The sequence below is a fragment of the Perissodus microlepis genome, chromosome 22, assembly GCF_051167445.1.
Source record: "Perissodus microlepis isolate ML-2025 ecotype Zambia chromosome 22, ASM5116744v1, whole genome shotgun sequence".
Taxonomy (NCBI): Eukaryota; Metazoa; Chordata; class Actinopteri; order Cichliformes; family Cichlidae; genus Perissodus; species Perissodus microlepis.
Window position 1 is genome coordinate 13,112,170 of NC_140481.1, and position 121,896 is coordinate 13,234,065.

At 40.9% G+C, this 121,896-nt stretch overlaps 5 protein-coding genes across 7 annotated transcripts; 1 reads left to right on the forward strand and 4 right to left on the reverse strand.

Annotated features, from left to right (window-relative positions):
• Positions 1-23,359: 23,359 nt before the first annotated feature.
• Positions 23,360-30,705, reverse strand: trappc3 (trafficking protein particle complex subunit 3). The gene is made up of 5 exons (XM_084919634.1): positions 30,529-30,705; positions 29,611-29,708; positions 26,330-26,429; positions 24,708-24,890; positions 23,360-23,948 (listed from the first exon to the last, which is right to left on the reverse strand). Exons 1-5 carry the CDS (start codon positions 30,568-30,570, stop codon positions 23,829-23,831), a joined length of 543 nt encoding a protein of 180 aa, XP_084775760.1. The 5' UTR covers positions 30,571-30,705; the 3' UTR covers positions 23,360-23,828.
• A 567-nt stretch (positions 30,706-31,272) lies between these two features.
• Positions 31,273-49,266, forward strand: smap2 (small ArfGAP2). Of its 2 annotated transcripts, none has more exons than XM_084920121.1 (9): positions 31,273-31,727; positions 42,875-43,008; positions 44,833-44,997; positions 45,149-45,208; positions 46,023-46,080; positions 46,316-46,473; positions 46,567-46,747; positions 46,849-47,288; positions 47,368-49,266. In XM_084920121.1, exons 1-9 carry the CDS (start codon positions 31,622-31,624, stop codon positions 47,491-47,493), a joined length of 1,428 nt encoding a protein of 475 aa, XP_084776247.1. In that variant the 5' UTR covers positions 31,273-31,621; the 3' UTR covers positions 47,494-49,266. The 2 variants fall into 2 exon arrangements, with proteins under 2 accessions (XP_084776247.1, XP_084776245.1); XM_084920119.1 differs by having other exon boundaries at positions 31,274-31,727; positions 46,846-47,288.
• Positions 49,267-50,986: 1,720 nt separating this feature from the next.
• Positions 50,987-101,206, reverse strand: rims3 (regulating synaptic membrane exocytosis 3). 2 transcript variants are annotated; one of them, XM_084920123.1, is made up of 7 exons: positions 100,983-101,206; positions 78,037-78,366; positions 58,793-58,934; positions 58,591-58,703; positions 57,897-57,998; positions 57,674-57,813; positions 50,987-57,346 (listed from the first exon to the last, which is right to left on the reverse strand). In XM_084920123.1, exons 2-7 carry the CDS (start codon positions 78,299-78,301, stop codon positions 57,134-57,136), a joined length of 975 nt encoding a protein of 324 aa, XP_084776249.1. In that variant the 5' UTR covers positions 78,302-78,366; positions 100,983-101,206; the 3' UTR covers positions 50,987-57,133. The 2 variants fall into 2 exon arrangements, with proteins under 2 accessions (XP_084776249.1, XP_084776248.1); XM_084920122.1 differs by having other exon boundaries at positions 100,976-101,206.
• A 3,314-nt stretch (positions 101,207-104,520) lies between these two features.
• On the reverse strand, positions 104,521-109,678 carry nup42 (nucleoporin 42). The gene is made up of 7 exons (XM_084920037.1): positions 109,418-109,678; positions 108,329-108,614; positions 108,146-108,234; positions 107,983-108,059; positions 107,689-107,775; positions 106,093-106,195; positions 104,521-105,862 (listed from the first exon to the last, which is right to left on the reverse strand). Exons 1-7 carry the CDS (start codon positions 109,581-109,583, stop codon positions 105,351-105,353), a joined length of 1,320 nt encoding a protein of 439 aa, XP_084776163.1. The 5' UTR covers positions 109,584-109,678; the 3' UTR covers positions 104,521-105,350.
• Positions 109,679-110,711: 1,033 nt separating this feature from the next.
• Positions 110,712-118,852, reverse strand: LOC146362662 (gasdermin-E-like). Its single transcript, XM_084920284.1, has 10 exons — positions 118,668-118,852; positions 117,311-117,536; positions 117,007-117,199; positions 116,592-116,769; positions 116,258-116,378; positions 114,305-114,454; positions 113,848-113,969; positions 113,473-113,593; positions 113,289-113,359; positions 110,712-112,749 (listed from the first exon to the last, which is right to left on the reverse strand). Exons 2-10 carry the CDS (start codon positions 117,516-117,518, stop codon positions 112,522-112,524), a joined length of 1,392 nt encoding a protein of 463 aa, XP_084776410.1. The 5' UTR covers positions 117,519-117,536; positions 118,668-118,852; the 3' UTR covers positions 110,712-112,521.
• Positions 118,853-121,896: the final 3,044 nt, after the last annotated feature.

Here is a 121,896-nt window from a genome sequence, read left to right on the forward strand (position 1 = left end):
AGCTGTAAAAGCTGCTGCTCATGATATCGGTTTGGATACGTGGCTCAATTTTTTTTTTACGTGCGCTCAGAATTGTGGCACAAAAATAACGCCATATGGATCCAGAGGGGAGGGGGTGTTTCTGACCACTTTTTAAAATAATTTAACATTCGAGTCTGATTCACAAACGTGTGTTTTTATCATGCATTCATTCTACAGAATGTCTAATAATCAGGTCTGGGTACTGCTGTAATTTTTCATAATTCCTTCCTCACTTAAACAGCAAGAGGCAGGGAGCCATTAAAAATACTCTGCCTGTTTTAGGCGAGGAATTTGCTTGGATTAGATTATGAAGGAGACAGGACAACCTCTCATGACCTGCAGTTCACCTGCACTATTCTAACATTATCCCATATCAGAAGCTGGCAAGTTAAAGACTGTTTAATGTCCAGTCACCATTCTCACATGTACCTACACCAGGTAATGCTTAGGAAAGTTCAGGGTTGCAGTATGTATCTGAAAAAAGTTGATGAGAGACCACTTTTCACTTCTGGTGGAGCAAATCAAAACAATTTCCTCCGATTTTAAACACACCAGTTCTGATAGACATTCTGTCTGGACCTCATACAGCTGCTTATACAGCTGTAGAGTCTTGTTGTTGTTGACAAAGTAGGTCAAATAGTGCTGTACTGCCCATTGTGCAGTAACTATGAATGGCTTAATAGCAAGCACAAACTGATAAGAATCTGGGCTCCGATAAATTGTAAAATGATTCTCAGATTTTCCTTTGTGTGTTGAGTCTGGACTCGCTTTAGGGTTTTACTCTGGTCTTTCTTATCGTTCTATTTATTTATTTATTTATTTATTTTATGCACATTGTCTATCCAAGAAAAATTATTTTGAATGTGTAGACATGATGTAACAAAGTCTGAAATGGTAATTATGGTGCAAATTTTGTCTGGCTAAATGTTTTCATCCATGAACCTCAAGGCGTGCGTAAGGACTACCACTGAAACCACCTGTTAATACTCCCGTGTACAATAAAAGCAACGCCCACCCTTTGTCATGCCCACTGGTGAGGAAACAAATAGAAAATAGAAGCTCAAAGTGTTTCGCTGACCAAAACAAACACGTGGGATCAGATTTGTGTATGAGCGACTTTTTGGGTTTTGATTGGGAACATTCCACATTGGTGTTTACATTTGAAAGGCAGAATGTACAAAATATATCAGCTATTGGAGGGGGGAAAGATGGAAATAAGGTAAAAGTGGAGTCTCTCCAATTAGAAAATAGAAAACACATGTATTGGAGGAAGGTTGCCAATATGTTGTAAGTCTACAGACTTCAAGAATGAAAGCTCACATGACTGCTGTGCTACACATGTGCTACCCATATCACAAGGCTGAAAATTCATGCGTGTTTTTGTACTCATACACACACAAACCCATGCACATTTATTTGCACCACTTTTGGATCCCATGCCATGATTAGCACCGAGCTCAGCTTCTCTAGGGAGTTCAGCAGATAGGGCAAAATTCTCTTTTAGGGCCCGCCACTAAAAATCTCCAAGGCTTTGCAGCGCATCGATGGCCCAGTGCTTCAAAACACAGTCCAAATCCTGGAGATCACGCTGAGAGGGAACATCTGTGGACTGGGACAGGCTGCAGATAAGACTCCAGAGTGTGTGTAGGCATGCATGTGTTTGTACATCATTGGCAGATTGTGGCTGTGTGTAGTTAAAGGAATAGATGTACACTGTATAAGCCCTAATTACTGGGGTTACTGTACTGTGTGTGTGTGTGTGTGTGTGTGTGTGTGTGTGTGTGTGTGTGTGTGTGTGTGTGTGTGTGTGTGTGTGTGTGTGTGTGTGCGTGCGTGCACACTATCAAGTGATCCAGGTCTGACTCCCTGAAATCCCAAAGCCATCAGTTACAGGGGGGAAGTAAGGGTGTTTCTGGGTATATAATTCTGTAATTGGTATCATATGTGTAAAGAGTCAAAAAGGAGGTATGTGTGAGGTATGTGTACATTATGCTTACATTTAACTGACAAGTGACCTCTTGAGTGCATTTAAATAATGATTACAACTGTATAAAAAAAGAAGAATCACAGTTTTCTTTTCACCATCGAGTCCAAATTTAAACACCCTTAATCTTGACCCTGATGCAGTTTTAGTGGTTCAAATGTAAGCGCACCTTAAATAGGAGGCAGGTTACAGAATGCACACATTCTCAGAAGGATTGCACTACTAACAAACTACCTCCTTGTAAGTTCGGTATAACGACTTGGAAATCCCGCTTTGTGCTAAGGCTGCAAAGCCTACACCTCTCCCAGCTACAACGGCAACAACAGACATGCTGTAAAAGTTCACACACAGTGCAAAGACCTGATTACTGTGCAACCAAATAACCTGAACGTTATATGGACAACGTCTTTGAGTCCACATCCACATACCTCACACATGCTGCGCTTTGAGCCAACAGCAACTCTGACAGCTTAAGCAGATTGAGTCTATTTGTTCCCGTCAGGTGCGTTGACTGGCGAGCAGAGGGTTTAAATCCAAAACGCCACTCTAAACAGAAAGTGGGCGTATATTTAAACAGGTCACCACCAACTAGCCAAGGAAAGCAGGGCTAAGTAGCCACCTCAGCAAACAGCTCGATCAAAAAGGGTCTACCACCGATTTCTGGGTTAAAGTTACAGTGGAAACATTTGGAGAGAGGGTTGCTATCAACATGAATTACCATTGACATGTTAGCACATTTCAAAAGGAAGGGAAAGGGGGCATGGCAAACAACATAGCAAGGAGTGGAGAAATACAGAAAACAAAAGAAAAGAATAGGGAAGGTGAAAGCGTGGTGCTGATTTTATGAGAGGGGCCAACGACTTCCCCGATATGCGTTTCTCTGCGGGGAGCATGTTGAAGGCTGAGTACGCCCTAGTATGTGGTTTTTCCAAGGCCGAGCTAAACCAGGCTGGCCCATCTCTTTTTCATAGATACACTGAGTTATACAGAACTTCTCAGAGGGAGGGAGAGGCCGGGTTTTCCTGTTCATGTGGAAAAAAGGGAGGGAAGAATGAGTTGAGGTAACCCTAGCCGCCGAGGTGGCCCTCTGGTAGGGCCCAAATTCTGCTATTCTCCTTCCTGAATGTCTCAGCCGCTCTCACATTTACAGACGCATACGAGCGAACTGAACACATGGGGCGAGGCACCGTGTATGGATGTCGGTTGGTAGGGTGGGCTCTGTATGCTGCTAAAGCCTCTCCCTGTTTTTGACCACAGTTATGGTACTTGCCAGTGGGTGTCTGGTTAAGAAAATAAAGCAGCGTGTTGGCCACGTCCAGGCTCATATATAAAGCATATGTCTCAAAACACAGGAATCCAAATTCCAAAGGCAGGAATTTTAGCAGAGTTCTTAAGTTCTACTTCACTGCAGCATTGAGTGCTTTGGATCCAAAGCGTGATTATCCTCCTAACAAATTGTTTTAGAAATGCATGGGTTTGCAGCATTGTGGAGAACTGGATTTAACTATAACTGTCAAACTCAGGGTTATTTGTCTCTGTCCGTATCTGGTGTCTACTTTCTTTCTGCTCCCTCCATCATCATGTCTTGCTCTTTCCTTCTCACTCCATCTTTCCCTTTCTCCCTTTCTTTCCCTCTCTGAGACACTGTGCAGGCAGCCCTCTGTATTACTGCTCAGGTCCCAGCGAGGGCTTGCTGAAGAGGAAGAGGGATGTGGATTCCATAAAGCGCTCGGCTCTATAAACGTCTCCCGTCCACATTCAGCACCTGGGTAAATATTATCCCAGCAATGCTGTGGTGACATCCTCAGAACACACGACTGATAATTAAGTTAAAAAAAATTGTTGTACAAACTTCGTACAAAAAACAGTGACTTCTTAATATTTACTTATAACTCATATTTTTTAAAAATGTCAGGTCATAAATATTCAGTATTGGGCAAAGGTCTTGAGACAGCCCTCATGTCAAGGAGCCACACTCTTTTGTAATTTTTTTAAAGTGGTCTTGAGCAACAGTTCTCCAGGTTTTCTGAAGGATGTAGGAACAAGCCAAACCATGAAGGCCGTGTAGCCAAACAGGAGGATCTTGAAATTGATTCTGAACCTCACTGGCAACTATTGGAGAGCTAAAACAGGTGTGATATGATCTCTTTGTCGGGTACCTGCGAGGAGCCTATCAGCAGCATTCTGGACAGGCTGTGAGAAAGAGAGGACTGAGTGAGTCCAGTATAAAGTGAATTGCAGTTTTCCAAGCGGGAGGAAATGAGAACTGAATGACAATTTTGCCATCTCTCACAGAAAGGAAATGCTTCATTTTTTTGATGTGACGCAGAGATGGAAATAACCTCATCACAAATAGTAACACTGGAAGGACGTCACAGCAGCTTATGGAGGGAAGAATCCAAATTTAACATTCTTAGTTCAAGTCGTCATTATATATGAAGGAGAGAGGTACAGGAGTGAGTGTCTCCAACCATCTGTAAAACACAGTGGAGGCTCTGTCATGGTTTGGAGCTGCATTCTAGCCAGTGGTTTGGGGGGTCTAGTCAAAATTGATAGAATTATGAATAATGAAGAATAACATCCGCTTTTGATCCACTATGTTTCTGATTGGCAATGGCTTCATGGTAATGACCCCCAAACACACCGGTAAAGGCATACCTGGATAAAAGAACACACAATGGGTGGTTGTAGCTCAGGGGGAAAAGCAGTTCATCTATTAATGGGAAGGTTGGTGGTTGAATCCTTAGCACTATAATGAATTATCCTATGAAATAGGAACAATGCATTTTAAAACATCATACAGAAATTTACTGGAATCGTCTATGACAGACATAAATCGTCTATCGTTTATGTCTGGCTATCATAAGTTAAGAAGGTTACCAACTAAGTTTAGCAAACTCTCAGCTTAGGTATAACTTCAGCTAATTTCTATCTTCATATTCTTATTCTTGGACTAGCATTGCAAGAGTCACAGTTCTAAACAACCCTTGTTTATCTTATACCAGGCCTTGGTGCAGCCCCTCAGTTTACCCACAGTCTAAAAAGAGACATTTTAGTTCCTTTCCTTTTAAGGTCAACTTGGTTTTTTTATTGGCTGTAAATGGCCAATTTGAACAGCACATGGGTGGGACTATTTCTGCCCTCACTGACATACAGAGCCAGCAGTTCTAACAGTTCAGACTAATGTGAAGCCTGAGATTTAGCATACATAATTTTGCACTCTATTACCTTATTATCTGCCACTTTATAACATTATAACCTTTATTAAAGCGCTTCGGGGTCCATATGGACTAAGTAAAGCGCTATACAAATACAGGCCATTTACCATTTATTAGAGTATGTCCCAAAAGGTTGATTCTGTTCATCTGGATATAGCGTTTTCAGTGGGAGAAACACTTATACAAGAGACTTCTTCAGTCTCAGCTGACTGCAGGTTTCCCCAACCTTATAAACAGTGCATTTGCACAATAACTGAAACCAGCCCACTGAATGAACAATGGGCTGTGAGGTCAGTTCCTTGATCATTAATATGCAAATTGTCATGAACATTGATCAACAACCACTGATTAAAGTCCATTGATTAAAGGGTATGCAAAATAAATGACAAAAAAGTATAAAAGTCTCCTTTAAGCATGCATAATAATAAATACTTGCATACATAATTTTGTTTTTTTAGTGGGGGGTAATGCTACACATCTGTTGTGTGGCTCATTTTTATTGGCTTTGTTTATGTGACCTCTAACCGCAATAGGAAACTAAGGTAGGAAGTGAATGGATGCCTCGGGAGAAAAATTTGGTTACTATATTACAGCAGATGAATGCAGCATTCAGCCCACGCTTAACACATTTGCTCTTGTGTCTGAAAAGGCATATCTTCCAAACTCTTTGAAAGCTGAAAAGCTCCCTTAGATACCCAAGAACACTGCTTTGGTACACTGAGAACTGGCTTGCTGTGTTTAGTTGCAGTTGCTAGGCTAGGGCTGGACAATCGCTCCTGTGTGGAGCAATTTTTCCACTCACACGCAGCATATTGTGTGTTTGTGAAATAAGTAGTTATTTTTGACTGAATCTGAAAGCTGAAAACACACACGTAGGGCAGACCTAATATGTGCCTGAGACTGTTTATTAGAGCTCCGGCACCAACCTCCTCGACCACACGCAACTACAAAATCAGAGAAGTTTGTGAGGATGAAAAAGACTCGAGGGTATGGTACTTGTAAGATGTCTGTTCTATTTATCATATATTACCTTATTTTTGGTGGTTTGAGTAATGTAACAAATAAATGGCAGCACATTAAAAACTTAAATTACCATACTGTATTTAATGAGAGAGAGTTCATGTGACCCAAACAACTGGAACAAAAGTATGCGACAGCTTTGGCCCCCAGAAACTCTCCCCTCTACTTGGAATGAATTCTGTTCAATCTCTGTGTAAAAGAATGTGTTGCATTTTGAAGTACGACCACAGTCACGTTTTTAGGATTTTATGACAAGAATGTCTTAACTCAGAGGCATACTGCACCGTTAATAACTGCAGGCTTGCTGAGGAAACAGGCCAGGGGTAGTTACGGACAAATGAAGGGGAAGGAGGAGTAAAGGAGCGATGTCTCGTCTCATTTTAAAGAATCTGTGAATTAAGGTGTTTGATAAATTAATAACACGTCACTGGCTTGCAAATCAGATGCATTAGCAGGTCTTGTTGCAGCTGGCTTAAAGTCAATCCAAGCCTCATTTTAAATCTCACGTGAAGTCAACAGATCTTCATCTAGAGTCAATCTGATTTTAAAAAAAATGGTCCTTTTAGTTTAATCTCATAGCTAGGCCCAGAAGTCCAACATGCTCATTTTTAAAGGGCTTTGGTGGTTCAAAATAAAAAGCGCTCGAGTTACCGCAGCTGCACTCTGCACGGATCAATTTGGGAAACCAGTTTGGAAGGATGGAGCCAAGATAGAGATGGGTTCCAGTGGACTCGATACGACCTGGACTACCTCAGCCAGTGCACACTGACAGTGATGGAGAAGAAAAACAAAGGGCCGCAGGGAGGGGGGTCGAGGAGTCGCAGAGGAAATGAATATCTTACAGTAACACATGGTGTGAAAGAAAGAAATGTCTCTCTGCTGACCTCCTTGTGCTTTTCATTCCTCCTCTCTACCCCCCCCCTCCCTCTCAGCCTCCCTCCTCCACCCTTCACTTGTGCTCCATGCCGATTGAAATATGCAAGCATAATAGTCTGGGAAATAGGATCAAGAGGTTTATGTAGAAAAGTGTGTTTGGCCTGGGGCTGCTATGCAGTGGTAAATGACTGTCTTTGATCGACAAAAAAGATTTATGCTCTTAAGGTAAATTGAAGTTATCACACTGCAACCACAAAACCTCAAAGAGAAAATGATGCAGAGAAGTGTAAAAGACAAGGATAAAGGAGAGTACTGAAGAAAGGCAAATTAATCAATGGTTTAGGCTTGAATGACTTACTGGACAAAGGGGAATTTTACTTATTTTATTCATCGTGGGCCTCACAGCCTGATGCAGCTCTCCAAACTTTAATTGCTAGCTCACCGACACATGCTGAAGAACAAGCTGGGCCTGGATAGTGACAGCATTCAAATTGAATGCGCTCACAGAGTCGGTCCATACAAGGAAAATGGACGACCCAGGCAGACTGTGGTCAGACTACATAGATTTAAAGATAAACAATTAATTTTCTCATCTGCCAAAAAACTGAAAGGTACCAATCTTTACATCAACGAGGATTTTTCAGAGTCCAGAACTGTTACCACAGCTGAGAGCGGCCAGAGACAGAGGTGATATTGCCGTCCTGAAATATGACAAATTAATTGTTAAACCGAGGTCACAGAACGCCGGAATTAATATTTAGACTTCAGCAATGTTGTCATTTGTAGCTGTTGAGATCGATCGGTCTGCAAATGTCTGACCCTATACTTGTTCCCGGATTCTCCGGTAAAGATTTTTCATCGTCTAAATGAGTCTCGGACTCATTTAGACGATGCCTTTGAGAATAATGAATTTGAAATAAAATGGTAAAATAAATGGTAAATGGCCTGCATTTGTATAGCGCTTTACTCAGTCCCTAAGGACCCCAAAGCGCTTTACACTACATTCAGTCATTCACCCATTCACACACACATTCACACACTGGCAATGGCAAGCTACGTTGTAGCCACAGCTGCCCTGGGGCGCACTGACAGAGGCGAGGCTGCCGGACACTGGCGCCACCGGGCCCTCTGACCACCACCAGTAGGCAAACATGGGGTTAGTATCTTGCCCAAGGATATTTGGCATGCAGTCAGGAGGCAGCCTGGGATCGAACCACCGACCTTCTGATTAGTGGCTGACCTGCTCTGCCACCTGAGCTACAGCCACCCACAAGGTTATAAATTGGTTATAAAAAGGTTATAAATTGTATAGGAAGGACAGAAACAGATTTGGAGGGGGCGTAGCCCTATACATTAATGATAATATGGCAAGCAAACTACGTATGGACTTAACGCTTGACGATCTGGAAATTGTGTGGATTCAGTTACACCCGCTCTATGGCAGGCCTGTATTAGTAGGTTGCTGCTATAGACCCCCAAGTAGTAATATGTTGTATGATGTAGAACGAATGTGAAATGCTGGAAAGAGTAACTGAGGAAAACAAAGACATGTTCTTGTTAGGAGACTTTAATATCAATTGGTCAGCTCCTTCTTGTCCTTTAAGGAAAAAGATAAGTTCATCAGCGTCGGCTTGTTGCCTGTCTCAGATGATCACCATTCCCACCCGGGTCACGGTCAACGCAGGAGGTCATAGGTCATCATCATGTATTGATCACATATATGCAAATGTTCCTGAGCATTGCTCTAATATTGTTTCTATTCCAGTTGGTTATAGTGACCATAATCTTGTAGGTTTGACCAAGAAAATGAAACCACTGAAAACTGCACAAAAGATTATTTTTCATAGATCATACAAAAATTTCAATGCAGATAAGTATATTAATGACGTATAAGAAATTCACTGGATTGACATCTGCCTCGAGCATGACCCTGATATGGCATTATCTATGTTTATTGAAAACTTTTGCTACCTGGCTGACAAACATGCCCCCTTAAAAAGATTTACTGTTAAAAAGAACTACGCACCTTGGCTAGATAATGAACTTAAGGCTGCAATGTCAGAAAGGGATATAGCAAAAGCAAAAGCACATAAGTCTGTCAGTCCACAAGAGTGGGCAAGATATCGCGAGTTAAGAAATCAAGTAACTAAATTGAATAGGCGCAAGAAGAAAGAATATTATCAACTCAAGCTCAAGGAGGCCAATAAGGACAGCAAGAAGGTGTGGAAAGTTTTAAATAATATAATGGGTAGTAAACTGCTTAAAGTTGCAGCCAAGTTTGTGTCCCTTCCTATATGTCACATATTTAATAGATCTTTGGCATGCAGCTTCATTTGGTCAGCAGCTAATAAGACAGATCTGAACAGACTTCAGTTAGTCCAAAATAGGGCGGCCAGATTAGTGTTAAGGTGTTCATATTATACAAATATTGATAAAATGCACGATAAACTTTCTTGGCTTTCTGTACAAGCTAAATTATACTATGGCTTACTTGTATTTTTTTTTATGCTCAGTTGCAGTATCCAGATGAAATACATATTCATGCTACACGATTCTCAACTAACCACAATTTAGTAACTCCTCGAGTTAAAAGTAACTTTTTGAAAAACTCTGTTATATTTAGAGCATCTTTTCAGTGGAATAAGTTGCCTTATGCAATTAGAGAATTGGCTTCTATTCATAATTTTAAAAATCACCTAAAAGCCTATTTAGGCAGTTTTTAAGAGGGTAATGTCACTTGTAATGGAAATTGTGTATTTTGTTTGAGGGTTTTTCATATTTTTTTTATATTTACATGCTTATATTTTCAGAATTGTAAAACCTTATTGTGGATGTAAGAGCCAAATTATGTGGATATTTTGCACCCACTTCATTGTGTAACATTGTATTCGATGGTATTTGATGGTTTGGGCCCCAGGAAGACTAGCAACCACTGTTGTGGAAGCTAATGGGGTTCCTTATAAATAAACAAACAAACCTGGCAGATGATATTTACGATAATAAAATACACGAAAATACTCAAATAGAGATGCCTTTCAGACAAAAGAGGGCAGTGTGCAAAAGCCCCAGCTAATTGCACAGTGCTAATTGCACTGTTGCCAGTTTTGATGGCCTTGGAAATAGTCCATGAAACAGTGCAGGCATCAAACATGAGAAGATAACTACAAACATGAGCGGAAAATAATAAAAGGACACAAGAAAAAAAACAAGCATTTTAATCTCAGAGCTGATGCTGGAAAACTTTCCAATTTGTTACTTCCAAGCAAGGCATCAGTAAGGTTAATATGGGTTCAAACCAATCATTGGTTCAAACAAGGGTGGTCAAAAAACCTGAAAGGATCCTAGCTATCCCAAAATCCTTCACAGCATTATATGTTCTGCCCAGTTTCACCTCAAAGTCACTTTGAGGTAATAAAGGCAGAAGGATGATGAAGCATCTATCTCCCCTCTTCTGCATTACAGCTTTGTCTGCCTTCACTCACCCAGGAGGATAATAGATACCAATTATCCTGCACCACTGATTTCATAATTGCTTTAAAGGGATCACTACAACACACACATTCTCATCTTTGCCTGTCAAGAGAAGCTAATCAGATCCCTAAATTAGACTGAAGTGATAGACTTATTAGGGACTAATTTCTGTATTGCTAAACTAACAAAATCACCTTTCCAAAACCAACAAAAAATGATGGTCTTGATCATGTCTAGGTTGTTCTGATTATATCTTCTGATCACAGTGTCATGTTATCCCCAGAGAGCACATCACTCCCAGACTGCAGGCTTAGTTGTAGGTCCCAGAATTTCAATGATTAAGATGTAAGACAAAGGCTTTTCCAGCTGGATCAGGCGATGCTGAAATATCCCTCAGTTATGTTGCTATAGGCTCAAGCTGTTGGGGAACATCCTGTGATTCACTGAGCATTTCTTCTCCACTCCCCCCTCTTTTCACTCCTTATATGTTTATATACCACCACTGCATGTCATTAGCTTTTTGGCCCCTCTCCCATAGTTTATTATTCCTTGTCTCTTTATGCTCTTCTTTTTTTTCTCTTTTTTTCTCCTCACCCCACAACTAGTCAGCGGGTTCTGCTGAAGTCATTTTGTTTAAGCAAGGGGTTCGTCCTCCCCACAGTCGGCAAATTGATTTGCCAAAAGGGATAGTTTGATTGTTGGGGTTTTATCTCTAATAGTGTGGGCTCTCTCACATGCAATATAAAATGCCTTAAGGGGATTGTAGTTATGAAGTGATATAAAGACATGAATTTCAGCCTTCAGTTTAGCTGGAATGGAAAACATTAAAAAGGCTAAAATTTCTGAACTTTCCTTAGTTTAGATTCAATCTAATCTCAATGCATGATGCCCTATCAAAATTCAACACGCTGCACTGATCAGGTGCTATTGTGAGGTAAATCAGACAGAGATAACCTAAGCCGGCCCCAGATGACGACTTACATTTCCTATCCCCGGTAGACAGGTCACACAACTGCATCCTACTTCCTTTTCCTACAGGCATGGACATTCGTCACACCTCAGTCTCCTGGTGGCCTAAAACGGAAACATCAGATGGGAAACGCTGTTAACACCCTACAGTATTCCCAACATTGGGTTGTGACTATTTGCGTACAGAAATTTTACGATGGCTAAGACATACATCAAATGATTTAAATAAATCATCACTATAAAGATCGTAGTGTGTCTGCATGTTTGTTCTGAAACTTTTCCTAGCTAACTGATAATATAATATATTTATATAGCACCTTTCAAGAAACCCAAGGTTGCATTTTACAGAAAACTCAAAGCCCACAGGCATCCAGTATGTGAGGAAAACTGAAGGCGTTTTCACCATCTTTGGGAAATTAAAGTCATTCTCTATTGCTTGGCCTTTAGAACACCAGAAGTGAGGGTGGATTCAGAGGTGGTGTGGTGTGATGTGACTCTGCACACATCATACCACCACATCATTTTGGTTTTGAACACGTCACACACTTCCATTAGTGGCCAAAATGTGCAGATGGAAACATCAGATGGAGTTTTCCAAGCATGTTAATTCTTGCTTCTATTTTAGGATGCAGTGTACCTTTTTTAAATGAGGTACACAAGTCTATAAAGAGGTGCTAATGAATGACTCACACTTCATGGAACCCTCCACTATGTGTGTCATTCTTTCCTTGCTGGGTCCACACCTTGCACCACTGACTACTGACTAGAATAATTCTATTATTTTCATCACAGTAGCAATAAATACTAGTCACAGATCATGCCAACTCTCTTCTATCATTGCTTTTCACAAGCCCTTCATCAATCCATCTGTTACTGTTTCCATCACCAGTCCCACCAGTCTTTCTGGAAGGTCTGTACACCAATGATAAATGTGTTCTACGATTTAGGCAAATTCTACTACACAGTTTCTGTTAACTCTACACAAACCATCTGAATAAAGTTGCTTGTAATTCATCACAAACTGAGCAATATACTTTGTGACAAATGCTTAAAAAGGAAGAAAAAAAACATTAATCATGGGCCAGTAAATTCAACCCCCAGGTTAAGTTTGCCATGGTGGAGCTCTACTGTAAAGTCCTGAGGTGTCTGACTGAGGACACTCAGAGCAAACCAGTCTTAAGTTTGGCATGTACCAGTATTGCACCCCATCTGCCCTGCTCACCAAAGTTGGGTCCTTGTAACATGTGTCCACTTCCACCAAAAAGAAATTCTAGTTAAAGGTTTGTCATTTTGAAACACTGAAGTACATCCAACACATATTAGTGACACACATTTACAGGATATTAAAAATTGCATTTGAAGAGGTCTGGAGGTGTAGAAGGAGACAACCTTGAAGTCGCCAATAAATCAGGTAACTTTTTCAAAACGTCATCTGTGTAAGCTGCAGAACTTGAGTTGCACCGAATACTAGGAGAAAGGTTTCATAAATATGTTTTCATAGTGCTTAAACATTTGAAAATAACTTTTGCTGCCTTTTCATGTTTCTGCAGGTCCATACAATGGACAAACCAAACACTGAGAGTCAGTCAGAGCCCCTTTAATGTTTCTGTTTTTGTTTTTTCTTCCTACATTCAGCTACATTCAGCTGGTTGTAATCTGCAACCTCGCCAGTAGATGTTACTAAATTCTAAACATTGCATATGCAATTGTAGCTTCTGGGTATACTGGGGTCTACACTCAATGTATAGGGTTTTTTTTGTTTTGTTTTTTTGTTGGGTTTTTTTGTGTCCCGTTTGGATCTTTAGCCATCAGAATTGTTGTCTTAAGGCCAAGAAAGATGCCAAGCGGATTTATTTTACCAAGTGGATCATCATGGCCTTGCCATATTGGTCCATTTGATTGACCTTTATTATAATTATGTATTTATTTTATTTTCGGTTGCTACAAACGGGACAGACATGACTGGGGGATAGGACAGGGAGAAAGAATGAAAGAAAGAGAGGGAGAGAAAGAAAACCAGAGGGGAGAAGAGACGGTGAGAAAGGGGGGAAGAAAGAAAGAAAAACAAACAAAACACCTGGATCACATATGGAGAAAAAAAAAACAGAAGAGAAAGCAAACAAAAAAAGAGCAACATAATAAAAACAGCACCATCACAATAAACTAGCTAGCAGTAGATACTAAATATTAAATGATATTGTGCAGCACGCAATATAGACAGCGCACAATGTGCTTTGAGGCAGCAGCCAAGAAAGGTGTAGTCCGCGTCTGTGAACACCCGTGTGTACACCTGTGTGCATACCTGTGTGGATCAGCATGCTTGTATTCCAAAGGTTTCTCCATGTAACGATCTGCTAGGGAGTGTGGGGAGCCATAGCCCCGTCCCCCAGGGCATGAAGCAGGTATGGAGGAGATCCAGGCCCCAGATATCAAGAGGCCCCAGAGTACGAGGACCCGAGGAGGACCACCAAAAGGGGGGGAACCGTGCCACCCTCCTGGGAAGAGCTGAGTAGAGCCCCAAACGAGAGGTCACCCAGCAGCTACGGAGCAGAGGCCAGAGGGGGTTGCAGTGGCATACCCGCGGGCTCTGCCGGCAGTCAGCTGTGCCAGAGAGGACCGAGCTTCAGGCCCAGAGGCCAGAGGCCTGAGGGCACCCCATCCCCCGGAAGGGGCCCAGCCGGGCCACAGGCGCCAGGCCCCGTCAATCGGCCACCAGGAGTGAGCCGGTACATACATGAGCGCCCAGCCCCAGTCGACAAGGACCACCCACACACCAACGTCTGAGGGCATCAGCCACCGGCAGGGAGTGTGGTGAGGGGAGATAGGCCTCCGTACTTTAGAGGGCCTGAGATGTACCCAGAGAGGTTGAGTCTAAGACCCAACCTGACATATAGACACAGACGAACAGGCGCACGCAGACACAAACGTGCATTCCCACCCCCATATACACAACCAAATATTCGGCACTCACCCAACGTGTAGACAGACACAAATAGACACTGCACAGACAGTCACACTCCCCAAACATACTCTATATCCCAGGTCCAGGTACCCCCGCCCCCAGAGGGGCATTATGTTGAGTATAAAGATGCTGAGAGGAGCCTCATGTGTCATAAGACCCACTGTGTCAGTATTTTTGCCAGATGTGGCTCATGGGTCACTGGGGTGTGAAGAAGATGTGGGAAATGAAACTGACGGCACCTTATTGCTAAATAATTACAGCTATGTTCAACCCCAGATTTCTTCTGAACACATTCATGTCCTGAATTGTTATTTTATGTTTTGTTTTGTTTTTTTCCATCTCTCATGTGCCGGTCTCAGTTATATCCTCCACTGACATGTTTTCTCAGAGTCTGTGTTATTGCTTATATGGTTAGGGCTGGAAAACCAAACAAAGCCTGACACAGCACTCCATCACCTGGCCCGATGATGTCATGATGTCTTAAGTATCCCACTTTGACTGTGGCCCCACCTTCCTCTCAGCACATGTCAGAGGTTGGTGAACCATGCACAGGTGTGTGTGTGTGTGTGTCTGCGTGTGCAAATCAGTGACATATTTTTGGAGGCTGAGAACCCCCACAGGTTGTAAAGTTGTTCCAGACCACGTTGTACCGGAGCTGGGTGTGAATGGGGGTTATGTCTCTGAACAGTCCACTCTTTGAGCTTCATTTCCAGGTCGACCCCTTCCAGAGCATGTTTCATGGTAGAGGTGTCGTCATCTGACTGGTTAGAGCTCCTGGCCTCACATGTTTGTTAGAGTACATTTTGCTGTTCATCAATCAAATCTAGATTTCCATTACTACCAAGTAGACCTGAAATTTCATATTTCCGCTCAGTCTTCTTAGTACATGAGCCTTGCTCAAAGTGTGCTGCACTCATATTCCATTGACCTAATTTCACACTTGCAGTTTCTTAAGTGCTAGTCAGAAGTTCTGCTAGAGCTTGAAGAAAACACTACTATAATTAAACATAATGATGATTTACATTGGCCAGCAGTTGAGCATGCTCCTTACAATGATAGTGCCAAGATGCTGATGTTTGTTGGTAACATTTACCAAGACGAAAATACTCCATCCACACATTAAAGAGGTACTCATGTATTGATTTGTGGTGAGAATATTTGCTTCTTTGGAAAAAGTTCTGGATTTGCTGTCACGTGGACAAAGCCATGATCTAGTTACACATGCCAAATAACCGGACTGCTTGAAAGAGCGTGTCATCACTTTCGTCTTGGACGATCCACTTCCTAATTTTTCTCACAGCGTCATCTATTTGTGCTCATTCACATCTGCCAAGAAGTACATAGAACCAGTGGGGGGGGGGATTTTGAATGTTGGATATCCCTTCACATTCACAAGTCATTCTTTTGCCTTCCAAGGCACATCTCCAAGGACATCCAGGTCTCATTCACTCAGCCCCACTGGCTTTTATGTCCACTGAAAATGTCTCAGTGGTGTGTGCCGCAACTTGAGTGCAAAAGAAACCAAATGTTATATTCTGAAAACAGACTGTTTATGTGATTTTGTTACATTGTCTTTTGTTTCTGTGGAATACAGTTTTGGTTTAAATTATTATGGTTTAATGTCTAAATCAAAGAAACACTTTGATAGGATTAAAAGAGAGGAAATGGGAAATAATTATATGGTCTCACAACACATTAGCAACATAAGAGGTTCATTGTAACAGTGGAACATGAAACCACAGTGTGCTCAAATGATGGTGGCTGGAAATACTACAACAAACACAGAAAGAATCTCAGTTGATGACAATCAACTGCCCTCTGTTTACTGAAAACAATAAAACCCCTCTGCTGACACGAGGCAGGCTTCTGGTAGAGTCTGTCCGTAGAAAAAACATTTAATGGCTCCATGTGGGGTTGTTTGCTGCTTAATCTGTGGTTGTAACATCCACTCAGACATGTGTGTCTATTTTTTTCCTGTTTCAAAGCGTATGACATTCCTTTAACCGGATAACTGATGTGGATTCTGACAGTTGGTGGGGCCAGATGCTGACCTGGCTCATGAGAGGCCTGGAAACAATCCAACAAAATGCTACACAGCTTTGGAGAACTCCCTTCCTTTTTACTTGCTCCATGTATCCCTTTGGAGCAGGATGTTGCAGGTCAGATTTACAGTAGATCTATGCGCCACTGAGCCTAACTTGGGCAAGCTAATTGGAAAAAGGATTTGTACGTTATGTGGCCCGCAGCGGGTCCTTTCAGCAACTCCACATTGAATAAGCAAGGAAATCACAAAGGACGGCACACAGGTGAAGCACATGTACATATGAATGTGTGTAAAGATATATCCTCCACAGTACGCATGCATGCATGTGCACACAGAATGTTTTGAAGACCATAAAAAATTAAGAAGAGATTTTGGCACGCTGCTCACATTACTGAATGACATGAACAAGGAAATGAGGAGGTTGAACTTTAAGTTACACATGTCTGGCAAGCACATTGCCATCGGAGAATACACTGACAGCATCCCAAATATATGTATGCATGTGTTATATATGAAGGGGAAAAAGATCAGGCATCTATACATGTAGAAATATGACTCATTTCCTGCACTGAAAACACTGTACTAATGGACTGTTCTGCACTCTTCTCATGCAATTTTAATTCTATTGTGTTTCTAACCTCGTTTTATCTCTGATTTCCATTATGGATCGCCAAAGAGGAACCCTCTGTCTGATAAAAATGGTCCATTACATAAATGGCTCATCACTCCGAGGCCTTTGTGTGTCTGCCCAGCAGGTGAACAAGAGGTCTTCAACTTGGCAACAATAGAAAGACTTTGAAGACTTTACAGTTGGAGAGACACATCATCACAGACTCCAGCAGTAATGGGACACAGTAACACTACACCTGATGAAAATAATACTAATAGTGACAACGTGAACAATAGTCTGGTCTTGTCATTCATGACAAAAGGTTGATGTTCCAAAATGATTATTAAACCTCATTATATCTTACAAGTTCATTTACTACAAATGTTGAGTTAACTATTATAGAACAAATTCTTGAAGTTGGTTGAAAGTGATGGACTTGTCTACCAACACTAGTGAAATTGAGACTGTTTGCCTTCAAAGTAAAAGTTGCACCTTCTGAAACATGTTGGCTGCAATGCTGAGGCACAACTTTACTACAAGCGAATGTGGCAATCTACTAGAAACCAAAGCAATTACTGAGGGGGGAATACAACCTGTGGTTGTATCACATCCAATGTGGCAGACAGCTGTTGAGCATTGTGCACATGACATCACATGAGAAACCTCAATAAAAGATGGATGTAGCCTCTGCAGGGCAAAAATGAAGCCAATGTGAAAGTGCCATCTAGTGAAAACTGCATTCTACCTGAAAACCACTAGAGGGCAATAGCTGTTGTCTAAAAAGATTTCTGGTTAAAACTTTATGGTAGAACAGCGTTTTGACTTGACTTGAGTCCAAAATAAGGTCATTTTGTAAATCTTGGTCATACAATGTTACTAAAATGAGGATTATCTATGGTAAAACCACATTCTGACTAAACAGACAGTTACAGTGATGCAATGTTGAAAGTTTTAATCTCAAGGCTTCAAAACCGGGCTTTAGAAACCGATCAGTGATGTCACAGTAGCCATATCCATCCTTTATACTCTCTATAGCTAGTTCAAAATGTACCACGCTAACACAACCGCTCAGGGCAGCTCTAGCGTAACAACAAAAAGGCGCTCTCACCAGAAAAACACAGTTGCAGAGAGAGGGTGTCACATGGTAACCATGGCCTGAAACAACAGAACACAGCTGTCAAACAAAACCCAAAACAACAACTATCTAACATTTTAAAATAAGACAGTGACCACGATTAAACATTGTCTGTTGGATGGATGGATGTTAGTGAGCATTCTAGCAGAAATCAGTTCAACGTCAGTTTCCGTGTTAGCATTTAGCTCAATGTACTTAGTGTCATAAAGCTACTAGGATAGCTAGGTAGTAATTTCCCAGAAAAGCGAAGATCAGTATTGTAAATTAAGATTTAAAAATAATAATAATAATTACAAAAGTGTTCAAATGTGAGTAACAAAGATCAAATTTGAATCTGTAGAGAGCAGTTCTAACAGCTACAGTTTTTTCAGATATACAAGATGGTGGTAATTTGCAGATAACACTAACTATATAACAATAACTATATAGCACCAACTATACACCTATGTGTAACATTTTCAGCATAAAAGATGAAGAAAATGTAAACACACTACTCACCTAATTATTAACCTTTACAATGAAAATACATCCATGGCTAAATCATTTGTTAGCTTGTTTTTAACACGAAGAAGTCATTTAATGTGCTGACTTATTTTGACTTTATAACCTGTGTTTTGTTTTGCTTTGTTTGTTTATTTGTTTTAAGTTTGAAATGGATGAAATTATAAAATGGTGGCTGCATTTTATCTAAGAAGGCAACACTGACCTATGAGACGTCTCATTAATTAACTTCAAGACACGTTACAATGTCAAACATAAACTGTCCAAGCTTTGATCAAAATACAATATTTGCTACTATATGGCATCATTTGCCATTACTTTTTCATTTTTTTTAACATTTCCATAAAATGCACTCAACATTTAAATAGAATCATACTATATATTGCCACATCATGTTATTGGTCAGGTGAGCCTCAAATTCCAGTGTATTTGAACAGAGAGTCAGTTTTTCAGGCATGAAAATGTTTAGCCTCTACAATGAGACTATCCAGAGCCCTTCTAATCACAATCATTTGTATAAAACAATTGCTTAAAATCGGAGGGAAATAAATGTATTGCTGAAGATATAAATCCTAGAGCTGGTGTCTGGATTTATGCCTTGCATACTAGCATGGATAAAGTACTATGAAATGTAGATAGATGGCCAGCTTGACTCATTTGAAGTAAGCTGCCCTAATTAGTGTACAGTCTGTTTTGTCACTCAAATTAGTGTACAGTGTACAGTGTGTCACACAAAATATTAATGTGACACACACACACACACACGGTCAGCTCATGCTTGGCAGCAATGAGCAGTGACATCCCGTCCAGTGCAGCTGGTCTGCAGCCTCTAGGCAGTCCTACGCTCTGGGAGGGAAGCCTGGTTTGATTTTAGTCAAACCAGGGCAAACCAGGACTTTCACATTCCAGCTTTTCAACTAAAATTATTTGTTACTGCCCCAGAGACTCATAGAGCGCTTACATATATGAATTTGGAGGAATAATGTCTTAAAGTGTTAGCTAAGGTGCTGTTTGCCCTCAGGCTAGCCAGTGTAAAATTACACACACCACTTTTTCTTTTCCTTTTTGCTCTTTCTCTCTCTCTCATTCTCCTTGCTCTATCTTGAAGTGAGGCTGTTCCAAGCTGGAAAGTTCTGCCGCTGTTACATAAACTCCAGCTCAAGCGGCTGCGGGGTCAAGAAAAAGGGAAGAAAAGAGGGAGAAAAACAAGACAAGAGCTGAGGAATATTGTGGGAAAATAAGGGCCAAAGATAAAAAGGATCTGGATTGGGTAAAACCTGTGTCATCAGGAACGTCTAAAAAAAACCTCCTCTTCATAAGATTCCGGAGAAAAGAGGAAGAACAAAAGAGCAGGAGGAAATTGGAAGCAGAGTGAAGGCAGCTTAGCAGCTCCTATCCAAAAAGCCTGGAAGAAAGGGAAGAAGGAAAAACTGAAAACAAAGCATTAAATGGCTTGGAATTGTCCAAGGCCCGCCTGAAACCCTCTCTGGAACCAGCCAGGCCGCCGCTGATACACAAAAGAGCCAACTTCAACCTGACATGTCTTCCTGTTGAAAAGACAGAAACACAACTTTCCCGGAGCACTGGCGATCCAGGAATTCATTGTGTGGGTTACCTGGTGCCAATCTCTGTTTTTATTGTTGGGAATTGAGGGGTTTTGTTGCTAGTTTAGTTTCTCTTTCCCTGCCAGCACACTTAATGACCCAAACATTACTTTGGGAAGCCTAATAACTTCTCACTTTCTATTGGATGTACAACCCATGGTAGATGACTGAGCGAAGCATGAGTTATTAGATTTATAGGAAGTGCTCAACAGTTTGTCTGGAAGTGGGTAATGAATCATATTCCAAATGGCTTGCAGATGCTGTAGCAGATCTCGGTGGGTACATGCTGCGACTGAATACCAAATCAACTTATAATTACCTCTCGAAACCACATCCACATTTATTTACTGAGGTGTTTATGCGCATAAATCCCAATCAAACATCCCCTCAAACCACTAAAAATCGCACGGAGCAACAGGGAGGTGTGTTTTACAGACAAGGGACGTTCCTATGAATAACTCCTGTACTGGCGAGAGCATCTTTTCAGGTGTGCACGCTCATTAAATCAGCCAACTCTACTGCTTCGCTGCCCAGGAGCATTTTTCAGTAAGCCAGGGTTTTAATTTACCATGAATCCACTTGTATGCTGACTCACTGCATTTTCTCCTTTTATGAAGTGCTGTCCGTACTGCTTTCATCTCAGCTGTTCTCACTGACTAGCTGCAAAACACACACACACATTGTGGAAACCTCTGAAAATCCTGGGTGACTGAATCTTCGGCCAGCCTTTACTTCACCTGTGAGGCAGCACGATTCCCAGCAGATACAGGACATTCCCAAAAACTGCAAAGTAAACAGGTTGAATAATGGAAACATTGTGAAAGTCAGAGGGAAAAAGGAAAGGGGGGGGGGGGGGTGGCTAAACGTTGAGAGGATGGGGTTGGAAATAGATGGAGTGGAGGTAGAAGAAAGGGATGCGGTATTCAATAAGCGCAGGTCCATTACCAGGCTGTGTGCTGGGCTTTACTGTCACAGCGTGCCTTTCACCATTTGTTTCCCATAAAGGCCACATGGAAACATTTAGCTGGCTTAAAGCAGATCAGAGCACGCTGTCTCAGGCCCGTAACATTTGCTACTTGTATTCCAGGTCTGTCCTAATAAAGTTTTCTGAAAAATATAGGCAGCTGCAATAAATAATATTAATGAATATTTTTTAAATGGCAGCACGTCCGCTTGTGGGAGACGGCGAACAAACTTGCCTGCATGTTAGGAAGCATCTTAGACTGTTTGAAACTATGAGACAGAAAGAAGGGGAGTAAATATGAATAGCATCTTCAAAGTAGTTCCTCGTGGCTCGATGAGTCTTAAGTGCCTCAAACAACTCTTTTCTCTCTCTCTCTCTCTCTCTCTTCTGTGACACCATCTGCAGTCCTGCAGAGGGAATAGAAATCCCATATGCTCAGGTTATAAGCAGAGCGCTAGTTAGTCTTCATACTTTCTTGCTTAATGGGTAAAACTGTGAAAACAATCAACACAAAGCTCTCACCAAGAGCCGAGAAACAGTCGACTGTTTGCATGATCAGTCCTTCTAGAAAGCATTAACACCAACGCGAGAGTGCTGCGGCGGTAATAAATTCATCCTCGCTTTGGGCTCCGTGACCAGCATGTGTGTATGCATTTGTCAAGGTAAATTCCTGCAAGCATATGGCAGAGGGATACTGGTTTTCACAAGTACACAAACCCAGCTGTCTATGCATCCCTCAGGTCCAGCTCCAAACCTGCCAAGTCATTTACATTAAGCTTCTGCACACAACCACCCAAAAAATATTTCCTGAAATACTCTACATCCAACATCCACATGACAGGCCTACAGGGTGCATAGATACGCGCGCGTAATGTGTTGAGCGCTCGCCTAATGGCCTGCCGAGTTTATTGTTGGCCCTTGTGGTGCCTCCGCTTTCTATTCTTTATCCTTTTAAATGAGCGCTACCCCAGACGGGAGTAGGCAGATGCTTCAGACAATGCATAATAATGAGAAATCCCTCCCTAATACATCTTATAAAGTACAGAGTTGACTGTATGTTGTCAATGTTTCTCTCATCTCGAGCCAGATCAAAGCTATTGGCACCATCTGAAAAAAATAGAGCCTTATCATTTACGTTTTCTTGCAGATCCAGCCAGTACTCCCACAAGTAAGGGAATGTACACCCCCACACCGCAATATAGCCATCTTTGGCAGGAAAAAAAAAGATAGATATACATCGTTTAAACCACATGCCCGCAGAGGAAAGCTAATGTACACAGCAACCTCTTGTGGCTGTTTGGAGAATTGACCTCAAGTCAACAGAATTTGTCATGGGTTCATGTAATAGCACTAGTAGCTATAAAATAAGAATGTGTAGGGCCTCGAGGTTTCCAGCAGCTAATGGCTGACAGATTTCTCCAAAAGGAAATCCCTATCTGACAATCTCATTCTCTAAGTGCTTTCAGCAGACTCGTGAGTTTGGTACTCTTGCTGTTCTGTTACACAATAAAAAAATAAATAAAAATGAGGAATTAAGAAAATATTGCTAATGTTCTCATGGTATCCAGACCAGATTTTTTTTTCTTCCTTTCAAATGTGGAGCCACAGATGGATTGTGTGTGTGCATGTGCTACATCTCATGAATGGCTGCCTGTGTTTTAAGTTATTGATGAGGTGTGCAGCAGGTCTGACAGAGGTTCTGTTCATTACTTGTAAGGGAGCCATTCACAGGTGTGACAGCCCCAACTGGTGACTTTTCTGCACCCATGCAAATTGCTTCTATGGGCCCTGAACAAACATAAGAGAGAAATTAAGGTCGGTTATTGTTTGCCTTTGCAGAACAGCTCCAAAGAAATAACTTCCACAGTACACTGAAACGTTTAGTGTGTTTGTGTAAGAAAGAGCTTGGTTTAAAGTGTTCAAGGTCCCCAAGCAGGCATGTTAGAAGGTTTCAAATCTCATAAATGGATGAGAAAAGCATCACATCAAATATGTCACTTTTACTGAACATCATCATAAATTAATTAATGCCAAATAATTGGCAGCAATAAAGTGTGATTTCATTAAAAACAAAAAACAAAGAAGATAATAGACCAAAAAAAAAAAAACTTGGCATAAGACTTACTTGCCTTGTGCCGAACAAAAATAAACAAAACACTTTATTCATGAGAAAAAGACGTCAACGAGAGTCTTTAAACATGGGTTAGTAACAAATAAATGGTCAAACTGAAGCTACGAGTCGATTCAGGTATTTTTAGTGAATCATCCATCAGCCTCTTATGCTCACATCGACTCGTAGAGATGTTATGTTGCCAGAAAAGTAAACATCCTGTTAAAGTTGAGCATGCGGTCTGATGGTGTGAATCGTGTTCATCTTTTAAAGTGTGAAAGTGTTCTGTGTTTAAATCAGTCCTCCCTCTGTGGGATGCAGATGATCTCTGCGTTTCCATCACTCGTCTCCCGCAGGCAGGTTTTCTTCAATCCTCTTAATGAACTTCATGCGGATTTCTGTCACACTGTCCCCTCTCAGAGTGTCCTGGGCAAATTTCACATCCACCGCCATCTGGACCTAAACCACATTCATAAAGATTTTGTTTTAAAAAAACAAAAAGGAAGACAGACTTTTATCCTCATTTGTTCATTTTCCACTATTAAAGTTGTGGTCAGAAGTTGTATACACTCATCATGGGCATGAATGTTCATCAGGTTTTATGTCCACAGCAAGTTTTACATTGTCATAGATTGACAAGGTGCTGACCAGGAAAGAAGCACCTGCTCCAAAATCAAGCAGCTTTCGGAAGAAAAGTATAATGTGAGATAAGACAAAGTTTGAGCTATGTGGCCACAATGACAAGAGATGTGTTAGGCTTTCAAATCTAAGAGCACGGTGCCTACTCTCAAGTATGGTGTTGGCAGCGAAAAAAAAAAAAAAAAGCTCTTGGGCTTTTCCCCCAGGGAGCATCATACGAGTGAAGGAGGACAACTATCTCGAAATTTTTCTATTTCACCTAGAATCAAAAGCTTGACTGTTGAAGGTTGGACACAGTTGGGTGTTCAACAAGACAATGATCCCAAACACACAACAAAACTGGTTTTGGAATGGATAAAGCTGGCCAACATTAACATTCTGAAAACTTCCCAAAACTCCGCCCTGGGGGGGCTGTAGGAAATCCAAAATAAAATTGGTAGTAGACATTAAAGATGTATGCCATCATTTTACGGCATAAACTAAATGTAACTGCACTGGAACCATATCACCATTGTTTCTTTATATTTTTCCATACATCCTATACACGCGGCACCTTAAAACTTCTGAGGTTTATCTTACCATCTCCAGGGCTCCTCTGAGGACGCCGCACAGAAGGTTGGAGTAGATGAGTGTGCTGTGGTTATCTGGCAACTCCACAAAGTCTACCAGTGGATTATTCTCGAGGATAAGGGAAAACTCATCTCCTGCAGGGCTCCAGTTGGTCACGCTTGGGGTGATTCCTAGGTACATTTTAAAAGCAACCTAATGGAGACCCCAATATTAACAACAGAGAGGAGAAAAAGGGAAGAAAAAAACATTAATCATTTACAAATATTTTCTGATAAAGTCATCAGTTTTTTTGGCTTTTGTTCTTCTTTATCACTTTTTCATAGAGGGAACGGCAGGCTTTCTCATTTTCTGCCAAATAAAATTTCAATGGCGCAAACAAAATCCCAGTTGCACGCTCCAAATAATTCCAACATTAAGCTGGCCTGGGCAGATTTGCACTCATATGTAAAATGTTTGCTGTCCTTATTCCAGTTTTTAAACATCACTAGCCACAGAATAATAATGAAAATATGATCCACAGCTGTAGAAAATCTGTTGTGACCACATAACAGACCTCTTCTGCGTCTATTTAACTGAAGAATTGCTGAGGTGATTTCAGAGTTTAGCTAGAGGTCACGAGATATCCTGAAGCAGTCATTCACTGCACCTTCCAAACCGCTGTCCCATAGTGGTCCTCCATTTACAGACCTGACCTCTCTCTTCATGACCACGAGCCAGGTCCCTGAGCTGGAGTGTTGTTACATCTGTGGAATGACTCCCTTTGCACGCAGATGTAACACCTCGAAAGCAACTGAAGGGGCTCAACGTGCAGCCCGAGAGCCGCCTTCCTGGTCTGTCTGTGTCCTTTTGTCACAAGGAAGTCATATGGAAAAACTGACAGCCAGGTGACTTAGTATAAAACCAGACTCAGTTATGCAGCCCTGTTGCCAAAGCTGAACAGAGACCCATTTTGTTAACTTCCAGCTATTTTAACAACTATGCATGATTCACATTTGAAAATAATTCTTATTTTTCTCATACTGGGCCTTGGTAAAGCACATCACTACATCTACTACACGAACAATAAATAAATAAATAAACTGTTCCTTTTAAGGCCTGTAACCATCTAATTGGCTGCCCCTCACTACCAGAAAGTTTGAATAGCAGGTGGGTGTGGTTTCTGTGCTCACAGCCAATATTTAGAGCCTTTGGTTCATAGGGATTACTTGTAACTTGTTACTTTGGCCATGACAAATGTGAGCATCTATGATAGCAACAGCAAATATGTTAGAGAAAATAAGGAAAAGCTTAACAGGTTCTCTTTCAAAATAAAAGTCCAAAGATGGCAAACCAGAGATGTATCACTGAATTTGCATCACATTTCACACCGGATCATTTCCACACACTCACACGAATGTGATTTTACCATAAAGTTTAGAAATATGCTTCATTCTGTATTTTAAGCTTTACTTGTCTACTTACCCCTTACCCTTATCCTGACACTCTTTCACCCATCCTATGTTAGGGTGTTTTATTAGAAATGTTCCCTCTAATCTGTCCCTTCTGTCCCTTCCTCCCTCTCCTATTTCCCTCTGTCTATCTTGGGAGAAGTCCATGGTCATGCTCTGATTGGCCTGGAACCTTCCAGTTACCTTAGCAATGACATCGGCTGTTTCTCGGAAATCCTGACACCTGCCGATGCTTGAGCGTGCCAGGAAGTCCTCGATCAGACGCACACCAATGTTATAACCCCTGTGGAAGTCAGAACGTCAGAGAGTGAGTGAGAGAGAGAGAGAGAGAGAGAGAGAGAGAGAGAGAGAGAGAGAGAGAGAGAGAGAGAGAGAGAAGTGGGTAAGAGACAAAGTCATGTTTTCTTTTTATATTAAAGGAAAAGTAGTTGGGGGGAAATGACAGGCTAACCTGCGGCAAGCTGTAAAGCCAAGGCAGACAGCTTCAAATCCTTCAAAATATTTTTGGTTCATATACTTGCCAAATAATGACATTTCTGATTAAAGAGTCCAGACAACTTAACCTAACAGCAGAGTCTGAAGCCAATGGATGCATCCCAATCCTAACATGGTCCGTCTCTAACCAGCTGGATGGCATCTGGCAGATTGGGCAGTGCAGATTCACTGCCTTCTAAGGCCAGGTAAGACGAGCCTCGTCCTGAAAGCTCAGGGTTACCGCACAGCCAGAGAAACAAAGTACATCCAGTCCAAAGGTCTGTCAGCCTGACAGGATAATTTAAATTTCTTAAGTTAGAAACCAATCATTTTGTCTTAATCTTATTCTGGGGAGTACTGTCTCCTGCTTGGCATTCCTAAGATTCTTCTGTCTTAATATTAAATATTTGCTTCTTCAAAAGACCCTATCCAAAGAACTTACAAGAGGAGAAGCAGCAGTGTAAGAAATGAAATCCGATAAGACTACGTCTCTGCTCCATTTTGTGTCAAGCTATGTTATGAACTGAAAATAGGAAAACGCTTAAAGAGTATAATGAAGCTGTCAGCTATAAAGAGTCACCCAAGAGGCTTCAAAAATCCCAAAGGATGCATGATTGAGAGCATCCACTGAAAACCACAGGCTCAACATACGCGAGACAGAAGCACTGAACTTTGTTACAGATAAATACTCATGTAATACCTTGTCATCAGCATTGTACTTCCTGTGATACGTTCAAAATTATGTACGATGTTATAAATTGTGTGTTTATTGCATTATGGCTTTGTGATGCACACCTGCACATCATAACAGTTACGTAGTGAGTTTCAGCGGCTTGGAATTATCTACCAGAAGAGCCAGGTTTATGTTTCCTAATGTATCAAATTAAACAGGCTGAATGATAGCACATACTTAATGGTACATACATGAACTTATTAACTATAAATTAAACAAAGGGTGCCTTTGTTTTGACCTCAGAACATCAGTTTGAGATGATCTGAGGTTTGGGACATGGTACTTAATCCTGCTGGAAAAAAACATCAGAAGATGGATACACTTAGGGCTGCTCGATTATGGCAAAAATGATAATCACGATTATTTTCACTGAAATTGAGATCTTGATTATTTGACGATATTTATTTAACAATAACAATGTATTGAATAATGACTTTAAAGATTGTCAAAAAATAATATAAAATAGTGTGCAAATACTGATAACAGTGCAAATGTTTGCAATATAAAAAAATAAATGAAAAATGTAAACATCTATGTTTAGTGAACTTTGCAGTGTTGCTCTGTGGTGCAGCTACGACACCGTAGCAAAGTTTACACACTATGTCCACTTGATCCACGTCTGACTCCGCCAACCCATAATGTTTCCACACCACTGAAGTTTTTTTTACCTCTCTTTTCAACCAACGGCAGTCACTCTGCTCTCCAAATAACTTCTGCTTAGCTTTCCGAGCTTCCCTCGGGTCCTCTTGTTGTGACACGTGTTCGAAATGCAGAGAGGTGCGCTCGATTTGCCACACGGAGCAGCGCGAGAGTAAAGCATGAGGGAGGGGCTAATAATCGGTCATTTTTAATGATCGTTGAAAGCCCAGATCGTAATCGCGATTAAAATTCGATTAATTGAGCAGCCCTAGATACACTACACATTATTACATCACCAGCTTGATGCCGGACTGATCCATGCCTTCGTGTTATTTAATAGCTTATCAAGCTTATCAAGCTTTTACGAGCTTAAAAGTCAGTTTTCTGTGTCACAAAAGTGGCTCTCTTTTTACCTAGCTAAATCACCGTGGTAACTTATGCTGAAGACCTGACTAGGTTATGTTCCAATTTTTAGTTTAAAATAAGCTGGATGGACCAAGTTCGCACATGTTTTTTAATTTGGTGCCAAATCTCTTTTACATTGCTGGAATTGCAGCTACCAGAACAAAACACATTCATTTCACTTTCCTCTGCTGACAAAGTAAAATGATTTCCACATCTCCTTTGTTAGGCTACAGAACAGTAACATTTAATGTTTAAATGGACCTAGTTCAAAGATTCAAAGCTCAAATGTGCCGCAGTCACCTTTAAAATAAAAAGCGGCACACGGAACTGTTTATTTACCGCTGTGTGAAATAAATCCCAAGATTAATGTTCTTCAGTAGCATTGTAGCATTCTCTTTGTGACAATGTTGCATTTTACTGGTATATTTTTATATTTGATATAGATTTTTAATCACTATTTTATGATCATTATCTGAGGATCTGTCTCTTATTGCAGTAGGTGATACTCACTTTGTGTGAAAGAAGAGTCACATGACCTGCAAAATCACTATTTTTATGTAATCATTCACATAGCAGAGCAGAAACCCAGCTTAACAGAAAGGTGGTAAAAAGCACTTTTCGGTGACTGGGGCTTTCGACTGTGTCAAGCCAGCTAACACAGAAAAAGCGCTGCGGTTTTGAACTTCATTCATCGTCTGGTGTGATCTTCTGCTGCTGTATCCCAGTGTTTGACACACTGTGTATTCACAGATGCTCTTCTACATACCTTGGTGGGAACAAGTGCTTATTTGAGTTACTGTTGCCTCCCTAACAGCTTGAGACAGGATAACCTAAATGAACTGATGTGTTATGTGATTGGCTGATTAGGAATTTGTGTTGAAGGGCAGCAAATAGGTGTACCTCATAAAGTGCCTAGTTACTGTTTAAGTGATGGAAAAGTTTACCTTCTGTGTTTCTAATTAAGTAATGCTTTTTTTTTGTTTCACACAGCAAGTGCATTTAACAGTATTTACACAATTTTGAAATGACAGCTGGGTGTGAGCCCCAAAAGAGGATTTGGCCAGACTCAAGCTTAATTCACAGTTTGTTATTCAAATGGTCACAAATTGAAGCACAAATGTCTGTCTGTTGTGCTTAAAGAAATGCCTTTACTGTATGTGGAGCAAATGGTTCGTTCAAAGACAGGAAAAATCCTGCTTGAAAGAGTACTCACATCTTATCCAGCTGTTTATTGACCTCCTCATCATTCTCATAGTCTTTACAAAGCTGGGTGACCAGGGCCCCATAAGTCAGTGTGAACAACTCCGAGTTCTAAACAACAAACAAACAAACAAAAAAACAACAGATAAACTACTCAAAAACCACACAGATCACATGTTATGTTTGCCCCACACAAATCTAGACAAATGACAACCTTTTTACCAGCAAGCAAAGCCTATATAAAACATTTTAAGTTAAATAATAATTTGGGGATGTGATATTTTTGAGCATCTAGAAGTTAAACAGATCGTCCCAGGGCAGCTCCTAGAACTGAACTAACGTTTGATGCCAGCTTAGGATTGAATAACGTTTCATTAATATGTGGCACATTTTTCTATTGCTGATCTTTCAGTTTTCACACCAAACTTTAAAAGCTATACAGATCTAATGCTATTACCATAAAATAACTTAAGATTAGAGCCACAGCTGACACGAATGACCTGTCACGGCACAGGAGCTACGATACCTGCTTGGAAAATAGTGTTTTAGCGTCGTTTTTAGAAAGGTATATTACAGTTTTAGTCAGCTCAGTTAACAAATTGCACATTCATATACGTTCAACTGAAAAATCCTTTAAGAAATTTCTTTTAAATGTGTTTTTGTGTTTTGTTGTTATTTGTAAAAGATACTTAGCTTGTAGCTCCACTTTCTGTCAAAGCCAAACCCGGCATTAATCAACAGTGAAATAAATGTTAAACAGGTACAAATATACCTCTTGTACCTAGCCACACGTGCAAGATAAATATGCATAATTTGGCGAGTAGCTCAGCTCAGAGACATGAGTGAGTTGTTAATTTAGCCTTACAGCCACGGTTAGCATCCTGCTAGCTAAGCTTGCTATGTTGCCATTAATCCTGTGGGAGTTGCCTACCATCTTCTTGCTGTCTGTTGCCCGGTTGGCTTGTCTGGACATTGTGACGGGTGTTACGGGCTTACACAGGTGGTGCACTCGATATTAATCCTTTATTTATTTGATTCGGGCTAAGCAGTTATTTCCGTAATCGCCTGTTTAAGTCGCTCTCGCTGTATCAAGCGTCATGAGATAGAAACATGAACTTCCGGTCTTACTTAAAAGTAAAAGCTTTATTACGGGAAATTCGCGAGTAAACCATTGAAACTAAAGAAAACGGTGCAATGAGGAATGAAACGCCTTTAAAATTACACTCTGTTGTTGCCGATATCCAGACAAATGTAGCCTCTTACGTATAACACCAGATAATACACTTTATTTTGAAAGGAAACGCATTTTTTTTCCCTACAGTTTTAGGGGTGTGTTTGACGCAGTTTTTGTTCAGCTGCTTATCTTACCGCCCTCTGGCGTCTTGGAGGGGAACAAAGGACCGCAAATTCTTGGTCTCAACAAAATCTTCCCATAATTGACCACACGATGGCGATATGGGCAATATATTGATAAATTGTGAGTTTTAAAAGCCTGCTTTATAAAATTGTAAGATTCCTTGACAAATAATTTAAACCTTTAGTCGTTAAAAAAATGTCTCAATAAGTGTAGTGATTACTCTTGCTCATAACATAACTTTTAACTCTACAGATATTGTCCCTGTGTGTAAGAGAGAGAGAAAGTGAGGTAGAGGGAGAGGAAGAGAGAGGGAGAGAGAAAGACGGAGGAAGGGGGTTCACACACACAGAGAGAATATAGTAGTGATAGGTAACAAATGTGCTTCAAAGTCAGCATCACATTTTGAATCTCAGACATCACATGGCATCCTCTTCGTCCTGATTGGGGGTATTTTCACCTCGAATAAGCCGCATGCTGGTTGGTTGAAAGGCAATCATCCCATCGCCGTGAAGCAAACTCTGCGCTCCACAGCGAGGAGGAGGAAGAAGAGGGACGGCGGAGCAGATCGCCCGTGCTCACACTTTCCTTTTTTTTTGTTAAGGGCTCGGTTGGCAATAGCCGGCACAGACCGCAGGAACTGTTGTGTTGGTGGTGGTGGTGGAGGAGGATGATGACGGGCAAATCTGTGAAAGACGTTGACAGATACCAGGCTGTCCTCAACTCTTTACTGGCGCTGGAGGAGAACAAATACTGCGCTGACTGTGAATCGAAAGGTAGGTGATTTCCATCAGGGTCATGTTTCCCCGGGTTTTGTGCCCGAGGCGCGCGCCTGGCGCTTGAATCGACCCTCTTTGATCGTTTACTACGCTGGAAAAAAAATGCTGCACTGCATTCATCATCCCTCGACCAATTGCATTGTACTATGGTGCAAAGACGTGGAGCCACATCCTTACACGGCTGGAGCATGGCATGCAGTTACATCATGCCAAGCTATCTCAAGTAATAGGGTCTAAAAAGGGTTTAAAGGGTGAGAACTGGTGGCGGGATGAAGTGAGAAAATGCGCTCATTAGTGAAAATGACTCCAGCTATCGCCGCTCAGGCTGTCTGACAGCCGGTGTGGAAAGAGCAGGGAAGCAGGCACAGAGATGGAGTTGAAGGCACCTGTGCTGACTTTGAGTCACCCTGAACGCACTGTTCTTGCAGACTGGGAGCAGGCAGTGAAACCCAACTCTTAACAAAGAGGCACTGCAATGTTCTTACAACACTGAGCTGCAATTCTCAGTGATTACCTATATAGCAAGGAGACTTATTGAGTTGCTTGATTGTAGTGGAGCCAGGCTGTCTTTTTATACACTGAATCACCATAATCAGACTGTCAGGTGCTCTATGTGTTCATTTGTGTGGAGCCTCAAGGAGGCCTTGAACCTTTATTTTTGCCATAGGGGTGGGTAAACACTGGTGTTTTGGTCGCAAATACACTCAGTCAGAGTCTTGAGTCAACAAACAGACTATTCAAAGGTTGCTCTTTATTTGGTTTTCAGATGAGCCATCAACAAGTTGATGAGGCCGTGGGGCTGTTTCCTTATGTTAGTTAAAGAATCTTGCATATTTTTCTGGAAAAGGAATGTTTTTGTTTACATGCAGGTTGTGTGGGCCTTGTGGGTGGATTCTGTAGAGCATACAGCCAGTGTTGGGCTTATCGAGATGAACATCACTGACTCTAAATGTTTGAAAGGAAGCGCTGTGTGTACACAAATCACTGTAACGCAGGAGGACACACTTGGTAAATACAAACTTTGAGAATGATATGTGTAGACAGACCCCAGTTTAAAATGGGAGTATTCACTATATATACGAAATTTACTGACCACCAGGCAAACATTAAAGGCAACCGTCAGAAGATGGGCACACTGGGGTCATAAAGGGATGGACATGCTCAGGAACAGCACTCTAGTAGGCTGTGGTGTTTAAACGATGCTTAGTTGGTATGAAAATATTCCCCACGCAGGATGGATCCATGCTTTCATGTTGTTTCTAGCAAACTCTGACCCTAACATCCAAATATTGCAGAAGAGATCTCGATTCATCAGACTGGGCAACGTTTTTACGTCTTCTGTTGTCCATGTGTGGTGAGCTTGTATGAATTGTAGCCTCAGTTTCCTGTTCTCAGCTGACAGGATTTACACCCAGTATGATCTTCTGTGTTTTGAAGTCCATCTGCTTCAAGGTTTGTTGTGCTTTCAGAGATGCTGTTCTGTATACCTTGGTTGTAACGAGTGATTCTTTGTGTTTCATCATTAAATCTGTTGAAAATTCTCCTCTAACCTCCAACATCAACAAGGTATTTTCACCCAGAGAATTTTTGGTATCAGGATGTCCTTAATATGGTCAATCTTCTGTTTACAAGGGGCAACCAATCAGAATTGGCTTGTCTCAGACATAGGAAGATCTAAGGGAAGATAAATAAGGATTATTCTGAACTCTGATTCATGCAAAGCTACTTTAGCAGAGTCCAAGACTAAAAACACAGACTTAGTAGTGAGCATATTAGTATCCTTTTATTATAATAATACCGAATTCTATGCAAAGTTTTGCCTTAATAAAAAAATCTAACATCTATAGGCTAAACTGTATAGTCAGCTAGGTCTATACAAGTTCAAGTGTGTAATTAGAGCTTTAGAAAAAATCAGTTCCAGCTGTCAAGTAAGTACAGCACATCATCTCTCCTGGGAGGATGTTAATTTCTAATTTGTGATAGACATTTTTTTCCTTTTAAAACACATTTGTACATTACTTTAGTAAGATGACATGTGACCACAAGGTCTTAGTTGTATTTAAACTGAATAAGTCACCAGATCTATGAATACAACAACGCAGGGTTTTGTTAATGTTCCTATTGCCTTTGGGTTCTCTTTTAAACAAGATATTTAGAAGTGATGCTGTTCGCCTTCAGGCAAACACACTCGTGACTGCTCAGTGGACAGTTTGAAAACAGCACAGTATGATTGGGCTCCTGCAGCTTATTTACATACTGCTTGAAGGCTCGGACGCAGACTTCAGAAGCACAGAGAATAAATGATATCTTAGAAGATTATATTTGCATATGTGATGCTAATTTTACGACGTTTTACTCCCAAATCAGGCACATGTGGAGAGAGAAAGGGTATTTAAGTTAGCTACACAAGTTTGATTACTACTACGTTTCTCCTTTTTCTTGCATATTAAAATCATGGTCACAAAGGCTCTCTTGGTGTGAACTCTTTAGATTTTCAATGTAAGAGCTCGACATCCCTGCCAACCACACCCATACACACAAACAAAAACATGTTTTCTGTCAAGATTTCACACATTACAAAATCTTTGTACAATTTGCTAAAAGGGTGTCCACACAGGAAGGCTCTTGCAGCAATGTGACGAGCAGTGACCGTGGGATGACAGTAAAAATTTGAATTGTGGTCGCAACAGGAAAAATAACCACTGGCGAGTAAGGGAATTAACCACCAATGGGTTTAAAGAAAATGATTGACATGTGACTGTGTGATTCATGAGTACACCCTGGACAGGTTGCCAGATCTTATTATTTTTGATTTTTAAAATATAATGTTTTGTTCCAAAATACTTTTTTTTTTACAGTAAATATAAATACAGTTTTAAAGAACAGCAAATATTATTTTGTCATAAAAAGCTTTTATTTTGAAAGGTTACAACGTCCTGGCTGACTCTGTGATCTGAGCTGATTCTCAGAGAGTGTTTTTTACCTCTTTGCTGAGTAGTGCATTTCTCAAAACTGTAAGTACAGATTCCAGACTACATACTCGAGTCGTGCACAGCCGCACAAGTGCACACCTCAAGCACATTAGTGCCCTCCCCTGCCCTCTCTCTCTTATCAGGGTTTTTTTTATTTTTGGCCATATGGCTCGTGATGGGGTTTGGTCTAATCTTGTTTGCACCTGATTGCCGTTGCACGTTCATCACCTACCTCTCTCCCTCCCTCCCTCCCTCTCTCAGGATGATCAGAGAGGAAGTGGTGTGGCGTATGGAGCCAAGAACGTGTTTATTCCAGCGAATGCAAACACACAACAGCAGCACTCTCAGACATTCCCCTGTCTATTATATACTGCGCCGCTGGAACAATATCTCTTTCTCCGACTGTAGCTTACTGCCTGTGCGCCGCAAACTTCCTGTCTCTGTCTGTTTCTCTGGGCTGCATGACTTTGTGTGCTATTTGTTTATTTATTTCTACCACTTCCTCATAAAGTGACACCCCTCCAGTAAATCCTTAATACTGCCAGGAAATAATAAAGAGACAGGGGGAGAGGCAGAGGGTTAGGCAGGGTGCATAATGTAGTCAACACTTCAACCTCTGGCTTCAGTCTCAAGGGGCTGTGTACATGTGCGTGCATGTGTGTGCGTGTGTGTTTGAATGAGCATAAAAGCATGTCTCCCTTATTGTCTCCATTGTACTGGGCCCTGGTTGCTGTGGTGATATCACCTGATGATGCCAGGCTGTCTACCTCTACCATGAGCTCTCAGTCCCCTCCTCCCCTCGGACCCTTTTTAATCTCATCCAATGAGAAGTCAGCAGAGATTTCCATTCAGAGAAGAAGGTTATTGGACGTGTGTGTCGGTGTGTGTTTGTTTGCGCGTGTGTCCTTGGCTGGCACAAAGTACAGAGCCTCAGTACCAGAGAGAGGGTGGCACCGTGCTACATTGCTGTGCGCACAACTCTGTAATACACAGCGATGGCCAGATTAAGCTGCAAAGGGCTTTGGGACAAATAAGCTGCTGGGTCCCTTTTTAACAACCCTGATCCTGCCTTTACACCTGCAAATCGTATCACTGCGCAGGAGGACGCACGCGTCTCGTGCTAGTGACAGCGTGACAGAATGTAAACATTAAGGGAGTCCTTCCTCAGCTGAGCTGTAAGGTTGTCAGCTGCATGCTTCCTTACCAAGAAAAGAACTCATACCAGAAACTGCTCACCGCAGTGTTTTGGAGTAAATGGGTCACGATTTCTGGAAAAAGATGCTACTGTTGAGTTAGTAAGCAGTTTTTAACCATGTATTTCCATTATAATGAAAAGAAGGCACAGCTAACATCACCAAAACTAGTTAACTTTATTAACACAGAATATCAAAACAGAGGAAAAACCCATACATTTGCTTTTGGTGTGAACTATCCCTTTAAGAATGCTGAATATGTAAGCGCCGGCTTAGCAATCGGCAAGCAATAGTGGGAAGAAAAAACTCTCGTTTTAGCAGGAAGAAACCTCCGGCACAACCAGGCTCAAGGAGCTGCAGCCATCTGCCATGACTGGCTGGGGGTGAGGGGATGGAGACCCAGGACAAAAGATACACTGTGGAGGAGAGCCAGAGATTAATGATTAAATGCAAAGTGGTGTATAAACACAGAAAGAGTGAAAAGAAAATCAGTCTGAGGCTGAGCTGGGCTCTTAGAGAGTTCTTGTACATTGAAACATTGGCCATTTTTAACATGAGCACTGACCACTGTAACAATTTATAGGATAAAACATAAAGATATTGCCCCTCCGTAAGACTATCCTAAACACGACTTTTCTCGTGGCCCCTGAGTTGCCCGTTTGGACTGATTGGTGATTCAGCCTTATACAACCATGTAGGAAAAACACACAAAAGTATAATAAGGTCACACGTCAGTCTGCTGGGGTTTTTATCTGTGAATTAGCCGCACAGGAAGCAGACAAAATGTCAGTAGCAGCTTAAAGAGAGCAGTTATTAAAAACCTAAAAATCATATAGCTGTGAGCTCCTCAAAGGTAAGTTATGTCACATGAATTGTGCTGTTACTGTTTCACCAGGTGATAAATGGGTTCTAAGGATGCGTTTTAGTTCTATAGATAGTGGTTATCTTGGTGTAGGGGATTGCTCTAACAGCTAAGCAAATAACACAGATGACTACTCAGCACAATAACCTTATAACATTTCAAGGGATAAAAACAATATGTGGGCAATAAGATTAAAAAAGACATAAAAGCAGGACTAAAAATTTGGACTGCCTTACTCATCTTTTTATATGTAACACTGTTTGACCTCAATTACTCACCTGCAGGATCACAGTCATGATGTTTGCATGGTAACGCAGATGGTGGGTGTGCCTTTTGTAAATTATCAATAGGTTCCATCTGCTTGGTTCAGATTGGGTCACTGGGTGGCTCCAGGGTATCTGGATTGGTTTAGATGCTAATGGGCTAGAGAGTAAGGGACAAAGGCATGTATGCATGAGCGTGTGTTTTGTGTGGCGGCGGAGCAGGGCATGGGATCCGCTGATGGCTGAGATGCTCCGTGGGATTAACTGGGTACATGCAGAGAGCACCATTTATCCTTGTGGGATGTAGGCTAATGGACCATATGTACCTGCTCATGAACAAGTGTGTATGTGTTAAAGAGTCTGTGGACCAGTGTATTTGTGTAACGTGTGCACCTGTGTGTTTGTAACTGTAAGGATTCAGACAGGGTTTTTAACAGAGATGTGTTTAAGATGAGAAGTTCATGACTAAGTCACCAGAAATGGTATGGAAAAGCATTCAAATACGTGTGTGTAAATGACCGCGAAGTTCATTACAGATCTCTGTGTGCACTCTCTGCTCGTCATACCCCCCGTTACACCCCAGCAGGATGTCTAAAGTCCACCTTTTGATGACTATAAAAATCCCCTCCTGCTTGTCTCTGTTTTTGGCTCTCGCTGTGGCTCTGCCTTCTCCACCCCTAATGTGCTTCAGCCTGCGTGTTTCACAACCATGACCACAGCCATTTTTTAATTTAATTATTTATTTAGTTTTGCCAGGGTGATTCATCAGTTGTCTCTGCTTTTGGATGCTTTTCCGTGTAAAAACTGAGAAAGGGACTTATTAGTCAGACCTGGAGAATTTAATTAGACCTTTAAATGATGTTGGCATTTGCTCTTTTGATCACATCAAGAAAAGAGGACATGTATTCACCGCTGCTGGTGAACGGTGGAGCAGTCTACACTCACTGTGATGCCAGCCACAAAGAAAAAGTGATTCATAGGGATCGTTGGTTCAATCTTTTCTTCCCTTTTTAGACGTCTCCTCCACCTACTTCCTTGTATATCTGTTCAAAGCACCTGTAGGTGTGCAGTGCTGCCGGACAGACGCACTGCATATGGGTTCTTACTCAAGCATAGCATTGATTGGAACAAGAGAAGGCTGCTTCTCTGTGGTGTGCAGGTGTGATCTGCCTTAAATGTAGCCTTCATCTGTGTGCTCTTTCTGCTCCCCCGGCTCACCGGATCAGCGCACTCCTGTGCACACCTGAGGACCATGACTCCAAACATTCATAATACCCAGCTGGAAGCAGATTAAACCTTCGCATGAGGGGAGAAAAATAACAGGCAGTGTATGGAAAGAAGACTCTGAAGCCATGCTAGCAGCTCAGTTGAACTGTATAACAGTGCTTTTAACTAAGCACTAATGTCAAGATGCTAACAGTGACGGTGCTGATTTTTACTGGGTATGTTTATCGGTTTGGACTTTTGTGGTGAATCTTTGTAGAGCCTATGACCTACATACAGTGGCTTGCAAAAGTATTCGGCCCCCTTGAACTTTTCCACATTTTGTCACATTACAGCCACAAACATGAATCAATTTTATTGGAATTCCACGTGAAAGACCAATACAAAGTGGTGCACACTTGAGAAGTGGAACGAAAATCATACATGATTCCAAACATTTTTTACAAATAAATAACTGAAAAGTGGGGTGTGCGTAATTATTCAGCCCCCTGAGTCAATACTTTGTAGAACCACCTTTTGCTGCAATTACAGCTGCCAGTCTTTTAGGGTATGTCTCTACCAGCTTTGCACATCTAGAGACTGAAATCCTTGCCCATTCTTCTTTGCAAAACAGCTCCAGCTCAGTCAGATTAGATGGACAGCGTTTGTGAACAACAGTTTTCAGATCTTGCCACAGATTCTCGATTGGATTTAGATCTGGACTTTGACTGGGCCGTTCTAACACATGGATATGTTTTGTTTTAAACCATTCCATTGTTGCCCTGGCTTTATGTTTACGGTCGTTGTCCTGCTGGAAGGTGAACCTCCGCCCCAGTCTCAAGTCTTTTGCAGACTCCAAGAGGTTTTCTTCCAAGATTGCCCTGTATTTGGCTCCATCCATCTTCCCATCAACTCTGACCAGCTTCCCTGTCCCTGCTGAAGAGGAGCACCCCCAGAGCATGATGCTGCCACCACCATATTTGACAGTGGGGATGGTGTGTTCAGAGTGATGTGCAGTGTTAGTTTTCCGCCACACATAGCGTTTTGCATTTTGGCCAAAAAGTTCCATTTTGGTCTCATCTGACCAGAGCACCTTCCACATGTTTGCTGTGTCCCCCACATGGCTTGTGGCAAACTGCAAACGGGACTTCTTATGGTTTTCTGTTAACAATGGTTTTCTTCTCGCCACTCTTCCATGAAGGCCAACTTTGTGCAGTGCACGACTAATAGTCGTCCTATGGACAGATTCCCCCACCTGAGCTGTAGATCTCTGCAGCTCGTCCAGAGTCACCATGGGCCTCTTGGCTGCATTTCTGATCAGCGCTCTCCTTGTTCGGCCTGTGAGTTTAGGCGGACGGCCTTGTCTTGGTAGGTTTACAGTTGTGCCATACCCCTTCCATTTCTGAATGATCGCTTGAACAGTGCTCCGTGGGATGTTCAAGGCTTGGGAAATCTTTTTGTAGCCTAAGCCTGCTTCAAATTTCTCAATAACTTTATCCCTGACCTGTCTGGTGTCTAAATCCAATCGAGAATCTGTGGCAAGATCTGAAAACTGCTGTGGCCAACACTGTTACTAGTATTCATGCTTGTGCATGGTGCATTATGTTCAATTATTTTGAATGCTGTACCAGCCATGACAGAAACATATTTCTCCGTTCCCTCATGTCCACTCCAGTAGTTTGTTACGGCGTTTGTTACATCTTAGGGTTTCAGAGGGGTGTGCGGTTTTGAGTTGTGTTACAGTGTAACACAGAAGTAAGCGAGGACAAGTGTTTCCTAATTGACAATAAATAGAAATTACAGCTGAATTTTAGTGTAATTCCGTTAATCAAGAAAGAAAAGGTGTGAGGTTGTTCACTGTCAATTACTAGTGGACATGCATGCTCCAGTCACATAGGTGGCTGGCCACCTCCCTTAAGCAGGGGTTGGGAATTAATTTTCCCAAGGGGCGACATGAGAAACTGGGACTGTTGTAAAGGGCCACACCAATAAACTTCTTCTTTTGGCTGCTCAAAGTGGGTTCTGTTTACTAAGGACCCACCAACTTTGAGTTACTTGAACAGAATATTGTCATTTTACACATTATGACTTCTTGATCAAACCTGACTAATTTATCAATGTTTACATTGCATATCATCCAGGTAAGTAAATCCCCAAAAGTTGATTCTGTTCATCTGGACGTAGCGTTTTCAGCGGGAGAAACGTTTCGTCACTCATCCAAGTGACTTCTTCAGTCTCAGCTGACTGCAGGTTTCCCCAATCTTATAAACAGTACATTTGCATAATGACTGAAACCAGCCCACTGAAGGAACAATGGGCTGGGAGGGCACCTTCATCATAATTATGCAAATTCTCATGACCATTGATCAACAACCACTGATCAAAGCTCATTGATCAAAGACAATTGATCCATGGCCGTGAGTACCATTCACAGAGTTGGGGAATGGCTGGAATCACAGCATTGTAAGATGGCGAAAGATGTAACCTTAGGCCCCCTCCTCGATTCAGAGATGGTCTTTCCCTTTTCGTATGACTCTGCGCTCACACCAGCGTTCCTCCCTGTCCAGGATGTGTACATCCTCATCATTGAAAGAGTGTCCACTGGTCTGTAGGTGTTTGTAAGATTGGGGAAACCTGCAGTCAGCTGCACTGAAAACGCTACGTCCAGATGACAGAATCAACTTTTGGGGATTTACATTGCATAGTTTGTCTACCAGACGGCACTCTACAGCTTCCCTGCTGGCAACATAACAACCAAACAACTATCTGAGGAGAGACAAACAAGGCCAAATGAGTAAATAAAGAGTTACAATCTAGAAAATCTATGTTTTGTGTGTCTAAAGGGACAAAATACAAACGTATAGTGGTTGGGCTCTGCCTGTTGAAGCAAAGTTAAGCTATTGTAACGCATGCCATAATTTCGAAGACATTTCAGCTAAAAGCACAGACATCGGCCTCATAATGATGACTGAGAAGAGGTCAGGTCAGCTATGATTCATCTTCTGAACATCAGGAGCACCTAAACTATGTTTCATGACAGCTGATCTAATTGTTATCATAGACTCGCCTATTTTTTTTGTAGAGGCATCAGTCAAAACTGTGCATTGCTAAAAAAAAAAGAGAAACTTTTCAATATGCAAAGAATGGAAAAAGCATTCCCACAAATCGCAGAAAACATGAGGGCAGAAAATAAACAGAAAGGAAGAAATGGAACTGGTGTGAAAGAGATATAATCCTTCGGGATTAATAAAGTATTCTGATTCTAAGCAGACAAAGGAGAACATGAGGGGGGCAGCCGTAGTGAGAAAGATAAGAAATGGCGGCCAGAGCACAGAGGGAGCATTAGAATGAGAGATGAGAAGGACAAACTAATTCCAGTGTTCAGGGACTTCAACACTATTGACAGCGTCTCTGTCTTTCTCTGTGTCTGTGTCGGCGTGTGCAGTGGCTAAGCAGGCTTTGCAGAGTAATTCTACTATTATTAGCCAGTAGACAGCTAATGCTGCAGCTAGACAGTGAGGAAGAACAGTGCACATGGTGACTCTCTGTTTTTTGCATTTGTGATTCGCAGTTTAAAAAGATGGAGAAAACTGAAAACTAACTCTTAATAGTGCAAACAGAATTCTAGTAGGATTCAAGAAGGAGCGTATTCATTGCAGTGTTTTTCTCAGAGGAAAAGAGGAAGGCGCTGCGTGTTTTTCCCTTCTCAAACTCGACTTCCCCTTTCATTTGCATAGAATGGCCTTTTCTTAAACTCTGCACAATGCCTTTATCTGCCGGAAGAGAAGAAATCCAAATCGAAAAGCTGCTCTTCCCCCTAGTGGCGTGAAGGCCACAGTGCACGGACCTGTGGCAGCAGGGTTGCAGGGACTCACAGCAGAGATGGTTTGGAGAAGTGGAGACAAAGAGTCGCAGAAAGAGATGGAGGCAAGGAAAGAGGAGGAGGGAGATATGGTAAAGATGTAAGAGCAGCACAAATATTATCTTTGAAGCTGAGTGCAGTCCCCAAAGAGGATGGTTGCATATCTTGAGCAAAAATAAATAAATAACGATCTCATCTATGATGCTTTTATTTATTTTGTGTTCTGAATATAGAAGGAAGATTTGCAAACATGCTTTTAAGCTAAAACATATGCAGCATAAGCAATAAACAGGTCTCCACAAAATCTGAGTGGATCCATACGTTTGGCTCAGATCACAGTGCTCCCACACACACAGGCTCTTGATCAAATGAGTAATCATCCCTGCAGGTATCCAGGCCCTGAGTGTGTGTGATTGCTTGTGTGTGTGAGGTGCGTGTTTGTGGGACTTTGTACTCCTCCTCTCGCCTCTCAGTTATGTAGGCTAACTCTCGTATTGGATCCTATTATGTGTTAGGCCACCGCATGACTTACACAGGATTAGATGTGTTCCCTGCTGAGTTCAGACTCATAATTGAGGTTTCAGACTCGTGTCTTTATAATTGGTCTAAAATTAATTGTTTTTTTCCCTCATGTTTCTCTAGTCTACTCACTTAGCCCTCTTTCTTGTTTAACCTAAATCTCTTTTATACCTTTAGCTTGACTTACCACCACCTCCTTGCATCGCTCCTCTGCGAAGACTCTCTCCTGTCCTCTAAATTTCATTCCACCCCCACCCCTTGCTCTTCCAGGTCCACGATGGGCATCCTGGAATTTGGGCATCTTCATCTGTATCCGCTGTGCTGGCATCCATCGAAACCTGGGGGTTCACATCTCCAAGGTCAAGTCTGTCAACCTGGATCAGTGGACGCAGGAGCAAGTCCAGGTCAGAGGTCTTCACTATGAAAGTTTCATAACCACTAAAAAACCCAAAAGCTTTTAAATATTGGGTTAAATATTTTTGAACTGTCCCTGATTATTAAACGCTATAAATGTTGGCTTTCTTATTTGTTTTTTGATTGTCTGTTTGTTTTTCAAGTTTCTCTAATTAGCTTAACTGACACTAGCCTGGCTCAAATTTCCTTATATGGTCATTTCAGACTAGAAGGTGGCTTACAAGGCCTGGGTTCTGTTTGTGGAAGCCAAGTGAGGGGCATCCAATCAGAAGAAGGTTGTCTATTAAGGAGTGGTGCATTAAAGAGACGGCTTATTTCAGATAGAGGATGAACTAAGGGGATGCATTATGACCCAGTAAAATATATGTAATGGGGGGGGGGGGGGGGGGGGGGGTATACTGTGGATATAATCCAAATCACAATCAACTAGGGCTGCACGATTAATCGTTAGAAAATCGCGATCTCGATTCATACTTATGTGCGATCTCATTTCCAAATGACAACGATAAAAAAAAAAAAAAAAAAAAAAAAAAAAAGACGACGACGATTGTACCGCATTTTGATCCGGGACGTAATCTGCATGAAAACAAGCGCTCACTCTTCCTGCTCAACAAATGACAAGGGCGGAGCCTTATACCACGTGATACAGAAGCTGTGCCGTGTGATGCTAAAATTAGCAGGGAAAAAACGACGGAGAGCACGTCAGGGATGACGAGAAAGTGACAGGAGAAAATCCGTCCCGGTCAACCACCCAAACATCAATAACGGGAACCTTATACAGCGCTTCCCTATACACGTCGAACTCCCGCAGGCACAAAGAAATTACGGAGGCTATCACTTATCACCTAACCAAAGATATGGCTCCCATCAACACTGTGCAAAACGAGGGATTTAGGAAAATGATCAACACCCTAGACAAACGCTACACAGTGCCGTCCCGCAACTATTTTTCTATTGTTGCACTACCTGCTCTATACACGCAGTGTCGAGCAACGGTGGAGACGGAATTTCAAGCAGTACAACATTTTGCGGCAACGACAAAATGTGAGACATTTATTGTTTTTATGTTTATTTATTGTTTTTATGTTCAGTCTCAACTGTTACGAAGTTGATGTGCAGTTAATAAGTGCAATAAATATTTATACTGGAAAAGAAATCGTGAGAGAATCGTGATCTCAATTCTAAGCAAAAAAATCGTGATTCTCATTTTATGCAAAATCGTGCAGCCCTACAATCAACCAATTAGCTTAGCATAACATCGAGAAAATGCAGTATGCCTACTGTCCATCAAACCACTACTGTTCATTTTTAAACCGGTTACGTAAGAGTTGAAGTAAATAAGATTATTGTGTTAATCAGTTCTAAGCTGTTGCTTCTTTTGTGAAAATCTTTCAGAAAGTAAAACCTTTAAATAAAATAGATTTCCATACAATATAGAGTTGGATAGAATATAAACAACATTATAATTTTTTGTAATTTAGTAATTTTACTCTATGTATATATGCTTATTTTATCTGGTAGTTGGTATTTTCACATACAGTATAACTGACGATTTTGCACCTCTGAGTAGCCTCTTTCTCTTTAGTATGCAGCTCATCTCCTCTGGTCTGATAGACAAGACAGTCAGCGTGATGCTTCTCAGTGTGAGGGGATTTCTTTGGTCAGCACTTTCTCTTTAGTTCTCTACAGCTCTCACAGAATCCTGCTTTTTCATATAACCGCACTTTAACAAGGACACCTTGGATATTGCATTTGAACATTACTAGATTTCTTTGCAATGTGTCAGTTATTTTGTTCTCCGTTGGTATCCCCAGTGTGTTCAAGAGATGGGAAATGCCAAGGCCAAACGGCTCTACGAGGCTTTTTTACCCGAGTGCTTCCAGCGTCCCGAGACAGACCAGGCTGCCGAGATCTTTATTAGGGACAAATACGAAAAGAAGAAATACATGGATAAAGTCATTGACATCCAGATGCTCAGGGTGAGTCCACACAAACAGATCCACGTGTTTGTTCTTGTGTCTCCAGCAGAATCTGCAGAACAGGTTTGGAGAATGAATTTCTCTTTCTTTCCTGCTACCCTCGACCAACCTTAAGTGTCGTCAAACAAAACCACTTCTTTTCTTTGTGCAGAAAGAAAAGAGTTGTGACAACATCCCAAAGGAGCCAGTTGTATTTGAGAAGATGAAATTGGTAGGTGCATCATTCCATGTTCATGTCATAGACCAGAGATTCCATTCTGGCCTTTGTTATCTTGGTTTTGTTTATTATATTGTTAAGTTGCTCAATTAATTAAAAAAAAAAATCAAGAGGCAACCAAAGTCTAATGGCGTAGTAGTCAATCGTCGCAACCACACTCCCTGTCTTCAAGCCTGAACAACATTTTTAAAAAAGGTTCAAAGCTAACCCCCAACCAGTTGCCAGAGATGGTTGCCCCTCCCTGAGCCTGGTTCTACCAGAAGTTTCTTCCTGTTAAAAGGGAGTTTTTCCTTCACACTGTCGCCAGGTGCTTGGTTGGCACCGATAGGAGGTTGTCTGATTTGTATTTTTGTAAACTCTGTACCTTACAAAACAAAACAACTTGAGTCAACTGTTGTGATTTGATGCTATATAAATTAAATTGAATTGATATAAACATTTTAGCATCTGGACAGATGATGCATATTGTAGAACTTAACTTTGTCTCACTAGACAATCTCATAGAATCTTTCAAATGAAACATTCTTGTTTTAAAAATTCTATGATATTGTCTAGTGAGACAAAGTTAAGTCAAACACTGAAAATGAAACATTCTTGTTGAACTTAATTATAAACCTTGGTCATCCCTGTGTTTGAAAAGGCGTCAACAAAAGGCAGAGAAAAGCTGGTAGCTTTTATTGTGGTGACTTGAATGGAACAGTCATTTTATACTACTAGTGAGTGTGAAGAGTAAAAGAATCGTCAGACAGACTCATTCGCCAGTGCAGAATTGTTGCATTAATTACACTGATTTTCTCTGTTGTGACAGAAAAAGGACGTCAGCCCAAAGACAGATTCCCAGTCTGTCACAGACCTGCTTGGACTAGGTATTCTGCCTTATTCACCTGCACGCATGCACTTACACTAACACAGAGTCCAAAATATTAGCACACCAGGAAACTGCTGTCTTAATATAGAACTGCTTTATGTTGCAAGTCTGCACCTAAAAAGCAAATAAACATGCCAGGCATCTATTTTAGGACAGAAAGCTGAATCTTAATTAGATGAACTGCTTTGAACGTGGATACCTGAAACGGTTGTTATCATCATTACCTCTATTAGATGCCCCAGCTCCAAGCCCTGCGGTGTCTAATGGTGGAGGATGTGTTCCAGACAGTAATGAGAGCCCAGTGGTGTCTAACGCAGCCCTTGCACACTCTGCCCTGGATCTCTTCAGCTCCCTCGCAGCCCCCTCCCCTGCTTCCTCTACAAAAAGCACGGTAGTAGACAACACACTGTACATGCTATAAGCTGCTGAGTTTTTATTTGCATACATTCAGACAGACTTTCATCTTTGCCTTGTGTCTGTCCAGTCTGTTTCCAGCACCATGCCTCAGAGCAGAGTGACTGCCTCAGTGCCTGAGAATCTGAGCTTGTTCTTAGACGCAGCACCCAAAGCAGAGGAGGGCACTGTCAAGAAACTATCCAAGGACTCCATTCTTTCCCTGTACGCCTCCACTCCCTCGGTACATGCCAGCAGTATGGCTGCACATGGTAAGAGTTTATAAGATTTCTGTCAGATGTGGTCCAGATCTGGATGTTGACACGGTGATAGTCTGCTCATCGTTATTGGTGTCTGTGATTGCTCTCAGCAGGCTTGTACATGAACCAAATGGGATATCCAACACACCCGTACGGTCCATACCATTCTTTAGCCCAGGCGGGGGGAATGGGAGGCACTATGATGACATCACAGATGGCCATGATGGGGCAGCAACAGAGCGGGGTGATGGCAGTGCCACAAAACAGCATGATTGGAATTCAGCAGAACTGCATGATGGGGCAGCAGAATGGCTTAATGGGCGCTCAGGGTGTCACGGCTCAGCCTAGCGGCATTGTGCCGTCGCCCTACATGACAGGAATGATGGGACAGCAGCAAACTGGAATGATGGTACAGCAGCAGAACAGCATTATAGGACAGCAACAAAGTGGGATGATGGGACAGCAGCAGCAGGTTGGGGGTTTGCCCGCATTACCCCAGCAGCAGGCTTACGGAGTCCAGCAAGCCCAGCAGCTACAGTGGAACATCAGTCAGGTGTGTGTTTGTTTTTTGGGGTTTTTGAAAGTTGTGAGAGGAGTGGATCCGTTGCTAAAGTTCATTTTGTGCCCTTCAGGTGACTCAGCACATGGCCGGCATGAATCTTTACAACACCAGCGGTATGATGGGATACAGTGGTCAACAAATGGGGGGTTCAGCAGCTCCAAGTTCGACACACATGACAGCGCACGTGTGGAAATGAGCTTGTCTATCTGAGATTCGATGGAGCGCCAACGACCCACAAAAGGAGAAGAGAAACGACGTGGATCAGACTCTCCATTAAACATTTTCTGATGCAAGGGAGGAGGAGGAGGAGACTGAGGTGGAGAAGAAGAAGGTTTGAGAAACCACTACTACCTCTCTCTCTCCTCTCTGGCCGCGCTTCCTCTTGCCGTCTCATGCATAGCCATGTTCTGCAGATTTCCATGTTTGCCTTCAGGACCTTTTCATATGACGACTAAGACAAGGCGGTTCTGAGGCCACTGGTTAGGACTCCAGAGCTTTCTTTCTGCCCAGCCTTTATGAGAGAGAGCTTGTGTGCAGAAACATTATGAGGGTATCAAGCAGCTGCAGAATTGCACTGTTTTATATTTAATCAGATGGCACTGGGGTTGGCATTGGGGTTAGCCTAGCTTTAAAAGCTCAAATAGACCGAGATATATAATCTGGCAACCTAAATAGGTGGCTCATACTTTACGCCCTACATTACCAGTATTTACCCAACTGATGGAGCGACATTTAGTGATGATATATACAGTGGCCCTGAGAGGTCAAACACACTGCTGCCTAATAAAACACCAGCAAAAATGAAAAATGGAGCAAAAGCACACAAAACATAATGGAAGTTCAATAAAACCCAATGGAAATAGAAAGAAAAACACTGGAGAAGCTAACAGAAAAAAATCAAACAAAACACAACAGAAATGTTTTTGGCTAACAGCTAACAGTAAACGGCTAACAGCAACCATGTACCTACAGTGTCCATTGTGTTTTGTCAGAATTATTTTTTCTATGTCTGTTATGTTTTAATCAACTTCTGTGGTGCTTTTGCAAAATTTTAATGTTTTGCTGGTGTTTTCTACAGTTGCAGTGCATGTGACCTCTCAGGGCCACCGTAGACATAGCTACATTTTAACAGCAGCCATATTTGCAAAGTGTAGCAGCTACAACTTTATTCAGCCAATTTCAAGTTCGAGATTTAGAGCTTTTCAAAAGTATATTTTCACATAAGTGAGATGAGCTGCTGCTAATTCACTTAATAATCATTAAAAAATATAAAAGCTAGGCTAGCCTAATAGTCCCTTCATGCTGCATGCAGAAGACAAATACACATAACCATTTTTAGCCACATATATCTAGAAATTCTACTCATCTAACAATATTTAATTCAAGCAACAAATCCTACCTACACAGCCCGTAATATTGATGTCTTCATCTGAATATCTAGAGGGCTTCTTTTAGAATCTTTAATCTTCAAATGTCAAAAGTCCAAAACCATATTTTGGGAGACCAAAGATCAACACTAGCTTTACTGTAAGTGGACAGTATTCCTGTATGCTTTTTCCTGTTCAACCACTTAACTAGTGATTAATAGAAAAAAAACAGCAATTCAGCAGTCCAGCATCACTGTCTTCACTGTGCTGTTCTTTCACCAAGGGTAGGACACTTAAAAAAAAAAAAAGAAGAAGAAAGAAAGAATTTTGCATGCAGTGTCATCAGTGCCCGCACACCTCCAGTTAAGAATCTACCTGGTGCATTAGCGGCCTCAAATAACATTGAATGTCTGTAAATAGGAGGTGAACAGAGAAGTGGGAGTAGAGACGGAAAACTTCAAGGTGAAGGTCAGCCGGGTTTCAGATGCTTCCACTGAATTGCATGAAAAGAATGTGTATCTAGCTCTGATTGTATGTACTGTACTGTATGTTTGTTAAGATTTGCGAATGTGTCTCTCTGAATGTTTCTCCCTCTGACACAGTCTTTGATAAAGACAAAAAAAAACAATAAAAAAAAAATAGGTAAAACATGTGCTCTGAATGTGATCTCGGTTGACTCGGTTGACTCGTTTGATCGCGCGCACTTGTGTTTCGATGTGTTTTTGTTTTTTATATATTCCTCGTCAAGAAACGTACACCTTGTCTCTCGAACGTCTGTGCTCGATGGCATCCTGTGGGTTTCCAGTTTTGCTGTAACGGCCTCACCTTTACGTTGGGGGCAAACAGTGAGCTGTTTTTAACAATCTGGCCAAACCACATCGTGAAGCATTAAGCGATTGTACAACCGCAATCTGTCACATCTGTTTTAGCTGATGCTTGTACGCTTCTCCCACACAAACCATCTCTGTGCCCCGATTTCTCTTAAAAGTGTTGCTAAATCTGCCTTTTCTGATAAATGCTTATGGAAATGCTGTGTTTCTGTTATTTTAATTTTATTTGACACTTGTGTTAAGCTGGTAAGATGCTGCTTTTAATGTGAGTAGCAGCAATATAGGAGGTGTCTATGTGCAGCATATAAGGACTTATTTCACAACAGTGTGACAGCAGCAAATCTGTCAGTCAACAAAAGTTTCTGGAAAGGCAGTGCAAGTCCACCTCTGTGGACGCTAAGGCCTCACCTGAGCTTTTCCATTTGTGATCAGGCTACTTTTTTTTTTTTTTGGTCCGATATTTTTTCAGTGAAATAAAAACGAATAAAGGAATGTAACTTTGTACGTACTTGTCGATCAAGATACTGTATATTTTAATTCTTTATCAGAATATCGCTGTATATTATGTTTCTTAAACATGTTCTCTATATTAGTTTGTTTTTCTTTTCCACATGCTTTGCCCCACTTTACACAATTTCAATAAAATTTAACAATGTATATGTGACATATGATAATTGTCCCTGTGAAAACATGCAAATAAATATTGTTTTGGTTAAATTTTATGTCGTTTTGTTTGTCGTGTTCATTACTGGGCTTTGTCTTTAGTCCCTTTTCGTTATTTCTTACACTATTAAACCACGCAAATGCCTGTTCACACGATTCTTCTGCATGAATTGTTTGCATTCTGCAGAAAATTGCCTATTCTGCTTGACAGCTGTCAACAAAAAAAGGAGTGGCTGCACAGATGTTTAATACTACTGTGGAAGTTTGTTAGTAATTTTTTTCTGGCCTCATGTACAGGTCACAAAGGTCACGAAGCTCAAGGTAGTTTGAGTATAGGCACATTAATGTTGCTCTGCATGTGCATGACTTAAACAGTAGTAAATGGTTTCCTTGTAGACTCTCAAAATCAACTAAAAGTGCAACTGTGTAATACTATAAAGCTTGTTTCTACTGCCCACTAGTGGCCATACATGTTCATATGTGGCTGACTCATATGCTTTGTTGTGTGGCCTACTTCTTTGTCCATTTTAATCTAACTGAGATCATAATTTATAAAAAATGAGCATCTTGTTGTATTAAAAATATGTGAAAGCAGCAACTGAGGCCATATAATCAAGAGAAAGGTGTTTGCTGAGGTCATTAATGGTGTTTTTTTTCCTCATAGACTTTTATACGTTTGACTTCTTTTTCCATAGGGAGGAGGTGCCCCCTGGTGGCCATCGGAAAGAATGCAGCTCTTCTTTTACGTGACTTGAACAAAGATTCATCAAAGATACACAAAGAATGCACGACCTGCATTAGAAAAGTGAAGACACGGAGAATGAATGTCTGTGATTCAAATAAACTTTATTGACTTTGCGTCCAGATGTCAAAGAGCATGCAAATACAGGCTTCTGAATCCCATTGTTTTTTTTCCTTTTCTCCTCAGTTTGGTTCTATTTTCTTACAAAACTACGTGCACCTTAAGTAATCAATTTTGCAGCGTACAAACCACAAAAATACCAGTTTTACATTATCAAATACTGCACATAGAAAACATTTACAAAGCACAGGTATAAAATTACAGCTCCCTTTGTTTTGTTTTGTTTTTTCCTTCATCTTTGCCATAAACCACATCCTTTCATCAGCCAGGCAGCTACGCTATCCTTTGTTTTGCTTCTTGGTGGAACGTTTAAGGCCTGTTCAGAAAAGACAAACCCTCATTTACCAAAACAGCTATTCCAATTGACCCCGTAATTTGCAGGGAAAAAGAGGCATCGAGTCTACTACATGTGCTTTGGGAATGTGATTGTGGTCCATTTAAATATTAGTTAAACCATTAGTTTGGGTTGTGTTCTGTGCTTTCCTAGGCTTGATAAGATAAGGTTTGCCTTGATAGCAGGGATGGGAGCTACTATGGCCCTAATACAATCTGACAGATGGCGAAAAAGGACAGAAAGGTTACAAAGCAAAACTTGTGCTGTGACCGCTGACATAGACGTGGATGAAGACAAACGAACTGAGGCCGTCAGGTCAACGGCAATGTCTGGGTTTGTTCTCATGGACAGCTGTAACGCTGGCAAATCAAACACCTGGAATGCATGCGTCTGGAATGCAACGTCGAAGAGAAAATTAAACTTGTTGATCACGAGCTCTACTGTCATACAGCAGTAAATCACAATGCACTGCATGCTTTGTTAAATTTATCCCAGCGCTTAAATTTGTGGTTACACTTTTATCTTATTTATGGTAGCTCAACTGATACCAGTGTTGTGCCAAAAGCCAGAAAGTGATTTCTGATGTTTCCATGACTTTCTTTGATGTCTAATATCTTTACTCATATCGGTAAATAGACTGTAGATGTATGAAGGGGTCATTTTTTTTTTTTCCATTGCCTTTTGGTCCCTTATAGTATGTTTCAAGAACTGTGATGTTATATTTGACGCCCTCTTGGCCAGACCTCTCTTGAAAAAGACATTTTTAATGTCATTGAGACTTTTTACTCGAATATATAAAGGAAATATAACAGTCACTTTGCCAAAAAACCTGATTCAAGCTTCTACCTTGTGAAGGGGAACTTCTTTCTGGCTCAAAATGACTTGATATCATTCATGAGAAATAAGTCCGATATATTTTTCACACAAATTAGGCCAATCACTTTTTGGGCGAATACTGGAAATCACTGTCTGGCACCACATGCTCAGCTCTGGGGTCACGAGAGAGAGAGAGAGAGAGAGAGAGAGTGAAGCCGTGGGCGAAGGTGCCCATGACAGCAAATGCTACAGCCAATGTTTATTGCCAGAAGAAAAACATCATAAAATGTAAGGCTTGGCTCATGCTACTGTAAGATAACAGTGTTTTTAAATCATAAAAGTTCTTTTGCATCTCTCTGGATGCTGTTCTGGGTCTGATTGCCCCCACCGCTGTCGCTTGTTGGTTTCATCGTGATCAAACCATCATTAAAGGTTAAATACAAGGTCAGAAATGCAAAGATCAGAGTAACCATGCGGCAAATATTTCCTAGATCAAAATACAAATATAATAATTCCATCAGCTTGATAGACAAAGGGTTGGGGGCGGGGGGAGGGCAAACCCTTCTGCTCAAAACCCATCTTGGCGATTGAAATAAATAAAATAACCGCATCTCGCCAGACGGAATTCATGCTTGTTTACAAACACAGAGCTGTTCCTTTAAAACACAAATCATAAGACATACAGTATTACAGTACAGTAAAAGTAGGGGCCGCCTGATTGGGTGCAGGCGGGGTCCCCGGAAAGTCTCCAGAAGAGACGGTATAGCAAACAAGATGACGAAAAAGAGTTACACTCCTCCTCGGTGTTAGGGTTTAGAAATACATTCATAAAACTATACATATACACATAGAGAACTTCGGTACAATATCTCAAGCAAAATACATTTGTTCAAAACTTTCAGCTGTGTGCTACAAGAGTGAAGCAACGTCTCCTACGCAAAGTAAGGCCATTGTAAACTGAACAAGCCCTCGTTTTTTTGCAAAAAAAGCTAAAAGGCGGGTTTTGCCCACGCTGTCCTCCTCCTTCTCTGAATAATACCTCTGTCCTTAGAAAAATAAAATACACTTTCGATATAGTGCACAAACTATGACTCAGGTATGTGTTATTAAGATGCGTTGCACACAATAAATTTTTTGGGTTAAAAAGATGCTTTTTTATAGCAAGTTTGTGGGGTTTTACATTCTGAGCATTGGCAGCCTCTCCATTCAAATGTCACCTGAGCCGTGTCGACTTCATGTATCTGCACACCTTCAAATTGACAAAAAGAAAACGAAAACAGTCTACGCGTCACTCAGCTCCACAAAAGCACGAAGACTGACAACCTGCTTGATCTCCGTCCCACCATCTCTGCTGCTAATGAGGCTTCGACCCCCTTTTTTTGTTAATTGTGTGTCCAAATAAATCAAATGACCTTGTGTGAGACGATGCACAATGATCAGGTGACACTACAGTTTATATATAATAATTTTTTTCTTTAAATGTAAGGTAAAGAGAAAGTTCAAAGTTAATGTTGGCGTTCATATCTGAAAACTCTGATCCACTCACACCTTGCTGCCCTGTCGCTCATTATGCATCACACTAACACACTAAATGCATCTCCCTAAAAGACATACACCCGCACTACACTTTAAACAAAGGCAATATTTAAAACTTATCCTCTAGGTTGCAAGAATCAAAGGATTTGGGCAAATTTTGGCTAATCCTGCCTTTCTTATAAGATATATAATACATTTCTTTGCATCTATTCAATCATTAGAATGGGTAATGCTTTGAGGATGATTGATATATAGCAAAGGGACACACATACACACACGCAGTCTCATAAAAGGTCCAAAACGCCTGGAAAAACATTAACAGTATTTTGATAGTTTACCAAGGAGTGGAACAATCAGCAGGGAAGTTACACAGATCTATAAATTTCATTATCTTGTTTTTTGAGGATTATTATTCCTTTTTTTTTCCATATTTGTATAACATGCCAGCTGTCCCAAGAAAACAAATCAATACATAAAATTACTTCATAGGCGGGACCATACAAGTACAGATCCAGCAAGGAATAGCTCTGAACCATAAAACAAAAGACAACACCTCTTTAACAAAGAAAACATTTTGTATACATATGATAGGAGGATTAAAAATAAACATCATAAATCATCCTCCCAAAAATTCAAGAATGCCAGATATCCCTTTAGTTTATCCAAAGTTCAAAAAGCATTGAAACGTGAATCGTGTTGTTCTGAGGTGCTGCGAGACTAAAATAAACCTCGCATTTTCCCTTTTTTTTGCAGAAAGATGAGGAGAGAGGAATAAATGAGGTGGTGATAAAAGCAAATTCAGAGCTCATAAACACGCAGAAGCTTTTAAGAGAGGAACTCGAGACTGTGTCTTTGCACCTCTTCAAAATATGGTATCTGTTAGCGCCTCTGCCCGTGTTCATGTATCAGAAATATATACAAGGATTGATGTTGGTCAGAAAAAAATAAAATAAACCCTCCCCCCCCAGACATCTGCACCTTAAATAAACCAGTAAGAAAGCAGTAGCTTAATTTGGATGCTAGTCCCTCTGCTGCCAGTGAAGACTCCATTATCATCACACCTTCAACTGTTTTGTTGATTTTTTCTGCAAATACCCTTATAGTTAGTGCAAAGCGGACTCAGAGGAAATGTAAATGGGAAAAGGTGGCTGAACAAGGTTAAAAGCCTTCAAGAAGTCTAAATCCGGCAGCAGAAGTCACCTGGATCAGCTGTTCTAGTGCACTCGACTTACATTTCCATGCTGCAATTCAAAACAATTGCGCAGCACAGTGTGACCAAATAAAAATGCAAACGAAAATAAAAAGAAGAAGCAGTCAACCGCTGCGTGCTCAGCGTGAATATTTTACAGTAAAGTGCTATTTAAAGAAAACGCAAACACGCCGCCTGACGGGAAATATAAAACGAGAGTGCTGAAGATGTGTCACTGCCACGTTTGCACCTGAAACAAGTAAAACCACCATATGGCAGGTACGCTAGTAAATGTAGTGCTGACATAATAGTCGGCTATCGCAAAGAAATTCAATTCACGCTGACACATTTAAAAGAGGTTTAGTTAGCGTCAAAGGGAAAGTTAGGAGGGTTAAAGGTTTCACAAGCTGTGCGCATGTTAATGTTTCCGGTGTTGTCCCAAAAAGTCATTCCCGATGTTCCTGTGTGTTTTTCATGTATAATCTCTTTGCTTATATTGGTAAACAGACTACAGAGTCTATTGGATTTCTGAAGGGCTTATATACAAAATGAAGAAACTACCTGTTTTGAAAGCTTCTTATTATGATTGTGTATTATTTGCACCTACATTATAATCAATCCAGTCTCTTCTGGCCTTTCTAAAACATTTATGCTATATGTGTTGCAATTTCTGTTGCCCTCTTGGCTGGATTTCTATTACAATAAGACATTTATAATGTAAATGACACTTCTTAGCTAGATAAATAAAGGATTTCTAAGAGTCACTTTGCCAAAAACTGAATGTATCTTGTGACAGGAATGTTGTTTGTGGCTCAAAAGGACTTGATATCATTCATGAGAAACAGGTTTGACATATGTTTCACAGATTATAGGCCAGCAAGGCCATTTACAACAGTTTATTTTTTGGCACAACACCGGCTACATTTGATCGGAAAAGGAGAGGTGCAGAGGCACGCCGGCCATCTCCCCACATCCCTCATCAAGTAGGACGGCAACAAAAATGGGGAAATCAACTGGAAGCTGGAACAAGTCCAGGTGCTGGTAGAGGCCCTTTCCCCAGAATACGCGAGGACGGGTTACAAAGCGGTCACATTTCTCCGAACGCCTAAGGTGAAGGCAGGGATCATAAATGTGTTTGTCCGCTAATGTGTGGCTGGCTGGCTTATTTTGTTCTCGTCTTCTGCAGATAGCGATGACAGCCAACCCCTTCGCTCCGCCATCACCACAGCCCCATCCTTCTCCCCAACTCAGTGCGGTGTGCTCCCTTCCCGGCACAAAATAAAGCAGCACTACACTGCTGTCACATTGGTCAAAGCAAGCTAAATAAAAGGTTTAAGCACTTTAAAATGTCTCGCAAGCAAACATGCAGAATGCAGCCGACACATATATATAAACACAAGTAAGTTTTTAACTATATATCTATTTTGATATATATATATCTATATATAAACTCTGCCCTGTGAAAATTATAGAATAGCAGTGTTGCTACCTCACATAATAGCCATTATGTGAATATCCGAGCCTGTTATCCAGGTATGTGTATGTGTTTGGCCTCCCGTCCCCAGCTTGTGTGCGTGCGTGTGCGTGTGTGTGTAAAGTGTATCGTCATTTTTTTATTTTATTTTTTTTTGGATTACATCTAAGTCATTGACTCTGCTACATATCCATATTTTATATTGTATACTAGTTCACCTACTACTTATAATAGTAATATTAACAACAATAACAATTGCTTTGGTTTAAAAAATAAAGTTTTTTTTTCTTAGTTTGGCATAGAGAGTTTAGAAACTGGCATCAGGATGTGCCCTGGGATGAGCTGTGCCACGGAAAATCTTGGACTGCAGAACACCCAGTGAATCCTGGTTTTCGTGGTATGAGATGTTGGAAACAGGTGGGTGGAAAAATGCTACATGTTCAGGTAAATTACGCCTTCTCCCGTTTTGGATCTGCTAATCGTTTTGCCAGTAAACACTGAGCGGTGGGTGAGAGTGTGAACGGACAGTCGAGAGGATATTCCAGTAAAGACTATGGCAGCATGTTGAGAGTGCATGTGTGTCAATGTGGCTGGGATCAGGTATTTGTGTGTATGTCAAGTGTGTCTTCCTGCACGGATGCATCGCTTTGTGTATGTATGCCTACCTGGCTTTGCACTTACATAGTCGTCGTGTATATACAGTACGTGCGCCTGTGTCTGCGTGACTCTGCCCTGCGCGCGCGTGTGTGTATGTATTCTGGGTGTCTAGGTGCATGAAGGGCTGGTGGCGCTCTCCAGGGAGGACTGAGAGAGGCGTCGGGTGAGGGGTCCGATGCTGGGGTCTGCCAGGGAGGAGGTAGGGAACAGCTTATACCAGCCGCTGACTGTGGCAGACAGGTCCAAGTCCTCCAGGAGGATTTGGGCCATTCCCATGAAGCACTTGTGGTCCATACGCCCATAATCCCCCCACACTATTACCTGGAGGAGAAATGACAGCAAATTTTTTTTTTACTGATTTCCAGTGCTGTGGAGACTTCTCAGCTACTGGCAGACCCCAAATCTATTTTTCATACAACAAATTTACTAACTCAATAATTATAAGTCCTATGAAGTTTTTGATTGGTGCATAAGAACTTTCAGTATCACCCAGTTTAAACCTGTGAGACCAGCAAAGACAGCGTAAAATCAATTATTTGGGGTGTTTGGGATCAAAAGAAAAATGCGTGAGACGTTTTCATTTTTGGGTGATGAAGCTTAAAATGTTTGGCGGAAAATTGTAAAGGCTAGAAAAAGAGGATTACTTACCTGTAGGACTTTGCCCTGAGGACTCTCATCGAACAACAAAGCCTGCTGGTAGGTGGGGTCCAGAGTCTTCTTCACTACTTTGGTTTTCTTCTTAGCCAAGCACACGCCGTTCTCCAGAAGATACACCTTCACATAGGTTGCTGCAGATGAAAAAAGAAAAAGTGAGCCTCATGCATGTGCTGCTAAGCCCACAGAATTGTAGCTTTCATCAAGAAGTGAGTACCTGGTATGTTCTTGGAGCCTGGTTTGGGGGTCAACCCTCTGGCCTGGTTGACCTCCACCTCTAGCTGCCCTCCTCTGTCTACCATGCCTACATTTACATCCCCTATAGATCAAAACAAACCAAAACTCAATATAACACCATAATAAAATTTTTTTTTTTAAAAAACCCTGAAGTTTCAATGCAGCTGAGATCTCTATGGTACTCAGCTAACAATCAAACAAGAGCCTGGACTGCAGCTGCAACAGACAATGTCCAGCAGCAGAGGGCCACATAGAGCTACAACGCCATCTTCACCACCAGATATAAAGGAGCGCACTGCTCTGGGTAGTTATTTTTTCAAAACCAGTAACCTTTGCATGAAAGATTTATAGCTCACGCAGGAATAACTTCATTCCTGCTGAGCGAATACACGATTACTGGGCAGTATTTCACGGTGCTGTTGTGCATTTAAGTGGATGCATGCTGCAAAAAGTTTTAAACAGAAACCGGAGTTTCTGATTGATAATGCATTAACTGAATGATCTGACTGTGCTGGTGTGCGATATATTGTCCTGCTTATATGCCTCACATTTCAATCAAACGCTATCAAGTAGAAACAATCGATGACTTCCACTGGTTTTGTATGATAAAAACAGATGAGAATGGAGTGGACTGCACGGGACTAGATGGTGATGCTGGCCGACTTCACGCTTACCCATTGGGGGTGTAGCTAATGTTTGCCGGCCTACAATCTGAGCGGGGCCTAGTCCGTCCAGGAAGTCACTGAACTGGCTCTCAGGGCCCAGGCGTGTGGTAGGGAAGACAAACCTGCAAGAGGAGAAACAGACTCATGCTGGATGAACAGGTATTGTGTATATGGACGAGCGAACGGATACACTGTCGGACGGGACACGCACGTTCCATCGGAGCTGTTTGAGTTAGTGCTGCCGTCGGTTGAGTCCTTGCTGCCCTGCCGTGTCACTCGGTTTCTCATCTCGACGGCGATTCCGGTCTCCGTGCTTCGCCGGATGGTGCTGCGGAGCTTCTTTGTCCCGCCATCTGAAAGGAGAACACAGAGGTCATGTTCCCTTCTTTAAGTACCTTTATTTCAACAGGCTAAACCACTAAGTATAATAATCCGAGGATTATTAGAGCTGCCTGTTAAGGGCGCCAAGGGTTAACGGTGAAATTATGTGACCCTTATGAGAATTTAAGATACTTCGTAAAGCCAAGCAAAGTTTACACGCATACACACTCAGTTGCACAAATTGCCTAAAAATGTCTGATGTTTCTCTTTAGTTATTTGTGAGTGTGTTTCTGTGTAAAATGTTTGCTTTTTCAAAGCTACCTACCACAAATAACCAAGAATTCAAGTTTGCCTTGAAAGCTCAGATCCCTGCACTCTTTATTATGAAGCGAGGCCACTCTAGCGAGAAGGCAATATCCACTGGGGTGTCCCTGCGCTACTGAAAAACAGCTCCACATCACAGGTATAACTACAGTCCATTTTAAATGCACAAAGCCCATTTTGCAATGGCTGTTGCAACTAGGGAGCAATAAGCCTTTAGGAGGACCTCCTGAGCCTCGGCTTGTAAGGCAGAAACACAAATTGGCAGCATGGGGAAGAGTAGTGGGTGGCAGGGCAAGGGGAGAGGTGAGAGGCTGAGCTCAGAAAGATGAGGAGATGAGAGGAGGAGAGGGGAGGGTTATCAAGGCTTTGCAAGTCCTGCTGACGTTAGGAGAATGAGAGCAAGCCAGAGAGTGCTAACCCCAGAAGAAGCTTTCAGGACATCATCCCCTGTAATGACACACTGTATCTCCGTGTGACTCGGCATGCTGAAATAGCAGCAGCAGGGCACAGATGAAGTGATTTGGGTTCAGGATATGAAGTGTAAGGTTGTGCAGCTCTTTCCTTCACTTTTATCACTCCACACCTCGGCCTCGATGTCATTCTTGTAGCATTAGCCATAGAGTTTTAGGTCAGTTTTATCAAAGAGTTGGCATTTGCCAACTCTTTGATAAGAGATCTACACAACTGTAAATTCACACCTTTACACAGGTATGCAGCTTGCGCACTCACACCTCTGTGCAACATGTGCACAAAGTGTCTGCACGTGAACAGCCCGGGCCACACAGTGACAGTTTAGTCACACGGGAGGATGAGAAAGCAGCTGTGAGCTGTCATGTCAGCAAAGCTCACTTTAGAAAAACCTCCACAGTGGCTCTGACTAATTTCTGGGTCAACCCTATGAAAGGAGATTTTCTGGCCAAAAATATTTTTCAAAAACTTTCCAGTGGGGATTAAAAGCTTTCCTCTTCTTTGAGCATGTTAATTATGAGGCAAATGGCTGCTTATCAAAGCAATAACAAAGAGAAGTAATACATCACAGAGCGCCTTTACGACTACAGCGGTGGTTGCTGTAGAAACATGCACATCTGCCCTGTATAGGAGCCTGGATATATAGCAAAACAGCGCAGTGAAGGCACAGCAGACTTAACAAGTGGTTCCTTATCACTGCCAGTTAAGCGAACACCCAGCCGTCCCACTTCATTAGCCCGAGCATCTCCAGTCTCATTAAGCATCCTTACCATGCCAGGCTCATTACCATGACAACCACAGACATCCTGCATCATCACCATCACTGTGGAGATAAACAGACAGCAAAACAGAGGCCCTTGATGGTAGTTTTGGGTGTTAAAATGATGATAATGACAGAGGAGGACAGATCTATGTATCTCTCTATCAATCTGCTAGACCTTCTCTTGCTTTCACCTGAACAAATCTTAAAATGCTACAGGTTACTGAACAGAGCTCTTTTGTTCCAGCTGAAAATAAACTGTGGTGCATCCCATGTTAACAAAAATGCTGTCGATGTCTGCAACAATCTAAAAAGATGCATGTTAGGTTGAAGCGGACTAGCATAAACCTTTACAAAAAAAAATCCTGCATCTGTGGGGCTCTAAAGAAGAGAGAGGACGAGTGCTGAGGATAGATGGGTGAAAAGGAAGATGAGAATGATAGGGTCCCATGGGCACTGAAGATGAGGAGAGGGGTGCTGCCTTCTGGTAAATTCTATTTATAATCCTGCAGTAAAGAGTATTTCCAACAGCCTGTGTGTGTATGTGTGCGTTTGTGTGTGTGCGCATGTGTGCGTGTGCACGAGAGAGAGACACCAAGAGAGAAAGGGAAAGGTCTGTATGTGTTGTAGCATGACACCCAGACAAACTCCATGCACTCCTGCTGCCATGACAACCCCCGCCCTCAGATCTGGACCTCAGACAATGCCACCTGAGACAACTAACGCCATAGCGACAGGCTCATCCGCTATTGCCTTTTATTTTATTTCATTTTTTTAAAAATAAGAATCGTAACTTGTACAGGAAATACTTGACTGTAACTTCTGCACTAACTTCCTCTCCAAAACTTTGTCCTCGCTCACAACCAAACCGCACAAGTCTGCTGAAGAGTGTGTTTAAATTTTAACACAAGTGCGACGACGCCTCTGTTACGATGAGTAGTTTCATGCACACAAGTGGGAGAACTCCAGTGTTAAACTATCGAGAAGCTATTCATTTAACTCCATTTCCACACTTGTTACTCGTTTGTCTACCGGCCCCTCCCCTCTCGTGAAAACAGCCCCCTACACAGTATGAGGCAGTGATCTCTTCCTTCCTATTTAATCCCCTCCTCCTCCTCCTCGTCTGCTCTTTCCCTCCATTCGTTTCCATGGCAATGCCTTCTGCATTGCACCAAGAGCCCCGGCCGGCATGTTCGCTCATAAGCCTTTCCCCCTTACTCTGTCTTTCTGTGCTCATATTGTCCCCTCCATAAGTCCCACTGTTTGAATCGAGCCTCCACTTCTTTTCCACTGTCATATTCTCCTCTTATTGCTCCTCTTTCTCTCCAGCTTTTTGTCTGCTAGTTATCTTATGAACCCCTTCCTAACCAATTCCTTTTCTTCTTTTCTTATTGTATCTGCCTCATCTTATTTCCTGCTTCATAATCATTTTGGGTGTATTTTCTCCCAACCTGCTGGTGAATTCAGTCTGTTATACTGTTAATATCAAAACACACAAAGCACACATCCCGGAAGAAGTAATTAGATGTTGTCTGACATATATGCCATTTGAGCAGCTAAAACAAAAACATTGCATAAGCTGTTGTGCTTTATTGTGCTACAGTAGCGGGTTTTCAGTTTCTGTGTGTTACAAAAACAGTTAAAGTGTCTTCTGTTGGTTTCACTATGATGAGTAATACCCCGCCCCTGTAAACAACCTCATGAATCTCGCGGAAATGCGAAGCACGGGAATAAAAAACACTAAACTTTTTTTCTCAGCTGCTTATGCACATGTTATGTATCATGGTGGAGGAAAAAAATATAAGGGTGGAACACAAGGTGGAAAGAACTAATAGGTTCAACGCTGAACTATTAGGAAGGTGAGATTGCTTAAAAATGCCAACAATGCAGAAAAGAGCCACACACTGTGACTGCATGCACACTCACACATGACATATAGCTTCTTTGTGTGTGTGTGTGTGTGTGTGTGTGTGTGTGTGTGTGTGTGTGTGTGTGTGTGTGTGTGTGTGCTCAGTAGATCATTAAAACTGCTCTGACATTTGGAGAGCACACTGATGAAGCCATTCTCATTATATGCTGTAATATAGAATGCTGTTTTTAGACTCCCGGGTTACGCCGACATGCCTATTGGATGCACCGGTGACGGCAACGATCCACCATGCATAGCAACAGTAACCAAGCATGGGTGTTGGAGATGAAGGATATGTTGTGGTATATTTACTGCCAGAACCCAGCTAAATTTGGACTAAGGGAAGATTCAAAGTGGAAGCTTAAGTAAGACCAAGAGGTTATAGTGTACATATGAATCAGAGATTCAGAGCCATATTTACAGTTTACACAATTCATGTGTCATATGACACATTTGGAGCTATTCCTGCAGCGGGTATTATGGCGTTTATTCAAAATGAGTCAAGCCAGTTAACAAACAGCAAATAAAAACTTAGATTAAGTTTAAAGGTTTTGTTGAACACCCCACAATGTAACCCTCTAGTTTTTACAAAATAATCAACAATCATTAGCGACCTCCTTTGCTTGTCCACCCACCTTAGGAAGCTAAAATCCTGAAAATTAAAATTCCTAATTAGCCTGGCATTATTGCACTATTTGTGACCACAGACTGTATATAAAAGATGGAACACTCAAAAACATCACCCATTGGTTTTTTGACTACTGCTTTAACATCTCGAGTCTGGTGCTTTGGTCATTGCTGTCGTGGTTTAATAATGTCGAGAAGTGACGAGATCTGAATAAAACTGAAAACATTATCAGGTAATGCTGGTTATCTTGATTAGCAATGTGCGTCATATAAACTGATATACCAGCCAATTACTCACAACATAGAAAAAACACAATACTAGAATTTCAAGTAACAGAAAAAGATGGATGATTAATACATTAAGTTCACAGCAAAACATGTTATTAGTAACATCATTTTTTTTAAATAACCCAAAGCAATTTAATTAGTTAAGGTGCAATTTGGTAGACAGCTAGCACCAATTATATTAGCCTCAGTGACACTATTAGCATGCTTCTGATAATGCATTAAGTCCTTACACAACACAAACTTCACAGCAGCCATTTTGATATGAAATAGTAGGTAAACACAGGTTTTTAGCGTATAATTAATTTGTTCTTGTTACAAAGGCAAAGGTTTAATGAGTGTGACAAAAGTATCATTGGATGTGTCTATTATTTTATGTCAAATTGGCTTAAAAAAGCAAACTAGCTAAACCGGTATAATTCAGCCACTGATGAATACATGGTGAAATTAGCTTAAAAGGCCCACACTGTTAAAAAAAATAAAAAATAAAAAAATAGGACAAACAAGTGTGGCAATCTTTAGAGAATTATTTCTGATGCTTTTAGTACCAATTTCAAACGGCTGTTGGAGGATCAGCAGTTTTTACTCCAGTTAGAAAAAAAATAGTCTAATAGCAGTTGGTTGACTGGCCAGTTTCACTCTGTGAAATGTAACCAAACCACATCTACACGGACGTAACATTTTTTTAGTGCAGGGCATAGTTGTCTTTTGATAAATGTCTCAAATGTGCATTTGTAGTTTTTGCCAAGAAGTCTGTAGGATAAATACAACTCTCATTTCAATACTAAAGACTGGATTGATTCAGAGATGAAGAGATATACAGATATTTGCAAAGCCAGTTATTCCTTCAAATATCCTCTTCACTACAGCCCATTTACCAATATCAGTAGAGATATCAGACATTAAAAAAAACTAAAAGAAACATCAGAAATCACTTTTTGGCAATCCGTTGTGTCAGTTGAGCTACCACAAATAAGATAAAAGTGTAACCACATTTTCAAACACTGGGAGCAACTTAACAAATCACGCAGTGCATTGGGGTTTACTGCTGTATGACAGTAGAGCTTGTGACCAACAAATTTAATTTTCTCTTTGATGTTGCATTTCTTTTAGAAAGACGCATGCATTCCAAGTGTTTGTTTTGCCAGCGTTACAGCTGTCCATGAGAACAAACACAGACATTACCGTTGACCTGACGGCATCAATCTGTCCTTTTTCGCCATCTGTCAGATTGTATTAGGGCCATAGTAGCTCCCCTCCCTGCTATCAAGGCAAACCTCATCTTATCAAGCCTAGGAAAGCACAGAACACAACCCACAACCCCAATGGTTTAACTTGGAGCCTCTAAATGAAGATAGCTGTGATAACATTTAAATAGTGATAACATGTGATTAAATAGATCATAATCACATTCCCAAAGCACATGACTTAATGCCCCCTTTTTTCCCAATGATGAATTATTCAATCAAGTTGAATTGGAATAGCTGGTCTTGGTAAATGAAGGTTTGTCTTTTCTGAACTGCCCTTAAACATTTCACCGGGGAATAAAAAAAGGCAAAGCAACACATAACAGTATAACAAGTAAAAAAAGCATGAAAATCACTACAGTCAAGTTAACTCAAACATGTAAACAGCAGAAATTTACCGAGCAAAAAAAATAGCAAGTTGGCTCGGCTGGCTTTTTTGTTTTATTGATTCCAATCAGCCCTCCCAAGAGACCCCGGGCATCTGTCTACAGTCACAAAAAAATAAAAGTCCACCTCTTTCAGTTCTAAGGTTTTAAATATTAGTAAGTACACCCCATGATTCAGTATCTTGTAGAACCAAATTTAGTCATGACTTTATCAATGTTTCACATCATCATGGAGGAAATCTGGGCAGCTCATGGGGCCAAAGAATTGCTTCAGTTCATTTTGCAGGCATTTGTTTATGCACAGTTGTTATCAGTTTGATGTTTGGACTCTGAGTGGACCAGCGCAACATTTTTATTTTCTTCTTTAGAAATTCTGTTGTAGATTCTTTGCTGTGCTTGGGATCATTGTCCTGTTTTAAAACCCAGAGTTGGGCAACTTTTAGCTGTAAGGTAGAGGTCCTCACCTATTTTGTCCCGTGGCTGTAAAATAAGGCCAAATCATCACCCTCCACCAAATGTAACACTGTGCTTTATGACCAATCACCTCCACTTTGGTATCCTCTGAGATTTGCACAGTCTGAGATAGAAGCCTTTTGTTCTTTGCAGTTTTTTTTCTTTTTTCTTTTTGATCATTGAATATATATTGACATTGGATTGCATTTGCTGAGATGACCACTCCTGGAAATCTTAGTCACAAATATTTTCCACGTGAATAACCTCTTACTGTAGAAAGCTGAAACTCAAATAGTTTGAAAATGGACTTATAACCTTTCCCAGATTGTCTTCCCAAAGATCGTTGATGATATCTTTCCATCTTGGCATTGTGTTAACACACCTGGTTGTTTACTAACCTTCCTGATTTCTGTGGAAGCAGTAAGGGTGTACTTAATTTTTTTACACAATGTTTTGCATTTTGGTTTTATTTTTGCTAAATAATGTTGTAATCATTTGTTTTTTGCATTTACCTCATTTTAAAACCAGCCAAGGATATGATTTGTATTTATTTTATTTTTTACTGTACAGTGAAAGCAGGACTTGATCAGCCATAATCATGGTTTGTTTCCCCATCTGTATGCTAAGATAAGCTAACTACAAGTATTTCTCACTTTGAACCATTTGTTTAAGGGCATATCAGCTTTTTGACAAACAACAGCCATAGAACAAATATAATGTAGGGGCAACAGTTCAGAAAGTAGCATAAAAACTATTTACAGTACAAGTAATTAGGTTAATGATCGTGACTTCTCAAAATTGGTTTATTATGTTGTATTAATGTGCAATCATAAGCTTTGTTTCCTTGTTTTTTCCCCCCATTTGCTGTGCTGCATCTGTATTTTTATCCTTCCAAAAGAATCCTTTTCTCTATAATTTAACCATTTATGAAACACTGCCAGCGTTCCTCTTTTCCAAGTCAGTTATTTAACTCTAACAGAGCATGCAAAAACAAATAAATGTGGTCGAGGGTTAAGTGTAGCCTAGTCTTACCCCGTCTTTAATGATAATGCATGGGAATTAAACAAATCGAATTTCCCCTTTGTGTGCATGTGTGTGCACGTGTGTGCACTGTCGCTGTGTGTGAACTGCAATGCAACATTTCAGGCAAAGACCTAAGTTAGGGAGTGGTCAATGTGAAGTAAGTGATTAGCGCTTCTCAGCATCGGGTTGCATGGGAAATTATTTCATGAAATCAAAAAAAACGTTCATGTATGGCAGGATGTCTGTCAGCGAGTTAATATGCCACACAGGCTCTTGTCTAATGGCAATTAATTACGATGAGGAAAAGAGTAATTTAATTTAGATGTAATTTCCTCTTGATTACTTGACTCTGTGGCTGATGACCAAAGGATTAGGGATGGCAGAGCATTTTATTTTTTTTTGAGAAAAAGCAGATGAGAAAAAAATAAGACAATATGGGCAAAATATGGCGAAAAAACAAATGAAATCACAAGACCTTCTGCTGCTTGTTAAACTACCACTAACACGCAGAGCAAAACATGTAAAGAGCAAAAGAAAACTGATCTCAAACCTGCCTTTACATAAATGCTTTGTAAAATTCTACTACTGGGATGGAATATTTTAATTTCCTTCTGATTTAATTTAGCTGTTTTCCAGGTTCCAGCCAGTATATCTTCAATAAAAGCAGGATTATGAGAGCAATAACTTTGCATGAAGAAAATTTCATTTAGGTCAAGAAAATTCCCCAAACAACCTGATCAGAAGGGGAGCTCTATATCTAGCTTACAGATACTTTGTGCTCCGGTTTAACAGGAGATAACATTTCAGGGTAGAAATTAAATCGCTTGTTGAGCGCTTCCTGCAGTGCAGCAGCAGCAGCGTCTCTGTGCCATGAAACAGAATTAGAAATCAATCTGCCTGTATGTTCCCATTGCTTGAGAAGGAAGCAGAACTGTGTGCTGCTCCTATGCACCAAAAGCTGTTCTCCCCATCCCCATCCAAAACACCGCACAGCAGGCAGCAGTAGGCTTGCGTATGCTCTGTGTAAGCGCAGTGTTTACTGTGCTTTTTAATTTTACCTTAGACTTAGATATGTTACATATGAACACGTTGACTCATGCCTCGCTTATTGACATGAGCAGTTTGGGGATATTTATTGAGAAAAGACCACTCTGCTGTCAAGTACAATTACGTGACTTTGATCAAGTGTAGAGGTCTAACATTTTGCAAAATGTGTTTATTAAATACACAGAACAGCAGACAAACAAGATAAAATACTGCATCAATGCACCGATGTATGCAGAAAAGCATCTCTGAGTGGACAACACGTTGAACCTTAAAGCAGATAGGCTACAACAGCAGAAGACCACACCAGGTGCTCTTCCTGTCGGCTAAGAAGAAGAAAGTTAGGCTGCAGTTCATACAGGCTCACTAGAAGAGATGTTATGCAGCAATACCACATACTCACAAGAAAAGTGTCACACTTTTCCCTGTTTCATTACCACTCACTGGCTAGTTGGCAGTGTTCGAACAAATGTACAAACCAATTTCATCTAGCGACAATCACCCATCTCTGGCAATCACCTGCAAACTGGTCGGGGAACATTTTTCCTTTGCAACCTGTGGCTAGCGGGCGCTTGCTGACTTGTCTTTAAGCCTGTGTGAGTGAGGCATTTGGGGTTGTCAAAAGATTTATAGCCACTTGGACAGTGGGCAAGCCTTTTTGCAAAGTCATAACATAACGGTAACATAGGACACCATATCAGCTAGCATATCAGGCGAGATGAGCTAACCCCCCTCCCCACCGAAAATCATTTGAAAATATTGGCAAGTATGCTGCTGTAAACAGTTGCATCTTAAAGACGGTATATCAAATGTCAACGTTGAATCAGATTGCAGGCAGTGTGCTTTGAATCCACATGCTGTTTAGATGTAGTGTTTTACATGCAGAAGCTACACTTCCAAAATTGCAAAGCCACAAAGAAAGAAAGAGTGAAATAGTTCACCAATCTGTCTCGCTAAGAATAGAGCATTGATGGGTTGGTGGGCGAGATTGAGAAAACGTGATAGATGCTGCGTGAAAGTGAGAGCCAAAGAGATTGAGATTAATCGCGGAGAGATAAAGGGGAGGGGAAATTACGATGTCGGCGAGCTTGTGGAAACAAAGGGAGGACAATGAGGAAGTGGAGAGATGAGAGGCAGAAAGAGGACAGAAAGTGATCGTCGGTCAGTTTAGCTGTGGGTTTGGCGGCCTCCAGAAGGACCAGTATGGAGGAGAAAGCTTTTAGAGACAGGAGTAAGGTTTCAGTTTCTACAGTATGTGTCAGGAGAGCCAATCACACAATGTCGCTTTCAAAGCAAAAAGACGTGCCAGCGCTTGAAATTACAACAAAAAGAGCAGTTTCACCTGAAATAGCAGCTTGAAAGACGCAAGGACTTTTTCTTTGATTAGTCATAGTGGATAAGAATAGCAATCAAGTGAGTCATCCACAGAAATAGCTTTCATTATCAAAAGGGCAGCGCGTGTGTTACTACAGTTCGGATGCTGCAGAGACTCAGCAACTTTCATTGTTAATATTCTAACAATTCATAGTCTTTGCTCTTGCTCTTTTTGTCCGGGCTTTTCTGAGCTAAAGTGACATTTAAGAATCTCCCTTTGGAGGTGAGTTTTCCCTCAAAGGATCTAAATCACTGTAAGCTTTCCAAGATGCGCCTGCCAAAATTCCTAATGTGTGTTTCCTAGCTTTGACTCAGAAACTGAGCTGGAAGTAGGGCATGAGTCACCACAAAAACACCCTCAGAACTGAAACGCAAGGTCTCTTTAATCTACTATAGTATAGAGGACACGCTTTAACTTGTTGCCTTTAAGTGTGTTGTTGCTGGGCTTATTTCTCCTGTCAAAGCACCCCTTAAAAACAAGAAAACATTATTTACAAGATTGTGAAGAGAGAGAGAGATCATTTCCTTTCAAAACATTTTCAGTTAAGAGTGAAGACAGAACCTGAAAAATGAGAGAAAAAGACTTAACTAGATGGAAACGGCTCCTCCGAAAAATGTATCCTTTGCTATCTTCCCTCTGCATCACATCATCCTGTCTAGCCTGAGCTTTTTCAGACTGGGGGAGTACAACCTTCAATATTATCAGTATTTAGGAAACTAGGAGAACTGCTGCTGGCTGCCTGGCATTGTCCTGCAGATATACCGCTATCAGCTTATATAACGTCTTATCTTCTTTTTTTCTTTCTGAGAACCTGATGCTTGTAGCAATTTTAGAAAAGTTGTCACCAAATCTCTGGCTCCACTGTTTAAAATGCTCTGTGCACTGTCGGCCACACATGTAGCATCACAGCTTAGCAGATGTTGGTGCAGAGTCAAGCAGTCTCTTTGCAATAAATTGCTAAATATGGGTCAAACACTGGCTGAGTTTTCATCCACAGCTGGTTGCATCTTATTGTAGCTAACAGAGTGTACAGTCATATCTAAAAGCACATTTGCATTGGACTCTGTGCAGTCATATAAAAAAACTAAGCACACGACTGTGGCTCAGGGGGTTGGGAAGCGTATCTGTAACCGGAAGGTCGCCGGTTCGATCCCCGGGCTCTCTGTCCTGGTCGTTGTGTCCTTGGGCAAGACACTTTACCCTACCGCCTACTGGTGTTGGCCAGAGGGGCTGATGGCGCGATATGGCAGCCTCGCTTCTGTCAGTGGCTACAACCGTAGCTTGCCTCCACCAGTGTGTGAATGCGAGAGTGAATGAATAGTGGCATTGTGAAGCGCTTTGGGTGCCTTGAAAAGCGCTATATAAATCCAATCCATTATTATTATTCATTGGCTTTAGAAGCAATAACTTGAAGTAATCTGTTTCTGCATTACTTTATCAGCCTCTCACATCTTTCCCTCATGCCTTTACAGCGTTGCTTCAGTTCATTGAGGTTTATGGGCATCCGATCATCCAAAGCTCTCTTAAGTTCCCACAACAGCATTTCAATCAGGTTGAGATCTGAGCTTTTACTGACTGGGGCAACTGCAACACTTCGATTCCTTTCGTTTTCAGATTTGATGCTGTGATTGGGATCATTGCCCTGCTGCATCACAAAATTTCAACTGAGCTGTCAAACAGATGGCCTCACATTTTAATATTTCGGTACAGAGAGGAGTTCGTGGTCAGGCGCCCAAATTCTGTGCACGGTTGTCGAAAAAATTGGTACCCGGACACTAATCAATAATAGAAATTGCTACTGAATTAAATATTCTTTTGCAACAGTATCAATACCAACAGTGCCACCTTCGCCTCCTGCTGCTGACACACAACCTCAGACAGCCCCTCTCCTCACTAGCAGCTGAAGTAGTTGACGTTTTTCTCACACCTAATGAGAAATTTCAGGAGGTCACTATAGCTCACATTTCAACAGCGTTGAACAGTTATCATAAATGTTAACCTGTCCTGGGCATGCGAGCCATTAAACTATTAGCAGTTAACCAAAAGTAGCATTAGCTATCATTAAGTTAGCGGCTAACAGCTATAGCTAAATAATGTGATAGCATTAATGTGGAAGGTAGGCAGTTATCAGTCCCACCCAAATATAACAAGAATAAAATTGTAAACACTTTCCTGGTATTGGTACTGAGTTTAAAATACTAGTCTTGTGACAACTAAAGCTTTGTCGCTTAAGTACAATTTGTCCTGCGTTGAGAAACAAAAGGCTAATTTAACATAATTTAAGTATTTGCCCTATTGTTTTTCTCCTTTGGTATACAACAACAAAGTAAAATTCACTGGAGGAAACACCTGTGTTATTTTCCTGAAAGACAAATATAAAAATGAGTCAGAAGCACTTAACATTACTGGCAATGGTGCAAGTCCCTCTGCATATTTTTCACAGCCTGGAGCTAGAGTTACAGGCGGCCAACTCAAAAATATTTGTCTGACGACAGCATACTCAGAAATGTGGTTGCTATTGGTCACAGAGCGTAGCTGGAATCATTTTAATAAGCAAAGGAACAAGTATTCTCGTCACGTGTCAAACATATTTCCATTTCTGTCTCTGTTTCTTTTCCGTGTCTCTGGCGTCCTTCCAGCAGGAGCTACAGCGCCATAGTAATAAATAATAAATAAACACACAGGAGTCAAGATTTTAAAAAGGAGGTCAAGGAAACAAAAGCATGGACGCTGAGCTAAATAGAGCAGGAAAGAGTAAGGTGTTTTAGACATATATGAGCTGGGGTGTGTGTCGGGGGGGGGGCTTTCAGTGGGACACACAAACATGCATATCTATGCCTGGTTTCCTTTAATCTAACTCTCCTGGTGCACTGCATCACATGATTGGTGCTTGTTTCTCTGAACACCACGTCCCTCTGTGCAGACAGACAGTGCACTGGGAGCGCTCTGCTGGCTCTGTTTTCGCAGTCATGGATAAACCTGCTCAGAAGATAAGACCATGTTCAGCTGAGGAGTGACTCACCCAATAAACCTGGGAAACCGTTTCTGTGTGTGTGTGTGTGCCTTCTCCTCACCGGTACTAATAATAGCAGATAATAAATAGAACACAGACAGAACCAAAATGCCATCCCCAACACTGTTACAAAACCCAGAATAATGAGACAGTGGGAGTCGGGGCTTTGAATGGAATAACATGAGGAACACTGAGCTGCATTACGGAAGAAAAAAATATACCAAGTCGGTAGGAAGCGTGAAAATAGCCAAGATAGGGAGCTATACATGGTATCAAATGTTACACAACAACAGTACACAAAGTGTACTGTACTTTTATACAACATGCAGGCACTCACATGCAGTTCTCTTTAAAGAGACAGTTGCTGAAACATTTCCACTGAATGACAATTACCCATTTTGCTGCAAAATAGAGACCTGACCCCTAAAGTCTTTTTTTTTCTTGGAAACACCTAAGGGCGCAATTAAATTTCACGCATTAAGACGACGAACTGGCAGAGGTCTCAGCTGTTGTCTGACAGTTCTGACAAGTCCTAGAAAACGTCCTTGCCCTACATCAAATATGTAAAATCAGTTTATGTATGAATAATATACTTGGATAGGTGGGTCAATTCCCAAAAGCACTAATTGAATAAATTAATAATCTTGTTGCATTCTTCACTGCGCACAGTTTGTTCTCATTTTCCACCTTGTGACGAAGGAGATTTGAGCGTGTGTCAGAGATCCTGAGTGCTTTGCCACTGGGAAATTTACCCTGACGCAGGTTTAACCAAACGGACTGATCTCAAATGATTGGCCTGATGAAAGACACAACACCAGCTCTCCAACTTAAGGGGTTGTGTGTGGCAACACTGATACTTAATCAGCAGTTCTGCCTGGAAATTTACAAGTAGCTGATTAGGAAAGGAATTTTATCTTTGTTACAACCCTAATGACAACTCCTACAGAAACTTGATTCAATGTAATTAAGCCTACCTTGACAAAAGGTCAAGAACCCCACTAAGAGCATCAGATGATGCTGATGTTGTTATTTGGAAATCAGATAAAATAAGTGTGCTTGAACGCATCTGTAGAAAAAAAAAAGTTTGCATTAGACCTTACCTTAAGTGATTCTGCAGATCGCCGTAAATTGACTGGATCCAATTCACAAAATAAGAACGTACCTGGTAGGAACTGTGACACAATAATACCATAAGTGCATTACCTCCTAAAAGCGTTTTATCGGTAAAATGCTGACATATTCCTTCAATGTCTTTACATTTTGGTGTTTCTACCAGTTACCTCGCTGCTAAGTCACATTCTTCATCATTCTCCTTCACCGTGTTCACGTTTTGCACACAAACTGTATTGTTTGCAGCAGCAGAACCATCCATTTTTTTTACTAGATAACAAGAAGGCTGCTTGTGATCTCATTTTAAAAGTTATGAAAAAATAGAGCACAACACATTCAGAACACTGAAGTTACTGTATATGCATTTAATAGATTTGCGGAGTGCTGTGAGAGTCTGTGTTTCTCCTCAAGGTTCACTTCCCCAACAACATCCAATCAAATCAATCAATAAGTCATTTAATGAAATAATCTATGTTGAGTTTTGGTTTCGTTTTCCTTTCCCATTCATGCATCCAGTCCAAGACTAAATCTGCATCAATATTGTGTGTTATTGGTTATTAGCTGGTCATCTTTTCCCCACATACCTACCCCCCTCTGGTCAATCGATGCTGGTGTCATTCTAAACATGGAGCACCGAGAGCTGACCGGACTAGGTCATTATTGACTGCCACAAAGAAAAGAAAGGACCCTAATCGAACCCGACCAAGTGAGAAGGAATGTTGTGTGTGGGTCACATGCCTAATTATCTGCATCTGATATGTCCTTCTAGCTGGTGTAAACTATGAGCTGATGACATGTTAGGTTGGAGTAAACAACCTTGTTTTTTTTCTTCCAGCAACAGGTTTTCAGTCTTTACCTGGTTAAGCTTTGAGAAACAGGCAAATTCCTAGTAGAGCAGTGACATAATCTTGTTGGGTGACTGTTACGTAAAAAGACCTGGACAGTGATTCAATTTACACCTAAATCAATTGGAATGTTGACTGTCTGAGTCTGAGCCTACCCTCCACTTAATCAGCTTGGAGATGCAATGGCCAAACTGATTCTGATACTCGGGATATCTATCAGTACTGAGTCACAAAGCACCATCAGTTCTCTCTTTTTCCCCAAAACATTGAAATCGATATAACACTGATGCCACTGTCACCAGGCTCTGTATCTACAAAGCTGCAGTTGACTCTATGAGATTCTGTTAGATGGGCTGCACACAATTTACCTGTGTGTGTGACCCATCTCTCCTGCTTAAGTGACACTTTATAGCTCAGTTTATCAGATTGGCTGCTAGTAGCTTATTTTTAATAAGATATTGTGTCCACGGTTATGATCTACACCACTCTACTTTAGAATATCTTGTTATAGGACTGAGAACAGATTTGTTTATTCATATCTCGTATTGAGTCTCAGCTCATCAGAGGTGTGCTTTAAAAAAATCATTTCATAACCTGTTGCCAGCGCAGCAAAGGGAGAAAACTAGCGAACCTCTAATGCGGTGAGATGTGGTATCGACAGAAGAAGAACAAGAAGAAGAAGAAACAGCCATCTATGATACTGTGATTTTGTTCCAGGCACAATGTGCTGCTCCGGCAGCTGAGAACATCTAAATTTAGATGCACCCCTTGTCTCCCCTTCCTCTTCTCTACCTCGTCAGCCCCTCCTAGCCTCCCCATCCGCACTTTCCCCTTTGTTGTGCTCTCTTCATCACCGCAAACACGACACGAAAGCCCCCGTGGTGAAAATATCGACAGTTCTCCCTGCGTCAGACAAGTGTCAGCTGTGATGAGTGAAGCAAGCTCTTTGTTTGTGTCACTGTGTATGAGTGTGTGTGTGGGTGAGCCCTGGTTACAACAGCCATTTTAAGCTGATTTCAAAGGCAGGTAATGATAGGGGATAACAATGCAGAATTATGGTGAGTGGATGTGTTTGCATTTATCTAATGGTTGCTTTCTTCTTACTTATCCTTCAGGATAAGCTGTCGCTGGAGAATGAAAGAAAAGCTAAACTGCCTGGCTTTGTTACATTTGCGGTACAAATAAAAGTCAATTAATAAGTGAATCAGATAACAGGAATGACCTTGTTTGACAAACATGCAGTCCTACACATATCAAGATGCGCTATAGCCAGAAAATTTATACTTCGGCTGCTATACAGTGTTTAAACACTGACCCAAATGTTTTACTTAAATAAATATAATGTCAAATTATAACTTACGGGACATGCCAAATGAGTTCAATAAAGAATCTGTACATAAAAGATGGATGTAGCTGCTGTGTCTGAAGAGTTGATACAGATGTGCCTCAAACCGGCATACTTTCTTTAAATGTTATTTCCCCCCTAAACTGGAGTCCGTTACAGAATTTGCTTCTCTCAGTTAAATAGCTCCAAAATAAAGTGGTCTGCTACTGAGAAGCAGCACAAATAATTACACGGACAAACCTGACATTTTTCACTTTACCAAACAAAACCAGGCCCGACAGAATTATATAACAAAACAAATTTCAAGTACTTACATCATTTCCCAGTATGTTTATAAATTCACCAGACACTTGCACTTCGTAATTATCCCCATAACTGCTTTGATCCTCTTGCTCTTACCAGGGCAGCTGGCCTCTGGCTGGCTCTGAGCTCTGGACAGCCACTTTGCTTTTGTAAGCCTCTTTAAAGTGTCCATGTTCAGGCTGAAGGTGATTTAAGTGTCTGATTAGTTCTGTTTTTCTGAACATTTTCATGGTGGTCCCCCTACAGTTTACTTTGTCAAACTTCATTTTTTCACTCAGCGTGAAGAGCTACCACACTAACTGCATGCTAGCGTATGAATGTGAGCATGCATACAGCTATGTGCCTGCGCCGCTGTGCATGTGTTGCCCATGCATGGAGCAGACCAGTTCATAATCGGACTTTCATTAGGCTGAAGAGCTGGTCTCTGGTTAGGACACAAAACTGTCATATGCCAGCCGTTGGCCAATTACTCGGTGGAGTTCTAAGAATAAATCACAATTCTATGAAAAATAATATGCTTTAAGGTCCAAACTTAGTATCCCACAGAGTATCACAGTGTCAATTAATAGCCACTAGCTCAACTTGGCAATATACCATCAACTATCACAAAATGTGCATGGGGTCGTTGTAGCAACGCAGCCAAAAGTCCTGTGACATCATTTATATGCGACACCAACACCACAACAATGGAGGATGTAGAGACGATGGTATACCATATGGTATTGTCAGACATGGGAACCACTGTGCTGCTTTTTGTGTAGCCATTTCCCATATTGCTGGAATGTATTTTCGTGAAGGGACTCATGGGGCTCATGACTCATTAACTGAAGCCATTGACTAGCCAATCAGTGGCATGCAGTCTGTTGATGTCACATTTTCACCTCAGATCGCTTGGAACCCTGGCCGAGTAGGTACTAAAAAAGTACCTGGTACCAAGTACTACCACTTAATGGAAAGCCCTAAAAACAGCGTCGACCCACGCTGGTACTAGTGGACAAAGGCTATAAGATATCTAGGGCTAGAGTTAGGCCCCACTTGCATAGCCAAACATGCGTCATACGGCAATAACTAATTGTGAGGGGAAAATGTGCATTCTCCAACCGATTGCTGGAGCAGTCACTGTGAAATCGAATGCTCCACTCACAAAAGCCTTTAGACCGGTCAATAATGCCCACTTGTAAGCACTGTTACCCAGGGACAAGTGTGTATTCTGCAACCAGTTAGCAAGTGATTGCTGGAGGCTGCTGGGAGTCACTAGTGTTAAATTTGGCGCAAAGAGCATAGCACAACTTCTACTTTGAAGGTGAATGTTCTCCGGTTTGTGCTACACCTTTTTTTGGTTTCAAAACAGCTTAAAAAATAAATGGCAAGTGTTTGCAGATGAGTCAACGCCGTCTATTGTGAAATCTTTCAATTGCACCGTTTTGTCTGACTGACAAATATACACAACTGAGCAGGTACAATAAATACATATTTGACATTTTTGTTTAAAATAAAGCGCTTATATAATTTAAAGTACCGGTAAAAACACGCTTCTGCACAAAGCAGCAGAGAGCCAGATCTTGTGATATATTTCAACACTTACACAGAATTAGACACAGACGGTGTACAGCTAGGCAAGAAGAAAGAAAGAAACATGCAGACACGAACACACTGTTCTGTAAAAGTTACAGTTTGATGTGCTGAGACGAGAAACAGAATGTGTAAGAGGACACGAGGAGATGAACAACTTCTTTCATACTGACAGATAGAGGAATGAAAAGGAAAAAAGGAAAAGTTTGGCTGCACTCAAATAAGATGCATCCCCTGCTCCCCTTGCCCCTCCTGCCCATGCCTCTCAGCCTTTACAAAGTCTCAGTGTGTGACATGTTTTTCTTATTTTCCACCAGGAAAGAGTAGGTTTGTGTTCACCACTGAGGCGCAAAGTGAGAAACGCTTTTCTTGCAGCTGCACAGGATCTGTAATTATACGCCGCAGGAGACGCATTAGAACATAATGCCGCTACCAAACAATCACAATGCGTACTTGCTGCTGCCGCTGCAAACCCGCTGCAGAGTTCAACACACGGCGACGCTCACAAATGTGCTGCAGCCTTTCAAAAAGGACTCGCTACAATACTAACACCTTAAAAGATAAAGCTGGTTCAATAAAATACTGTAGCTGTCAAAATAACCCCAGATACACTTTAGAGTGGATTATGCTAATGTTAACTGTAATAATAATTATTCTGTTATAACAGTTTTAGTGTCATTTTAACAATTGCAGCAAGGTATTTAAATCAATTTAAAGGAACAAGGAAAATTTTCCCATGTTAAAGAAAATTCAGGAGGATAAAAATGATCCTCCTTCCTCTTCGAAAAAACAAAACCCCAATTTTAAAAAGAATCTAAAATCTTCAAACTTTTAAAATCACAATAAAACAGATGGGGAGAGACCAAGGTTAGAACTAAGGAAAGGATACAGAAAGAAAAAACAGAAGCTATGAGGATGACGGCTGGGGAAATGGGGAAAAACAGATGAATTTGCCTTGGTGAAAGTGTCAGAAAGGTGGAATCAGAAAGTGAATATACATAGAGAGAACGACTGACAGATTAAGTAGTTTAGACTGTAAACTGACCTTGCTGGTTGAGCTGCTGTGTGCTCTTGCTCCACTGTGACAACCCCACAATGGCCACCATCTTGGCACCCAAACTGGAGCGCCGCTTCTTAGTCCCAGTCAGCGATGCAGAGTCTGGGCCCCCGCTGCCAGGACTTTTCTCCAGGCTGTACATGGCCCCTGAGATACTGGAGGAGCGCACCACGTTCCGGGCAGCCGTGCTCAGCCCGCTCAAGCCACTCATCCCTCCCGGGCGGGGCACCTCCACGGAGCTGCTGAGCATCATGGTCCTGTTGGACTGGAGGGCCGATGGGCTGGGGGGGGAGAAGGGGCCGGAAAGTCGGAGCGGGGCTTGACAAAAGAGACGAGAGAGGACAGAGAGTCAGGTGATCGTGAAAGTACAAATAGGGGAGAAGAGCTCAAATAAAAGGGCGTCTTGACGTGCAGTGTGTCTCATAAAACACAGTGGAAAAGCTTGTCTTACAGCCGCAGCAGCAGCTCCCCGGGGCTGAAGGACACCAAGTTTCAATTTCAACCACAGTTTGGTTTTACACACTTACTGCAGAGGCAGCAAAAATGAGTTCTTACACTATAAAAGACACAATGAAAAAGTGAAAAGCTCTAAAAAGTCTTTTTCATCTTCAACAGTTTTGAAAACTGAGAAAACAAAGAACACAAAGGTCAGCAGGCGAGGACAGTGCAGATGGCAGCACACTGTCCAAGTGAGGTAAACTATATCTGTGGCATCACACACACTCACGCACACAAATGTCAGGACTGGCCTGCTGTTGAGGGGTGACCCTGTCAGCTGGTATTTGTCTCCTGTATTTTTTTTTAATCTTATTTTTTTTTTGTCTGACCTTAAACAGCGACAGATGATAAACTCCAGAGCCAAGTCATCACTGGCTGGCTGAATCATGGCAGTGCGCGCGTGTACTCGCTCGCCAAACTCTGATCACCTTTGTATTCTCAAACTGATGTGTACGCCACCTTTTGTACTGGCAGAGGTACAATTCTACTAATAAAACTTTTTTTCACTAGCTATTAAATGGGATTGAGCCATTGCTTACACCTGGGGTTGTGTTAAGCCAAAAAAAACCAAAAAACATCTGTGACTTGGGACCTTCTTTAACTCTGCTCCTTTTCTCTCCCATCACAAGAGCGATCATACGGAGGCTAAACCGACAGCCTGGAGGCACATTAAATATGTAGTTGCGCTGTGCTTTTATACTCGTCCTAAATATTTCTTGTTCATCACTGCGCATTTTCTATAACGCTTATCTCATTGCCTCATAAACTTTGTATCACATATCACACTCAGGTAGTTTAGATGCCTAAACTTAAAGTAATGCAGATGAGAACTAGGTTAAGACAGTCAGAATTACATCACTACGACACATCTATTGAACCTTAGAAGATAGCTCTCTTTCAAATGACAATAGCACAAATAAATGTAAAACAAAAAGAAAAGAGCGGTTTGGCCACCCTTTCTTTTGCAAGTTGAAGACCTCACAGTAGGATAATATACTGCATTAATTTAGAGCCTTAGAGCTTTCAGCCAAGTGCCCCCTTGTCTTTGGGTCTCTCTCTCCCAGACCTAACTCACAATACTGATTCTCTCCCGATCTTTAAAGCCAGTCATAAAACACATATTTTATTTAAAAATGGCCTATTCTGTTTGAATTTGATGTTATGATGTATTAGCTTTTCATTCTATGGCATTTCTTAACTACTTTATGTATACTGTGACTTTGGTAAGTAATTCCTTGTCAGGTGTTCTTATTTAAAGGTGAAAGTCACCTGTAAATGAAATGTATTATTATTAGTAGCAGTATTATCCTATCACAGCACTTCACTCTCAGACTGTAGGCTTACTTGTTTTTCCTAGAGTTTTGAAAAGTAAGAGCCTTCAGCTGTCAGGAGACAGACAGCATCTCTACTTTCAAGATCAGGCTTCGAAGTTTTTCATATTTGATAAAGCAAATACTTAGAGTTGGATCAGCTGCCACAGGCTTAGGCGTGCCAGAAGATTTCCCATAATGCAATGAGCACCTCTTCTCCACTTCCCTCTTTTCAGTCCCTGCGTGTTTAAATGCCATGATTGCATGCCATTGAGTTTTGTCTTCTCTCTCCAATGGCTTCTGTCTGGTCCTTTCTTTCAGATAGTTGCCCCTCACTGAGCCTGGTTGTGCCGAGGTCTCTTCTTCTTCCTTCCCACTGTCACCTAGTCCTCCTCATAGGACATCTATTATTCTAACATCTTTACAGTCTAAAGCACTTGGAGGCAATCGTTGTTGTGAATTGGTGCTATATAAACAAAACTGAATTAAATTGAATTTGCCTCCCTGTGACTTTATTTACTTCCCAATGGTGAAACGCAGTGAGGTCCAGCACACAGCAGAGGAATAAATACAAATGGGGTTTTAGGGCTTTTTTGTTTGTTTGTTTTTTCACAGAGTGGTCCAAAAACTGCAAGCACCCTTATAACATTTCAGAGGTGCATGAGAAGATCATCTTAAGAGAAAGATCAGTCCAAGTGTATGTATAAGGTAAGGTTTTGGTTTTTATAGAGTAATGTCTGGGATTTTTGGTCTTCTCACATATGATGCTAAATGAAACAATTAACTCAGGACAACAATCCTTCATCTCAATTCAGCCAGACCTATTGGAGCAGCAGAATACAGTTAATCATTCCTTACAATTGTACTACAACCACTGTGATGTCACAGTGATGCATAGTAATGTGTTTGACGCACTGCAGCTGAATTTGCCCTGTTTTAAGCAGTTTTAATCGCCCTGTCCTACCATATTTACCATCCATGTTTAGCATGCTACAATGTGCTAGCCTAATCTAATGGTATAGGAGAGCTATGGAGTTCCTCAATGTCAGTAGAATTCATCATTTTAGGATTTTAAATGTCAGTGGAAAACTTCATGGCAATCCTTCTATTCATTATTGCCAAAAAAGCAGTGGAAATTTCCGTCTCTCCAGCCGTCCCACATGTGTGGCTAAAAGACTCAGTCGGTGATCGCTGGAAATGGCACAAAATGAGTTTACTATTAAAACATCCCCACTGCTGGAAATCATAAATAATATATACATACATGCATAAAATATGCCCTTTATGCATCTTTGGAAGAGAATACATGTAAAAGCAGTGTGTTTCATTTGTCTGCGTGAATCATTCTCCCAACCACTTTCTGCCACATCACTGTCACCATAAGCCCAAAGTAGCAGGCTGATATTTAGAAGAAAACAAAGCAAAAAAATGACCAGAATAGGCAAAGTGGATTATTTTGAGGAACAATGAACTGATGTAGCAAAGGGCAGATTTTGGTATTTTGTAATGAAAGTCATAATAATAAGCTGAAGAGGAGGAAGGTGAGGCAGCGGGTCTGCATGCTTTGACATTTGTTACTGAGAGGAAACAGAGGCAGCAGGAGGGGGAGGAGCAGGGGCTTGAAAACAGAAATCCAGGTGAACATGTATTCCCTGTATTTTCTTCTCATGTCTTTCTCCTTTTCCCCTCTCTTCTCTTCTCTCCTTTTTCTCTATTCCAGCTCTCTCTTTTCTGGCTCTCTTTGAACATGCAGTGATAGAGCGGGAGAAAATGAGGATAGGATAGAGATAGACAGAAGGCTGCGAGAGATAAATAGAATAACTGTGGTTTTAGAGAGGACACACAAGAAAAGTGAAGGAAACGAAAGGATGGGGACTGAAACGTGGGAGGAGGAGAGATGCTTCATAATGAATGGACAGTGTAAAAAAGGGGGGAAACTGCACAAAGCTGCAGTCTGATCTGTGTGAAATAATGGAGAGAAGGAAAGAGGAGAGGGAGAAGAATATGACACTGACAGTGACAGTAACTGAGACATCTATCCCAGCCTCCTTATTCTTTCTAATGAGATCTTCCACAGTATCAGTGAGTGTGGATCACAGGCTTAAATGTGACTCAAGCTAAACTGAATGTGTGCTTCATATATGTTAATTTACTACATTAATGTATTGCATTAGAAGCTAACAAAAGTAAGTATGTTTGTTTCTTTTTCACAAAGAAAGAGTTAGAAACAGGCTGTACATACAATCAGTTACAATTCATTATTACTTATTTTCATTCATTCGTTATTAATAATCTCGGACTCTCTTCCACCGCGTGTCTTTTGTCCTGTCTTCCTCCCCTCACCCCCAACCAGTCATAACAGGTGACTGTGCCTCCCTGAGTCTGGTTCTGCTGGAGGTTTCTTCCTGTTAAAAGGGAGTTTTTCCTTCCCACTGTCACCATAATGCTTACTCATAGGGGGTCATCTGGTTGTTGGGGTTTTCGCTTTTTTCTCTGTATTTTTGCAGGGTTTTTACAATATAAAGCATCTTGAGGCAACTGTAGTTGTTATTTGGTGCTAACTAAAAATTTGAAAACACACTTGATATAGAAACCAGCTCTGCAAAGTGGAGCCAATTCAGAAGGGACTTTAATCTGTCTTCATTGTAGTACCCAGCAAGGGGAAAACGAATCTGCTTGTCGAAACGACCTCAGTTGAATTTGCAATCATGCTCTTAAGGAGAGTAAAATAGAAGATGAAAAAGAATATTATTTTGGGCTTGCTTACATCGTGATTAACAAGCCATGTGAGATTCACATTCATGTCATTCAGATTCACCCCTCTGGTTTAAAATAAAACAACAACAAAAACCCACAAGACAAAATACTGTCTCTGTTTTAAGGCTTCAGAAATGGACTTCCAGTGGGTGGCGTCACTGTGGCTAAATCCATCTTTTATATACAGCTATGGTTCAGAATCAATGTCTTAAGCACTTCTCCACTTCCTTACACTGTACCTTAAATATAGAGCCGTGAGACGTTATCTTAGCCCAGCGTTGCAAAAAGATTGCAGAAACAGCATACCTGTCTCAGTCCATATATAGTAAATCTGCCTAACAGCAGTTCTGGTTGTCTCCAGTGGTTTCCTGGCAACCAAGTCAAATGGTTTGGGATACCACGTAACTGCTACCCCCACAGTTTGTTTCAACTGTCAAATCTTTGTCGCATACCACACATCCTTCATTCTTTGCTCATTTCCTACCTATCAAAAAAACCCTTAACCTCCTAAACAGCCACACATTTTCGGTTTTTACATTTTGTTTTGTTAAACAAAGGAGACATAATGATGACCTTTAAAGTCACTAAGGCTACGTTCACACTGCAGGTCTTAATGCTCAATTCCAATTTTCTGTCTGCTTGTTCACACTACAAATAAAATGTGACAGCAAACGCTCTCTAGTGTGAACCCTCAAAGCCGCCCGCGTGCGCAAAAGAAGACATCACACACAACGCGCTCTGTTTAGACCCAGACCAAACAGTATTATTTGACTGATGGCCCTTAATATAAAGACTTGTTTCGGACTTGACGTTTCCCAATTTTGCTTTAAGTTATAATGTTATTTTGTTATTTACATATGGCCTAATAATTATCCTTATTGCTGTTTTAGAGGAGCGGTGCTTCAAAGGATGGTTGCAGATTTCTGTCAGAACCTGCAGATTATACAGTACAAATAAAATGTTCACGTTTCTCCAACGTTGTCTTCCAAACAGTTTCACTAACATCTACACTGGATGGCCAGGAAGCATTCGCGATGACGTAAAAGACGGATTTAATGCGACATGACCATTCAAACAGCAGTCGCTTCTAAAACATCAGATATGTATCGGATTCAGCACCACATACGAAAGTGACCCAGTTCAGTGCACACCATTGTTTTTCTTGTGACATTACCAATAAGTTTGATGTGTCACATGGCCCTCTTCCTATTGAAAAAACAAAAGTTGTATCCAAGATGGCCGACTTCTAAATGGCCACCATGGTCACCACCCATCTTGAGGAGTTTGCCCCCTCACATATACTAATGTGCCACAAACAGGACTTTAATATCACCAACCATTCCCATTTTATTACAGTGTATCCATATAAATGACCCACCCTGTATTATCAGCATGATTTTTTTCCCTTACAGTGTGCCATGATGTATCAAGCCAAACAAAATATAATACATTTAAAGTGGGTCAGATCATTTCAGTAATGAGTAATTCTTTTGTTCGTTTGTATACTGCAGTGACATGGTTACACCACCTAACATTCTTTCAGTCTGTCTACTTCTAAAATCTAAGATATAATGTCACCGCTCAATATGTCACTATGCACCTGTCCCCATACAGCGTTTTCCTCAACCTACAGGCAGACTCAGAGCCCATCCATCCTCATCTCTGTGTCAGACAGCTCCCTCGCCATATGTCTCTGTGCTCTCTAACTTCTCATCTCAAAGCTCATTTATTTCCCCTCCTGTCAGCAAACCACCCTCTCCGCCCATTCTGGTGGCTCTGAGCTCACCCTCCACACCTCCACATAACCCGTCTCCAGCCCGCAGAACCCCTAGCTTTCACTTATTAAAGTGCATCAGGTCGAGTCAAGTAAAAGTTTATATCTATAGTACATTTTAACAACCTCAATTGATCAAAGTGCTGTACATGTTATACAAAACATACACTAGACATAACAGTTACTAAATTAACAATAAATATACCGTACAACTCATCCGGTAAAATAAAGTGAATAAGACTGCTTAGTCAAAGCCAGGGTACCCTTCTCAACTGGAACTGAAAGCAAATGGGAATAAGTAGGTTTTCAACTGTATTTTTTGGAAGAAAAAAAAAAAAACTCTTTCACTCTCCTAAGGTTAAATATGACTTAAAGTTAGCATGTCAAAACCAATTCACTGTTTCGTTCTTTACCTTTTTTTAGGCTTTTGTGCCTTTTTCTGCCCTGTGCCTTCACATGTTTTTAACACAGATTAGAGAAGCATCCATTAAAATATGAATTTGATGGTCCTCTCATTTAGCTTTCAGTAACAACACAAAGCATGTTTACCAATGTTCACGTGTTTCACAGTTAACAGCTTATGTTGGTAGTTAACTGGTCAGAAAGGCCCATAAAAAAACAAGGAGAGCATTTATATATTCAATTGAGTTCAATTCAATTCAGTTTTACTTATATAGATCACAACAACAGTCGCCTCAGGGCGCTTTATATTGTAATTAAGAGACCCTATAGTAATACAAAGGAAATCCCAACAATCAAATGACCCCCAATGAGCAAGTAGTTGGTGACAGTGTGAAGGAAAAAACTCCTTTTTAACAGGAAGAAACCTTGGGCCGAACCAGGCACATGGAGGTGTAACCAGTTGGGGCAGAGAGGAGGAAAATAGGATCAAAGACACAACAGGACTTCATGTTTTGAGTTTTCCAGGTTTAAACTAATACCAGCTTCCAGAAAACCATGTAAAGAACCAAAAACAAAACTGGACTGTTTATAGGCAGCGTAATTCAGCTGCTGAAAGAAAGCCCAGAGAAACAAAGGAGCGGGGAAAAAAACTTCTCTTTTCTCTTCCTCTCGTAAAATGCCACAACCTTGTAATTAGATATGGCTGAGCAATCCATTAATGGTCTCTTAAAAGTTGCTCTCTACTATGCAGACTACACTGGCCGTGCACTTAATTAATTGGCAATTTAGCAGCAGTGTAGATATTAAAGATTTACTGTACAGTAGGTGTGAGTGTGTCATCAGGTGACTCACCCCTCAATGTAAACGGACCCCGATAAACAATCTTACCTATTTTAACTTGTCTTTTCTCATCTGCTAATGCTGTTACTATTTACTCCCTCTGCTGATAGTTATTACTGTTTTTAGTTAGCTTATATTATTTTCTAAGAGACATATCTATTTTCATGCATCTTTGCCAAAAGCTTTTGGCTATGGCAAGCTGAATTTTCCCACATGGGAAAGTGAAGGGTAAAGTGAGCTAGATCACAACTAAATTAATATGGGGGAGTGTATTAATTAAGACAGTGTTGTTCATTTGATATCAGTCAGATGACATCAGGCATTTAGAGGCACACAATATACACTATGACAACCAGATGTTAACCATAAAGAGCTTGTGTATTACTGAAGTTGATAACAGCTGTCCTGGCTCACAGCACTTTTTGGTTCATTTTAGAGATGGCATGATACCACTTTTTTATGTCCGATAGCGATATCATAAATTTGGATATCTGCCGATACCGATATGAATCCGATATAGTGTGTTTTTAATCAATAAAACTGTTTTTTAATATCTTGCTGCATTTTGTATAAGTTCATACTCAAATTTAAAAAAAATAACAACACTAAAGCTATTCTGTTATACCTGTATGCAAAAAATACACTGCACCCAAAATATTTCATAATTCAGCAATACTGATCAGTCTAAAAAACTTAAACCTACACCATCGTCCCTATTCTGGTATTTTAAAGAGTAATTAGCGTAAATATTAAGCAACCTTACTAATTCCAACTCCCAGACAAAAAAAAATAGGGAACCACCTCATGATGCTTAATCGACGTAATCAACCTTCATTTGATGCAGTGTGAAAAAAAATGCACCGAAATCAATTATTTTTCAAGAAATATTAAATAGATTCAACATCTTTATTCAACAGAATTGCAGACTGCACAGATGGTGCCTTCCCAAAGGAAAAAAGTACTATAGCTTACTAGTGTATATTAGACTTAATAGTTACTATATACAGTAATGGACTTCTATACATTTTACATCAGATTAAAACCTTAGGTGTAAGATTCAGATAATTATTTAATACAAGCTAGACATTTTAAATGAGAATAAGAAAGAAAAGTATGTCTTTGTGCTCCCCTTTTCCCTGTTAATGCCCTACCTGCCCCCTGGCTAAACTTTGCTAGATTCGACCCTGCACAGTTACCAGCCGTCAGCTACGTGGAAAAGGATCCTGGTGTAGAAAGTAATATTAAATGGTCTGTCACACACATATTCATTCATCACACTGGTGATGGCAAGCTACATTGTAGCCACAGCCACCCTGGGGCGCACTGACAGAGGCAAGGCTGCCGGACACTGGCGCCACCGGGCCCTCTGACCCCCACCAGTAGGCAACGGGTGAAGTGTCTTGCCCAAGAACATAACGACCGAGACTGTCCAAGTCGGGGCTCGAACCGGCAACCTTCCGATTACAAGGCAAACTCCCAACTCGTGAGCCACGATCGCCCATTATTAAATAAATTCTAACAACAGCTTATCAAGCTTAAACATGCTGCTGTTGTTTATCCGCTGGTTTCCTCTTTCTGGTGCAAAGTGGGCGATAAACAAACAAGAGACGGAGTCGCGACAGAAAAGCCGATCAGGTGATCATTAAGCATTTTCATGATTGAAGTAGCAGCAGGAGAGGGAGGGAGAGAGAAGAGGCAGTCACTCCATATATCGGTTGTTAAGCTTAACGTGGGAATGCTTTACAAACATTCAGAGATGAACTTACACACTTGCTTTACTTCTCTCTGGGATAACTTTGTCGGAGAAATGCCGGGTTGGTAGCAAGGCTCCAAATGCTCAACCAGACCGCCGACAGGTCTCGCACGCTACAGCCGCTCTATCACGTGATGCATACTGCTCCGACGTGCTAAGGTTATGAGCCGAGTTACGCCATGTCACAAGTTTTGTGAGGTGCTTTCGTGATATTTAATGGATCGGATTACATTTTTTATTTCTCTCCGATATCCGATCCAGTAATTTAGGCCAGTATCGGACCGATACCGATATGTAATATCGGATCGGTCCATCTCTAGTTCATTTCATTATAAATTAAGGAACTGTGCAGATAAAATTCCACCCAGCACAGTAATTGATATCTGAATTCTGACTAAAGGAACAACATGCCAACTGATTAAAAAAAAAAAACATAATCTGAGTTTGTCATTGTTCCCTGTGTCTCCTCGGGATGTTGTTGTTGTAATCTCTCTCTCTTGCTCTCCTCTGCCAGGGTGGAACTCATTGCGGGTTCCAGCAAATAATCACGCACCTGCTTCTTGTTCTCCGGACACTCCAGCTACTACTTAAGGTGATGGCTCAGTGTTTCTCATCGCTGGATCGTTACGACACTTGTCGGTGTAGCCCCATCTCTTGCTTGTGTATTCTCATTCCCGGTGTTTTTCCTGGCTTCCAATCATGTTTTCTAGTCTATAGATCTTCCTGGACCCGTCCCCGTTTCCACCCCTGGAGTTGTGACTGTGAGCGTGAGTGTCTTTGTACAAGAACCATACAAGGACCATGTTAGGCAAGTTCTCCAGCAGCTACTTGAGAATAAACTGTTCATTAAGGGGGAGAAGTGCAAATTCCATGTTGAGACTGTTCCTTTCCTGGGGTATATCATTGAGGAGGGGAACCTGAAACTGGACTCCGTCAAGGTTCAAGCTGTTGCTGAATTGGCCCGAGCCCACAGATAACAGGCAGCTCCAACGTTTTCTCGGTTTCTTTAACTTTTATCGTAGATTCTTTTCGTGACTTTAATAAAATTGCTTTTCCTCTAACCCACATAACCTCTCCTAAGATTTCTTTCCAGTGGGATCAGGATGCCCAAGCTGCCTTCACACTTCTCAAGGAGCACTTCGCCTCAGCTCCCAACTGGATCTGGGTCTCCAATTCAAGGTGGAAGTAGACACTTCGAACTCGGGGGTGGATGCCATGCTCTCGTAACAAAAGGATGGAGTAAGCTCCCTCCATGTACCTTTTTCTCTCACCATTTGTCCCCTGTAGAACACAACTACGACGTGGGAGATCAGCGTTGCTGGCAATAAAATTTGCCCCGGAGGACTCGAGACCCGGCTCGAGGGCACGGTCCAACCTTCATCTCATGGACGGATCACAAAAAGCTAGTGTACCTACAGTCCGCCAAACTGTTAAACCCCCGGCAAGCCAGGTGGACCCTGTTTTTCACCGGTTTCCATTTTTCTATTACCTATAGGCCAGGTTCTCATTATGTGAAACCGGACGCTCTATCCCAGCTCGTCTGGTTGGGTCCTTCTCTGAGGACCCAACTGACACTGCACCCATCCTGCAACCTACCTACACCATTGGGACCATTGCATGGGAAATTGAGTCATCGTTCCAAGAAGCACAGGGACCAGGCCACTGGCATGCCTCTGTCTTCTCTATAAAATGGACTATGGATTCCAGGCACCGGGGGAGAGGATTTCAGTATCTGACGGACTGGGAGGGCTATGGCCCTGAAGAACACTCCTGGATTTTGCGGTCAGTGGTTCTAGACAAAACCAAGCTTTGAGAGTTCCACCCCTGCATCCTGACAAGAATGATGGGTCGCCAGCAGGCTCCCATTTAAGTTCGGGGGGTACTGTCATGGTTCCCTGTGTCTCCCCAGGCATGTCTTTGCTGAGTGGTGTGTGTGGCCGAAGAAGAGTGTGCCCCCCCACCCCACCACCACCTTTCCACTCACACTTTGTATATGGCACCTGGTGATTGTGTAAATAAGCTGTTATTTTTTGCAACATCAACAGAGTTCTGCGCCTGAGTCCGCTCATTCATTGTGACAGAGTTTTAAACACATGCAAATCTAAAATAGGTACAAACCTATTCTTCTCCTTTCCACCATCACATTTGTATTCTTAGACTCTAATAAGAGTGGCTTAGCATGAATCACCGTTCAAAATAATCCTCATTTACCATAGATTGGGTGTTGGTGCAGCAATGCCATTCTTGCAATATCTGAAATAATCCATTTTAGATCCTCTTTCTTTAAGCCAGATTTCTTCTGACTGGCTGCCCTGGCAAACAGAAGGTCTGAACAGCAGGTTGATCATCCATCTGATCATCCATATCCTGATCATACACTTTCTTTTGTACATCCTGGTAAGTAATGAAGAATGAAAAGAAATATGAAAGAAATTTAGTACACAAGGGCAAGGCAGCACCATTAAAGAACTTCGTCTTGGGGCCACTATGGAAACTTCCCAGGTTATGATATTGTACGTGTGAACCCCAGCGCCTGCTGCCATTGTATTATACCAGACCTTATGCCGTGTGTGTGTGGGTTAGGGGAGTACTGTATCTCTGTGATCATAAGGGGTCTGTGAAGGCGAGGAAACAGAAGGCCGGTTATACAGCTACACACAGAGGAGAGCGTAAGACTGCCAAGCTGTGGGAAAACTGGGAGCCAAATGGATCACACACGTAATCGCACACAGAGAAACGCAGCATAGTGCAAACACACATATGCTGTGCTGAACGTATGTGCCAGAGTGGGGCAAAAGACAGAACCAAAGTATTGAATGACAGAGGGTGTTGACACTGATGTCTTGGCTGCTGGTCTTGAGCTAATATCCAAATCTTCTGTGAACCACTCGGCTCACACACTCAGATCCGATTTCTTCAGTCTCACTTCGACTTGAAAAAGTACAAAGTATCAGAAGGCACGCTGACCAATAAGTGAGAGCACCACTCAATATTCACAAATTTCCATTTCACACTTTGCAGAGCAATATTATGCCTGATGCACACAGACACAAATCTGAATCAAACGCTAACAGCCATGAAATGAACAGAAAAGAGAAAGCTTTTCGCTTTCCCTCTCCCGTTGGCCCAATCAAATTTTTATCCAATAAAATCTTTAATGAGGTGAGTCACCAAGTCACTCCCTCTACATCGCCTTGTGACAGCAGACATAAATTCGATTCGTCACACCACGTTTTCGCACAAACTGCTGAAATCGTGTTGAATCGGCTGCGGCAGGAAACAAAGCTTTGCATTTTCCTCAATCACAGCTACAATTACAGCTCAAATGAGCCTGTCGGAGGTTGTTAACAATGAAATGTGGCATTAAAAAGTGCACATCTGTAAGCAAACAGATGGATGACACTGTGTCTTACTACCATCAGGCAAATGTCAGCCAATGACCAACATCTCTTTAAATTTTGTTTTTAATTGTAAAAAAGAAATATTTGTGATTAAAAACAAATTGATGATAATACAGAAAAAGCACCAAAAAAAGCTAATGTTAGGTATTAAACGAAATGGAAATTTAGCTTTTTCTCTACCTCAAATAAACAAATTGCTTAATATAGATGGCCAATCTATATACAATGGCCAGCAGGGGGCGACTCCACTGGTTGACAAGAGAGGTTCAATTGCATGGAAGGTTGTGAGAAAATTACCTACTTTATGAATTCAGGACTTCAGCAAACATTTTCCTGATGAGCTCTTAGATTAAAATGTTCTTTAATAAAGTCTAATGTTTGCTTTGTAGCAAAGTGACCCATTTAGAGCAAAAAAACAGGCTCTAAATGGTATACAATAAACTTTAAGGTATAGCCCACTTCCAATCTATAAGTTGCTTCCTCATGGACATCCAGTTCAGCAGTTAGTTTTGCTCGTAGATACGAAGGATGTACGGGCAAAACTAACTACGAAGGACTTGCCAATCAGTTTTTCTGTGAAGCGCATTTTGGTTTTTTGGTTTTTGTTTTTTGTTTTTTTTTGGGGGGGAGGGGTTACAGTGCATAATGGATACATCTCACTAATCAAACTAACAAGCAGCAGCTGCAGCTTATCAGCTCTACCAACCTTCTAAATGTTCAAAATATCAAAAAAACAGCACAGGTTGGTAAAATATATTAAATATTCACTCACTCATCCCCACTTTTCCAAACCTATTTCTCTATCGTTGAGCTAGAAACATTAGATTTTCATTGAATTAAACACCTTGTCCTGGATTTGAGCCCACAGCTTTTTGGATGAGGCTCATATCATCGTCGCATGCCCCACAGAAGCCTCACTAGCTCACAGGGTTTCTCTCTACGCATCACCATGGTGTGAAAACGAGACACACTTTATCACTGCGCTGTCTTCTTTATCTGCCTGTGGTGACACGAGCGAAATAAACTTCTTTTAATCCTTATGTTTATCGTAAAAGCTGTTTGGTAGAAGACAGTCCATTTCCTCGCCGTTTCCTTTGTTGCACTACAAAGGTTGACCCTAAATCACTTTCCGCTTTCATCTCTCACTGCAACCTGCAATCTGTCCAGCACTGGACTATTCTCGTTGCACTCTCTTTCTCTTTTCATCACCATCAAAAGAAGGATGCAGAGTTACTCAGTCAGCAGGGGGATGGAGAGCCAGCAGAAAATAGAAAAATAAAAGTCGGAACGGCTGGGCTGAAAGGAAAGTGGGTTAAGAGGGACGTGATGGATGAGGCGGCGAGCTTTCCTGACTCATGGCCTGCTTTTGCTGGTGACTAATGTGGCCAGTGACATCTTTCTCACTATCCCTCAGCCCCCACGCCCCTCTGTCTCATCCCACCTGGGACACTGGTAGTCTGCCTGGGGCGGAGTATCACATAGGATCTCACCCAGCTCAACATGTCAAATCACCAAGTTCCAACTTAGAATGCATGGGCTTATGTTGTGAGGTTTTCGGGGGCTGCAGTAGGTCTGTAGAGAGATAGCTAGGTTTAACCAAAGCACAGCTTTCTGTCTTATTTACAGCTAAACATTTTAAAGGGATGTGTGCAATGGAATGCATACAGATCCTCCAGGAAGACAGGATAAGAGTTACATGTTTATCTTACTTATATGTCTTATATATATATATATATATATATATATATATATATATATATATATATATATATATATTAGGGGTGCAACAATACTCGCATCGGTATTGAACCATTCGATACAGTGCTTTCGGTACGTGTATGTATCGAACAATATAATTTTTTTAATTTATTTTATCAACTTTTCTTCTGACGATGCTGTCTGTGTTGAGCGCTCAGTGGATCTGCGTTCGACTACTCCGCCTAGGCTGCACTGTCGAGTGCAGATCCACTGAGCACAGCACAAGCTAGCAAGACAGAAGCTAAGCTTGTTGCAACATGGCAACTGCCTCAACAACCTCCCCCACCCTCATTCAGATCTGGCGTTTGGAACTATCTTGGTTTTCAAGTGAAGTATGACCCTGATGGTAAGCGCGTCATGGACAAAAGTAAAACAGTATGTCGGATGTGTCACGCAATGCTCAATTGGTGGGAACTAGTGCGTTAGCGCAGTTAGCTCGTTAACGTGTTGACGCCGTCCAGCCCCACACACGGGGCGATCCATGGTAACTCGTTAACGGAGATTTGCCGCGTTATGGCGTTAATGTCATTTTAACGAGATTAACGCTGACAGCACTAGTGGGAACACGACGAATATGACTGCACATTTGCGCCGACATCATCCTAGTGCAAAGACAAGTGGAAGCAGACAAAAACAACAAGCACGCATGCTACAAACTTTACCCGAGTCATTTAGACAGCCGTTAGAACATGATTCTCCTTATGGGGACCTGATATGTTTAATATGCTGCTGAGAATATAGCCCAGAAGAAGCGTATAGTATAGCTTTTATTTTGGAAAGAGCCATTTCTCTGTAATAAACTCTCTTTTCCAAAGATGAGTGATTTCTCAATCAGATAAATTTAAAAACTGTACTTTTGAGTTAAAATATATATTTATAATTTTAATAGATGACAAATTAAAAAGGCATGAACATTTTTTTGTATCGAAAAAATATCGAACCGTGACACCAAAGTATCGAACCGAACCCAACCGTGAATTTTGTGTATCGTTGCACCACTTTTTTTTTTTTTTAGCTAGACCTAAATGTTTTGCTTGTTTTGCTGATATAAATGATTTCTTAATAATAATAATATTGACTATTATTATATTTCAGGGATTTATTTTTATATGCAGCTGAATCCATACTGTGTTTTTACAACATAACATGCAATCAATTATTATGTTTTATTATTATAAAATTACAATCCTAGGTTTCTTCTAAGGTTTATCACAGTTTGGGTTCTTCTTCTTTTTCTTCTAAATGTGTGTCAAGCAGCAGTGCTGAAACTAGCTCGTGACACAGAACATCACCACTTTGGTGGGGAAAGAACCTGAGTCAGTGTGAGGTTGAGAGATACTGGCTAGATACAGTCAAGCTCACTTCAATTCATGGCTTGGGCTCTGGAGCTAGCATCCAAAAGATAGGCCGAACTCTAATAAGTGCACACGGCACCGGCGCACCCTAGGTTGCAGGTTGATGGTCGATTTTGTAATCATTTTATTTGATCTGCCGCTGCATGTCTTGGGTGAGAAGAGGAGCTGAGCTGTCAACTGATCACCAACTGACCAGGAAAGAGGATGCTGGACAGTTCTGCACACTCATAAGCATAAGGCTCCAGTCTGTAAGACCTTCAATTCCCACATTCAGCTTTGACAGCATTCCGAGGGAGGCTGGGGACACTGAATCTGAATGGACCACGTTCAATGGCTCAGGAAGCTACACAGAGCTGGCCATCAGAGGTGACGAGAGCCATTAAACGGAATAAAGGGTCCTATCAAGGTTGGTTACCCTACAGGACTCCAAAGACAGCTGCCAGATGCCAGCAGGCCAATCAAAGTGCAGCTCTGGTAGTAGCTAAAGCAAAAAGTCAGGTATGGGAGAAGTTTGGCCATAGAGCCAGACTGTCAGTTTGCCTTGGAGCGATTCTGTCAAATCATCACACAACTCGGGAGGCGGAAGCAATGCTCTGCCCACACAGTGTTAATAGTGCAAGTGGGATATTGCTCTCACAGTAGAGCCGATTCTTCTACACACTGAAAGAAGCTAGTTGAGGTGGTTTGGGCACCTGACTAGGATGCTCCTAAGCACTTCTAGAGTGAGGTGTTTTAAGTATATACCACCAAAAGAAGGCCCTGGGTTAGACTCAGGAGATTATGTGGAGAGATTGCTGGAGAGATTATATCTCTCAGCTGGCCTAGGAATGCTCCATTGGCTAACCTGAAGGAGTGTGGCTGAGGAGAGAGAGATCTGGGCTTCACTGGGCTGCAGCTGCACAACCCAGTGCTTGATAAATAGCAGATAGCAGGTAGTTGGATGGATGGATGGATGGATGGATGGATGGATAATTGGGCCAAAAAATGAATACACAGACACTAATGGATAGTAAAAGTTAGTGTTGGATTAGATACTCATTTGCAACAGTACTGCTACCGACACTGCCATCTTCGCTCCTGACACACAACTGCACATAACATCACTGCACACAGGCCAGAACACCCCCACCCCACCCCCAACGTCACTAGCAGCTAAAAGCATGATCAGTAGTTTATTACACTGAACAGCATTCTATTAGGATTCCTCGTGAGGTCAGCAAAGGTTATCATCATAGTTAACCCTGTCACTGCACATGTTAATGTTAGTCATTTAGGCTACGTTCACACTGCAGGCGAAAGCGCATCAAATCCGATTTTCTGACCCTATGCGACCCATATCCGATCATGGTATGACAGTGTGAACGGCACAAATCCGATATTTTCAAATCTGATCTGGGTCACTTTCGTATGTGGTACTGAATCCGATACATATCCGATGTTTCAGAAAGCGAGGCTGTGTGAATGGTCAAGTCGCATTACATCCGTCTTTTACGTCACTGACACAAGACAGACGCCAATTATCAGCGCCGGAGCGCCCAAGAAGACATCGCGAACGCTTCCTGGCCATCCGGTGAAACTGCTGGGAAGACAACGTTGGAGAAACGTGAACATTTTATTTGTACTGCATAATCTGCAGATTCTGACAGAAATCTGCAACTATCCTTTGAAGCACCGCTCCTCTCTAAAACAGCAATAAGGATAATTATTAGGTTATCTACATTATTATGTAAATAACAAAATAACTTAAAGCAAAAATTGGGAAACATGAAGTCCGAAGTCTTTATATTAAGGGCCATCAGTCAAACAATATTGTTTGCTCTGGGTCTAAACAGAGCGCGTTGTGTGTGACGTCTTCTTTTGCGCATGTGGGCCGCTTTGAGCGTTCACACTAGAGAGCGTTTGCTGTCGCATTTTATTTGTAGTGTGAACGAGCAGACAAAAAAATCGGATTTGATCAAAAAATCGGAATTGAGCATTAAGACCTGCAGTGTGAACGCAGCCTTAGAAATTAGGTAATTGTCAGTCAGCCACATTAGCTGTCTCTTAAGTTATCACTAAGGTAGTGGCTACTGGCTATGGCAAATTAATGAAACAACATTACAAATAACCTTAATGTGGGAGCTAGACACCAAACTTTATCTGGCTCATAATTAACAGTGTTAATTTAACAGGATAATAAAATTCTTTGTGTCTAAAAAGCATTATGGTTCTCTTAAAATCCCAGATTGAAGATGAGGAAAATCTATCGACAACTAATTAGAAACAACGGCAGCCTACCTTAGCTTCTTTCAGTTGTTTCCTTTTTAGAAACATTAGCCACACTAGATGGATCCCCATCTTTGATTTGGCAAGGGTTTTCAGAGGGGCACCATAAACACTATTTTTTTTGTTTTTTCTTTTTTTTTTTATTACTGGTCTTTCAACCTGGACAATTCCCTCACTGTGTCATGAAAAATGTAAACTTCAAAAATGTAGGTCAAAAACCCCCATCACATCCATATGGGCTGACCTCTTCTGGGCAAGGTTCAGTCCAAGTATGCAAAATAATCGTATATAACACCTTAGTGTCTCAGTGGTAAGTCCAGTTTGGAGTGGGAGGTGAGGCGCGAATCAAGCCAAACAATAATCGTCAGCCAATCACAACCACCGCCATTGATGACACATACCAGTTGGCTAGTGAATTGTGCCCCACAGATGGCTGTCCACGAGTGCACGCAGCAACATACGGTGCAACAATAACACACATATAAATAAGCACCCAGACACGCACACCGGAGCCTGTTCATTGCTATGATAAGTGTCTAGCTCTGCCTCTTGTTTGTTTTCATTTGATTTTCATTTCAAAGAGCACCAGAACCAGCAGCGGGCAGCTACAGATCTGAAGTGTGATCAGATGTGTCAGTGCATTTATGAGTGTGTGTGTGTTGCACTGCACTTTGCCCTTTCCAGCTATTGGTTTTTAGTATTGTGTGTGTGTGCGCATGTGAGCAGAGGCTCTTTGATGGAAGATGATATAGTGCACAAAAGTCAGGCTGGCCTTTGGAGCAGCTCATCTGATAATATGTGATGCTACTCTCCCCACCACTAAGACTATGCACAATCATACAATTGTGGTCACAACTTTACATAATATGATGGTAATTTGAGGCTTTTATTCATTTCTTTCAACTTTTCTTTGTCCACAGTGAAATGATTGTACAGCAGACATGTTTACTGACTTACTGGCTTATTTTGGATTTTCTCAAATCCATACAGTATACAAACGGACGTATTCAAACAGAAGTTTGCATACAGGCTCAAACATATACATAAACTTACTCTAAATCTTTCATTAAATTGTGCTGGATGTTCTACAAGAATTACTCCGAGATCATCAGTTTGAATAATGGTGTGTCAAAGTTATTCGGACGCGTCTCCACTTTACCCAGGTCTGTAAAAAGACTCAAACTGTCACCCTCAGATGAGAGGAAATTGGTTGGGATGTTAAGGAACAACCCAGAAACCACCAAGACTAGAGCCTGCCATGAACTGAAAACTGTTGGAACGCCAGAATCACTGTCCACAGTGAAGCAAGTTTAACAACGCTGACTGAGAGGGTACTCATCATTTTATGGTCAGAAAAGAGAAAGATTGATGTTTCTGGCCACAATGACAAGAGATATGTTAGGAGGAATAAAGATGAGGCTGTACTAACTGTCAAGCATGGTAGCGGCAGCATCATGCTCTGGGGCTGTTTTGTTGATATTCATACACTGCACAAAGTGGATGGAATAATGAATAGTAATCAACGACTAGACGAAACTTGGAAAAAACTGTGCGTTCCAACAGGACAATGAACCGAAACACACATCAAAACTGGTTTGTGACTGGATTAAACTTCTGGAATGGTCTTCCTAAAGTCTTAACCTCAATCCTACAGACTATGCTTGAAATCCAGGTCCATGTCACGGTTCTGGGTCGGTTTGACCCAGCATTTTGAGTTTATTATGTTTTGATTTATTTTTGAATGATCGTTTTGTTACTCTTGTGCTTTGTTGATTATTATTATTATTATTGGAATTCTATGTGTCTGTTTATTCATGTTTTAGGAATTGTCCTTCGGTTGTGTCTGTATAGTATAGTTCAAGTTCCATGTGTCATTTTCTGTCTGTCTCTCAGTGTCGTGTCTGCGTCCTTGTGTAGTGTTTTCTTGTTTCCTGTTTTATTGTGAAGGTCGGCGTCTCATGTGAGTGTGTTCAGTTTTGTCTCGTCTCGTTAATTACTCCCAGCTGTGTCCACCACCTGTGTGTAATCTCCCTGTGTTTTTCTGTGTGTATTTAAGTCGCGTCTTCTGTCATTGTAGTTGCTGGTCCATCTGTGTATCCACCATGTCTCACTCGTGTGTTTTCCCTGCTGTCCGTCGTCATTCTCCGCTTAGTCCTCCTTCATGTTCATGTCCTGGTTTGTGTTCACTAGTTTAGTTGTTCTCAGTTTAGATAGCCTTCTGTTCCTTTTGCCGTTTGCCCATTTTTATTTTGTGTTTAATAAATCACCCTCACACCTTTACAAGTGCCTGCGTTTGGATCCTCCTTTATTTCTTCCACACGGCTCATCTCACTCGCCGTGACAGTCCATGCCAGAAAACTTATGTTAAAAAGAGAGGTCAAATATCCAGAGAGAATTATGCCACATGCTTGGTGATCGCTACCATGAGAGTCTGTTCGATTTTTAACTTACAAATATTTAACAAAGTATCGTGTGGGGCTGTATGTATAAATTTCAGGCTGTATTTATAAATTTGACCATGTTGGATTAAAGAAAAGTGAAAATAAAATCAAACTTGTGCATCCAATTCTTGTGTTTTTTTAAAGCCATTAAAGATGCATGCTGTACCATCGTTCCACCCTGGAAAAAGAACAGTTCATGGAAATCACTGTGTATGTAAACTTCTGAGCACAGCTATATATTTCATCTAAGTAAATATTTTACAATAAGAGGCTTTTGTTCCATCCCAGACTTGCAGCTCAAAAGCTGCTTGGAAAGCCACACCCAACCAAATCTGGAGTAAAACTGTGACACGAGCGCATGAATACTTCATAAGCAGACATGTGAGCTAAATGGCAGCTTTTGAGGATATAAAATGGGATGAGTGATCCTTGGTCTCTCTTAAATCTGTACAGAATAGCAAATTTATGAAAACTGGCTTCTGTGAATGTGTGAGTTCAAGTTAAATGGAAGTACAGGGCCACAGCTTTCCACAGCACAAGTTTCAGTCTTTTTAAGATTTTATTTACTCAGTTGCGTTTCATTGGATTATTCAAAGGATCGAGTCTGAGTCATGGTAGCATTTTAAGAGTTAAGCATGAGAATAATTATTCTCTTTCTCCTTGAAACAGGCCGAGAAGATACAGTCCTTCAGTGCCAGTTAATGCACTTACTCGCTCTCACTTACTCATGCTTAATACTAACAATTACAAGTGTCACAAATATCAAACTGCCTTCATACTATTCCCTTCACACAATTGAGAGAAAGTCAAAGTACAGCTACATTGAAACCAAAGACTCTTTATTTTAAAAGGCCTTAGAAGTGTTAGAGAGAAAACCTTTTTCTTTCCATCACTGTCTCATGCTAATATCTTCAGTTTTAACAATGTTTAAATATTTACTTTTGCTTGTTCTTTTTATAAGATCCTACATGGACTTGCTCCACCCTCACTGAGTGAGCTCATCATGTTTAAATCCAATATCAGTGGAAGAGTAACCAGATCCTCTACTAGAAGGGATTGTACAGTACCTTTGTTATCTCACTACCTCTGGCAAAGATACTGAGATGTGGAATGGTATTCCAGCTGTATTAAGAGAATGGACTTCCTTCAACACATTTAAAACTAATCTCAAACGATGGCTAAACAGGAATCAGATTTGCGATCACTAGTTTTGTATTAATATGTGTTATTTTTAATGTTGCATATTTTAGATTTCATTGTAATATAACATTTTGTGCTGTAATTTCATGTATTTGTTGTCTGGATTGTTGTACACTGTCTGAGGGTTTGCTAAATTCCGTATTTATTGTTTTTGTCTGACCTGCCAGGTGCTACAGATGTAAATTTAGCCTGTTGGCTAACTCTGGCATATTTACATTGATATATGTTCATTAATATGCACTGTCCCTTTTTATTCAAAAAAAGATCCTGAGTCACATGTTTCAGTTTCCTTCCACAGGTGGGGAGCACAGTCTGCGCTGCCATTCTGGTGTTTGCATCTCCCTTCATTTGTGTGCATACACGTTCATGCAGCCATCTGATACAACCTCACACCTCAGCGTGCACTTGGCACAGGCAAGGGGCAGGCATCTTAAAAAATGCTCAGTTTCACTCACACGCCCTCCTTCCTCTCCATTCACTGTCACGTGCAGCATAAACAAACACCATAAGAAAGGGGCAGCAGTGCATAAACTGAATTATAGCGAGGCACCTTTATGCCTTTGACCTCATGCAGCCATCCACAGATCACCAGAAGTGCACAGCTGACCTATGACATGCCTGAACTTTCTCCCTACATGACTAAATCAGCAGAGACAACTGGTTCCACATCTCTTAAGTAAACATCAGTGTAGACTAAGAATCATCAGAATCAGAATACTTTATTAGTAAAAATGAAAGCAAGAAAATTGTGTCTATGAGTATTTAGGCCACAATGCTATATCCACCACAGCATCACTGTGCATCATATCTACTGTCTCTTATGACCGTATTAATCCCTTTAAACACTTAACGAGATTAAAGTAAGAGAAGACATGAACCTGTAAGCTGTATCGTGGCAATTGCTTACTGACAAAGATGAGAGCATAACAGAGGAAACCAAGTATTTCCAGCTGATGTGCTGCAAATAATCTAATCCAGTCCACTACCTCCAAAATGCCTATAGCCTGTACACTGCAAGATTAAACACAGTTTAAGATATTTGCGTCATGCTCCTCTCATCTGCTCAGATATCAGTTGTATTATTCCGATCATCAGTCCATTGGTGCGATCATTGTCCTGCACGGACACTGAGCACCGCGAGCCGCGCAATTAAGAAGGAATCAGTGCACTTACCACTTACAGCAAGGAGCGGCGAAAGCAAGGTGCGGGAGTCGGAAGTTGTCAAATTAATGTTTGCTTCTGTCGTTTTTGTAAGTATGTCATCGTTTGGGTTTTATTTTCGCTGTGCTGGTGTGAGGACGGCGGTTCGCAGGACGGCTTGTCGGCTCTGTGATGCTGGTCACACGGCATGCAAGGCGCGGCGAGAAACGCGCTGCTGTGGCGAAAGGGATAAGAGGGTGGGAAGGAGGGAGAGGAGAGATGGATTACAAGCAGGCCCAGCCGCTTGGAGAAGACAGGCAAACAGCGACTACGCGTGGACATGTGTGGAGAAAGCGTGGAGGGAACTGTAAATGTTGTTTACCTGTGCAAAAGCGTCCACCTGTCCTCACATTTATCATTGTGATTCACCTTTGCCATTCTTCGTTTTGGCTACAGGAGGAAACTGTTTTCAGGCTGGAGAAAGTTACATTTTACGTTTTATTAACTGCTTTGCACCAGCTTTTAGCCCAGTGGTTTTCAAAAGAACTATTTCTGGCATGACCCAGTTGTGAAATAAAATTTTACAAAATTATAATTTTAGTGAAATAAAAAAGTAAACACAGCAACCTTTTATTAAATAATAATGCTAATAATAATAATGCAGCTGCATTTAAGAAAAATATGTTACAGGAACTGCCTTTTTAAAAACCTTAATTAGGCACTCTAAAGTTTATAAACAGCTAGCAGTAGTTGATATGCAGTTAGCATATAAGTCTGTGAAGGTTCTCAGTCATCCAGGTCATCGTAGTCAAAGGAGCTTGCAAAGAAAAGCGTCTGGACTTTAGCATATAGCACATAGTTAGCATATAAGATAGCTTACCAAGCTAGATAGCAATGAAAACACGAAGAATAGAAGAATTGAATAGCCAATTTATAACGTTAATCACATAAAGTAACAGCTGTATGTGTAAATAAGCAAAAAGGGTTTTGGGGTTTTTTTTTTTAGCTAGAAAGGTTATGTTGATGTTCTTGTCATAGTACTTTTTTTATTCCCCCAAAGTGAAATATTAATCATAGCTGGTGTATTAAATCCATAAATTTAGGGTTTTCATGTAGCAAATTCACAGTGGGGATGAGACTCACTCCAACAAGTCACAGTCCATGGCTGTGAAATAGTTAACACACATTATAATGTGTTAATTGGCGATTTTTAGATGTGTTGTCATTCTTGCAGAGAGTGGCAATAACTTTGCCACTCTTGCTGTTTTGTCAAGCTAATGGTCTCCTGGCTGCACAGCCTCATACTTAATGGACAAAAAAGAGAGTAAAAGAAATCTTCTAATGTTAATTTCAACAAAACAACTAAAGGGTGTATGTGGCAAAATGTCAAACTCGTTTACTCTGAAGCGTTGTAATGAGTTATATATTTACATGTGTCCTAGCTCCTAAAGTTATTTAATCCAACAAGTGTGAAGAAAACAGTTGCTTTTCTTTTGCAGCCACGCTTGATGAACTTCAAGAATTCTTGAACTCTTTGGCGGTCGCTGCCCTTTGCAAGACTGAAATTATTCTCTGATCGAACTCAAACAGCTGCAAGCAATTGCAGGCTGGAGTACGTACAGTAGGCCTATGCAAGTTGAGACTCTTGGCTTGGACACAGCATTTAAATTTTTCCATTTCTGTAATGTATAAAACTCAACAAGTATACTGGATGTTTGCTAGAGATGACTCATAACACATCACATTGTTACTGTCTGAGTTACCCAGTCTGCACAGCACCAGTACACTAGATTAATGTGAAATGAAATTAAAAAAAAAAAGCAGACATGATCTTTACTGGAAAGTATTTTGAATTTATATGAGATCTAATGAAATTGAAATGGCTATGCTTCCGTTTCCACTTAGTGAGTATGCAGCAGTGTCTGCACAGTTAAAATTGATGCTTTGAATTTATTTTCTATCCAGCCTTTTTGGATCTCCAGTTCAATATTTGAGACTAGCCCAGCCTTAAATGCAGCATGTGTAGTATATTCTCTAAGCCAACATTTCTTACTCTCAGTGTGTTAAGCGGAAGACACTAATCCTACTATGAAACCATAAACATCCTCAGCATGGAAACACAGGGCCAGACATGGACCTATAAAAATATATTTGCAGGTGAAATATGTGCCACCAAGGCCTCTTGCAAAAAGCCAGTCAGATAGGCATAAATCAGAGGCCTTGGATCAATGTCCTGTTTCCCATAGGCAAACTGCTGTGGCACAACACAATCAATTCTACCTCTGGATTCATAGCTGCAATTACTAAGCCTTGTTCTCTGCTACAACTATAAAAGGGGTGGGGTATGTGTGTGTGTGTTGGAGGGGGTGGGGTCACCTGGAATCATACCCTATTTATAGTAGTTTTGGATTCAACTCAGTTCCTCTGAAATGTGCAGAGGGGCAACCGAAGCGTTTCTTTCTTTCCAGTGCTGACATCAGCTAGTGCAGACACCACAGTGGCAATGGAAACAGCGTGCATTTAGTCACCCTATAATAAAGACAAAAATTACTGATCTGGAAAAGTTAGCAGCAGGCAGAAGTCATAATTCAAAGGATCCACTTGGAGCTGCTACACAGCCGGAGCATGCAGTCTAAAGAGGGCATCAACCAGACAGACAGCTCCTGTTTCCCTCTTATCGATAGGTGTGTTAAATATATTAAAGCACCATATACTGTGTACATCTGGTCCGTATTGCTGAAGTCAGGGCACAGTCAATTGGATTACAGTGCACGCTGTGTTGTTTAAGCAGGGATTTCACAGGAGGGTTGGGAAGGGAGGACTGAAGGAGCATATGGTCTCAAGTCTTGACGCTGTATTTCCATCATTTTAAATGTAGGGTCCCTCTTGGGGAATATTTAATGATCCATGGGAGGAAAGGAGGGTACGCATGTGTGTTAAGATTACGCACAACTGGTCAGACGAGCAATCCAACATCATCACTGAGGTGATGTATCTGAGAGTGAGTAAATGATACCAATGAAACCCCGTGCGTTTCTGTGTGTGTATTCAGGTATCCACAGACTCATCCCCTCACTCATGCATACCCTACATAAACACAAGCAATGCTATCGATTTGATGCCGTAGCAAAGCTGCTTATTTGGTGTGGGGCGGGGTAACAAACACTCACAAGTGCCCTTATTTATCAGTTAGATTGCTTTAAAAGTCACAGGACAGCAATACAAACACATTTCAGCGGCACGAGGGAGCAAGTGCCTTTTCATGAGAGCGTGTCTTTTTCAGTCGTTCATTAATCAGCTGAATTATTTATCATCTTCTAGCAGGGGGTGGGTGGGAGGTTACTGCTGAGGGACAGAGGAGCAGGAGAGAAAATGACTGTGTTGCACACTGTTGCTCGCCGTTAATGTTCAGTATTTATAAGAACACATAAAATTTGTATTAATTATATCTACAAGGCCTTTTTGACCTGGCTGTAAAACACGGACACACAAACGCAGGCAAACACGAAACCCAGCTTCACCTCCGACTGAAGCTACGCACTCCCCGTCAGCTGAAAATATGCTCGAGTCAGCAGAGGTAGAGCCCCCTCAGCAGAATGGTTTATTGCTGTCACATGGATCACTCTTACTGTCCCACCATTTGCTCAGCACCTAATAAATACATTCTGAACAGCTTATTTATTCTCTGCCATTTGGAAGCTGCCTCACTTTGCTCTCTTTTAGCAGAAATCTGGTGTAAATAAATGGATTTTTTTTGGTTTCCAGGCCTTGATTTTGTTGTTTTGTCACATTACAGTGCAAGGGAAAGAATAGCCTGAAGTTAAAAAGTACTTCTAGGTTAAAACACAAGTTCACTTAAATGCAGAAATAATAATAATAATTTTAAAAACAACTCATGGACATTTGAGCTTGTGTTGTGACACCACCTTCTGACTGACACATGTAATTACAGCAAGAATTCCTATCCCATGAAACCTTAAATGAAATACATTTATTTACCTTTAGACCAACACACAGATAATCTCAAATTTACTCCACATAAAGTTTAAGAAGCTGATTTGCTGAATTTTGCATGTTTGATCATTAAAAATTAAAATAAACCTTTAAAAGATTTTTTTCCCCATCAACTTTTCTTGCTGTACCCTTAGGTACTTAATAAAAGGGAAAAAATGAACAAATTAAAATCCATGCAACCTAAAATCGTTCAAAAATAGAACTTTTTATGACAAAAGATAGCTCGAAAGTACACAGCACACTTCCAAACTGAGTTTTCTCCACCTACACCGAGGAGAAGTGTGTGGATGTCAGCCACATCTTCAAAATTACTTGCACGGAAAAGGTTTAAAGCTTAAAGTTTACACAAAATTATAGTTTTTAGTTTAATAATCTACCCATATTCTCCACAGTGTCACACCACTAGCAGGTTAGAAGGGGGGGGCTTCAGTGGAATCTGTCCCAGAGTGAATTTCTTAGCCTTGAACTGACTCAGTTCCTCTTCGGTCAGTTTACTCTCAGGGGAAAACAGACTGTCCGACGCCCCTTCGGCAGACCCAGTTCCTGAAGTGGGCTGAATGGCTGCTGCCCCAAATCCTCCACTTGTCTGCCCAAAAAGACTGCTGCTTCCTGTTGTCGCAGGGGCTCCAACCCCGAAACTGCTGCTTGCTGTGGTGGGGAAACTAAATCCAGAGGCAGATCCAAATCCTGACGCAGGTGCTGGTTTGTCCGTGGTGGTAGAGGCGAAGGAGAAACTTGAAGCTGAAGGTGTAGAGGAGGACGCAGTGCCGAACCCAGAGGGAGGCTGTGTGGGAGCTGCTAAGATGTCACCAAAACCTGTTGAAGATGACTGTGTGGCTGCAGAACCAAATCCACTATTTGAAGCAGAAAAGCTGAAACCGCTGGCCTGGGCTGGTGCACCAAAATCTGCAGGAACAGAAGGATTTAGAGTTATCATGGAGTGATGGATAATTTTATAAAATACCTTTTATTATGAAATTCTGAAAACCTACACTTTGATTAATTTAGTGCTAAAATACTAAACTACATGCAGTCTCTGTAAAATCTGCTCAAGCATCATAACTCATTAGAAATGGGAAGTACCTTCAAAAAAGAAAGACAGTTTATGATTCAATAAAGAAATCGTTGATCTTTACCTTTGCTTCCAAAGCTGGAGATGGAGGATCCAAATCCAGTTGCTGTTGTCGAACCAAAGCCACCTGAGGATCCCTGAGGTGTGGCACCATTTAATTCTGCAAGCTGCAATGAAAACAAATGAAGTAAAAAAAAACATAAAACACTGAATTAAAAGTAGGGGTGGGTTTTTATAATCGATTTATCGATTAAAATCGATTCTGGCTTGGATAACGTGAAATCGATTCATTAAAATCCTGAATCGATTTTTTAATATAAATTTATTTTGCCCGAAATGCCAGAATCTCAGGTGAAACCTCACAAAATTCCAACAACCACCAAACAGCTAAGACAGTAAATGAGAGCAGGTACACGGCTTCTGCACAAAGACGTAAACACACAGCGCGGACCCGCGGATCAGAATCAGTGAGATGTCGCCTTTCTCACCCGACGGCACGGACACGGTCGGGGCTGAAAGCCGACAGCTCGCTGATTCCGATGTTTCGGCGGGTCCGCGCTTTGTGTTCACGCCGTTTTTGCGCCGATTCTAAAGCTGTTACTTTGATCTCTCTCCAAACAATATTGACTGAACCAGCAGCAAAAGAAGATCCAAACTACGCTTCACATAAACATCGTCATGAATTCCCTCTGACTTTTGCTGTTTTGCTTCCACCACAATAAAAATCACACTTCATGCACAGCTCTCTCTCTCTCTCTCTCTTTCTCTCTCTACTTCAAGAACAGTTTCCCGTCTAAAAATCTGTTTTCTGCGTTATTCGCTTGCTTGTTAGGCACAAGTCTACCATTGCTTACAGCGCTGTCGGACGCTGTTTTTTTTTTTTTCGTTTTACATACTTCCAAAAAGAAAACCTAATTTCTGCCGTTCAATACTGAACAAACTTAAAATTATGCAAAATGCAAAACGCTGTGTCTCTAATAAAACCGCTGTAACTTCAGAGGTAATGTTCATATGTTGATTAATGGTTTTCTTTCGTTTTTGATGTACTGCAGATTTTTTATAAAATCCCAGGCCAGGAAAACCACCTTCATGTTTTTCTGTGTTTTATCTTCAGCTACTTTGACACAAAGGCATCTGCTGTGACGCTCACACCTTTGATAAAGTCTTGCGTGTGTCAGCTTCCTTTTTATAGATACAAAAATATCTAAATGTACTGATCTGAATTATAATATTTCTGACTGTCAAAATTTCCCAGATTCAAATCGAATTGAATCGGATCGAATCGTGGATCGAATCGATTCGGGACCTTGTGAATCGGAATTGAATCGATTCTAGAAATCAGTGACGATACCCAGCCCTAATTAAAAGCCCCAAAACAGACAGGAGCAATGCTAGTGTGAAATCAGAACGTCAGCATTAAATCTAAACCAGGTGTTCGATATGTTCGAAGAGTAGAAGGAAACTTTATTAAACGAAAATGTATTCTGACATTTCCATTGCTGCACACTGCTGACATGCACACCTAATGGTAAAAATCTAAACACATCTTCTCAGTGCTGTTTGGTTTTCACGTCTCATTAGGGACCAGTTATGGACTCTGGAATTGTAACAAATGATCTAAAGTTGGGAAGCGATGTTTGTGAGGATCTGTGTGTCTTACCAGTGCCGCACGAGTGGCTGGATTCATAATCTTCAATTCCTGGACTCTGTTTTTCCACTGACTGAGCAGCTGATTGATGCCATTCATCTAAGCACAGACAAGAGGAATTTCTTATACTCTTAGAAATACTTAAACGCATTTAACCTTTTGCCTTCCGATATTAAATTAGAGCTTGATTATAATAATCAAGCCCATGTAACAAAAAGACTTGGGGCCATGCTTCTATCCACGAAGAAGATGAATACTGACCCAAAGCCAAACAGACATGACATTACTAAGGAACACTGCACTTACGTAGCCCTGCAGATCTCCTGAAGGTCTTGTGGAGTAGTATTCCAGCCGGAGCTCTTCAGGGGAGAGGTCAGTGAAACCTGTAGTCAGAACATAGGAAACATGTTCAGGTCCAGTGTTTCAGTTTTTAAAAATATACATTTAAAATGAAAAATCTCATACACACCAGATACAAGTGTCTTGAAGCTATAATAACATGAGAATCCCCACTGGCCAGACTTCTCCCAAACATCCATGTCCATCTGAATGACTTCCCTGGATAACAAATATGACAATGATTTCCTTACGACTGATAAAAAAAAAAAAATTAAAAAAAAAAAGAACGTTATGTTTTGTCATAAAGACTCACAGTTTTTTGTCGTCGTCTTCATCACCAACTGTTCCTCCCGCTGCCCTTCCTCCTCCTCCCCCCCTGCCTCCCCTGTCAAAGGTGCTGGGAGAATTAAGAGCTGAAAATCTGTTTTGACTTGAGAAACTAAAGTCGGAGCTCTTCAAATTTTCTCTTCGCCCTCCACCACCACCACCTCCTCCTCCTCCATGACCCCAGTCGTCACTTCCGTGAGAAGAGAAGGATGAAGGCTGGATGTAGTTTCCTTTTTGCTGGGAAGGATTCACCCAGACTCTGTTTCCAAACCCTGGAATCAAAATACAAACCAGTGTCACAAAGCATTACAAATTGTGTAAAATACACTGCATAGTGCATCATCATTATTAACCAATTTTAATCCTTGTTTAAATCACTTTATTAGCTCTCTGGATAGCTTTATCCTCGACTTTCTGCTTTACTGAAAGCTGGTTGTCTGCTTTACATTCATTTATTTGACAACCACCATGAGGTCTCATGAAGTGGTAACATGAAATTAAATTGCTGTCGTTTAGCACACACCTGACCTTTGTAAAATATGCATTTGTTTCCAGCGTATTGTATAACTGCATTGGAAAAGAAACTATTACCCATCCCTCCTATACTAAATGTGCATTCATGTGGCTTCAGGATAACAGGAAAACCTCTTCTGTGATGCCCATTCAAGTTTGAGAAAAAAAAAAAAAAAAACACCATATGCCAAGTTGTTTACATACTTAAAACTTAACAGAGTTGATATTTTTGACTGGGCCCCGTGCTATGAAGTGAATTCAACATACTCAGGCTACCCTTCCATTTCTAAATAAGTTAGCATGACGGTGACACACCCCAGTAAGAAGTGAACCACAGTTGAAAATCCAGGGTTAACTCCATGGTTAAGTTACCTAGATAAGCACAATCTCAGCCCACTGTTCAAATACCCTACCCACGAAACAAACTTAATTTGCCTACAATTCAGTGGGACAGTAAAGGAAGGCTAACAACAGCTAGCTAAGAGAGCGAAAACATCACAAGAAGAATGCTAAAGAAACTGAAAGCACGTTTAGATGAATGTTAACTTATCGAAGACGTTACCTCCACCTCCACTTCTGGGCTGTTGCTGACCAGAGGAGCGGCTGCTGTAGTTGTTGTTATATCCTCCACCACCTCCTCCTCCTCTGCTTCCTCCTCTTGGGTGCTCATTCCAACATTTTTCGCCGTAACGACAGCGGCCCTGAAGAAAGAAGTTGCACACAGGCATTTCCAAAAGGTGCTAAAGGCGTCTTTTAGAGCGCAAAAACACCACTTCCACTCGGCAATATTTTCTGGCCGTGTCTGAACTGCGGTCGCACGAGATTTACGTCACCACTCGTCTCACGTGGTCTTTTTTTTCGGGTGGGATTCTTTTTTTAAATTTCTTTACCTGATAATTTCTCTATCAGATATTTTATAATTTTAACAAAAGTTATATAATAATAATAATAATAATAATAATAATAATATAAGAATATAATAATAAAAATAATAATAATAATAATAAGAAGAAGAAATTAAATAATTATATTAAATTAAAAACACATTTTATTTCATTTTTTAAAATTTAACCTTTACCAAAGGAAAAAAAAATCTGTATTTTTATTTTATTTTATTTGACCAAAATGTAAGGAGAAGAAACTACAGATACCTGAAAATTGTAGTAGTATTAGTATTTGTACTTGGTAAAGTATGGTAAAGTCCTTGGTAAATGTTATTAAATGATGTCACAACTACTAATAACTCACTCAGCTACTAACTTATAAGATCTTATTAAACATGACTCAGCTAAAATTATCACTTTTTAAAAAATTGTAAATTACAGGTACAACATGTAATAATGTTAAAGTTAAAAGGGATTTAATGTTTGTAAGACCTTAGAATATTTAATAATTATTAAATATTTGCACAAACTCTGACTAAAATCCAAGATACACCTTTCATCACACCTTTGTGGTTTGGAATCTCAGAGTTGGAGAAACTTTTTGAACCTATGAAAAAAAGCACACTGAAGATGTCAAACACTTTCTTACCTACAGTTTGTAGCTGTCAGTAAATAGTAACCTTAAAAGCTATGGTGGAACTATAAGAAAGTTACGGTGCTTACTGTAATGTAAAAAAAAATAAGTAAACACTAATTTAAAATAATTAGAAATGGTGTGAATAATCTGTATCGATACCTCACTGATACACAGCGACTACACCACACTCGTTCTTAATTTCCGTAAATGTAAAAGATGATCATTTATAGTTTTCAACACAGGAATCCCCCAATGCACTACTTTCTCTAAACGTGTACAATAAAAGGTAGCTTGCATCACATTTATTTTTTCTATGGAGGACACAATTCACAGAAAATATATAAGTTTTATTTTTGCTTTCCGTGTTATCAAAATTATATACTTTGATACAGATACATGCAAAACACTTTCTTTGAAAGCCCAGTAATATAGTCTTTCTTAACAATAAATTAGAAAGTACCAGTAAGGTCATGAGAAAAGGAATGTCATAAAAACATATAGTTCATATATGAAAACACACGATCTTCTTAATAAAAGCACTACTTTTTAAAAATGTCAATACTGTATTTTATAGTGTAGCTTGTTTTAACAAAGTCTGGTCTTCAAGAGAATATTAAAAATAAAGCTTTCTTTAAGTAAAAAAAAAAGTTTAATGCTATTTTGATTATTAAGATGAGCAGCAATACAATGCCGTACCATTTAAAATTAAAAATCCTTGCATGAATTGGCATGTAGCATGTTTTTCACCACATAGATATGGAAAGGCTAGTTATTTTACATACCATAGGCATGGAACAAACTTCAATTTTTTATGTTAATTGAAAAGCTTAAAATTGCAGAAGTGTAGAGCTGCCAGCCAGGCAAAAGAAAAACAGAGCTATATTACATTATGACATGAAAAATCTAACAATATACTTTTCTTGTTTGTTACATATATTTAAATGTTAGTACAATATCCTTTTTTACGTTTGAATAACATAATATCACGTTATTACAATATACATAATTATCACGTTCGTACAATATAATATTTATATTGTACGAACATAAAAGTTTTTTGTTATAACGTGATAATTATGTTTATTGTAATAACGTGGTATTATGTTGTTTAAATGTGAAAGGTATACTGTACAAACATGTAAAGTATATTGTTAGATCAATAAACGTTTCACGTTATAATGTGATATAGCTCTATTTTTCTTTTCCCTGGGTGGCAGCTCAACGCTTCCGTATAAAATCATCAACATGTAAACATTTCTTGAGCTGAGAAATTTGAACTACCTTTAGCTTAATCGCCTTTCAAGTGATCCCTGGTTAGTAAATTTTCTAAAAGATGAGATTTACTAAAAAATTTTAAAAAATTGTGTACCAAAAACTAGCAGATAAGAACGTCTGGATTGAACTTCTAGGACAGATTACTGTAAGGCAGGCGTCTCGAACTCAAGTCCTCGAGGGCCGCTGTCCTGAAATGTTTCCATGTGTCCCTGTTGCAACACACCTGAATACAATTAGTAGGTCATTAGCAAGACTCTATAGAAACAATTCAGCCATGTGATTCATGTTACAGTAGCTCATGAGTGAATGAACCTGGTGCAATAAAAGTACTTTTAGAAGTACATTTTTCCAAACACTTATACTTGAGTAGGGTTATGGGTTGCCACGTCAGCATGCAATCAAGTTCTATACTCTTGCTAATGACATACTAATTTTATTCAGGTGTGTTGCAACAGGGACATGTGGAAAAGTTTCAGGACAGTTCGAGACCCCTGCTAAGGTGTCTAATCAAACTCTGTGAAAAGTAAGAAAATGAAACAATATATCATATCAGGGCTGCCCCACAATATATCAAATCCTCCTTCAATTAATCACTATCTATCAATATATATTTCTTTTTTTTCAAAATACATGTTATACAATGTTTGTTTTAAATAATAAAAACATATTTAGGAAAAAAGAAAAATTTTCCCCTGCTCTGTAACAAATCTAAAGCAATGTTTTAAAAGTAATAATGATAATAATATGAAAAAGTCTTGTAACAAACTATAGCATGCTTACATGTAAGAAGATTTTACAATAAAAAAAAGAAATGGTGCAAATACAATCAATAAAAAAGAAGAGGGAGTGCATACTCAGGCACTACAACTATTAAAGTGCATTGCAGAGCAAACACAATCCACGGATGCTGAGGAAGAGGACCACTGGTAGGACTCCTGCATTATCTCTGGTTTCCATCCACAGGCGGTCAGCGTCTCTCCTTAGCATCACACTGGCGGAGGAAAGTAGCTGCTCTGCCAGCTGAAAGGCCTGGTTATCCTGCAGCAGGGCAGGAAGAGACTGAATGTTGAGAACATCTCTGCTCTTTACCTTGCACACCTGGGGAGATAGGTAGGTGGATCAGTGGACAAGCTCTTTGTTGCAAAATGCTGGTTTACAGATTCGAATTCTACTTTCCTCAAAGAACTAAAATAAAGAAAGATGAAATGGCTTAATAAATACTATAAATTTATGTCATAACATTAGATATAGAGCTAAAACCCCATAATTGGTTGTAGTTAGCTTAGCATAGCTAGCCTGGTTAAAGCAGCCACCAGAAAGTCACAAGGAATTTTGGGGGGTAAAAAATACATAAAGTATAAATAATATTATTAATTGAACTTTAGAAGGTCAGATAGGGGTGTATTTTGACACCTCTGGAACAGAGATAGGCTAGCTAGTTCCCCGTTTATACTAAGCTAAACAGGTGCTTGTCATGTTTAGAGATGTAAAATTTATTTTTAATAGATAGTTTTCTTTTGTGTGTGAGTGTGTTCTACGTACATATTGATATATTGAAATAACTCAACCACCAATGTACTAATCATGGTACCAATCATTACCAACAATGTGCACTAAACTGAAACAAGTTAGCTAACCAGCATGTTGAAAGCCTGCAGAAAATCAGGAGCGCTCTTGCTCAGATGTTCCAGAGTTTCATTGGGCAACTCTATAAAAACATTAAACAGAACACATGATGAGGTTAAACCCACTAAAAAACAAAAAACATTCTGCAGCACTGCTTTGTATGCTGATCTTTTTTTGTCTGTAACTTCCTCTTACCTTCCATGGCACTGACCAACAGGTGCGCTGCATTTAGGGTGCTTTCAGTGGGACTCTCTGCACCGGGTTGCTCTTCTTTTGGGGTCCCATTGTGTATTTCATTGCTACACAAATCTTCAAGCTGACATAGAAAAAGGGCTTCAGATTAGAAGGAAAAATAAACATTTTGGGATGCTTTGGTTACACATTTATTCACACAACCACGAGACAGATTATTTTAGCCGACTGGCTAGTGGTCACCACGAACATAAGATAAGATAAGATAAGATAAGATAAGATAAGATAAGATAAGATAAGATAAGATAAGATAACCTTTATTAGTCACACACGTGGGAAATTTGTTTTTGTCTACAGGGCATTACCAGTTTCACTCACCACAAGCTGCAGATATGACAGAGCAGCTCTGTCATTCAGAGTTTCTTGGAGCTTCTTGAATAAAGCCCATCGGGTCGGCTGGGGGAGCTTTGCCAGAGGAGAAAGGACTTTTTCCTGCGATTCTGCAACAAACCAGAAGATACTATTTGTTTATTATCGATTATTATAACCATGTGACTGCTGTTCTTTCATATTGTCATAATAATTTTTTTAGGTATTACAGCTAGTTTTAGTGGCAGTGTTTACTACCGAGGAAAGTCAGCTCTGCTATAATGTTTGAGAATAAACCACAAAATGCAACGGCATAGGCAACATTTCAGTGAGACAGATTAAATAACAGTTGTATTTGGGACAAAAAGGAACCTTCCTCAGTTTGCCATAAGTCTACTGTGTTTCATTTGTTATATTTTTTTCCATCAACAAGTAATTGTGTGAATGTATGAATGAATGGACAAACCATTATGAAGTGCAATAAGGGGGGCTTTCTGTGGAACCTTCTGCTCGTTGCACTTTCCATCCACTGTGTCGAAGCAATCATCAGAAGGCCAGGACCTCGAGATGGAGTCTGACTCAAAGCCTCCAATTGCACCAGGTTGTAGACATATGTCTGAAAAATACAGAAAACATCATAAACACATGGGCAAACACATATCACACACAAATGTTATCTGATTATTGAGTGTGTAAACAGAAGAACTTACTGTTGCTATTCTATCCTCTAACCATGTTTGGCTATCTATCACTAACACTTTTCTATTCCCAACATTTTATTTTCCCTTTCAAAGCATCTAAGTCGAGAAGAATAACTGCTCTTTATAGTGCGGCTGCCATGTATGGGTGTAATATAGTGTGTCCTATCTGATACACACACGCACACACACACACACACACACACACACACACACATAGCAGCAGCAAAATGGCTGGACAGGAGATGGTAAACTGAGATAAAACTAGAAAAATTTGCATTTCCTGCGAAAATGCTGTGTGGATGCCTTAACGCTGAAGTTGCCTGCTGAAAAAGCTGAAAAAGTTGAAAACTTGCAAAAAAGTTATATGGCGGTGAAGAAACTGAAAATTCTGCTGAAAACAGGTGAAGAAGCAGAAAATTTTTGCTGAAAAGTGGTGAAAAGCCAAAAATTCTACTGAAAGGGGTAAAGACGGAGAAATTTTTGCTGAAAAGTGGTGAAAAAAAATGTTGCCATGAGCAAGATTCAAACCTGGCCCTCCTGGTCTCAAGGCGTCTACTCATCTCACTGAGGCAAACTTATTCTCACACAGAAGAGGTGGAGAGACTGACAATTCTGCTGAAATGAGCAGGAGCTGCTGAGAATTGTGCTGATAAGATGTGAAAAGGCTGAAAACTTTGCAGAAAAGAGGTGAATCAGCAGAATTTCCGCTGAAAAGAGGTAAAGAAGCAGAAAGTTGCGCTGAAAAGAGATGAATCAGCAGAATTTCTGCTCAAAAGAGTTTTTTTCTGAAAACAGCTGAGATTTGTGCTGATAAGAGGTGAAAAGGCTGAAAATTTTGCAGAAGAGGTGAATAAGCAGAATTTGGGCTGAAAAGAGGTGAAAATTCTGAAAATTCTGCTGAAAAGAGGTGAATGAGCAGAATTTCTGCAGAAAAGACGGAAAGAAGCAGAACGTTGCGCTGAAAAGAGGTGAATGAGCAGAATTTCTGCTGAAAAGAGTTTTTTTCTGAAAACAGCAGAAAAAACTGAAAATTTTGCTGAAAAGGGGTGAAAAAGTTTAACTGTTAACTGAAAGAAATGTTGCCATAAGCGGGATTTGAACCCCGGCCTCCCAGTCTGAGAATGGCATCTCATCTCACTGAGCTAAAACACAGGTCAACCCGGCGAGGAAAATCAGTGACCCCACTCATAATGTGGAAGAAATGGGCAAACAATATTACAAAAAAAATTCAATATCTCAAAAAGTATAGAAGTTATGAGCACCAAAAGTCATAGCACCCATTAGCAGAAACAGTAGAAGTTTGAACAGTGAAAATTGGCTGAAAACTGAGGGAGTAGTTAAGTAGATGGCAGCTACATGTGTTACTATAATTACAACAACACCTGACGAGCATGTACACCCTCATTAACCTCTCCTGTCTCTAACAGCAGTACAGTACCTGTAAGCGAGCATTTCATCCGTGGCAGGGGAAATGGCCAGAGGACAAACAGACTGATAAGACTGTTGATTGAATACAACCTGCATCATTGCTTCAGATGCCGTAGAAAAGCTATGATAGCCATTTAAAACCTTTGCCACACACAGCAGCAGTTTTTCAGTGATTTGGTTGTATGTGTGGTCAGTGAGGTCACACCAGAATGTTAAAGTGATATTGTCATTCTCACGTTCATAACCACACATGTGGTTTACCACACACACTCTCACTCACACACACTCACAGTAATGTCCGTCTTTTTTAACCTCCAGTTCTAGGATGCTGTACGCGATGACTGTACCAGAGGGGATCTCCACGGAAACATCGCTGTCTATCTCAATGCTGTTGCTGTCCCTCACACACACCTGGGAGCACACATATACACACACATATAGGAATGATTAGAGGAAGGCTGACTGATTTCTTTTTTTCTTATATTTTTGGGGGGCATAAAAAGAATTTCACAAATTTATGGTGATCAAACTACAAAATAAGACATATGCTGATAATAATTTACCTGATAGAATTATTGAAAACTCTCATGGCATCATGACTAAAAAAGCTTTTAAGAGGCCTACCTTAACCGAACTCCCCAGCATGCCAACCAGCCCGAGCACCCCTTGAAAGGTGCACTCTTCCACTTTTGTCTGGGTGATGGAGCAGGGGCTGGTGGTGAGGATCCTCTCCTTCACTAGCCCCACCACCTCAGCCCGCTTCTCTATCTGCCTCACCAGCACGTGCTGCATGTCCACCGACCTGATGTGAAGAGAAGCTGGTGTTAATGGTTTGAGACAGACTGATTAACAAATGGAAAATGACACCACGCCGCTGTGGTCTGAGGTGTTTAGCATGTGATGCCTGAAGTCCACATTTATAAGGAGTTCATTACATCACCATTGAAGACCTCATCTCCTTACTCTTCGATGACAACCTGTATATGTGAAAGCAGTTTTTAAAAATAAAATAAAAAGTTTTTAAAATATTACATCATACCTGTTGTCCGAGTCAAGTAATAGCTTCTTCACATTCACCTCCTCTTTCTTCAGCTGGCCAAAACATGACTGGAGCTTGGTAGTGCCACGCCCCTCCAGTCTGATACTTGCAGAGCCGACTTCGGGGCCCAGATCACTAGCAAGTTTAGCTCCGTATGTCCCCTTGTAGGTCAAGAATTCTGACTCTGACACTCCTGAAAAAACACAAGGTGTTACCCCGATATCAGCTTTGTTGAAATGTGTCTGGGAACTCACATGCACTACATTTTTCCTGTAACAACTTAAGTTTGAATCTGCACACCTACCCGGCATGAGCTCCTTGTCACCCAACAACAAGTCGCCGAGAGTGAAATCTGTTGGTTGGTACCTGGGTCTCTGCCAAAACCAGCGCTTGCGTTTGATCACGAGGGCCATGGGAACCAGTTTGTGAGAGTCATTTACTCGAGAGACGTGGATGAGAAGTCCTTCGGGGTCAATCTCACGGACGAAGTTGGCAGTGGCCTTGGAAAACATGACAAGCACCGCAGACAGCTGGAAGAGAAAGAAATTAGAGGTTTCAGCTTGGGCTTAATTTCTCTCCAACAGCAACCCTAATGTGTTTTATTTAAAAATCTAAACAACTGTAGGTGATTTCCAGTTGGTATTCTCCTCAGCTCTCTACCCTTGATTGTTTATGAGTGACTGAGAGGCCTGTGTCAGGGGGGGGGGGTTAACCCCCAAATAGCAAGAAATCAGTGACTCATCGGACATAGAGGAAGTCCCCTGGATGTTAGGATACAACTTTAACAACAAAAACATGAGTGCACACAGACACCAAGGTCCACTAATACTGCAGTCTCAGCTTTCATTGTTTAAATATTCACAATATTTGGATGTACAATAAAGAGGGGTGGGGAGTTTGGAGGAGAAAGCTGCGCAGCATTAGATGGTAGAGGAATGTTACATAAAAGAAGATGATGGAGCTCAGGCTTTTGAAAACTATCCTCATGAATAAAATGTAAGAATGTTCAACTTCGCTGTTGAACATTAAGGCAAACTAACCATGACTTGACATAGATTCACTGTGTTGAGTCACTTGGGTTAAATTATTAAGCAGCTGCCGTAATGTCACCTGGGACTGTCCTTTAACCCCAAACTCGCACTGTAAAAGCTCACATTCTGAATATTTCATGTTTCTTTTGTTTAGTGTGTTCTGAACCAAGGAAACAAGGGGCATAAAATGAATAACTGTCAAAGTGTCACATGCAAGATAGATAGATAGATAGATAGATTTTCTATAGTAATGTAATGTGTCGATGAGCATAATCAGACGCTTCAGGACAGGTTGCTAAAGTTGGACTCTGACAGTCCTGTTTTCGGCTCAGGCTCCACGACCACCCCCATACACACGTGTGCCAGCCCATTTCCCGGCAGCCCACTTTTTCCAGTTCAAGCTTTCAAGCTACAGTAGCTGGGGCCGCGCGCGAGCTGGCGTAATGAGTGAGGTCAATTGCGCACGAGCCTCAAGACGCACGACTTGGATGAATTTAAAGGGAGCCGGAGACTCAAAAATACTTTGACCGCAAAATAACAACACAGGTTGGGACAGTGAAACCATTCTTAGTCTCGCCATCGCACAGAAACACAGACTGACACGCAGTAGCCAATAAATAAAGTTTTTACCTTTCTCAGAGTTGACAGTCAGTAATGGAATGTGACCGATGATGACGTAAAAAATAAAATCCAAAAGTAGTCCTTTGGCTTTCTAAGTGAAAGTTCACACACAGCTATTTAAGCAAATGACGAAACTGTGAAGCAAATCCCCGAAAGACAGCACTGTCCGGGAGAAGCTACAGGCGAGTGCTGAGAGGACTGTATAGCTAACCCAAACAGAAGACCGCCTCCTGGAGTTAATTCTGATCATATGAGCACACTGGGATGTGTATCTGTGTGTGTATCTGTGTGTCCGTTTCGGGACATGAGCAGATTTGCCTGTTTGAACTTATTAATATTATTCATTCATATGTGATGAGTAATCTTTAAAACAGATGTCTTTTTCAGCAAAAGTTCATTCAGCAGCCAAACCACATCTTGCCTCACAACACAACCGTTGAGGAGGTCAAGCAATTTTAAGTCTTTATTTATTTATTTAAAATGAGCCAGAACATTAAGCTCAAAGAGAGTTATATGTCAAAAAGATAATTTAAAAAAATAATAAATGAACTCATATTTAAAGGATACGAGGAAGTTTCCACTTAAGTATGCACGCCCACACATCCACATTTACACTATGGTTGTCAGGGTCAGGGTCTGTGAGCCAGCATTTTGACTTTATTTTGTATTTTTGATTTTCTTATATTATATTGGAAATATGTTAAGTTCTTGTGCTGTAGGTACTAATAGTTAGGATTTAGTTGACTTTTATTCTAGTTTTTGTTTCATCAATTTCTCCTGATTTATGAGTCTCTTTCTTGTCCTCTGTGTTTTACTTTTAATTATGCCCGTGATCTCATCTCCCTTATCTGTTCTCATGTGTCTCTCCTTGTGTTCCATGTCTCCCTATGTGTTTTAGGTCTGTGTGTTCCACATTGTCAAGCTTTTGTTGTCATGTCTACATTTCTTAATGTTTCCTGTTTTATTTTGAAGAGTCGGGAGTCGGCGTCGTTATGTTTATTCCAGTCAGCTGTTTCCCCGTGTGTCCACTTCCCCTGATCACCTGCTGTGTGTATTTAGTCTCTGTGTTTTCATTCAGGTCGTCTGTTTTCCTCCCTCTAAGTAACTTCAGGTTTAAAGTCTTTAATGATTCTGTTCAGGTCATGTTCATTTTTCGTGTTTTCTCTTCATAGTTCCTTGCATGTACCTCTTCAGAATCACGTTCACGTCACTTTTGTCACAGTCATCACAGTTTATGTTTTCCCAGTTTAGGTTTAATTTTAGTTCTCACCCCCTGTTCGCCTTGCTTTGTTTTTGTATTCATGTTTTTCCAGCCTAATAAATGGCTCGCCTTTTGTTTAAAGTCAGTTCACTCTCCTTTTGGGTGTGCATTTGGGCCCTCCATCTCACTCCAACACAGTCTACTTCCGCAGACCGTGACATATGGTACTATAACAGGCTCTGTGATCAGGAGGTTTAAAGTTCATAAAAGTAATTTTCATGTTCATTAGTGAAAATGTAGATGCATTTTGTGTCTAAAACAATGTCTCCAAGTCATTATGAAGAAAGTGCATTTAAAAAGTATATTTAAAATATTGTACGTAGTAACAATTTAATTTCATCCAGGAATAGCTCATTCTGGAAACCTACTGTGGGATCATGCAATAATCATGTGTTTGGGCGAAATGAACAAAGTACAATAATAAGGTTTCACACATGAAGGTTAAAACTGTACTGAACTGAAAAAGACAAAGTTGGCACCAGCATAATACGGTCACATGGTTTTTCTGAAAATGATAAGAAACTTTGTTTTTCATTTATATTTAATATATTTATGAGTTACTTTTAGTTTTAAAACTTTCTGCATTTACCTTGTCTTTCTTTCTTTTCCACTACTTTCTATCAATATTTTAATCATTTATGTTTTCTTATTCTCATTATCTGAATTATCTGACTATTTCAAATTTTCCACTTTGATCATTTTTCAGTGTTTTATGATCCATATTTTCAGTGCAGAAAACAGGTCACCTAACATAACATGTTGTTACTATGTTATTACTGCTTTTTAACATGTAATTTCCTGATTTATAAAATAACTTTAAATGTAGAATTAAAACTACAGCCATGAAATAACTGGAATTCTGATTGCATGAAAGTAGTTTGACCTTTAGTGCCTCTACAATTTCTTAATAATATTGGGGGAAATTATTTTTTTAAAAAGAAGAAGAAACCACAGGGAGGAAAAATAGCTTAGTAAAAAACAGGAAGTGAAACACAAATATACCTGTTCACAAAAAGATGATGGTGATTGTTTTTGATTCATATTTAAAAATCATCAAAGGTGATTTTTTAAATTTTGGATATTTGTTTATAAACAGAACATTAAAAAAAAGCATAAAGAAAAAGAAAAATTGTTCTGATGCTAAATTTATGATACTGAACTCATCTGTGAAATCTTCCTTTAATTATAGATGTTATGAAATTCCGTACTTTACAGTGGAAAGTTTTAAACAACAGACATCATTGTAATATTACATGCATTATTTTTGTATTGCAAATGTTCTGAAATTATCTATTTGATTATGGAGTAATGATGTGGTGTGTCACTGTGATGACAGTGGTGTCATTTGCAAACTCGGCTGTTAAACTCCTAAAGTTTGCAGATGACACCACCGTCATTGGCCTCATTCGGGATGGTGATGAGTCTGCATACCGGCAGGAAGTTGAGCGGCTGGTACTCTGGTGCAGTCAGCACAATCTGGAGCTGAACACTCTTAAAACTGTAGAGATGACAGTGGACTTCAGGAGACATCCCTCAACTCTGCCCCCCCTCACCATATCAGACAGCCCTGTGTTGACTGTGAAGATCTTCAAGTTCCTGGGTACCACCATCTCCCAGGACCTGAAGTGGGAGACCAACATCAACTCCATCCTCAAAAAGACCCAGCAGAGGATGCACTTCCTGAGACAACTGGGGAAGTACAGTCTCCCACAGGAGCTGCTGATCCAGTTCTACACTGCGGTCATTGAGTCTGTCCTGTGCTCCTCCATCACAGTCTGGTATGGTGCAGCCACTAAACAGGACAGGAGCAGACTGCAGCGGACTGTACGGGCAGCAGAAAGGATCATCGGCGCCCCCCTGCCCTCCATCCAGGATCTGTACCTCTCAAGAACCAGGAAACGGGCAGGGAAAATCATCACAGACCCCTCACACCCTGGACACAGACTTTTTGATCTGCTGCCCTCTGGCAGACGGTAC

Coding starts and splice junctions, on each gene's coding strand:
- LOC146362662 (XM_084920284.1), bottom strand. CDS start 117,518: ATGTTTTCCAAGGCCACTGCCAACTTCGTCCGTGAGATTGACCCCGAA. Junction 113,970..114,304: donor CCTTATTGCACTTCATAATG/GTTTGTCCATTC, acceptor GGTTTGTTGCAG/AATCGCAGGAAAAAGTCCTT. Junction 112,750..113,288: donor TGCAGGCTTTCAACATGCTG/GTTAGCTAACTT, acceptor CTATCTCCCCAG/GTGTGCAAGGTAAAGAGCAG.
- rims3 (XM_084920123.1), bottom strand. CDS start 78,301: ATGATGCTCAGCAGCTCCGTGGAGGTGCCCCGCCCGGGAGGGATGAGT. Junction 58,704..58,792: donor TCAAACAGCTCCGATGGAAC/GTGCGTGTCCCG, acceptor CTCCTCTTGCAG/GTTTGTCTTCCCTACCACAC. Junction 57,999..58,590: donor ATTAGCTACACCCCCAATGG/GTAAGCGTGAAG, acceptor TTTGATCTATAG/GGGATGTAAATGTAGGCATG.
- trappc3 (XM_084919634.1), bottom strand. CDS start 30,570: ATGTCCAGACAAGCCAACCGGGCAACAGACAGCAAGAAGATG. Junction 26,430..29,610: donor AATAAACAGCTGGATAAGAT/GTGAGTACTCTT, acceptor TGACTTCCACAG/GGGTTATAACATTGGTGTGC. Junction 23,949..24,707: donor TCAGAGGAGCCCTGGAGATG/GTAAGATAAACC, acceptor AATGTGGTTTAG/GTCCAGATGGCGGTGGATGT.
- smap2 (XM_084920119.1), top strand. CDS start 31,622: ATGATGACGGGCAAATCTGTGAAAGACGTTGACAGATACCAGGCTGTC. Junction 43,009..44,832: donor GGACGCAGGAGCAAGTCCAG/GTCAGAGGTCTT, acceptor TGGTATCCCCAG/TGTGTTCAAGAGATGGGAAA. Junction 44,998..45,148: donor TTGACATCCAGATGCTCAGG/GTGAGTCCACAC, acceptor TTCTTTGTGCAG/AAAGAAAAGAGTTGTGACAA.
- nup42 (XM_084920037.1), bottom strand. CDS start 109,583: ATGCCTGTGTGCAACTTCTTTCTTCAGGGCCGCTGTCGTTACGGCGAA. Junction 108,235..108,328: donor GAAGACGACGACAAAAAACT/GTGAGTCTTTAT, acceptor TTTGTTATCCAG/GGAAGTCATTCAGATGGACA. Junction 106,196..107,688: donor CAGCCACTCGTGCGGCACTG/GTAAGACACACA, acceptor TTTTCATTGCAG/CTTGCAGAATTAAATGGTGC.